Source organism: Argentina silus (assembly GCF_951799395.1).
Source record: "Argentina silus genome assembly, chromosome: 8".
Lineage (NCBI taxonomy): Eukaryota > Metazoa > Chordata > Actinopteri > Argentiniformes > Argentinidae > Argentina > Argentina silus.
The window spans coordinates 8027521-8171699 of NC_139662.1; the positions used below are offsets into that span (position 1 = coordinate 8027521).

Genomic DNA, 144179 nt, shown 5'->3' on the forward strand with positions numbered 1-144179 from the left:
AATAGAACACCTTTGGGATGTGGGAAATTCACAGCTTGAAAGTGCACCTGAAAAATCTGCAGGAATTGCGTGATGCAATCATGTCATCATGGACCAGAATGTCAAAGGAATGTTTCCAACATCTTGTGGAATCAATGCCACGATGAATTGAGGCTGTTTTGAGAGCAAAGGGAGGCCCTACCCAGTATTAGCATAGTGTTCCTAATAAAGTGTTCAGTGAGTGTATAAGGACTTTCCCCTTTCAATGACGCATGCAGAAATGATTGATAGTGACAGGTTCGGTTTAACGTGACATAACAAATAAAAAACTATTGGCATCCTTCAACACGCAAATGTAAGGAAACAAATGTAATAGGTCCCCCAAAAAATATGAATATGATATCAATATTTTGATGTATCGATATGCAAAAAGATAAGAACATTTTTTTTCCTTTTTACTGGTACTAGTAGCTGTGTTTTTAATACCACAATACATTTATTTTCACATGTAATTCATCTCACACATTCGCCATTCAAGCCTATCTCATCAACACAATAAACCAATGGACTCTTATTCTGTCCACGTCTTGGGCATGACTGTGGAGAGGTGTTCAATTTCCAGTTATCTTCAGTCAACAATGGATCCCAAGGTGCAATCAAAAAAGGGTTTAGAAAAAGAGATAATACAGAACAACACGATTCATTGTCATGTACTAGGTCAGTCCCTGGGATAGCCCCAGTTCATATTGAGACTGCATGACGGGTAATACAATAGCAGTAGACAAGGATATGGTTACATTATATAAAGGCATCACCAGTTGGAGATAGCATGAAGGTTGTGAGGGCTTGAAGCTCTCGGTGAGTATCAAAACTTATTTTGTTCAACTTTCTTTTTTCTTTTTTCTGTCTTTAAATGTACATGGTTTTACACCAAACCAAGAGCTTCTTACATCGATAACATTTTGAGGTAGTTGCATTGGATTGAATTGACAGTGTTGTTTCGGCTAAGAATATTGATTATTTTACTTAAAATCCTGAATTTCCACTGGTTTAAATGTTGTTGAACTGTTGTTAAATATGGTAGTTAAGTTCTGTGTTGAGTACCAGTCTGGTAGAGCTTGTCGATTCAATAAAATGGGGAACTTTGACTAGTTAGGAGATGCCTTCCTCAGCCATCTCAACCAGTCGTCCACACTATGGTGTTGAGGCAGGTGTTGAAATGTGGCCTTCTTGCATTGAGATGTACAGTAGTCTACTGTACCTGCAAAGAAAGCTAATTTTGAAGGTGTATTCAATGCATTAGAATCAATCATCAATCAAACATACTTTTGCTCTCTAAAAAAACTGAATGATAATGTGTCTCGACTACAACAACAACAAGGATTAAATATATTACAATCCACTGATTCTGCCAGTTTGTGATAAAATGTGATGTTTTCTTCCTTGCTTCAGGTGACGTGAACATGGGTCAGTTGGTCAGATCTGCAGTGCTGCTCCTTGTGGCTCTCACAATTAAAGGTAGGTCTTTTAATTATGTATTGATCTAAGTTAATTTCTGATAAGAACATATCAATTGATAAGTTTAATGAGAAAGTATGTGAGTGTAGTAGTGCAGTGCAGTAGCATTTGTCTGTTACAGGGATGTTCATTTTACTCGCAAACCATCTTTCAGTATTTCTCCTGTCTTTCTCATATGGTCTCAAATATCACTATTACCCTGGTAAACATAGGACAGAATGAAGTCTCAAAATGATTGATTTGTTTTCAAATTAGTGTAATTAACACACACATTTTACACACATTTTATCATTTACATTGTATGTCTAATGTAGGCCACAGAGCCATAAATATTCTAATCATTCTTATTCCCTACAGAATTGTTTTTGAACCATCTGTTTAATGGCTAAAATGTAAATCTTAATTATAAACCGTACATATGGTTTTTGTAGAAACCGGTTTAAATCTGTGTTTAACCGAGACAAATTCAGATGTATAACTGTACACTCAATGTAATTCACAGAGACATTTGAGGATCGGATTATTGGAGGCCAAGAAGTACTGCCATACTCCATCAAATACCAGGCTTCCATCCAGTACAACGGTAAACACTACTGTGGAGCTACACTCATCAGGGCCCAGTGGGTGGTGTCTGCTGCCCACTGCTGGAAACCGTGAGTACTGACTGTAATTATGGGTGAATGCGAGTGTCTACAAAACAAAAAGGGCCTGGATCACACTTCATCCCAAAAAGTTATGCCCTCCCCTCTGCTCTTGTTCAATCGCTTTTGTAGATCTAGTAGGACTCCCCCTGTAGTCGTTTATGATATATTTTGGTATAACCTATCCAGTCCTATCACATTTTTCAATCACAAGTAAACATGGGTAAAATACAGCCTTGCAGTTATTGGTCAGGAATCACGTGGTGAGGAAAAACAAGAGGGCAAGTATAAGGAGAGTATTCTGGTCTTTTCTATGAATAGACAGACGTGTGGGGATAAATATAGTTCCTCTCTGATTTGATCTCTGCTATTTTATAATGCTTACTTGATTGTATCATGTCTGTCCCTCAGGGCATCTCTGATCAGAGTGGTGTTGAGTGAGCACAGTCTGATCAAAGAGGAGGGCTTCGAGCAGAGGTTCAACGTCTCCAAGGTCCTTGTTCACTACAACTACAACTACAGGACATTCAACAATGACATCATGCTCATGAAGGTAAGCAGAGTAGTGCTGCTAAGACATGACCATGGAGCTGAGATATTGTCTTGAAATAGAGAGGATTTGTAATGGCTGAATTACGATTGGCAGAATGAAAACAATATATCATACAAATATAGCCCAGTTACAGCATAACTTCAGATATTGCTGCAGCTCAGATACAGAACCATACAGTAACATTCCTCCCCTTTGATTCCTGCTCCATGATCTGATCAGTGTCTGATTGTGTCCATCTGTTGTGCGTTGTGTTCCAGCTCGGTGAACCAGCTATCCTGAATATCAACCTGCAGCCTGCCCCAATGGCCGATCGTTATACCCCTCACCTCACAGCGGGCTCTACCTGCACAGTGAGCGGGTGGGGTGTCACTCGCATCTACAGTTACTACCTCTCCCCCGTGCTGCGGGCTGTGGACGTGCAGGTCATTGATAACTGCTACAAGTACTACTACTGGAGAATCACAAACAACATGATGTGTGCTGGCTCCCGCTTCGGTGGCAAGGACTCCTGTCAGGTAAGGGCTGCTGTGAATTGGGTGTAGTCCTGAAAACATCTCCAGGGCCACTGTTGTCTGTATAGTGTACCAGTGTAGAGAACTGCTCCCAAAACACCAAAGACGCTCCTTTACATGGGAGCATAGGATATTCTTTGACATCCTTCTCCCCGGACACTCATCCTCTAGCATTGGAATAGCAGAGCAAAACCTTCGACGAGCATCTCAAGTCACCAGCATAAGTAACGAAAGAAAGGAAAGAAAACGTGATTCGGCATTCTAGCCGAACACAAAACCACAAGGTTATCTTGTCCAATCAACATCTGAGTGTCCAGAGACTGAGGAGGGTGTGTTCACAGCTCTAACAAAAGGACCAGGCTTTTGTTCATCAGGTATCTTTTGTGTCTGTGTTCTTATCTACAGGGTGACTCGGGCGGTCCGCTTATCTGCAATGGCAATTTCGAGGGCATTGTCTCTTGGGGTATCAGCTGTGCAAACCCATACTTTCCTGGGGTCTACACAAAGGTCAGACAGTATGCCACATGGATCAACTGGATCATTAAGAACGACAACAGCAAATAAGTCAACATCCTGGGAAGGTAGCTTGCAGCCAGGGGAGAGAATTTTAGTTCTGCTTTGAATCTAATAGACAGATCAACAACAACAACAAGTAAAATAGACCAGAGACATTACATTTGGATCTTATTGACGTCTTTATAGATATCACATGTGAACATTGTCACATGCTCAGCCAAAAGTAACAGAAGAGTGTGGGTGAGATCTATGCCATAAGGACTTGATGGTTGCACTTAACTTTGAATAAAACTAGCAAGACTGCGAAGAAGTGGAAATGTGCAATCGTTATCATGCAATATGTTTTTACAAACTGAGCATTACAATAAATGTTTTTTTCTATATTGCTATCAAGTCTTTCTGTTGTTTTGCTACTCTCACTGCACATACATGAATCGCAAGACATTAAACAGAGTGAGATAAACTCTGAAATAACAAACATTATGTTTCGTTGCAAATAGGTTTTAGCCCTGCTTTGTTTGTTTCTATTTAGTTTCTATTTTGGGGATCAATTTCCATTTCTTTTTAATGCTATCTAATTGAGTCTAAATGGTATTTTGGGCAATTCCATTGTTGCAGATAGCGGGTTTTCTACACTGCACTTTCAGAATTGTTTTAATTTTTGGCACAACACAATGCCCGAGTTCTAGGTAGTTGGCTATTGTGTTTTTTAAACTGGCAGTCCAGTGGCACAATTTGTTCAGTTCTGATGTAACCTGGCTGAAAATTCATCTGGGAGGCAACATGTCTCCCTCCCTCCAGGACACACTCTTGTGCATATCAAACACACTTCTGAAAGGGCAAAGTGTACAATCCCCCGTCTGAATTCCAAATTAATTCCAGTGTCAAACCAGGGAACATTTCAGTGTCCTTTGTTTCAGAGAAAGTCTATTGTTGATCATATCTAAGTATTAGGCCTACGAATAGGTAAGAATGAAGTACCATTACCTATATCAGACACCTATATCAGAGAGAAATGGCACCATCTAACGTTAGGTATAAGCTAGCAGGCTACATATTGTTCACACGGACCTAGAGGTGTATTGTGGAATACTCTGCCTACTTTGTTTTGGGTGGTTAATATGCAGAAGTCTAGCAGCAGTTGTCACTTCTTTAGCCTACAGTATATGTGTTCAGTAATGTTACGCTCTAGCTAAACATTACAGAACATACCCAGCTAGCCAGCTTTTTTTCGGGAGAAATGTAGGCATAACAGTAATCTGTTTTCATATGCAATGTGACTGTGTGAGGGGCCTACAGTCTCTCAGAGGGTCAGCAGAGGGTTGTGACGATTTTGACAAGAAATAATATCACATCACATACCTCAGTTGGTTATTTAGGGATAGTTTGGAACTGAAATCACAGCGATTTGGCTGGAGTGAGCCTTTAAAAATCATTACACACGCTAGGCTTCCCCTAAAGAGCCAGTTCCCCTCCCACCCAGACCACGTGTGACACAGCTGAGGGGGGCAGGCACCAAACAGCACTTCATGTGTTTCCTAAAAACCTGCTTGTTATGTCCAACTGTGAAAACATACAGACCTCCCTCCCTCTGTTTCTCTTTGTCTTTATTTCTCTCTCTCTCTCTTTCTTTCTCTCTCTGTCTCTCTCTGTTTGTATTTCTCTCTCTCTCTCTCTCGCTCTCTCCCTCTCTCTCTCGCTCTCTCTCTCTCTCTCTCTCACACACACACACACACACACACACACACACACATACACACATACACACACATAGTTACCGGCACATACTGTACACAGACACACAGACACTGATAGGGTTGACACAGACACTGACAAGGATTGGAATGGCAGACCTCAAGATTGGTGAGTACAGGATCGCAGCTGGAGCAGACACAGAAGCCGGGGACCCCTCCAGTGAGGCGGATGACTGGATCAAACCACTTATTTACAAATCCCAGGGAGCGAAAGAATTTGCCTACTGTCCCTACAGCAAGTTCCGGGTGGGAGCAGCTCTTTTGGCACATGATGGAACAGTTTTCACAGGTAAGGATGTTGTTTTAGACATCAAGTTGCTTTTATACCATGTAGTAATGTTGTGATTGCTTAATTTGGTAATTGCATCAGTCAAAGTTACATATCAATTTGGTAATTGCATTGTAACTGACTAGTGATGGGTTGTTTTTTTATTACATTTTATTAAATTCCAGAAGTGGAATTTGTCTGTACAGACTGTACTGTTCCTCTGTTCCACAGACACTTTGAGGTATTCAAGACAGCAACCACCACAAATGGAGTCACTCATCCAAGAATAAATAGATGATTGATTACTGAAAACATCACAGCACATGTTGATGTGTGGAGGCCACAGGTTGCAGAAAACATACATATCCTAAAACATATCCTCTTTCTTTCTATTTCTAACCAGGGTGCAATATAGAAAATGCAAGCTACAATCTGGGTCTCTGTGCAGAGAGAACTGCTATTGCAAAGGCTGTGTCTGAGGGCTTCAGGAGTTTCAAGGCGATTGCCATTGCCAGGTAAAGTATTCTTGAACTTTGCTTCAGAGTAAACATCTGGTTGAGCAATGTGTCCGGCTCTGAATCCAGGACAGTATTGATTTAATGTTATGTTATCCTGTTGATTTTGAACCAACTTTGAACTCTGAACTACCATCTTTACATTCTGCAGTTTATGACATTCAGACTTTCATAGCGTACATACATTACATACTTACATACATACATACACATTCATTCTTGTTAATCATTAGATTGATTTTGCAGTGACCTAGATGATCAATTCATCTCTCCCTGTGGTGGTTGTCGGCAGTTTATGAGAGAGGTACGTAGGGCCTACAGTCTATACACACAACTATCTGTGTTGGTGGACACTAACACTGTGTTTTTCATTTGTTTAGTCCTTTTCTAAATGATTGATACAACTTGAATTTAATCTTGAATGAAAAATATTACTTCTATCACAAGTGTTCTTACAGTCAATGGAACTTCCCTACCCTTTCCTACTTTGAAATAACAAGTAGCAGGCTTATCTATGACAAACAGTGTCATATATTGTCCTTGTAATACAGCCTTCATATTTGGACTGATTTTGCTGTCACTTTGCATGTGGACCATGGCAATCCCGTCTAATTTGTAGCACTGTTACTGAATTTGACCATTCACTGGTCATTTACCAAACTCACCTTTCCCTTGCAGTTTGGTGACCAGTGGTCTGTCTATTTGTCCAAGCCTGATGGGTCTTATGTGGAAATGACTGTGGAGGACCTGCTCCCTGTGTCCTTTGGGCCTGAGGACCTGAAGAAGAAGAGAGTGTTCACCACACAGAATGGGTCATCATGATGTGTAGCCAACTCAACACATTTACACATTACATTTGAGTCATTTAGCAGATGCCAAAGCGACATACTGTATAATAAGTACTGAGTACATTCAATAAGTACATTTTCCTAAAGCAAGTGAACAAGGGACAACACGTTGGTACCATAACTGTACTGCCAACTGCGCCACATTAAATACGTACAACTCCTGTTAGACTTGTATTGAAAATATAACACATTCCACATGTCATAAAATCTTAGTTGGATGATACTGTCTGATTACTAGGCTACAGGTTTGTTTGAATGTTGAAAATACTGTAGCCTATCTTGTATCACGCTCATGAATACTGAATTAAAGTATTGTGTTGTCTGAGTCTATATGATTGTCATTATGTGCCCACACTTATGGTTGCGTGCTTTACTCTGCAACATCTTTTTTTGGTACTGTCCCTTTAATTCCAAAACAGGTCAAGTTAAAAACAGACTGTCACGTGACACCAATAAGCATGCTCTATGGTCGTTCTTGTTTTGTTTACATAATAGCATTCGTCCTTGTACACAATGCGCGAGGACTGACAGAGACTATTTAATATATTTTTTTTACCATTTGCTGGTAAAAGATGTCCGTAAAACATGCGATCAGCCGGGGGTTTGAGTTAGGGCGGTCTGCTTTCCAGCTCGGTCTGCTGAAACCGGCGGGCCGATTCGCAGCAAAGTTCCGAGGTGAGCGTCTTCGTGTAGGCCAACCGGCCCGCACCGTTCAGCCTCAGACTTTCCTGCCAGTTCGGTACCGATATTACCGCATGTCGCTGAGAGGTCTTGCCGCTCAGCTGCAGTCCGGTGGTTTCAGGAGGTTTGGGATAGGATCGCCACGAAACAGGGCAGTGTACTTGGCATTCGGTCTCGGAGTGGGTTTGATCGAACAACAGCTCGAAGATGACAGGAGTTGTGCTGCGACATGTCAGGAAATTCAGGTAAACAAATAGTACAGCCACTAAACACTTTATCAGATGTATTCGACCTACATCATTCACCCAATAGGACACCATTCTTTCAACCGAATAACACATATTGTGTCTGCTAGGCCAGTAGATGTACTTCTAGCTCGAGGTCCGAGGCTCCCCTATTGTTGACTGCCGAGGGGATTTACTCCTGCGGGATATAGTCGTCCTACGGGCGGTCTTAGCGTTATCTGATTGCGATACCTCATTGTGAACCTGAAGTCCACTACTTCCATACTACCCAGAACATTTTCCGATCGCAACATATACAACTTTGATCCGACATTTAAGACGAATACCGACGATATATAAACACTCCAATTTCCAAACATCCTGTACCCATGTACCTCCAATTCTGTCCACAAAGGATGGAGGTGCCTCGGATCCCACATACGTAGAGTTGTGAGGTCCGCTCGGGCTAATGTAGTTCAAGCAACCACACCTTGCCATAATAATTTCTTGTTTTGGTCTGCTATATTTCAAACGGTCAAAATGTTTTTTTTTTTAACTCTCTCTGAAGGCCCTGTTCAAGAAGAAGAAGAAGTTTCAGAGCCCTCTCAAGTCTGCTTCCGGATACAAGCTGGAGGACTATGTTATAGGGAAGAAGGTTGGGATGGGCAGCAATTCTGCTGTGTATGAGGCTGCAGCTCCGTTCGCAGTCCCCAGGGAGAGTGACAAGTGTTCCCTGGTGGAGCTGAGGCCAAGTGGTGATGAAGGACAGATCACTGAGTCTCCAAAGTGTCTCTCCATGGGCATCTACCCCTTGGCTGTCAAGATTATGTGGAACCTTGGGGTGGGTGTCTAGAGATCCTTTTGGATTTGAAGGTTTAAGCCCACACGGGCTGTAGTGTGCAAAATGTGCTGGTTCTAGTTTAGCTTGAGAATACATAATAAATGGATCGTTCACATGTTTTCATGACACAAGACAATCAATTGACATCATTTGAATAATAGAGAAATTATGTGTTTTGCCTTTGTGCAATGCTCATTGATTGTTGACATAAAGTAGTATGATGGTGATTGTTCCCCCTGTTGTACTGCAGGCAGGCTCATCGAGTGATGCCATTCTGACATCCATGTCCCAGGAGCTGGTGCCAGCAGGCCCGCTCGCCATGAAACAAGAAAAACACCAGATTGCTCTGAATGGGTAAGCAATGCTGTTGCAACTTGCCTCATAGCACAGATCTTCTCCAATAGACACAGTAGTTCAATGTACAGTATTGTGAGTGGCTCTGAAAGATTGATGCGAACAGGTGGGCATTCCTTTTATGCAGACGTTTTGGGGTCATGCCCAAGAGGGTGTCTGCTCACCCTAACGTGATCCGAGTGCACCGGGCATTCACAGCGGACTGGCCAGATCTACCCGGCGCCCAGGAGGAGTACCCTGATGTACTACCAGCCAGGCTCAACCCTGCAGGCCTGGGCAACAACCGCACTCTGTTCCTGGTCATGAAGAAGTAAGGACTCTCCTCGTTCTCCGTCTGGATCTCAATGACGTTATTGAAAAATCACATGATGCGCAACCACCTCTTGATATATCCTGTCCTGAATCTCAGACATTTTATATTTGATGATATTATTCCTGTAAACATGCAAAAACTCCTTAACCCACCCCTGCGTACCTCCCTTTCTCCTGTGCTGTAGTTACCCCTGCACTCTGCGACAGTACCTAGAGGGTTCAGTGCCAGGCAGTAGGGAAGCCTCTCTCATGGTTCTGCAGCTGCTGGAGGGGGTGGACCATCTGTGCAGACAGGGCATTGCACACAGAGACCTCAAATCAGACAACGTGCTCCTGGAATTCGATTCAGGTCTGAGACTCAAATCAACTTAATTTCACGTGTACTTAAAACATCCCAATATGCCTTCCAGACAGTAAAGTAGACAATCATCAATGTGATTTATATTCAGGTCATTCAGGTGTCATCAAGCCTAATAGCTACTAAAACTCTTACTGTTATCAAATATGTCTGTATTGTACTGTAGATGACTGTCCCCGCTTGGTGATCACTGATTTTGGCTGCTGCTTGAGTGACTGTAGTCTACAGCTGCCCTTCAATAGTAGATGGGTAAACAGAGGAGGGAACGCCTGCCTGATGGCACCTGAGGTAGGTCAAACCATCTCTGACAAATACAAATTAAGTTAACGCTTGATTTGATTTATACAGTGTGGTGCATTTTATAGTACATTGCATGGGGGAGAAACTCAACCATAATCGATTTATAGCACCCACATGGTGATTTTACACCAGAATACTCGCTGGATTTGTCAGCTAAAGCGACCCTGAACAACCAAGACAATAAACTATGTTGGGCTGGCATTATAAGTTGAAGATACACTTCTGTTGTCTCTATTCAAAGGTGGCCACTGCAGTTCCAGGCCAGGGTGTGGTCATTGATTACAGCAAGGCAGATGCATGGGCTTTGGGTGCCATCTCCTATGAGATCCATGGCCAGCCCAACCCATTCTATGGAGCAGGTGGACTGGAGAGCCGGAGTTTCCAGGAGAAGCAGCTCCCTTCTCTGCCTGCCAGTGTGCCTGGTGATGTGCAGCTGGTGGTCCGGTCGCTTCTGTCCAGGAACCCCAACAAGGTAGGAATGAGTCCAATTGGGATTTCATTTGGTTATATGATCCTTCGTCAAAGATAATTCCATTCAAGTCCACTACTTAGAAGTGCATGTTTAAATGCACATCGGTCCACCAGTTCCAATATGAATACACTTTACGTACTCGGGCCATATGTATACTCCAGTTTAGTGCAGTTCTTAAAATTACCATGCCAGTGGATATACTGTATCAGGAGTTTAATATATATATCAGAGATGTGCACAATTCTCCTGAATCTCATACACATTATTATTGTGTCTCGGCAGCGTCCCAGTGCCCGTGTGGCTGCTAACATGCTGCATCTCAGCCTGTGGGGACGGAAAGCCCTAGCCAATCAGGACAGCTCTGGCATGAAGAAGATGGCTGATTGGCTGCTGTGTCAGTCTGCTGTGGTGCTCCTGAGGGGCTGCAGCGGCCCCAGTGGAAGTTCTGTGGAGGCGGAGCTACAGAGGAGCTTCCTGTCCAACCTGGACCTGGAGGACCTCCGCACTGCAGTGTTGTTCCTGATGTACGGACGTGAACAACGCATCGCCTGCATCTTGTGAACGTCTCTCTACGGCTACTCATAGGCTAACGTGAAGGCCGCCTCAGGTGACTCTTGAAACGATCACAAAGCTTTTCAAAAGTGAAGCACTTTCTACTTTATGGTAGACTAGACTCCACACATAAGGGGATGAATTTTATTCTGGTGTGGTTTGCACTTTATGTTCAGTTTGCACTTGCTCAGTGCCATGCTTGAGGTTTACCCTGTGGTTGGTTAGTGTATTTTTTGTTAGAGTTACATTCGACCTGAACTTCTCCACTAAGATCAGTCAATTCTCTTGTGTTATCTTTTTTGTAGACAGTACTTGGCAATCCTATAATACCGGTATGAGCATTGATCATATTGTAATTCTATTATAGTTACAAAGCACCTACATACTGTACCTTCAGACAGTTAATTAATCATAATTTCAAATGACATGAAATTTGGTTTGCATTTTAAATGTGCATAACATGCTGAATGACAATTCTAAGATAAGATGTATCAAGGTTTTTAGTTGTGAGAATTTGTTTTCAGTTGATAGCAGTTACATGGGCTGTCACCAAACCCTCGGAAACAATATTGGAGTGTTAAATTGCATATTATCCACCTGTTGCAATAAAGTAATTCCCAGTGTTTGACATAATATTTGCCTTGACTGTTCCTGAATCCTGAGTCCATATTATAGGGTTATTACGGTCCAGCATTGTAATTTATTGCTCTATTGAAATACATTTCCAATCACCACCAATTTGCTCAGAATAGAAACGCCCCGCATGTCCGACTGCCCACGATTGTCCATTGATGTAATGAAAGCCATCGTAAAGTCCTGTCAAGTACAGTCATGTAGTAAAAAGATCGATGAAACGACCTCTATCCAAACAAGTTGTAAAGTTTGAGTCGAGTGGACATTTTCTCCCGTTTGATATCTACATAACATAGTGAACATGCAGTCTCTTATGAGAAACTTCAATATCAGTCCGAAAAGGGGAACATTAATTAAATACATTAGACATGCAGAGAACCTTTCTGGAGTGTCAGGGCAGTCTACAGGAGCGTGCAGCAAGTTATTTGACAGGCAAAGTCTGTGTATTACCTCGAACAGAAAGTACTCAGGCAAGCGATACAATGTTCCCCCGGGCGATGACATAGCAGAGATCTCTGGAATTGCTACAATGGGGAAATTACCTTATCAAGAGACAGCAGATGGACTTGATGCAGCTTTTGTTGGCGTTCCGATCGATACTGGAACTTCCAACCGACCTGGTACAAGGTATTTCGTTACTGTCTCAACTCGAATGTGGTGAAAAGCACTGTGTACTGTAAGCATTACGTATTAACCTTACATGTATAATGTAACAGCAACATTCATTTACACTAGGAGCACACACCTTACTCTGTAGGCTGGGCCTCCATGTTGTAAAATGGTATAGAAATTGACAGACAGGATTCACTCAAACAATATTGTCTATTGTCAGCTTTCCCCCCCCCACTGCTTACAGTAATGACATTATATTGTTATGGTCTTACATGTCCACAACACACTGACTGGTCAAATATCTGCCCAGGAACTTTCACATTCAATAATCACATGCAGCATAATCTTGATCTCTGCAAACTGATGATGATTTAAGCATGAGGCAATGATTCTCCACAGATTTGGCCCCCGCCAGATCAGAGCAGAGTCTTCCATGTTGTGGACTTACAACAGTGGCACCAGAGCAGCCCCCTATGAGTCTCTGATGGTGGCAGATATTGGGGATGTCAACGTGAACGTGTATGACCTGAAGGACACCTGCAGACGGATCCGGGAGGCCTACCGCACAATCCTGGCCACAGGCTGTATCCCTCTGACCATGGGTTAGATTGAGCAACACTTTATTCCACAGTTGTGTGAAGAGTTGGATTTATCTTCTGCACTTCAATGATTTATTACCACGGTCCCCAACAATTATTAACCACATTTGATAGCCCCATCAAAGACATTGTACTGTAGATGGAATGTCAGCACTGTGCTCAGAACCACTATATCAGTGCCATTATTATGTGGGAAAATTATTCTAGAAATGTACTCATATGAAATACGCTATGACCACATACTTTGGGGCAAAACAGTCCACATACAAGTCCAGACCTACCAGTTCAGCTTGTCTCCAAAAGTGACGTGTCTCCAGGTACAGCATGTTAACATTCTGCAGTTTGATGACATGTACTTTCACATCATATTCTGGTCTTTGCAGGTGGTGACCACACAATAGCATACCCCATTCTCCAAGCAGTTGCTGAGAAGTAAGCACATAGTATCCAATACCAGAAGAACAATTTGATATAACATGTCAATGCTTTATACAGGCTACTCATGAAGCATGTCGTGTCTGTGTCCTATTCATCAGACACGGCCCTGTAGGTCTGATCCATGTGGATGCTCATGCTGACACCAGTGATGTGGTCCTGGGGGAGAAGATCGGCCATGGGACCCCCTTCAGACGCTGCGTGGAGGAGGGACTGCTGGACTGCAAGAGGGTGGTCCAGATTGGCCTGCGTGGCACAGGCTACGCCCCAGATGCCTACGAGTGGAACCGGGCTCAGGTACTATGCTGTGCATACAGTAGGGTGCATTGGAAGGTATCTGAAGCTTTCATCAGGGTTAATGAAGATTTTCTGGGTAAGCAAGCCCACCTAATAAGTATGCTGAAGAACAGTAGTTGGACTGGCTGAGTAACCTTGCCTGAGCTATCAGAGCTAATGCCTAGGCTTGAGCTAAGAATAAAACAGAACATTTAAAAAAAAGCTAATTAGAAAAATGAACAATTACGTCTGGGTGTGTTTGGTCTCTAGGGCTTCCGTGTTGTTCAAGTGGAGGAGTGCTGGTTCAAGTCCCTCTCTCCTCTCATGGCCGAGGTCAGGAACCAGATGGGTGCAGGTCCAGTTTACCTCAGCTTTGACATTGATGCTTTAGACCCAGCCTTTGCCCCTGGCACAGGCACACCAGAGATAGCAGGGCTCACATCCATACAGGTAAGCTCTCATACAAATAAGCTTTGACTTGACCTGGTTCGTCATTTCCATGGACTGGCCCCTGGGAAGCACTGGATAACTGCATTAACTTGTACTATTTTCTTCTCTTCACCTCTTGTTAGTTAATTTGTTTTTCTGTGTTACCATGCAGATATTGGATGGCGGCTGCAGCTGACAGTGTCGTCTTCATGTTTTGTGTGTGTGTGTGTGTGTGTGTGTGTGTGTGATTGTATCCAGGGAGTGGAAATCATCCGGGGCTGTCGTGGTCTAAACCTCGTGGGATGTGATCTGGTCGAGGTGTCTCCGCCTTATGACACCACAGGTACTTACTTGAAACAACAGTGTTGGTGACACATTGTACACACTTGTTTTAAGGAAAACATCAACTGTATCTTTTCTGTCTTTTATCCTTTCTTTTCCACAGGCAATACAGCACTGACTGGTGCCAACCTGCTCTTTGAAATGATGTGTGTCCTTCCAAAGACAAAATACTACTAACTATTTGAATATGTTTTTGCATATGAATTGCATATGAATGGATAGCACTTTTGGGGGAGACCCCCTGAACTGATTCAACATACTTTACATGTAAAAAGGCAAAAGCAATCAATGGTTAAATAATCTGTATAGAATTTTTGCTCAAATTGGCTGTATAAGCAAAGGGGAAATACGCAAAAAATGAAATCAAATTTCAAAGATAAAACATTTATTACACACAGCAAGAGAATATGCACAGTCCCACTGAGACATCTGCAAATAGCAGACTACTGTTCTCTTCTGTCTGTGTTGTAACAATGTTATTAGTACAGTTTTGTACAGCAAAATCCTCTATATCTTATAATGAATACAAAAACATGTTTGTAATGGAACAAACTGTTATTCATTGTTATAAATTAATGTTAATTCAGGTTTGATATATTACAGTCCATGTTAAATACAAATAATTGTATATATATATATATATAACTGTATAGACAACAAAGCAGATTATGTACAATATTTACATGTCCAAGTCTTAGCACATTGTTTTCATGATAATAGAGTTTTATGTTTAGAAACTGATAAATGATGAATAAATAACTGTTTTGACTTGATTGTGCCCTTATCTCTTCCAAAATCTGATTATATTGTAGACAAAATAACTGAAATCAATTAGAAAACATTTATAACTGGATGCATGAAATGGGGCCTGTTCTTCCAACATACAGTATAAAGGCATCATTGCTACATGAAGCTACTGGCTAAGTGAGGTTATTAAGGGCTGTCAAAGGTTGACATACACTGGAAAACCAAGAACAACAAAATAGGCCGATCATTTCTCAAAAGTAAAATTGTTTTTGCAATTATGTCTACATGAATAAGGAAGAACACTAAATTCTAGCAGCCAAGGTCATTGTTCACTCCACTTATAGTGCTGGTGAGGGCGTAGGCATGCAGGGGCTAAACGTGTAACACCTCTTCACCTGTGGTGAGGCCTGGCCTCAACTTTTGCAACTGATTCACATTCAAACTCATCAGGGTAGCATGCGCTACTGGGTTCATAGGAGAGGGGCAATCTTGCCATAGGTGTCCATCTTCTTCACAGCTGCCACACCAATCATCACGATGGCAAGGACACACAGTCCAGTGATGTGTGGTCTCTCCATACCACTCACACTATACAAACAGGCCAGGGAGGACTACTTGGGCACTTCTGGTGGACATTTACATTACATTTACATTCATGGCATTTAGCAGACGCCTTTATCCAAAGCGAATTACAACAAATACATTTGTTTAAGTAACTGAATCATCTATCCATCAGTCATCATAAGATAAAGTAATCAATGCTCGGACCAGGGGCCACAGGCAGTCACAATGCTAGAAGTGGGGTAGTGGGGGTGAAGAGGTCTTTAGGAGGGAACTGGCGAAAGATCAGTGCTTGCAAGGTATTACACTGGGTTCATCTTCAGTCCACACATTATTCTCCCAGGCTAGTTGACAAAGGTCTTGATGACCTCATTAACGGCCTTGAGTACACACACACACACACACACACACACACACACACACACACACACACACACACACACACACACACACACACACACACAATGGTAACACAGCCCCAAATTAATTCCAAAGAGACATGGTGTGTCTGGGGCTCATTACACAGACACGTGTGCCCTCTTCAGTCCAAATTTGAACTGTTGGGCCATAGTAAAATTCCATTAACACTTTCTATGACCCAGCTTATGGTTGGAACTCACTTGATTAACATTCTAGAAGTGGTACTGAGTAGATTGGTACTAAATCTAGTTTAGGCTTGGAAAATACAGTGTGTATAGTCCATTATATGTGCCGTATGCAGCCCAAATAGGGCACTTTGAACTGTTGGGCCACAGTAAACACTTTGTATGACACTGCTCATGGTTGATTAGATTCTAAACAAGTTTAAGGTGGGCGCTTTTATTTTGAAGAATGTACATACACCCGAGGTGGGTGGGCGGAGTTCTACGACTGTTCACGGACGTCAAATCATGTGGATGTAGTGAAAGTTAGCGTAACGTCCTGCCAATTACATCCATGTACTGAAGAGATCTATCAAACGAGTTATCAACCGTTATAAAAAATTCGAGTCGAGTATACACTTTCTCTCGTTTGATATCGATATAACATAGTGAACATGCAGCCTCTTATGAAAAACTTCAATCCAGGTCGGAAAGGGGGAACGTTACTTCAATACATTAGACATGCAGAGATCTTTTCTGCACCGTCAGGGCAAACTACAGCACCGTGCAGCAAGTTATTTGACAGGCAAACTCTGTGTATTACTTCCAATAGAAAGTACTCAGGCAAGCGATACAATGTTCCCCCGAGCGCCGAATTTGTAGCGAGGGTCTCTGGAATTGCTACAATGGGGAAATTACCTTATCAAGAGACAGCAGATGGACTTGATGCAGCTTTTGTTGGCGTTCCGATCGATACTGGAACTTCCAACCGACCTGGTACAAGGTATTTCTATACTGCCTCAAAGCACTGTACTGTAAGCCTTGCGTATTAACCTTACAAGCATAGGCAACATGCAATAGGCTACAGCAAGGCAAGGCAAGGCGAGTTTATTTATACAGCACATTTCATACACAGAGGCAATTCAGAGTGCTTTACATAAAATAGATAAAAAGGAAAGAGCATAAAAAAGCAACAGCGCATGTATACTAGGAGCACACACCTCTTATGCTGTAGGCTAGGCCTCCATGTTGTAAAAATATAGAAATTTACAGCCAGGATTCAGTTAAACAATGTCTATTGTCAGATGGCAATTACAAATTGCTTGAACAGTTTATTGCACTGTATTACACTGTTTTTTCACTGCTTACAATGATGACATGACACTGTTATGGTATTACATATCCATAACACACTGACTGGTCAAATATCTGCCCAGGAACTTTCACATTCAATAATCACATCCGGCATGATCTTGTTCTCTGCAAACTGATGATTATTTTAAGTATGAGGCAATGATTCTCCACAGATTTGGCCCCCGCCAGATCAGAGCAGAGTCTGCCCTGTTGAGGGCTTACAACAGTGGCACCAGAGCAGCCCCCTATGAGTCTCTGATGGTGGCAGATATTGGGGATGTCAACGTGAACGTATATGACCTGAAGGACACCTGCAGACGGATCCGGGAGGCCTACCGCACAATCCTGGCCACAGGCTGTATCCCTCTGACCATGGGTTAGATTGAGCAACACTTTGTTTATTCCACAGTTGTGTGAAGAGTTGGGTTTATGTCTTTCAATTATTCATTTCCAAGGTCACCAACCACTATATCAGTGCCATTATTATGTGGGAAAATTATTCTAGAAATGTACTCATATGAAATATGCTATGACCACATACTTTGGGGCAAAACAGTCCACATACAAGTCCAGACCTACCAGTTCAGCTTGTCTCCAAAAGTGACGTGTCTCCAGGTACAATATGTTAACATTCTGCAGTTTGATGACATATGTATTTTCACATCATATTCTGGTCTTTGCAGGTGGTGACCACACAATAGCATACCCCATTCTCCAAGCAGTTGCTGAGAAGTAAGCACATAGTATCCAATACCAGAAGAACAATTTGATATAACATGTCAATGCTTTATACAGGCTACTCATGAAGCATGTCATGTCTGTGTCCTATTCATCAGACACGGCCCTGTAGGTCTGATCCATGTGGATGCTCATGCTGACACCAGTGATGTGGTCCTGGGGGAGAAGATCGGCCATGGGACCCCCTTCAGACGCTGCGTGGAGGAGGGACTGCTGGACTGCAAGAGGGTGGTCCAGATTGGTCTGCGTGGCACAGGCTACTCCCCAGATGCCTACGAGTGGAGCCGGGCACAGGTACTGTGCTGTCCACTGGAGGAGGAGTGGTGAATTAAGCTTGTTTGATGAGTAACCTTGCCTGAGACATGAATACCTGTGTTAGCTACCATAGCTAATGCCTAGGCTTGAACTGAGAATAGAATATATATATATATATATTTTTTTAAACTAATTAGAAAAATGAACAATTACGTCTGGGTGTGTTTGGTCTCTAGGGCTTCCGTGTTGTTCAAGCGGAGGAGTGCTGGTTCAAGTCCCTCTCTCCTCTCATGGCCGAGGTCAGGAGGCAGATGGGTGCAGGTCCAGTCTACCTCAGCTTTGATATTGATGCTTTAGACCCAGCCTTTGCCCCTGGCACAGGCACACCAGAGATAGCAGGGCTCACATCCATACAGGTAATCTCTCCTACAGGTAAACTTTGACTTGACCTGGTTCGTCATTTCTATGGATTAGGATGGAAAGGTCCATCACTGGCTGGGGAAGCGCTGGAAAACTGCATTAACTTGCAAACACTGTTTTCTTCTCTTCACCTCTTATTATTTAATTTGTTTTCCTGTTATCATTCAGATATTGGATGGAGGCTGCAGCTGACAGTGTAGTCTTCATGTATGTTATGCTTGAAAGTGTAGCCTTCATGTTTTGTGTGTGTATGTGTGTGTGTGTGTGTGTGTGTGTGTGTGTGATTGTATCCAGGGAGTGGAAATCATCCGGGGCTGTCGTGGTCTAAACCTCGTGGGATGTGATCTGGTCGAGGTGTCTCCGCCTTATGACACCACAGGTACTTACTTGAAACAACAGTGTTGGTGACACATTGTACACACTTGTTTTAAGGAAAACATCAATTGTATCTTTTCTGTCTTTTATCCTTTCTTTTCCACAGGCAATACAGCACTGACTGGTGCCAACCTGCTCTTTGAAATGATGTGTGTCCTTCCAAAGACAAAATACTACTAACTATTTGGATATGTTTTTGCATATGAATTGAAGGGATAGCACTTTTGGAGGAGAATAAGATCCCCTGAACTGATTCAGTATACTTAGGCAAAGGCAAAAGCAATCAACAGTTAAAAAAATCAGTATGACCATATCATTTTCTTCAAATTGGCTGTATAAGCAAAGGGGAAATACAAACACATAACACTACAGATCAGATTACCAACATAAAGCATTTATTACGCACAGCAAGAGGATATGCACAGTCCTACTGAGACATCTGCAAATAGCACACTACTGTTCTCTTCTGTCTATGTTGTAACAATGTTATTAGTACAGTTTTGTACAGCAAAATCCTCTATATCTTATAATGAATACAAAAACATGTTTGTAATAGTTTGTTTCATGTGATTGATATGATATGACCACATGGTCATGATAAATCCATGTAAAAAAAACATTAACTCGAATAAGTTTTGATATATTACAGTACATATTGTTAAATACAAATAATATATATGTACTGTATGGACAACAAAGCAGATTATGTACAATATTTACATGTCTAATTCTTAACAAAATTGTTTTGATGACGAGATCAGAGTTTTATGTTTAGAAACTGATACATGATCAATACATAAATAAATAACAGTTTTGACTCTTGATTGTGCCCTTATCTTTTCCAAAATCAAATTTTATTGTACATAAAATAACTGAAACCAATTGGAAAATATTTACAAATGGAAGTATGAAATGGGGCCTGTTCTTCCAACATATAAAGGCATCATTGCTACATGAAGCTACTGGCTAAATGAGGTTCGTCATACACTGGAAAACCAACTACAACAACAAAACAGGCCTGTAATTGCTCATGTAACTACTAAAACAAAGTAAACTAGTCTCCATATTGTTTGTTTTTGCAATAATATGTCGACATGAACAAGGAAGAACACAATTCTAGAAGCCGAGGGAAGGCATTGCACTTACAGTATATTGCACAGGCATTAAAGTGTTTTGAATGAGATCCAAATGGGTGGGGTTAAAAAGGTATAGAAAACAGGTCTAGAGACATGCATCTCTATTCACAGTATTAATCAGTCACCATAAAGATAGTGAATACAGTATCAGAAGAAGATCCGATGGATTAGATACAGTATGTGAAAGGATGGTTGTAAAGGCAGAAGTCCACTGGTGAACACAGTGATTCAGTTTGCTTATCTCAAGCATGTAACAGCAGCAATTATTCAAAATAAATGGATAGGCATGCAGAGAAAGCAATCTAGAAGGGAATATGATCTGAGGATTGGTCAAAAGATCCCTTGACTTTGCTTTAACGTCTGTCTGTAACTAATACCTATCTCAGTGCAGAAAAAGGTAGCTCTAACTCCAGAAGAACATGAGGCAAACAGCTTTGTGGGCAGATGAAAAAAGTCATTGTCCACTCCACAATAGCAACATTGCTATTGCTATCTTCAAAAAATGTCCCAGTGCATGCACTCAAACATACAACCCCCAAATAAGCTCAAACATGAGGACACCTTGGCATCTAGAACACATAACCTTTAGTACCTGTCCATTGATCGCTTAATCCTGATTTGGGATATGCGTATGTAAATCAAATTTTCGAGCAAATCTATTGACATGCTTCATATAATATACACGAATATCGAAAGTCAGAATGTCAATTTACGGGCCTTAATTTCAGTGTTTAGCAACAGAAGTCCTTTTTTTATTCTCTATTTGTTGGCGGTGATCTTGTCTAGCCCAGGCCAGGCAGGGATATAGTAGCGAGGCAGGGTTCCCTCCATGAGCCGCTCCATCCACAGCCCCAGCCGGTCCAGTTTGTGGTGGATCTGCAAGGTAGAGGTGGAGCGGGAGCGGGGCACAGACCTGCGTGGTAGGTGGTCTTCACGGGAGCCAGACCTAGACCTTCCCCCTGTGGCGCCCCCTTCCTCCTCGGAGGACTTACTGTCCAGGTCTTCCCCGGTGTAGACGGGCTTGAAGAGGCAGAGGTACTTTTTGTGGCCGTTGAGCGCTAGCACGTAGCCCGTGTAGTCCATCTTGCGGTGGCCTCCGTCGTCATCGTCCGTGTCTATCTGCATGGCGTCCTGGGCGAACTCCAGCAGCGTTTCCATCCACTCGCTGTGCTTGTCCACATTCAGGAAGGAGAAGTGCAGAGTCAGGCTCCTAGGGGGCAAAAAGACAAGGATAGGATACGCTTTCATGAACATGATACGATTGATTCTGTCCACCCTACAAAAAGGCTGCTACAGGAAGTTTGTCATGTCCCTCACTTCTGAATATGTGTCTCATACATCTCAGTAGGCAACAAAGCCTGCATTATACCATTTACAGTATGTGCATAGCAGCTCGAGCAACCCACCCTGTGAAAGAATAGACCTCTTTGGCAAACTTGCTGAGGAGGATGTTCTTGGAAGCATCAGTGAGGACCAGCACCACGTTGATGTGGCCTGGCCTCAGTTTCACCAGGTTACTGGTGTAGGTGATGTCTGTCAGCTCTGTCACCTCCACAAAGTTCTTTTTGGGTGGTCTACTGTAAACCACAAAGATTACCATCAAATAACATTCACTGAAAACCCAATCTGTAAAAGATATCTCTAGTTAAAGCTAACCAAAACCATTGCACAGTCACTAAGGACATTTCTACTTGAATTAGAAATGTAAATTTGACCTTGACGTGCTCCCGGGGGATCCAGTTTCTCCCTTTGTTGTGTCTTTCGTCTTTGGTTTTGATTGCTTATCTTCACTTGAGTCACTGAAATCACACAAGTCAGAATACTGAAACTGTTTCACCCCTACATAATTCACAAGTGTATAAGAATGACTAAGATCTCATATCGTACTTTACCTGAAGGCTTGGATGACCACAGTACCGAACAAGATGAACAAGGCAGAAAATATCAGAGACAGGAGGGGCATCATATCACGCCTGCAAAAAAACAGGTTCCAGAGATTCAGTGACACACTTAGGTAATACTTCTCTTGATTATACCATTCAACCAATCAGATGAGGGACTGCCATTATATTGAGTAGCTAGCTAAATTCCCTGTGGCCACATCTTCCTATGTTGTTCTACCCTCAAAAGGTCTACTTGGAATGAAACAAATGAATACTTACCAATTATTATGAAGAATATCATCAATGACTTCAGAGAGGTAATCATAAGCCGTGTAAATCCATCGTATAAGAAACATCTGGAATTAAAATAGAAACAAATACATGAACTGCAGGAAGGTGGCATAGAATTCTCGCATCTGTACATAAATATCTAATCACTACAACATCATTACAGTGTCTCTGCAGAAAGGCTAAGGTACGCCAGCCCTCCTCTTTTACATAAGGAAGAATTCAACTCACAGCAGCGAACTCGTTGTTGAGCTCAGGCAGCATGGCGTCGTAACTGAGGATGGAGGGGTCCTTCTGCAGACGCTCCAACTCCTCCACTAGTCTCTGTTTATCCTCATCAGTACCATTCCAACCTCCCACCATGGGCAAATACAGGGCCTTCCCTGCTGCATTACGCCTCTCCAGGATTACCACCTGTGTACACACACACACACACACACACACACACACACATTAATTCCTGAGAGACATGGTGTGTCTGGGGCTAATTACACACTCATGACTCGTGAAAGGTATGACAGAAGCTCTCCAAATCTCAACTGCATATCTCTTCAGATGCAAGGAGAGCATATTTGCATAAATAATATTTCATATGGCACTTCAGCTCTACTGTACAGGCTTTAACGAACTTGTGGTGGTGTACTGTCCTTCTCCTTGTTCTTCAGTAGGATATCACACAGCGGTTGCTGCAGCCTTTGGTAGATGTAGGCAAACCTCACGACCTCCTTTGTGTTGGTGGAGGCAAATGTGAGGAAGGCCTGGTTTCCTATGGCGAAGAACTCCTCCTCACCCGTGATCAGAAGAACGCAGTACCTGAGAGCACCGATTTTTTTTAGAACATCACAGAGAATCACACTGCAGCTTGAACGCATGAAAATAGGTCTAAAAGGATTGCAGTGCCTCATGCCACATTAAATGTGTATACAGCCCAATTATGGCATAACTTATGCCGATTATCTTTTAAAGTAGTCTCATTGCTGTTGAGAAATGATTGGCTACATGGGGAATACAGCCTGGCACGTACATTAGCACAGAGAGAGTAAAGTAATGCATCATCAGCTTCTTACTTCCTTCGTCGGTGGAACTGTTTGACAGGACAAAGCTCATCAAAGAGCTTCTGGTTGACCAGTCGAGGGACAAGGAGAAACTTGTTGTTGGATATAAACTCATCAATAATGTGTTTCTTCATTCCTTTAGCCTGAAGAGAACGACAACAAGACAATATCAATTCAACAATATTACTACAGTATATCTATAATCCAAAACAAATTATTTGTTGTTGTTGAAAATAAATGTAGCGTATATTAAAAGAAGTGTGATGCCACTGATATTGTACATACACAGAAAAAGCATCTCTGAATACATCAATAACATGAAGGTGCTGTAAAACAGATGTCTGCCTCAGATACCATTGTATACCAAGTGTTCACATACCAAGTGTTCACATACCAGTTAATTATTCAACCAAGTGGCGGAAAAGAAAGAGGATCCACAGTACTAATCAAGGGGTTGCCTGTCTCTACCTGTATAATGTCAGCTGGCTTGTCCATGCTCTCCTTGAACACCAGCATGGTGGGGGCATAAGTGTTTATATTGAACTGCTTCAACAGATTTGCCGTCTCTGAGAGGCCCTGGTCCACATATCCAAATTGCACGTAATCCTTATAGGTGAATGCAGTCAGCTAGAGAGGATGAGAGGGAAAACAACAAAGAATGAAGTGTCAGTAAGGCTCAGTAGTAACTCTCACTGGTTGTTGAAATTGATGCCAGACAGACTAGATATGTCCTACCTTGTACAACAGAGGGACTACAGGCACTTGGTCAAAAAGAAGCACATGGGGCTTGTTGAGTTCGTGCCAACTGTTCAAGAATTGGAGATCATTCCTGTCTGTGACCTGGAACATAAGTTGATGTTAGCAAAACCACAATCACTCAGATGCTGGTCTAACTCTCTCTTTCACTTATGGCGCGATGCACTAAACATAAAGATGTATTTTAGTTTTGAGTCCTAAGTCCACCTGTTTTGCAGTGTTTTAACAATTACCTTCACTAATAACAATATGTTTACCTTCTCAACCAGTCTCTGAGGGAGAAGGTCCTCTACGAACTGCCTCAAGTGTTCCTTGACCACGGCGTAGTGGAAGAACGTCACTTTGCCATTGATGACCCCAAGTATGGACGGTGTGCGGTGTGCTCCAAGGTGATTGGCCAGACGTCTCTCATAGCCAACATCCACCACGCCAATCCCAACACCTGCCAAGAAAACACATACACGTTTTGTACAAAAAAGCTATAAGATTCAGTCCAAAATGAATGTGTAATTTGTATTCCTATCATGTGGAAGGTTAAGTCAGTTAAACAATTGTTCTTTGTATGGATTTCAGCACTTCATACCCAAGGCCTCCAGCTCCTGCACAGCCTCCTTCCAGACGGGCTCAATGTGGATGCAGCTGAAGCACCAGTCAGAGGTGATCTTTATCAGGTACGGTCGCTTGTAGCTGTCAGGCACCACGTCGTTGACGTACTGGTTGAAGTGCAGTGCGTACTTGCTGTCAGCAAAGTCTCTGCTCCCCTTGTTGTTGAAGGGAAAGTGGAAGAAGGACTCGTCGAAGTAGAAGTGGTCATTGCGGTGACCGTAGTGACTGTGGCCATACGGCTGCGTGTCGTCCGTTTGACCGTACCGATCATAGTTTGACCTCTTCTCCTCATTGGAAAGGATCTAATGAGTATGGACAGAAAGACAATGGATACAGTAACTTGAAATAACTTTCATACCCTCTTGGACACTGATGTCCTATCATCCTAGTTGAGTACCTTTTTTCCCCTTTCTATTGGGTAACACCTTATTCTATGTATACATTAACCACAGTGTGATGCATTTCCCTCTGAGTTGTGTATTTATTTACTCTGATAAAGTTGCAGAATATTGTAAACGCTAACCTCATACGATTTGGTTATCTTGATGAACATGTCCTCAGCCTCTGGGTTTTTGTTTTTGTCTGGATGCCTTACAGAAATAAAGAAGAAGTGTATAAATGGACCATCTCAAACACCTGGATCAAAAAGGAGCTGTTGGGTATGTTTCTGTTCATTTATGTTGACAGAAATGCACATGCTTACCATTCTTTAGCAAGGCGCTTGTACACTTTCTTGATTTCAGCTTGGCTTGCACTTTTGGTCACTCCTAGGACTCTGTATGGATCGACTACCTCAGAAGCTGCCTCCACTGAGCCAGCCAGCAGCACACAGAGAACCACCACACCAGGCAGTGTCAGAGACATACTTGGTCTTGACATATTTCACTGTAAGAAAGGCAAAAACAGGGCTAAAGACGTCGGATGCTTAGTAAACCTTTATTTCTGTCTTCACTGGCGGAATAAGGCCCTGCAACACTTGAATTAACCGTCTAACAGACTTGGAACAATTATTGACATCTGTCTATTATTCATCTACTCATCTACAAACTAGCTAGAATAGTGCACCCTTGCCGAGCCATGCTTGAAGACGATGATGATCATTGTAGTGGTAGGGACGTTAGCCAAACAGCTCAGTAATAGCTGGCAATCTCAAAGTACATTTATCTGCCCCAACAAATGTCGACAAACCATTCAAAGCTGTCCAAGCAATATAGCTAGACAGCTAGCAACATTAATGCACAGCAAGCGCGCACGCACCTCAAGAAAATGGTGTTGAATCAGCCAGTTCTATGCCACATCTCGGTGCATCCTCCAAATGATTACTGTGAGTGCTGATGTGTGCAGAAGGAACATTGAAAGTGATGATTTGCAGACTGCAGCATCCCCTAGATTGGCTTTGTAAATGTTTTACACAACCTGCTAGTACTGCATCCAGTCAATTGACGTCAAGAATTCTGGGAGTTTGAGTATTATTCCTCTACGAAGCCAAAACACGACACGGGTATACTTGTTTTATAATTCCAGATGCGCCGGCTGAGCGTGTTTCCCTTTGGCAAAGTGCGAACCTTGTTTACACGGTGCGCCGTGAAAACTAAACCGAATGCGCATTGTGATTTTCAGATTGTAGTTTCCACCAACCAATCACATCGGGGAGTGATGTAAACAAGGAAGTTGGAAGTGAAACTAACACACAAAAGAGGAAGCACATATGGTAAACATACATTTTCAACTCTATCACCATATCATATACTCCATTTCTTTCTATACGTCAATCGAATTCGGCCACAACATTTTCTGGCGTATGTTTGAAACGCTAGCCAGTAGATATCTATTTGAAGTTATGTTAGCTGTTAACTGCTCTAGCTACCTGTACTATTGTTGAGGGCACAAGTGCACATAATTAGTTAACGCGATACGTTCTCAATTGTCATATTGGATTGGTGACTAACTTTTTTTCTGCTCAAGTAGTTTTTTTTTCCTGATCTTGCTCTTCCTTGCTCCTACAGAATCTTTGCTGATCATCTGTTTCATAATGGAGGGAACACATAAAAAGATTCTCCAACAGAATAGGACCAATCTCGTGAGAGACTTGGACCCATCAGATATTTATGATGGACTTCTGTCAAAAGGGATCTTTTCCCAAGACATGGTTGATGAGATAAAGGTAAGGAGTAATGATAGGCATCTACAGTGCATTCGGAAAGCATTCAGACCGCCTCACTTTTTCCACATTTTGTCTTGTTAGAGCCTTATTTTTTAATAAATTAGCAAATATTTCTCAACCTGTTTTTGCTTTGTCATTATGGGGTATTGTGTGTAGATTGATGAGGAAAAAAATTAATTGAATCCATTTTAGAATAAGGCTGTAACATAACAAAATGTGGAAAAAGTGAAGAGGTCTGAATACTTTCCGAATGCACTTGAACAGCTTTCTTTCAGTGGGCCCACTGATATATCATGCATTGTTTGTCAAGTTCTCACAAGTTCACACCTTGTTCCTCTATTTCAGAGCTCGGGGACCAGAAGAGAGCAAGCCAGGCAGTTGGTTAGGGACCTGGAGACACGAGGAAGTCTGGCATTCCCATCTTTCCTTGAGTGCCTTCGTGAGACTGAGCAGCATAGTTTGGCAGAGCTCCTACAAAGCGGAGGACCACCAAGCCAGCCTCTCCCTCTGCCAGTCCATGTTCGCCCAGTCGTTAGGCCTTTGCCAGTCCGTGAGTAGGCTATGTGGTAGTGGTACCATTACTGTAAATGTGGTGAAAATGGCTCCGCTCTAAATTAATCTATTCTCGTTCATTGTCATCTATGCTGTTGATTTTGCTCTATTTCGACAGGCTCCCCTATGGATACTATCGACAAGCATGCAAGAGTCCCTATCTATCCAACTCAATTTACCACTCCAAGCCCCTGTAAGTGATAGCATTAAATGTCTGTTTGGATTGTTTGACATGTCTCTGAATATTCATGTAATACTATAGTAATGCATTTGTTACAGCCCCTGAAAAGGAGTATGGAAAACCCAGGGCAGGGAGAACAAGGCGTGATAGTATTCAGGTAATGTATCTAGCCTTTCTGGCTGTTCATTATTCTGCCTCTTAAATGCCACCAGGAGAAACACATAGAACTAATGTGTCAGTTCCTCAATGTGGTGCAACCTACACCAAAATAGTTCTTGTATTTCAGTTCTGTTCAGTTTACTCTCACATGATTTATTATATCTCCAGAAAATAAATATGAACATGTTGCTTTTGACTAGTTAGAATGACATCAAATGACATATTACATCCAGTATAAAGTATTATATACAGTATTGTGGACTCAATTAATGGTTTTCTCTCAGGAATACAAGATGGATGCCAGGCCATGTGGACACTGCCTGATCATAAACAATGTAGAGTTTGAACCCCAGTCTGAGCTGAGTAATCGCACCGGGTCCAACATTGACTCTGACAAATTGGAGAACAGATTCAAGTCCCTCAACTTTATTGTTGTTGTCAAGAGAAACCTGAAATATAAGGTTAGGATGCCTTCCCCCTGCTGCTACCCTCCTGATTTGCCTCTCAGTTCATCTTATACTGCATGATATCTCTTCATGTATAACTTTAATACTGGCCAGTAGATCTAATGCTTTCATTACTCACTATTTCAGCAAATAAGGCAGGAGCTATCAGCTTTATCCAAGAAGGACCATTCACAATATGACTGCTGCGTGGTGATCATGCTATCCCATGGGACTGAAGTAAGACATATTTATCTTTTTTACCTAAGCCCATGGTGTTTTTAAATCAGCATTTGTTTTATGTTGTTAATTGCACAGGAAATACGTGCTATTAATCAATCTCAATTAATGTTTTTTAAGGTTAGTCACAATCGCTTTCCTGGTGCAGTGCATGGTGTGGATGGACCCTCTGTCCCAGTTCAGATCATTACCAACTACCTAAATGGCCAGAACTGCCCGTCTCTACAGGGCAAACCCAAGCTCTTTTTCATCCAGGCCTGTGGGGGAGGTAACTAACTTGATGTAACCGGCAAAACAATGCATTGACAATGTAATGCAATACCTGGTGGAAAATCACACTGTACTTGACCATGGATAACAGGGAAGGAAATAGAAGTGTGTTGTGTGCTTCTTTGTGTGGTGGCAGGTGAGAGAGACATGGGCTTCGAGGTGTCTCCTGACGAGGTGAGGCCGTCCGTTGGTGGGGCAGATGACCAGGCAGATGCCATGCCCATGTCATCCAGCAGTGACTCTCTGAGCATGTCCTCCGATGAGCCAGACGCCAGGGCCACACTGCCCACACCCAGTGACATTCTGGTGTCCTACTCAACCTTTCCAGGTGTGTGTGTGTGTGTGTGTGTGTGTGTGTGTGTGTGTGTGTGTGTGTGTGTGTGTGTGTGTGTGTGTGTGTGTGTGTGTGTGTGTGTGTGTGTGTGTGTGTGTGTGTGTGTGTGTGTGTGTGTGTGTGTGTGTGTATCAAACACAGAGTGACAGTAGTATGTCTTTCTAATGGCTGTTCTTTGTGACTTGCACAGGCTATGTCTCTTGGAGAGATACCCAGGCTGGCTCCTGGTATGTCGAGACACTGGATCAGATCTTAGAGGAGAATGCTGCCGATGATGACCTTGTCACCATGTTAATGATGGTGAGTTTTCCTCATGGCACATGTTTGATATGTACCTTTTGTTTGGGGTTGTTAATTGCTGTGAATAATAGGGCATGGTAAATGACTGTAAAAAAAAAAAAAATATTTTATGGGTAGCTGTCACTTTTGGATGTAAAACTTTCCTATTGTTTCCTTGCTCCTGAACATGCAGTAGCTACATATTCACACCAGACAAGATCCAAGACTGTTGGATCATGATTCTTGGTTATTTACTGATACGACACACCTCACATGCATCACACTCACTCATATACAGCATTATATCATTGTTTGTGTTTTTGCTCAGGTCAACAATGAAGTCTCCCAGAACTCTGCCAAAGGCCTCTACAAACAGATGCCTGGTTCCTTTAACTTTCTCCGCAAACTTCTCAAATTTCAAGTCCTGCCCCAGACATGACAGTGCAGCACTGAGTTTCACTCTGAGGGTATGTCTGTCTCTATTTGTGTCCCATTTTATTTTCCTCAGTTCATGTTTCTCTTAGTGGAAAGCTATATGAATGTTATCAAATAATTGTTGGTTATTGAACCAAGATTGTATTGAAGCCATCTCTTTTATTGTCTGATTTCATAAAACCTTTTTTATTTTTTTATTTTTTTAATGGTTGGTTTGCCTTGCTCTGTGAAAAGTCTTTCTGAACTGATTTTGTCCTTACTGTCGGACAGAAAATGTAAAAAGTAAAAGCTTCGAATGTTGTCTAGAATATGTTCTATTCATATAAGTCAAATGTTTCTGCCTGACTATCAATGTGAATTGTAGATTTTTTATAATTCTGTTTACACTGAAAAAAAGATTTGAATAAAAACATGTAAATCTTGTTACAATTGTATCTGTGTTTTTGCATCAGGGTTGCCTGTAAGTCATCTTGGCTTTCAAAATTGCAGCACTCAGGATTTGGGGTTTGAGTCATACATTAATATGAATTGGCACACAGGGAGGTTACTAGAAGAGCAACTGCATTCTATCATCCACATCTATGTCCACTCCTCAACCAGTACAGGATGTGTATCCCATTCCTGGGTAGTGGAACCCGCTGAGATGATCTGAAATGTTTCATATTCTTTGGCTGATCTTTCACTCAATGTCAGGACTATTCATCCACAGATGTGCAGTCCAATTCCAGCTGGCTTGTAAGTTGTGCTTCTTTAATTTGAATGAGATACCTAGAGCTGACTTGATATGCCTGTAGCCTCAGACTGCATAGTCATCTGACATTTTCACCCTTGTTGCACATGTATACCCAGTGACTAGATCAATCAATAAATCAAGCTTTATTTGAAAAGCACATCTCATACATAAATGATAAAGCTTACTAAGGAAGGCATTTACATCAGCACCTTATTACCATAGTATCCATTGGCTTTGAAGACGTCATATTGTAGAAGTTACAGTAAAGGTGTAAGGGTTCTTGTCCAATAGATGGGGTTTGTGAGTCAAGTGTGGAGGATTCACAGCCTGTTCCTCTAGTGCATAGTTAAGTTTAAAAGTTTAAGTTTTACTTAAAAAAGTTCTTCTGGTGCTAGAAACCTTTGTTTCATGAACCTTTGTGAGTCTGATGATAGGATTGCTTTTGAGAGTCTGTTCTGCTCAACCTTTAAAGAACAGCTTTGATATTATATCAAAGGAACTTTTTGATGACAGTAAGCTAGGATAGAGTCACTCCTCATAAAATTATACCCTTAGAGGCCAGTCACACAAAGAATGCCTTTCGTGGTTCTTGTATCCAGGAGAGACAAGACAAGAGCCGGCCCTGGAGCCGATCACAGAGACTGAATAGACCAGATTCACCAGGATGGAGGATCAGCAGAGCAAGCCAACTGGTGCAGCTGCCTCAGACAGTTTGGTTTAACATCAAAGTGGAAGCCAATATTGTCATCTGGTTGTCAAAATCAAGATGAGGTTCTAGTGTTCTTAGATATTTTTTAGGAACATATGAATGTACTGTTGTAGTTATTGAAGAGATCAAACAAAACAAAACAAAAAAAGAAGCTCATACACTTGCTTTACATTCTAAAAATGCACATGTGGTTACTGTGCTGTGTATGTGTATGTTCGTTTTAGTTTTATTTACCCCCATTGTGTAACAGCTCCAGTGGAGATGCCACGGATAAAGTCTTAATTGACAGCAGCTGCTCTCTGAACTCTGAGAGGGAGGCGTGCTGTGCACCAATTATGGATTTGGATTAACACAAACACACTGTACTGTATATCCACTGACAATTCTGTCTGGTAATGTTCTGGGGATGGAGTATTGGGTTGAAAACAGCTTCTTGAACTGAAAGATAGTAGGGCAAGTTGTACAAGACCTTTTTCGTTTTGGTTTCCTTAAGGTCAATCAAAATTGCCTGCTAGTCTTATGTTATGAGTTTCATGATGCTTATATTATTATGCTTTTGGGTTCCAGTAATTAATTACACATGAAATGTAAGTTGGTGGGGAAACAACAAGTAGTCATGATTTAACATCTAAATATAACATTTTCAATGTCAACAGAGGGCGCCAATGCCCAGATATCATTCACCAGATACCCAGATTTTATTCACCAATGCATTGGCATAATGCATCAAAGAGGCTTAGGTGACCAACGACAGGTACATCACAAACCCACATTTTCTCCCCAGATCATACTGATCAAATTGTTTTCATTTTAAATGTTTCAATTGTGTTTTATTTCTAGTGACTTCCTTACCAGCCAGCATAAGGCAACAAGACCTGTAGTTACATGAGAGATAATCAAGTGATGCGAAAACCCCAAGTTTTTAGTTTTTCCATTTAAACCTGTGCTTTTTATTCAAATGATCTATCCTGTACTGTTGGTGAATTATTTGAGAAGGCCTATAATGATGATATATAATCTGAATATTCAATTGGTGCAATTTACCATTTTAAGTGTATAACACAGATTATTGAATTATGATATGGTTGGTATAAACTCGTCCTATCTATAGATGGGCTAGGTGGCGTCTCCACACTGTGGGATTAGCTGCCTATCAGCACTCCTTGAATTCCATTCCGCCTTTTACGCAGGGCAGTGGCTCGTGTATCCCAACAGCATCGGACTTCCCAGTGCCTTGCGCTTGCATTACAAGTCGAAGTTTCGGAGTGCAAGAGAAAGTGGGGCCGAAGGGGCGAAACAAATATAACTCTTCACGCCGCATTTATAGCTTTTTATTCTGTTTCCATATAGCAAACGTTCAAAAGGATCATTATCTGTTGATGAAGTCCCAACGGGTGTGGGACGTAGAAAAGAAGTCTGTCCTTTATAGAAAGTGTAAAAGGTGCACGCAATACAGTACTTCAGTGGCAAGAAGTGAAGGAGCTTGATTTTCCTTTCCCCAGCATTTGCAGCCTGTGCTGGGTTGGTGGAAAATGGGCACGCGGATCCATTCGGTCTCTGGACTTATCGTCTCGTTGATATTTACGTGTCATCTGATTAATGTAAGTGAAATGATACCTTATCATAATCCATTTGAACTTTTCATGAGCAATATAATCAAATCATATTTTTCATTTCATTGTATTCTACGGCTGTTGTGGTCAAGTGATCCAGCACCGATGAAATATAGCTATATTCCTCTCCACACACTCATGTTTGCCTGTACTTTTTATAAACATGCTGTAAAAAGTAATCTGACAAACTAGAACCTTGAGTGGAATGGAGCTGATCTAATTCTGTCCATAGAAACAAGCTATTCATAGTCTCGCTGGCGTCTACATGCTTTAAAACCTTCTCAAACTTATTTCTGAAGCACTCACTTAGGTTGAAACACCTTAATTGCATATCGAGGGAATTGATAGGCTATATGAAGTTGCAATGAACGCAGTAGTTACTGTGGAACAACTTTGGTAACCCAGAATGTAAACTGTAGATGTAGACAAGGTACATACGTAGAAGATGCTTGAATTGTAATGAATGGAAACTAGTCTGATTCTGCCTGAAATGTCTTATTAAGTGTATTACTGTGTAACGTAGTTTAATGTATCTTGTAGTCTATCTGTGCAACGTAATGCACACCAATTAACCTACACCAAGGGAATGTTACCTTTGAGAATGATGTCCAGCTTCTAGATTATTGGTGGACAACATTGTACCACCATTTCTGAGGGACAATTGAGGGTAAACCATATTTATGTTTAGAATCTGTGAGGAGGTTGATACAGTGCATCTATGTGCTGTACCATTCTCAAACAGTATGTGAGAGTGTGTGCATTGTTGAGGGAAGTTATGTTCTACAGTTTGAGCAATTATAGAAATACTGAAATACTCTCTCTTTTCTGGACTAATGCACTACTCTCCACGACAAGTCTGCGTTGAAATCTAAGATCTTTAGACCCTAAAGTGGTAAGTGATGAAAGTGGTCCCGTGTTAGTGATGTGAATTATGAGGACATTCATATCTGGTGCTGAGAATAAACACACTATCCCCCAGAGATCATGTCTGGGCTCTCACCTCTGTGTCCTCTAACATAAAAAGCTGTCTGAGTCTCTGTTCTGTTTTCCTTTGATTAGAGAGGTAAAGCCTTTTTGAGAGATGGAGCATTCATACTGTATAGAGGCCCAGAAATAAGTCTAACACCTGTTTGAGATACAGTGAATAAACCATGCTAAGCCTAAAGGTTGCAGAAACAAAACATTTGACCTCTTGAAGAGGAGCTGTCTGTTATTTCTGTAGCTTATGGGACATTTGGCCTTTTGATTCTTGTGTCCAATTGGGTATGTGTTGCGCCTGTTTTTGGAGCATTTTCAGGAATATCATTAACCACAACCAAATTTCAACTTATGTTTTAGTCTCCATTGGGCCATCATCTGTTACTTGTTGACTTTAACTGCCAAAGGTAATTGGAGATGGCTTCTCTATTTCACCACTGCCTCGATGACAACCAAGGACGACAATAGCAACATAATTGAATTATCTGGAACCAGGAGCATCTGTTTCTTGCATTTTGAGTCTGCACTGTGGCAAGCTTGACTCTTTCATTCAATTAAGCACAAGTACTGGTGTTACTATGGGCACCCCCCCTTCATTCATTTGGAATGTCAGGGTCATTCCCATCAATCAACTCAAACAATCAATGTCAGTAAAAGCACTTGATTGGCTAGCAGTCCAGTAACACAATCAAGTGCTCACATACTGCTATCAGCCATCAATTCCTTTTATTGGGGATTATTGAAGCACTTTAATTAATAAGTTCATTAATAAATTGTTAAAGTGTACTGTACTTACTATTTTTACATAAGTATCCTAAGCATAAACATTTACAAACATTTGTTTGCATTCATAAGCATTACTAATTAAAAGCATGATAAGCATTTGTATACAATTAATTACGGAGTAGAATGTATAACTAATTAATCATGAAAGTTATGATAAAGTGTTCTCGAAAAGGGGATGCTGTGATAACTATATGACTTAGCTTATATTTCCTAACCAGAAGGCCTGAATATAAGACATAGTTAGGTGTGTCAAGGTGCATCACTCTTTATGTCCAGTTTGTCATCTCAAGCCTGTATTTCATGGTTTTTTCAGATCAGGCCTATCATATTCCTCCTCTAGAACCCCTACATTTGCTTTACTCCCTGGTGTAGCAAACAGCATCTGTTCAGGTCTGTCAAGGCCAGGGATTTTCATCTCGCTCCGTGTCTGTCCTGCCCTACTCTTGATCATATGAACAGATTGGAGCCAAGAGTGGAGCACTTTGTTTTCTGGTGTCTGACATCAGAACTGTGAGCAGTGAACACTGCTGACTATTTTGACCCAGAGATCTCTCCCGGTATAGCCTGCAGTGCCACATGTGTCTCCTGACTTCATTCATGGGGGATGAACTATGGGGGGGGGGAGGGGTGCCCTGGATACCTGTAGCCATATACAGCCAGTGCCTTTGTCATAAACCATTTTCTTTTTTATCCTCTGTGAAACTCAACCCCTTTATCTCCCCTCCGAGTCTTATGCAACAACATTGCGATATAGTAGTAGCACAGTCCAGGCCATGTGGTATATTAAGTAAGCGTCGAAGTCACCCCAGATCTCTCTGTGTGGTGACACTTTGAAGCTGACAAGTAAATAGATGTGCCAAAATGGCCATATACCAGTTGGCTGGTGAGGTGGAAATCGGAGGACAGGCTCATTGAATGGAATGAGGAATGGTATCAAACATGTGTGTTGGAATGGAATTAGGGATGGAACACGTGTGTTTGATACCATTCCTCATTCCATTCCATGCATTACAATGAGCGACGGGCTCTTCTACCTCAACTAGCCTCCACTGCTGTATTTCACTTTCAGCATATCAATCGTTCACTGAACAAAGTGTATTTAGAGTGCTTTGATCTGTCTGCCCAGCTTGCAACATTCAACCAAAAAGCAAGACGTGGGAGACCTATTCATACACAAGTTCTCCATTGAATAGCTAACTGTTCTTTAAAACACAGCCAGAGTCAAACTCAGGGAAGATTCACACAATGGGACCCCACCCTTGGGCTCAGCAACACAGCAGTGCAAACAGAAGCTCCCCTCCACAGTTTGAACAGCGTAGAAGGTCTGGCCCCAGGGCCTGTGGAGCTAATTGGTAGATGACTTGGCTTGACAAACATCGCATTGCTGAGCTATGGCCAGGAGAGAAGCCATCTTGTCTTCTAGGACAATGCTATCCTGAAGTGAAGTGGCTTGCCACTGCTCAAACGCATTGACACATATGGAGTGGAGACAGCCCAGCATTTATTTACTCTGAAGTGAGGTGTGACTGGGACCTGGATAAGAGGTCACAGAGGTTAGGACTCTGAACCTGACTCTTGTTCACAAGGGCCTCCATATGATTCATTCTGACAGCAGAGATTACTCTGCGCTTTGGAGATAACCCTTCCAACTCACAGTTGTATCTTATACAATAACGTCCTTTCTCTTGTTTGAGGTTGGTTATACCTTGAGGTATTACAGTCTGAGCTAAGCAACTCCGTCCTTTTCACTACTCTTCACTCAATCAATCGTCTTGAGAACACCAGTTTTAGCTAGCAGAGCATTTAGCCCCTCAGTTATTGAAAAAGGCTGTGGGTCGTCACTCTCAGCTCCACAAACAAACCTCTTAAATGTCGTCTCACAATGCAGTGCGTTCCGTGTTCTGTGTTTGTGGGATTGCTTGGCTTTTATGTGTGTCGCATCCATGATGGACCGAGGGGCAAGACGCCGAACACAGCTGCACCTCAGCTGGTACAGCAGCACTATGCATGTGCTGACATGAGTTCACATATTCCCAGTGCCGCCTGATATGCAACCCGTTCCCCCCTTTTCCCTCCACCTAATTACACATTTTTATCTTGCCACTTTATACATCAAATGTATGAGGAAGACGCTACAGAGACCTATAATATACTTGGTACCAATTTTCAAATAACCGTTCAGTGGCTGATTCTGCTTCAGTGAAGCTTCAGTATAGATTCCTCCTCATACGTCTTTTTATGGAACTAAGCAATTCAGAGAGCCAATTGAGTTCATGATGAGGTCACAGGAGGCCTTAGAGAAACTATTTGTATTGTGTTGGAATGGAGGCTTTCTCCCTGGCTGTCTCTTGTTCCGTACTTATACGAGATTAATTGAAATGTTAAGTTCACTGTATGGCACTTTCCCTTTGAAGACACATTATCGTGGTCTGTGTCCTTTAGAATACCCCATTGTCTTTTCAGTTGGCACTGACGTTAAGTTACTTGAATGCATTTCTTATTGTGTAGGGGAGTTCACGTATTGTCATGTATAGGTGGAACTGGGTGAGCTGCACTGAAGGGGGTTACCCTCAAGGCTCTACCAAGGCTTGCACAGAAAGGATTTTTTGGGAACCTCTAGTTGTCAAAAGTAACAGTATTATTATTTTCCTGGTTTTTAACACCCAGCTTGACCCTGCTGACCTGCAGAGTGTTTATCACAAATCCCTCATTGTTTCTTATGGTCAAAGCTGGTGACTCCTAAACCCAGAGCAGAGACTAGAAGGGCCCATGTCTTTCCTTCCATGTAATGTAAGACAGACAAGCCCCTGCTTGTCCTATATGGAGAAGCTATGTTTGTTCAGGGCTTTTCTTAACGCCAAGACGATGCAAATCCTCTGGAGCTGTTATTAAACTATTGTTGATGGTGATGTTGCCCTTAGGCTATAATATGAAAGATAAAAAGGAGGGGGAAAAAAAACATGTAACTTCTGGTTATGTTTTTTTTTTTTCTTCTTAAACTGTGCGGGTGGGTTTCTTGATATTGTGTCAACTTTTCCTTTTTTCTGCCTGTGAAATAGGATACTTGAAATCTGCTACATACAACCCCTTCAAAAATGTCAGTGTATTTGGTAAAAGCCTCAATAACAACTTCAATTTGTATCCCTTTGTTAAGGAATACAAAATCTGAAGGTGCTGGTCTGCTTGCAATCCAACACTGTACTGTTGACCTGATAGACCCAGGACACTGTAACTGTAACACAGTGCACCGAGTGGGTCAGCAAACAGGTATCTTTTGAAGCCTCTGCCAAAATATGTCTCAGTTTGCCTCTGTGTAGCCCTGCTGGAAGCCTGGAAGTATTCAGCTCTCTAGTCAGCACCCCGGGCCTCTCCTCATGCCTCTCTCAGCCTGCAGAGGCCCACTAGAGCTGCAGGAGATAAACCCATGAGAGTCTAGCAGGAGTCTGCTCTGTGTTAGCATGTCAACAGCTGCCACATGAGAAATAAGAACTTACTCTCTCTCGACAGTACACACCTTGTGCTTAATGTGAATTCATTTGGGCTCTCTCTCTGTGTGTGCTTTGTTGGGTTCTTAGTGGGGGTAGTGTTCGACCACAGTAGTGTATAGGTTAACATTTGGCAATGGTTCCCACTCTTTTGGCTGTATCTCAACACCACCTGAGCAGATTTTCCGCCCTGCGTGAGTGCAACTACAGTACCACTCACTCACTGCACACAGCGCTTCAGCGTATCCTGAGCAATGAGGGAGGAAATCTGGCCCAGCGATTTTGTTTAATCGTGAGATATCTTTAGAGCCACAGGGGAAGGGGTCGATGATGAGTTAGGTGTTGCCAACAATCCATTGTTTGGTGCTGTGGTTCGTGACGGTCTAAAAAACGCGCCCCTGCTGAATCATCATCCTGTTGAGGAAATGAAACCTGGAATTATCTGGTAGGACAAGGGGAGCCCACTTTCCCGGAGCAACGTTTATTCAGGCTTTCCTGTGCACAATTCAGTGCATGTCCTGTTCTATACATACCCACTCAACAATATGTGTATCTGTTATTTTTTCTCTTTCCCTCCTCTCAGATTTATCTCTGAAATATGTTTGTTTTTGAAAATTCCCCAAATCTTCAATCATGACCGTTTTCCTCCCCATGTCCTTATCTTGCAGGTTTACAGAGCACTCTCCTGCACCTTTGCTAATCCTCCTATGTAGAATGAAAATGAAGTGTCATTTCAAATATTCAGTCTATGTGTAGGCCTACTCCTAGGAGTATTAAGATTCAGTCAAATCTGACGTAATATCAAATAAGCTGCAGACAGTTGAGTGCCTTCTACTGTTGAGGGTTTGTGGCTGCACATTGGGCCTCATAATTCTTAACCTGGCAGTTAACATGCTGGAACAAGAAATTAATACATTCCCTCATGGCACCAAATCTTGCCAGAACAATATCCTTTGTTGTTAGTATTTCCTCTTTGAAGGTTAGAATGTGATACTTTGATTTCCATCACAGTTCCTCTCAACTGAGACATGCTTGGTAATATTTTCCATCCAGGTTTGTTGCTTTTAAAGATGGAGGCTCCATTGTCAGAGGCCAAACTGTCTTGTCATGGAAAGATCTCTTGGTTTAAATCTAATAGCAGCAGTCACTGTGTTGATAATGAAAAGAGAATATCACTGAGAGAAAATTCCGGAGGCTCTGGCCTTTCGCCTGCATCTGTTGGCCAGAGATGAAGTGGTATGTAGTAAATGAAGGAGAGAGGAATTGTGCTTCAGTTAAAAGGGAGCATTGGTGATTATATCTTCTGGGTATTCGTTTGTAGTGACGCAAGATGAGGGGTTTAGACCTACTCCTAATATTGACAGACTTAAAAGGAGATGTTCTCTGTTTCTCTGAGAAAACATCATAGAGAGGCTGTTCTATTTAAGCCCCTATAGGCTAAAGTTGTAAACTCTATAGCTAGTAGGCTACAAACATTGTGATACATTTATCTAACTTCAATCATGAGGAATGTGGTCTTGTGTGATCTGTTCACTGGGATTCTCTGGAAATTATTGTTGAAAGACCAGGGAGGCACAGCCACTGGGTGGCCAGATGTTTGTAAGGACTGCTGGGATACCTTGGAGGGAATTAAACTTGTTTGATAAGGAAGGAATGTGGATCCTGTGTGTGGTTGAGTGCTTTGCTCGATCAAAATCACTGTGGCATTGCACCATGCTAGCCACTATAACCATTGTGCCTCTTAAACTTTTCCCAGACACCGTGTCAAATGCATCCCTTTGGAAACCGTTCCAGGTCAGTGCTGTGCCCGGGCTGGCTGAATAATAACAAACCATAGTTTTTTTATTTTTTTATGTTTATGTATATTTAGTACTGTTAACAGTGTCCAATGAAAATATTTGTCTACATACTGCACACCCAAACTGAAATTATGTTTTTTTTGCATCCATCATGTGCCCGGAGGTTTGACAATTCCAGGATGACTTATTTAGGCCTACAGAGTACCTGGCAGGCGAGTTGGAGCTGGATGTTGGCCTTGTAATGGTGTTGGGAACAGAAAGGGAATTTCTGTGGCTTCCAGACTAAAGTGGCTATATGTAATTTTCTCTCCACCCAAACCATCTGTTGATTCCTGGGGCTAAGCTGAGTAGTTAGTCACCCAAACACACTGCCTAGGTTACATGTAGGCTTGTCATAGTTTTTAGGAGGCAGAGAATTCACTTTAAATGTGCTTGTTCAGGAAAAAAGTGTATGACTCACAAGACTTTTCCTACACAATATGTGAATATTGGGTGCTTAGTGGTGTAGCACACTAATACGCATACCACATAATCGCAAGGTTCCTGGTTTGATTCTGACCCTCGACATATCTTGCATGTCATCCCTCCTCTCTCTCACCCATCCTTTCAATCTGTCAATCTCTACTGTCTCTATTCCAATAAAGCAGAAATGCCCTGAAAAACATATTTTTAACAATACGTGAATATTCTCAAGTCACATCAGAATGCTCTGGCATAACAGTGCTAAAATGCCCTGCCTTTATTTCTAATTCCAAAGATTCTGTTGTACACCTTATACTAGGTAAACAACAATAATGATCTTCTGATTGCAGTCCCAAGAGAGAGTTTATTAGAAACATGTGGCCACGACTGCTTTCTCAGTAGAAGCAAAAACACTTTATGGTAATTAGTTTTAAGGAGATTAGTGACCACCAAGAATGCCCTCACCACACCACTGAGGATGGATTTGCGGGGAAAACCAGCTGTGGCTCATTCTAAAGCTTTTCAGTCTTAGTTTTTGAATTCCTGTCTATTTATCACAGAATAGACATATAACGTTGAATCTCATTAAGTTGGACTGGAAGTCCAGTTAAAGTCCAGTAATTGACTCAACGTAATCAACATAATCTATGTATGCTACAGTAGACCGCTCTCACTAATATAAGCTCCCCTTTAACCATCTAGGGCTGCAAAGCTATCTCAGTTCAGATTCCCCCAGCAGCACCTCCAGCCAAGTCAAGCAATTATTTCTTTAAAAAGAGTAATTAAATGGTTCTTCCTCTTAACTGAGAGTGTCTGATTTATGTTTGGAGCGGGAAGGCCTGCCCTGGAGGAGGCTGTTTCAGCTGTGCCAGGGTGAAGGGGCCCTTTCTCCCCCACCAGGTCCCTCCTGCTGGGACTCTATTATGGCCCTGTCACGGGCACAAAGGGTGGAGTCAGGGTCACACCAGGGTTGAGATTTGGCACAGAAGCGAGACTGTAGTCAGATTCCCTGGCACAGGCACAAGCCCTGCCCGTGGGCACATGTCTAACTTCACTCTTGTTATTTCACCAGGGGTTCCCTGGTGCAGCAGTAATGGAAAAGAGATTTAGAGAGATAATAGAATAATGGGGACAGAGCTGTTGTTTTCATGCCTATTTTTTAAAAGACCAGACGAGACAGGCAGAGTTTTCATAGTCTGATCAGGCCAGGGTGCGATGTCTCTGAAAACTAGTCAGCACTATTTCCCCCCCCCACACCACCCCCCACCCCCCACCCCCCTACAATCCCCAGGCCTGGAATTGCTGGAGTCATGTCAAGAGAATGTTTGCTCACATATTGTGGCTGGGGAAAACTAAAGAAATTAGAGGAGAAAGTATCTCCATGAACCAAATAGGCGATCAATTTTAGTTAGCCATAGAAAATAAACTCTCACATTAATAAGTACAGAGGCTGAACTGGCTGAAGATGGCTTGACTAAGGCAGGGCAAGTCATAGAACATACTATTTTTCCCTGTAGTTAGCTAGTTTCACTGCCTGGCTGGTCAGGTAGTTTTTACCTGACTGGCTGACTCATGAACAGCCTCCCCAGAGTTCTGTACATTTTCACACAGACACATGGATTCCCCCATGCCTGTAATTACCTCTTATTATAGTAGGAAATGGATCCCTCACATCTGCTCCCAATGAATGGGCAGGTTGGGCCTCCCGCTTTCTTGTATTGTTGCATAAACCTCTGGCAAACAGATGTCTAGGTGGAGGCAAAGCAGTTGGTGCATGAACGCACCTTCAAATTAGACTGCTCTTTGAATTAAATAGACAGGTGAAATTCATCTGTCGACTGGTGAGCTCTGAGCAGTGGATTCTCTATGTTTGGAAAAGGATGGCCTGCAGGACTGTTTAAATCATTCACTTTCTCAAATCTTTCCTAGCTTCATGGGATAAGCCCTTTTGCTTGGCAAGGTTAGAATAATGTACATACACCATAATTATGATATCAACATTAAAACATGCCAAAGTTTAGGGTCATTGCCTAGACATCATGGGATGTAGTTTCCTGTTAAATTGACCAAAGTTTCAGGTCAACTGATCTCTTTCATGTCCAGCTCTTATATGGAGCACTTCTAATGGTAATGAGCACAGACACAGACTGTCCTGGGCTCCTTTGGAGGCCTGGGCTGAGGTTCACATCTGCAATGGCTGACCCAAGTGTGGTTTGTGGTTCCAATTACCTGCTGCTACTGGGATTATTGCTCAGTAGTTCAGAAACAATTACACTTGAATATTATGAGATATTTCCGTTTCTGTCACCTTGACTCAGAATGAATCTGTAGATGTGGACGTTTAAGCCCATCTGTATTTGTGTAGGCCTATAGGATACTTTGTGTATGTTTGAGATTACTGTTAAGATTACATTTTTTCATGTATAGCTCATATACACAAAGACATTTGTTTTTCTCTATCCAAGATTGTTTGATTATAGAGAATCAAGCTGTTGAGTTTCGGTTAGGGATTTTATTTGGAGTTGGTTATTGTACTGTAGTGTATTAATGCATGAGTTTTTTTGGGAGTATCAACGGGAAGGAAGGCTATATTAAATGAAGGAAATGTTTAATTTTGGTCTGGGACTATCTAGCTTTCATAGTGTTGGATGAACGGGCGTGGCACAGTCTAGGGGAATTCCTTCCTCAACCCCCCCCCCCCCCCCCCATGCAGAACAATGGGATTGTTGTCAGGTTATAGACATATCCCTTTAACACAATTACCACTGTCTAAACAGAGTGTGGGGGTTCGTATCGTCATTCGGCTGGTTATAAACATTATCACAATATGTATTGAATGCAGGTGTTTCTCTTGGTTCACTTGGGGCCATAGAGATAGTGCTAACTTTTGTGCAGGCATAAGTCATGCATTAATGATGTCAATGGGAGACTTGTGAAAACGTTTTAGTTAGGCATAGCACAACGTTTTAAGAGAAGAGTGCAACATTTACTAGTGGTCCACTTGTAGGCCTTTTAGATGTACTATACCAGTCGTTAGAAATGAATTTATTTTCTTTCCGTTCAAACTGACTAGATTACAGCACCGACCATAAGCAGCTGCTTTAATCAGTCAGATATATGACTGAGCTTATCCCAAAAGGGAAATTGGCTAGACAAGAAGATGCAGTCATCGTTTTTCAAAGTAATGTGGTTATACATTCAACAGACATATGTCTGGTGTTAAAGTGTGAGTAATACTTAAATACTTTGTCTGTAATTGAGAAATAGGTAGGAAGGGTAGTGAAGGGTAATGAAGAAAGTGCCATTATCATGAATAAAAATACACATGACCTCAAGTATGAAAATCTGAGATTCAAAAAGTTGTATCAAATTGTATGTACGTTATGTATAAATTGTACTGCAGCCATTAGAAATAATATACAATGTAGAGACATCCCTCCCATTTCACAGTCCCCTGTTGACCTTGGACGAGCGGACCTTCTGTTTATTTCCCGTCTAACAGTTTTTCCCCCAGCTCTCATTTATAACCATATCTTTATCCTGCACTCACGGCCTGCTTATCCAACTGTCTCCTCCAAGCCCACTCAACGCTTGACCAGGAGTCCCATACTTGTTTCTGGGGTTGGAGGGGATTGCAACAGTATGATGGACTCCCTGTCCAAATGTCCTACTGTTGAAACTACAGCTGCCAAAACTTGTTAAAAGTTTACGCTACTTTTAGCCAAGTTATTTATATTGTTAAACCCCAGAAGTATCAAGAGGAATGACTGTCTTCCTGTGACTTGACATTTTTTTGTGTCAAGGATGTGCTCAAACAATAAGAATTAGTCACATTTCCTGTATGATCATTGTATATGTTATACTTGTAAGATGTTCCATATATGAATATGTATTCACTGCCTATTGGAGTAATTGACAGAATACGTTGAAACGTGACCCTAAATACCCCCATCTGAGTCCAGGTAGAGCTATAGCTCCATGTCTTTCCTGACTGCCCCCAACAAAGAATCTCTCCACCTGGTGGAATCCAACCTCAGTGTTCCTCAGGATTCTCCAGACAGACCCTTCTCCTCTGTGACCCAGCCCCAGAAAAGATAATCCTGTGGTCCACGAGTGGCCAGCTCCTTGATCCTTTGTCTGTGGGTGACAGGGGGAGTCTAAATCCAAGGATTTAAACCAGAGAATGGAGCCCGGGAGAGCCAATCAGAGACAAAGCATTTCATGCAGACAAAGTGGGCACCTGATCCCTTCTCACATGCTGAACCCAAATAATTGGCCTCAAGAATGTTAACATTTTTACTGCTTTACATTGACTTGAAAGAGCCAACTCTGCCATTTTGGCAAGCTGGTAGATCTGCCATGAGCCTTAAACTATCATAGATTTAGGAAAATAAATCACTTCCTTAGCAAAACATGGAAGAAAACCTGGAAAGTTCCTTGTTAGCCTAAGCTTAGGGTCACACAGTTTGTGTGTGTGGGTGGATTTGCTTCATGACATGTGAGCTTATTTGGGCAGCAAAATATGTTTATTTACACTAAAAGACTTACAGAAAAATTCTCTCCTTTTTAGTTTAAAGCAGTGTACTGTGTATTTAATGAAATAAGTCATGTTGTACAGAGTGCTTTTGAATTCTTACCAACTTAATCACTTCTGTTTGCAAGCTCCAAGGAACAGCCAAGGAAATGCTGACCTCCTAGAAGGTTCTCTGAGTCCATTTGAGTGCGTGTAGTGAGGGTGGGGTTCCAATGTGCTGAGCAATGGTAGGTTGTGTGCGCCACTCTTACCACAGGATCATTTCTGAAGCATGTCTTTCTTTAGTGTTTATTGATTTTTGGCCAGGAGAAACCTCAAATGGGAAAGTGTGAGGATTGCAGTTTAGCTACGCTGCCTACTATACTGTTCTTATGTAAAGATGGATCGGGAAATGGTTTGGCATAGCAGGCTGGAGAGAGATTTGAACAAAAGCATCTTTGAATTTAAACTTGGATTCAGGTCACTCTATACACAAGCTCATGACCCAAGGCTTTTATTCTGCCTATGGTAACATTTGTTGTGCACATGCACACATTAATGTTTTTTAGTGCTATTTCACTGAGATTCTTACTTTGTTTCTTGAGAGACAGTGTTCTTCTGTTTCTGGTAGTCATATATGTAAGTTTTATCTGGATGTACCACACTGTATACTGTATGACACAGCAATAGTAAATAAATCACATTGGCTCTTCTGAGATGGTGGCATTTGAAATCTTATGGACTGCTGACAGCAGGCGATCCTGATTTGTCTCCCCCCCTGCCCTGACTGACTCCTATCCCAGGGGCCTCTAGAGGGGGGTGAAATAACACCTGCAGCTACGCAGCTCCAGATGTATTTTTATCTCCCTGAAGAATTCCACCTCTGTCCTCCCCATGGCTCTCCTGTCCTGCCTGGATGGGAAAGGTGTCAGTCACCTGCCCAACTACATTTCATTCATCCCAAATGAACATGACCAGTTAGATGTTCTACATGACCAACCTCACTGGAGTATGAATGTAGCCCAAAGCTGCTCCTCTGATGAACTGTGTTTGTTTGCAAAAGCAAAGATAGCCCTCCATAATTAAGTTGAGCACATTTGGACGCATTTCACCAAATTCCTGAGAAACTGAGACCGTATTGTGGATGGTATGCATACAAATTACAGCAGCTGGTGGAATGTTTTTGAGCAAACACATTTTAAGTAATTTTTGAAACTGTAGGCTTATCCTTCTCCTCCGAATTGATGATGTAACTGGCATGCACTGCTTAATTCGGTTCAGAGTACTCCTATACTTCAATTTAGGAAAGTGGACTAAGTACAGTGACGTGCAGGGATATGAAACAGTGTTGCTGGTGAAATGATTAATGTATTAATGCCATTACATTACTGCAATGATGTGGGATTGACCTAAACAGAACAATGTAATATACATTGTACATTGTTCAAAACTCAGCATTTTCTTTTTCTTCTTTTTTCTTTTTTTTAAATGAATCTATATGCTTTGAGATTTATCAAATGAAAAGCGCTTTACAATTAAAATGTATATTATTATTATTATAATTATTATTGTCATGTGTAAACAGCTGCATGTATTTGTAATTGGATTGTTTGTTGTGACTCATCACTGTGATTACCTAAACTGATGGATAGGCCATACCCTGAAATTACTTTTGCCCATGTTTATTGAATAAGTGAATCATATATTTACAGAGGAAAAGCTAGTGCACCTCAATGTCAATCAAATCTGTGTTGTGGTACAATAGGAGGGCTTTGTTCCTGGAGATTATAAAATACTTTGTATATAGGACCTAACTGGTAACTTATATAATTAAATGACAAGATATAGCTTTAAGTCAATATTACAACTCAAGAGTGAAATGGAACCAATCAAATTGAAACCAACAGGGAATGGCAACCATGTGCAGACCCGATGCCAAAGAGGCCCTATCAGAAACTAAACCAACAAAAAAGAAAAATAATCAGATGATCCTCCACTCAGTCATCAGAGATGTTGTGATTTTTCTATCATAAATTCCCTCTATAATTGTATGATTGACCATCATTATTGATGATGACACTGGTCATGATAATGGTCACTCTCATAATCATAGATTTAGGATTTTGGGGAAACTGAAAGAAATTACTTCAACCTGTTCTGCTGGTAGTCATTTTTGACACATTGACACTCAGGAGTTGTGTTAGCTGCAGTTCCTGCAGCTCGTGATGAAAGCTGACCTTATCCTCTTGACCATGGATTGGTATTTTGCACTGTTATGTGTGAGGCAAAGCTAGATCATATTTCCCCCCTCGGTCATCATGTCTCTTCTCCCAGTCTTGGCTTTCCCATGGTGGACAGGTTAAAGAAAACAGCTGTCAGGTAATTTCCAATGTAGAAGATGGAGCAGGTTCTTGAAAGGGGTGGATAACCTCAGAATGCTTCAGCACCCTTCACAATCCCCCAGGCCTTCGCTTTGATGATACTGTCACGAGTAAACTCTATAGGTTCTGTTTTGCTCACTTTGCTACATAGAAACATCTCAACAATATGCTCGTCATCTAACGTATGGCCTACTGTAAATTGAATGATAATGTTTTCATTCATCAATACCAGAATACCAGTTCAACTTTTTATGTTATAAAAGTACAAAACGGAAAGAGCAGATGTCTTGGACGTGCAGATGGTGGCCCCCAAAAAGGGTGCAGTACTGTTAGCAGGAGGTTCTGTTGTGATGTTCCGTGCTGAAAAACAGCATCTCAGGTTACCAAACAAAGAGTTTGAGCTGTGGTCTGAGATGCTCGGCATGTTGTAACTGTTTGTCTTTCCAAAAGCATCACCATGGTACCCTGCCAAATCCCAGTTAATTATGAGATAGCCGTCCCAAATAGCATGACCTTGGGAACCGGCTGAAAGTGGCTTTACAACGTGAAATTACTCTGGGCCTGGAGGGCACTCTTTCCTTGGCGTTCACACCGAAGGTTTAGTCATACTGTAAACAGAGAGTCTTATGAAGGCTTAATGATGCCTTTATAAGGCCTACATAGATGCTTCACAAATCACACTTTATACTTCAAATTCATACTATATAAAGGGTGGTATAATATGTATGTTTTGCTAATTATGGCTTTGGCTTCCACTTTTTGATTGCTAATAGTTTTTTCCAACCTTCATATAGCATATAGCTTATACATGATTTATGAAGCAGGTATTACACCTTATTAAGCAATCTGACTACACTGACTTAACTCCCTTTGACCTGGTGTGGTCTGTGGCCCAGTGTGAGCTTGGCAGAGGCAACAGGTGGTATCAGATTAGCTGGTCCCGAGGCGAGAATGAGTGCAGAGTGGAGGTTAAAGGTAACCCTGCTGCTGATGCTGCTGCTGGTGTGGGAAACTGAAGCTTGATCAGTTCCATCAAACAGCTGACACCACTTCCTTCCTAAGTCCTGGACTAAAGAGCTATAAATCAGTGCACATAACTGTTTCAGTGGGGCATTGTGGAATAGAAATAAAAGATGTCAAATCTTGTGATCTTAAAGCTCTGAATATAATGAATTCAAATCGAACTTGTATGAATGTTATTGTGGCTATAACATTACAGTATAATATAACTGAACAGTATATGATATTGTTTGAAAGCCTTATTGATTAGGTTTGTAATGTTTATTGACATGAGATATCTCCAACCATTGTTTCAATGATAATGAAATGAACACAAATTCATCATACAGTATATTCCTCTCATACAAACTCTATTTCTGATTTAAGAATGCTGTCTCATGCATCACAGGTCTTTTCACCAGCATTTGACATGTTTTATTTATATTCCATATAGCCTTTCTCTTCAAGGATGTTGTTGTACACCGTAGTGTCTGCCCCTCTACAGTATGGAACCATTGATCTCTTGGCAAGCAGGCAGAGTTATCCAGGGGAAGGAAAGGGAGCTTATTAAATGACAGTGTTGCGTTCCTGGGGCCTTTCCCGTTATAAATACCACCCCCCCCCCCCTTCCGCCTCACACTCTTCTCCTGCGAACTGCCACCATGTTTCAGCACCTCGCGCCCCAGCTGTCGTCTGGGGGAACTGGAGCTGCTGCACTGGGTCTCCTCCTGAATGCAAGTCACTCTCCAAGGCTCATTACAGGAAATGCAGAGCTATTCTTAACCACGTTAAATGCTTTACCATGTTTATGTTTGTTTAATGTGACATTACACTCCAAGGTGGTGACTTTTTGGTGCATTTTGGCATTTTGAGGCATGCAACAGAAATGGGTTGTTTTTGGGTTATTACCATTGGTATATCAGCAAGACGTGCCGAATTTTCATGGAACAATCACATTCGTCTCTGTTGACTAACTTGACCTCAGTGCCCAGAGTATTGGGTCTTAGTGATTACTCAACTCACATTTTTAACATGTTTTCCTGGTTTGGCCCAGGCCTTGACTGTAGTTCATTAGCACAGACAGTTTTTTAGTTAAATATTTTGCTTCCTTAGATACTGAGTAGTCTTATTTTGGGCCCCATAGGGCCCCATTAATTCTGGAAATATGTCCAAAACACTTTGCAGACACCCCAAACCAGTTAATAGTCTGAGAGAATTCCCCTCTGAAGACTCTGAAGGAAAAATGTGCAACATCCCTTTAAAACACATGCCTTTTGGAGAAATGTTCCTCACACTTGCAATACGTATGCATTACGAATGGTAGGTTTTATGGCTAAACTTCCACCCCAATAAAGTCCAGTGACCACAGACCACAGTGCCTTATTAAAACAGAAAAAGTATCATTCCTGACCTCAACAGCAGACTGATAAGTGTGTGGGTTTCACTGGGTTGTTTTCTCAGTGTGTGCAAACAGGAGTGTGGTCTCAGGCCCCTCATTCATTGACAGTGGGGGTCTATAGCCTACGCTAAACCAATGGTGTAAATGCACAGGGCAGGCCTAGGTGGTCTGAAGAGAGAGGGCCCTGTTGGGACCTCCTACTGGGGTGATAATTGAGGGTAGGGGGTGTTCGGAAGGTGTCATCTAGGCCCTCGCAGACAAGGAAAGTTGGGTTGGAATGTTCTCCCTTACAGCTCTGCTACACCGAGCTTGTGAAATCCACGTCCGTGAGACTAGCGTGATACAGCATTTAAACACTAGATTATATTGTATTTAATGATACCTGCTACACCAGCGAATGCGTAAAATGTAGACATTGCCCGGCTGCTGTAGCGGCAATGTAAAATTAGGCTTGGAGTCTATTTTTCTCTGATCCACGCAATAAACACCATACAAAGTGCCTGAAATGATACGTTTCGATGGTTTTTAGTATGGTAATGTAACAGAAACATTGATAATAGTAGGCTAATGCATGATAACAATAGCGATACCTGTTTGAAAAAGAAACGAGCTGATAATTTATTTATATTTGGAGGTAATGGACAAACCCCCAACTCGAAGATATTCAGACTTGACAGGACTCTCAAAATAATATAAGTTCAACATCAGGAATTGATACATTTTAAGTTCCTGGCAGAAACAGACTGGGGAGGGGGGGGGGGGCAATTTATTCTGCATCCATGTGCGCAACTGTCCATGTTTCTGGTGTAGCAGGTTAAATTACTGCACTGGCGGGCACTTGGCGGCTTGTGCATTCTGCACCCCCTTGTAGCACTGCTTTAAATCAAACCACCGACAGTTAGCATCTACAGTATTTCAGGCTACTAATGTTAGCTGGAATATCTTCCACTATTGCTGTACCTTAAGTTACTGTATTTCTCACAGGTAGTTCACGTCAATCTCCTATATCAACAAGGCCAATTACAAACACCCTTTCTCTTCACCTAAACATCATTGAAGAGAAATGGCAGTTTTACTCTACCATGCCACTGTCTACATGCACTCTGTGTCTCATGACTCTGCAATCATCATGGTTGAAAATGTCTCTCCTGGTTTTAGATATTTTATTTAGTGTTCCTGTCAGACAGCTGTCTCTGGTTTCACAGCCTTGTCTTGCGCGGGGCTCACCTCTGTCTGGTCTCTGTGTCGCCATGCTCTAACCTTTTGGCTTGAAATACACTACTGTGAGTCAGTCACTCATAATTACAGCCAGGCTGCTAAAATGGTGACATGGACCCCAAAATGCAGAGTCGCCCCTTTGCCTGTGCTTATTCTCCATTTATCACATATGGAATTGCTAACGGCTGCTAATTCAGCATTGTGAATTCCATATCTCTGAAATCAACCTCTTATTTGAACTTTCAATGAATGTAAACAATAATTATACCCCAGAAGTTTGATGTTAATGATAGACTTGTTTTACTGAAATCCCTACTGACATTCCATTACCAATGTCAACCATTCACACATCCCCTATGGTGTTTCTCTGTTCACTTTTTTTTTCAAAGCTCTATTTTAGACATTCTATCCTGTCTGTATGCATCATCTTGTATGCCCTTTTGTGAATGTGTCTGCTTCTTTGTACATGTGAGCACATGCATGCAGTTCATTCCCCTCCATTAGTTCACCCCACTGTTCCTTTTGTCCCTGGGGGGAAAAAGGAGAATATCTCACCAGCAACCTACATTTTCTTCCTGTGTAAATACACTCCCTCTCTCTCAGCGTGGTTTTTTTTGCACATCTCCTTTCTCTCCCCACGTAGCTGGCCGGCTCACCGTACAAGTCCGCACAGGCCAGGCACTTATTTTGACATGCCTTCCCTAAACAATGAGCGTGGTGTAAATAGAGAGGAGCGTGTGAGGTGCGCTGGGGAGCGTTGCCCTTGCAAGGCTGGAGGGGAGGCAGGCAGCGCTTGGCAGAGGGGCTGTAGCAGCCTGCCTCAGAGGGAATAGGAGAGAAGACAGGGGAGCACAGCCACAGAACTGGCGTTGAGAGAACACAATATCGGAGCCTTATTGTCCTTTTATCTCAATCAACAATAAAGAGTATGAAAAGGCTGCATGAATGCAAAATGAAATGCAGATTAATAGTATTATGTTGTCATACTCCACAGCTAACAATGATGTGTTGATTCACGGTTTGATATGCTTTCCCTTGGTTTAATTCCTAACCACTTCCCATGTTATCGTTTATTTGACGTAACTCAAGAGCATATCCAAAATTTGCGCTAAAGATGAAACACGCTTGTGAGGTCAGGATTGTGAGGTCAGGAGCAGGTACTCTTAGAATTCCCTCAGGGACTCTTTCAGTACTTGTTAAGTAGATTTAATGGAAAACACATTGTGGACTTCAACCCAGAGGCTGTACATTGATGCACCAACTTGCACTGGGAGCTTATGTGTATACGTGTGTGTGCGTGTGTGTGTGTGCATGTGCGTGTGCGTGTGTGTGGGCTATGTGTGGAGAAATATTGGTGTGCTGCAGAATGCCTGTGGGAGTCTGACTTATTGTAAAATGCCTGGCACGTTCAGCATGTGGGACAGAATGAATGACCTGGGGGAAGATTTCAGATGCTCTGAATAAGCCGACAGAAATGCAATTCTTTCTGCTGTTCACTTTTTTCTCAACAATATCCACATTGTCAGACTTCTCTGCAGGATATCTCTGTCTCTCTATTCCTGTGTGTCATAGGTGTGGAAAAAAAACAAGAGAATTTCTCACCGACTTACTCCCATCCTACCCGGCTGTCATCACTCTTCCCAAACATACATGCTGTCTGTCAGGCTCTAAGAGGAGGACAGGACCGCTGTACAATGCACGTTTGTGTGTGCTAATGGAACAGCTTAATGTAGGTCTGCTTAAAATCCCTTATGCGTCTGCTACTCCACAGATAGAAGTGGTGCTAGGGGTCAGGGAGGCCCTGTTAGGTTAGCTTTGGTGCCTGGTAGTGCTAGGTGGTCCTGCTCACCAGGCTGTAGGCTGGCAGGCAGGCAAGCAGGCAGGGAAGAGACTGTGTCAAGCTCTCATCCACTTAATGCTCAACAGTTTACATTCTGTTCCTGTTCAGAACTAAATGCAGTCTGATGTCTATAGTTAGACTTGTGGCTGAGAGAAGAAAAAAAAAGATAGAAAGATTTTCTGAATGTAGCTTGTGTTATGTTTGCTATCATAGACTCTCCAATCTGGAGCATCTTAAAGTTATGCAGTCCGAGCCACTGGCTTGCAGCAAACACAGGAGAGGCTTGAAATGCAACTTTTTAAAGCCAAATCGGAACATTGTAATGTAGAGGAGCTATTTATGGAAAGAAGCCTTACTCCCAAGAAATGTACTGTATGAGGTGCACTCTGAGCTTGAAACTCTGACTAGTTTCAGTGCTAAGTCAGCTGTGTCTTGAAGATGTTTCTCACAGATTGTCCTGCAGCTGCATTAGTGGGCTTATTGAATGAGTGGGCGAAATGAATCCCCTGAAACATTCTTCTCACAATGTTCTTGACGGGCCTTGGCTATCACAGAGACATAATAGGGATGGGAATGTTGGAGTGGTGTGTGTGTGTTTGTGTGTGTGTGTGTGTGTGGGGGGGGGGGTATTGTGTACTGTCTGTAAGGTTCAGAGTCCATCTCATAGGCGCACATCTGTCTGGATGTCGGGATGACAGCAGATCTTTGGCAGTAGACATCCAGGACAGCTGATAGTGCTATTCTGCAATGGGATCTTGGCTGAGTTGTTCCAGTTTTCTCAGTCTTTCCTGATCGTTCTGCCTCTGCTGCTCATTGATTGTTCACGGAGCGAAATACTGGAATTCTCCGCTAGTACAGTCAACAACAGCTGGGCAAACTTAAGGGATGTTGTCTTCAGGCTTCTATGTGGCATCACCTGTCGCTTAATACCCCTGGAATCTGTTGACCCTTTTTGTCTATACTCCATTGAAATTCTAGCAAGGCAAACATTTGGCATTGTTAAAAGAGTAATTCAAAAGTAAACAGTGGGATTCCACTCAGGGTGGAATGCAGTTACTCTCACACATAGCCCAAGTGTGTGTGTGTGTGTGTGTGTGTCTGTGTGTGTCTGTGTGTGTCTGTGTGTGTCTGTGTGTGTGTGTGTGTGTGTGTTTGTGGTACTTGCTTCTGGCATGGTGAGCCTCTCAAACCTATGCCCCCTGGGTGGGGTGCGGTAAGGAAAATTGCAGTGCAGGTCAAGTCCTTTATCTTGAGGAGATAGCTGCAACACAGTGGACATGTCCTAACTCCCAGATTAACTCGCAGAGGTCACTCTAGCTATTTGCCCCATGAATTGAAAAAGTGAAAGTTTCAGAAGTGAAGAAATAGTTGCAAATTTAGATAACTCAAATTGTCTTCTATTGTGTTTCCAAGAGTGGTATCACATGCTCTTATCAATTGATGAAGCACCTGAAGAGTTTTTCTCAACATATTGGATTCTTCTTGCCAAACATTGTTCTATGGGGGGAGGTGGGGGGGGGTGTTTTTGCCAGGATGGCAAAGTTCTGCCTGTCCAGAGGACCCTGTCCCAAGAGAGTGGGAAGCAGGAGATGATCACACCAACGGTTGGTTGGTTGGCTCCAGTGAAAAGAATCTGTCCTGTCAGCAGTTTCCTTTTGAAAAAGGCCCGGGATTGTTGTTGTAGGGGTGTTCAGTCAGGGGAGAGAGGATTTGGGGGAGAGATCATGTTATTTATTAGCTGGAGCCATTTAAATGGGAAACTCTGCCATGACGGAGACTGGTGGAAATGGGAACTGGCGTGCCATGCCGACTGGAAATGCCCAAAGATGGCACCCTGCCAGGGAAGTATGCAAACATAAAGGTGGGTTTTGGACAGAGGGGCAGGATGGTAAGAGAGAAAACTTAACCCTCACAGGGCTCCACTCGAGCACATCTTTTGGAGCTGAGAGAGGGATGTGGGGGTGGACATGCATGACTAACAATGACATAATCAACATGATCAGATATCATCAGACCAGCTGTCCAAGTTCTTCATCTCTTCTTTAAGATTTTCATGGGGTTGTTGGGTTAGCATTGTCCTTTTAGAAATGAGAACGTCTTCCAAACCAGTTGTAGTCTCCCTACTATTCTATTAGCAACCAGCCTATCATTAAATCTGAGACAAACACTGTCTCGCACCTTGAAGTTTTGTTTTCTTAGATGGCAGCCAATAGTTATTTTCACTTGACAAGAAAAGTGTTGATCACCACATCACCTGAGGATGTTTTTACTACCTCAGGAGGTGACATAATCTTTCCATGATTGAGTGCTTCCTGATCCATTTGCAAGGAGCCCATCGTAAAGGAGTGATTGTGGTATGCTGCTGAACTCTGTCGCCCGAGGGTATGGAGTTTAGAGCATACTTAAACAGATTTGTGTCATCTATTGCAAACATTCTGATGTCAACCTCACTGACTCGTCACCAGACAGCCTATTTGTTCAGTGTGTGCAGTTGTGCACCAAGGCCATGTTCCAGGATATCAGTGACTCTTCATCAACAATTGTAAAAGCTATGAAAGCAATGAACATACAAATACATAATATATTTAAAATGAAAGCAACAATAATTTAGTATATGTTAACAGCACCCTTTAGAAACATATGTTACCTCTATTCATGTTCACCTGTCAATGTGAATCAATGGTCATGGCGTCACGAACAACAATATATCTCTATGACAGTTCACCTAGATAATTAATGTACAAGAAAACATCCCAACACACTGTTTCCTGTGTTTTCCTTGTTCTCCCTGGCTAGTTGGGTGTAACCTTGTTCCTAGAGACTTCAACCCCTATAAATCTTGTTGCTTTGTGTTTGCTGCAGGTGGCTCAGAGCTCCAAAGTGTGGGGAGAAGTGCCTCTTCCGGAGGACCTGGAGGCCGAGAAAAGTGTCCAGAGGTCGCAGCGCTTCCTGGACGACGACGAAGACTTCGCTGCAGATGAAGCTTCAGGAGGTGAGACATGGAAGGGTCTGAGCAGTTCCTGACAGGAAACATGCACAAGAATGTAAACATGTCATGTGGGTGCCACCTATACCCAATATAACTTCTTAACTATTTTCTCCCCCCATAAGCACACAATGAATCCACTGGGTGCACTGTTTTATACAGGCCATTCACCACCCTACCATGCTTCAGATTTACGTTACACCTGTTGCACAAATGAATGAGTAGACACTGAACCAGCTGAACCATGCTGACCACACCTCTACTGTACATTTATGTTCTCTGCAGACCTGCCAAGTGGAGAGGAGGACGGAAGCACTCCATGGCCCACAACTGTCACTGAGACAACCACAGGTAAGACACAGTGACTTGGTTCTATGCTCTGAACACTCTGAACACACTGAACACCTGCATTCTCTCCTCGGCCTTGTTTCTGTGTTCACTTGTCGCATAAATGGACAGATGAGTGAGTGATTAAATCTAAATTGGTGTTAGGCCAATGACTGGATATATAGTAGACAAGACAGCCGCTGAGACACAATTAATTCTATGTTTTCTATCAAGCTATTTCCTATCTCAAGGGACTTCCTGGTTAAATAAAGATTACATTGATAGGAAATTAAATTGAAGTTAATTATACTGGCAGTCCTTTTTGAACACTTGGCAGTGGAAGTTCTCTCCCTGCTTCTGCTTTCTCCAACTTTGTTGTTGTCTGTTGTCTGCTTTCTCTAACTTTGTTGTCTGTTAAAGAGAGATCACTGGAGTTGCTCTGGCATATACTTCTGTATCTTCTTCATCTTTGATCATGACTTCTGATGTGTGTGTGTGTGTGTGTCTGTGTGTGTGTGTCTGTGTGTGTGTGTCTGTGTGTGTTTGAAAGCACCGGAGTCTGTCTGACTGAATGGTGTCTCCTCCACATCCTGCTGCACCATCTATTTTCTCTCCCCCAGCACCGATCCTGGTCATAACATAGTTTCTCAGATGTAAACATTCTCCTTTCTTCTTTTCATCCAGTGGCAGAGGTGAAAACACAATACTGCACATGAAAAGAGAAGATAAACTATAAAAGCTGTGGCAGACAGTGCAAACACCTTTGTTTTGCATTCCATACCCCACCCATGATTCTGTGCTAGCTAGCCCCTTTGAGATTTGTAGGTGCCAACAGAACTTTCAAAGGATGTTTACTTAAGGACCAATATATTTGAACACCATACTGTACTGCAACTACGTTTTAGAGAAGGCCGAGTGAGGTGGGATGAGTAAATGCCTTGCTAAATTGTGAGTGATGGGTGTGACTGAGAAACAGTATTTTATATGTTAGTCATGCCAGTATACCTGCAGCTCCACCTTTTTCCTGTTAAAGCCACATGTCTCCCCCTATAGAGCTTTCTTTAGCCAAGGGTGGACAACAGGAGATCCTGTAGGCAATGTATGAAATTCTTTGCTAGTCTATTTTACTATACTACTGTACTTGACCTTAGCATTAGTGTTGTCACCAGCCATTCATGTTGACCATCAATCATTCCTTTGTTTTCCGGATGATCTTGAGATCTTTCCCTTAGATTGCCTCAGCAAATCTGTATGTAGCTGTGCGGTATGTTTATATGCATGTAATTGCCAATGAAATCTAATTTACATGGTACATGGATTGAAGGGTTTGCTGTCCCCATATGGCTGCCGGATTCATGCAATGCTTTAAGGTGCAACAGATAAAGTTGGATAATTTCTTCTGTGAAGAGCATGTCAACTCTAATGGCTGCTGGTTCTTAGTTTGTCCTTGGTGCCAGACGGTGTTGACTGGCAGGCGAGTGTAGCTCATTACATCATGGAGGAATAATTGTTTTGGTAGCAGCATTACAGAGTGACATCAGAGCTCGGGCAGGGGCATGACATGTGCTTTGCTCACAGAAATAGCACAGCAATGAGGCATGGCTGGATATGTACAGTGAAGGGAGCCTAAAAGTCTCTACACACCTCCTTCACAAAATTACTTTTGGTTTATATCTCCATATTTATACGTCTAAACAGGGGAACTGGTTAGACCCTTGGCCAGATTTTAAGCACTACATCCAATTATACAAATGCCCTGCTGTACAAGGAGTTCCACATGTAAATGAGTGAAGCCATAAGCCCATGTGAATCTGTTAGCACACATCATTTGCAGAACAGAGATTACTGTAATAATTTGATGTTATCTTAAAGTCTCCATTGAGTACAGCTGAAGTGTAGAGAAGAGTACTTTGATGACCAATGATGTGGAACTTCCACTGACTGGGGTTGGTTTGAAGTTTGTAGACCTCAGCCAAATCCTGCTGAGGAGTTTGGATCACTAACCTTACGGTCTCTACAGATTTGGCAGGGTTCTTCAAGTACAAGAGGAAGTTAAAAAACCAGAAAATGTCCTGGGTTATTTACTTATTCCTTTGATGAATCTACCAACGAGTCTTAGAGTAGATCAGCAAGTTCTGCTGAAACAGTTCACTGTTACTTTTAGACTAAAATATGATGTGACATCATGTAGCATGACTAGTCCATGACTGACATATTTCTTTTGATTCTTAATAGCGACTATGTCTTAATGGTAGCAATATGCTCTTTATGGCATCTGCTCTGCTCACTGTTCCATATTTAGATTTTAACATGACAGCAGCTGGGAAGGAACACTGGTTTCCTGGATAGGTCTGGATGCAGTGCTGAGTCTCCCTGTCCAGTGGACTGTGAACGTAGGCCCTCGCCTTCCTTCCCCCTTGAATATTGTTGTAGAGTGATGGAAGTAGGGGCCACATTTGCAGCCATTATGATGCACATCCTGTTGTGTTGCTACGTTAAAGATTTTCCAATATCCCAGCCTCAGGGACTGACATTTGAAGCTGTGAAAAACATTAGGAATCTGAAGTGTTGTCGAAGCTATTTTCAACCTCTCTTGTCTATTGTCTTTAGGTCCATGCCTGTAATCATTGACTGTAATCTTCTCTGCAGATATGGAGGTTCTGTTCAGCATGTTCCTCCTATGTCCTCCCAACCTTTTCTCTTGACCCCTCTGGCATATCTCTATAGAGTCGTGTGGGAGACATCTTCCAGCCTATCTCTCATCTCCTGGCATTCCCCTGTTTCACAGGCCCCCTTCTAGACATTCTCTTCCCAGAGCACCCTGGGTATTGACCACTTAGTTGAGAAACTTCAGAAACAAAGGTTACCATGTGTCCACTGTGTTGTGAAGATGTGGTCAGAGAGGGGCAGAGGCCCTCCTACTACAGTAGTTCTTCCCAGCGCTAAATTTGGATTGGAGGCGTGAGAATTTATATCTCCAGACTGCCGTAGTATGTCTTTCCTTGGATAAAGGCATTTATATAGTGTTTGTCATTTCAGTATAAGCAAACTGTGTTCTTATCAAAAATAATTCAAGGTAACATAAATCAATCATGAGAAATAGTTGCACCAAACGTTCATTGTCTCTAGGAGGAGAGATGTTTAGTCTGCCAGGAAGTTTGCTTTAACATTGGGGTCAGGTCAGAGAAGGGAAGATTCACATGATGCCACCTCTGTTGTCCTTGATGAAATTGAGCTCCTAGAGGACTTAATGGGTAGTGTGTCATTCACCTCTATAATACAAACTTTATCCACTGTTCAGAACCAAATTAACTGGTGTGGGTTTTCATTGGAAAAACAATGCCTGTATCATTATCATTTCCATCAGTCTTTTGTGCAGAACAGATGTTGAAACATAAGACGATACATCAATGTGATAGACCCTGTCTGATAGTGCAGCCGGGGGCTGGGAGGGTGGGGTCAAGGGACAGACAAGGCCACCCAGGATTGAGGCCTTTCTCATGGGGCGGACAGTTGGTGAGACGTGTGTGTCAGTGGCAGTGTGTGTCAGACTGGGCTCTCAGATAGTTACACTGGGGAAGAAGGACATGTAGCGGCAGCTGCAGTTATTTTGGTGGGCTCTTTGTTGTTGTGTTCTGGCCCTCTTGGAGTTGGTCATAGACTCACCAGCGTCATGGACAGAGGGTGCAGAATACAGAAAGTGCTAAAGGAAAGGAAAGGGAGGGAGGTACATGAGATAGTATAACTGGTCGGTCTTAAGAGCAGCTCAGTGGTACAAAGAGATAAGGGGAAAGAAACCGTAGCATTGTTGAAGGACACTGGCCATGTTTTTTGGAATAGTTTGTGTAAGCTTTTGATAAGAGCCTTCATTCTCCTCCATTGGTTAATAGTTCACTGCCATTATACAAAAGACACCCAAAGTATTGTCCTGAATCACTTTTCTGTGTCAGTATGAATGGTCTTACTCATCGACTCGAGCCTTGCTCCCTTGATGTTGCTGCACTGTGTTTTGCCAATAACAGAAGTGTTGCCTTGGTGAAGTGGATTTTCCCTCTCCTCTTTAGGAAACAGCCGTTCAGTGCTTTATACACGAGTGCAACATTTTATTGATGTCTAAAATACTTTTTAAACTTGAATTATTAAGGAGAGGATTATTATTATTATGATGATCTATTGATAACATTTCAATGGGCATATCCCTAACTGTAAGTTTAACCAGAACATATATCTAGGCTACTGGATACAAATATTATAAAAAGCCAGATGAAAATACAGTATGTGAATGGTGAAGCATTATTCATTGGTTCAGCTGCGTTTTTAACTGTCTCAAGGTCCCACCAGAGCAGTGTTTGTTTTGATTGTACATTACCGTTTGTCAGGGGTTTCCTGTCGCACATTTGGGAGTGTCCATTATTATAGTAATAATCCCCCCCTTAGGATTGGTTAAACCGTTTACATGTTTTCTTTCCGGTAGTTGTAGAACATAAATTACAGTTATTCTCTAGAATGGCCAAAATAATGGAAAAAACTACACACAATTCTACTGTCTTCTGTGTGGTAAAGAATTGGAGTAGGCCTACGTGTTTCTTTCGTCATTCAGATAGTACAGTAAACACTTTGTTTCAGTGAATCGTCTGAAGACTTAAAAGGAGTTTAACCACCGCTTTTTTTTCCTTTTTTTTCTTTCATGGCAATTCGATTCTGACAAGGATCACAACATTTCAGAAGCCTTTGAAGTTGCGGATGCTTCATTAACACTAATTAGGCCAGGTCACTATGAACTTGACTACCCACAAACGTTTTTTTCGGAAGGGGAGGTTTTCTGTTCTCTGTTTCCTGACAGAAACATTTAAACATTCATATTATCTCTGGAATCCTTTACTAGAAAAAAGAGCTCTAGCCATCTCCTTTAAATCCTGTCAGACCTAATCGCCATCGGCATACTGTCTTAAGCTAAACCTTTTTCATCAAGCAGGTGCATGCACAGTAGCATAGTGTAGTATTTTACTGTACATAGACATGCTGCGATTCAGTTGTATTTGTGTCCCCGCATGTGTGTTTCTGTGTGCGCAGTTGTAAAACAGCTGGATCCAGTAGACTTCCTTGATTATATAGGAGTGGCAGGCAGTTCAGGTTTATGACTTGGACTTGAAACAGGATCTGGAGTGGAGCATTATTAAAGGTTTTACCATGTATATGATTTACTTAGTGGAAGAAAAATCCTGATTTGTTGCCAGCGTCAATCAATCACTAGGCATTGGTATGTGTTGTTAGAAAATTTAATTAGATAATTTTGAAAAAGTCTCAATTGCAACGTAGGCCACAGGATATCGATTTTGATGACTTGAAATACTCTGTAAACTCTCCCATAATTAAGAATCTTGGTTTGTCTTCGGTCTACAGTTTACAAGCTCACACTCCTCAATTGTTAAAAAAAATCTCCTCAAGTAACATTTCAGTACATGTCTTGTGGTTTAACCAAAGCAGTGGGAGGACAATTGAGTCATCAGAAAAAGAGAGAAAGATCATTGATTTATTTCCCAGTGTAATATGATGCAATGCCTTTCCTTGGTGAGAAACTGACAATTTCTCCGCTTATTTCCATCCTATTGTGAAAACAGGAAATTCCCCCTCCCAGTTGACGCTCTGAAAGCCTCTATTTTAAAGGGTGGATCTCTCAAAGAGAAAATGTGAAAAGCAGACAGTGGAAGTGTGGTCGGTCTGAAGGATATCCCCTCTGTTCCAGTGACATAATGAGATAATTCCTAAGAGATCACACCTGACCTCTTTCCCTGTAGACTGTCATGCAATGTGGACTGTCATGTGTTTTCAGACAGATGGTCATTGATTGAATAAAGCCTAGTCTGCTATCAGGCATGCACTGTGAACTCTGTGAGTGAATGGTCATTAAGTACAAAGTAGCCTATTTTCACAGGCGATGTCCTGTATCACAGACACTACGCCTGTTATCCTTATATAGGCATTCTGAGGTGGAGACCCAAATAAAAGACCCAATGTGATTGGATCTTCCTCGAACGCGAAAGACACAATTCTATTGAGCCTGAGAAAGCGCCTCACTCGTCCTAGAGTTAAGCTAAGCTTAGATAGCTAGTTAGTTAGAAGTTGGAGACTGAGCAATGGAGACAGTCTAAAACAAAAAGCTTGATTGAAGTTTTACATTTAAAAACAGTGTGCTCGCTTGTGATATCTGTTTGATGCTACTGCCTGTTAGTAATAGTTTCATTTTGAACACCAACAGCCCACCCACTTCTGAGTCTGTCGTTGAGAGACTAGGCCCAAAGGAATGTACTGTAGCTTTGTACAGTAGATGGATTGCAAGATCTACTGTATGAATCAAGAATTTATATATAATTGGAAATCTCACACAGTATTAACTCTCACATCATTTCTCTTGTATCCCACTGAGTGTTTAGCTATAGGTCTACATACATTTAGATTTTCAACTGCAACATGCTCTGCACTCTTCACAGCTCATGCGAGCTATTTAAATCTGACCACTTTTGCACCTGTTTTTGTTGAGACTCTTATAGAAATCACCTCTCTAATGGTTCTATTTTCTCTTTCTCTTTCCCTCTCACTTTTGTCTTCTGCTTCCTTAACCTTTCTGCACCTGCCTTGGCTAACATGGTCCTTTCCCCCCTGATTTGTCTGACTTTTCTTGTTGACCCTTGACATGGCCCCTCTCTTTGCCCTCTCAACTCCGCAACACTACTGCCCTCCTTGCCCTGCCCCTGCCCCTTACCCCTAGCCATAGCACCACTGCTCGGACCTCCATCTCTGGGGGAGATACTGAGCCCAGCCCAGCCGGACTACAGTAAGTCCTCATACTATTCCTCCCTCTCTCTCCTAAAGCACCTTGGCAGACAGTCCTGACACCTGTTCTGTTCCGTTATGCAATCTCATTTCCACATTCACTCTAAGATATCATTCCTGGGACTCTTGGGCGGGTCGTGTTTGGGAGTCCAACTCGTGTTTCTTTCCATTCTTTCTCAAGGCTTCAATGTTTTCTGATGCCAATGGAAAATGATGGGGTTGTTCCATCTTGTAATAGATGCCATTCCCCTCTGTTGACAACACTAGGGGTTTCATCTCAAAACAATTTTGCATTACAGTTTTTCAGATGGTTTCTGAGTTTAATCTTCCCAGAAAAAAACACTTATTTTGCATTATTACATTAGGCCTGTCTTGCAAAATGGCAGTATTACGATTATTGCCACACACTGAAGGACCACTTCACTTCGAATGTAAACACACTGTTTGAGAGGATCACTGGCAGTAGATTTGTTGGCAGTATACTGTGTAGCTGAAGTGTTCTGCCATACATTAATGCTTTTTTGACATTTACATTGTGTGCTTGGGGAGAGCACAAAGAGGCTCCATTAGTATTAAGGCCAGAAGTCATTCCCAGGAGCTCCGGAGTGAGAACCAGACTTTCAAACAGAGCTGTTTGGCTGGCCACCAGCAGCAGGGTTAAGTAGCAGGGGTCCCCTCCATAAAAGCCAAAGCTGAGAAAGTGGCCCCCTGCCCCACGTCCTCCCAGAGAGGAGAAGGAGGGTCTCATTCTTGGCGGGTCCCTGGTGGGATGGGTAATGCGGTTTGAGCCTTGTTCTTATGGGCTCTCTCTCTCCTCTTTCTCTCTCTCCCTCCCTCTCTCCTCCGTGTTGGGCCGGTGCCGTAGGCGCTGGCTGGCGGGGTGGGGGGGGGGGGTGGTTGAAGGTCGAGCTGAAAGCGGCTGGGCTGCTCAATCAGGTCTTTGTCTCCTGCACAGGCCTCTGTGTGTTCAGAGGGGGCCCGCCTCACAAAGCCACCACAGTTCTGCTGCACAGCTTTAATAGCTAAATAAGTTTGTGAATTAAGAGTTTGGAATGCTATTTTTCCAGGCTCCTTTTTTCCCCCTCTCTCTCTCTCTCTCTCTCTCTCTCTCTCTCTCTCTTTCTCTCTCTCTCTTGGTTTGATTTGCCCTTGGTGGTGTTGGTCCTTGACGGGGGATTTCCCCAGATGGAAAAAGTGAGTGGTGGCCGTTGAGGAGGAGGAGAAAGCACTTCCGCCTCGGAGAGCAGAGCAGGGAGCCCTTGTTAGCAGTAGGGTGCAACCCAACGCAGTAATCAAAGGATTCTGGGCACCGACCGACTGCTCTGCATTCGCCAGGCCAGGCCGTGTCATCAGAGCGGCGAGCTCACAGGAGAGGGCTGCCGGCTGCGACGCTCCTGGCCCTGCGGCGGCGAGTGCCCACTGAAGTGATTAGATTAGCCGCGGTTCAAAAGAGGCGCTTTGATAAGTCCTTTTGATGTTCCTCCACGTCTTCTGGTGCTGTTTTCAGGCCATACATACACTATTCCTGCAGGCCCCAGCTCAGATTGGCCAACAGTCATCCACGTTCTGCTGATGCCTGCAGTTCTGCTGTGGCCTACAATCCGCTCGTTGTGTGTTTTTCTAGCGAAAGTTCAGTTTACTCTGCAACCAATGAGGCCTTTCCTCACAAGAACTGGAAGGCATCTTAGAGGAACCAGGCCACCTTGTACCAATGCAGCACTGTGTAATTAGAGGAAACTCAGCTCTGTTTGGGATGGCAGTCAGCCCTCCCCAACCCCCCCCTCACCCCCCCCCCCCCCCATAAGACCCTTAACACAATGGATGTACCGCCTTTGTGTGAGGCACACTGAATTAAACTTTTAATTAAGTATGACTTCTAAAGCTTGATAAATGCATGCTGTCAGTGTCCACACGTCTAGCAATATGTAATTATCGAGGGAGAGAAAGAGAGAGGGAAGGGGTGTGTGTGTGTGTGTGTGTGTGTGTGTGTGTTTGCTTGCGGGTGTGGACATGCATGTGTCCGTTTCTATGTGTGTGCACATGCATGTGTGCGTTACTATGTGTGTATGTGTGAGACCTGAGGCCCCAGGGCTATGCCCACATAAAACATGACTGCTCAGTGTAGCCATGGCAAGTAACATCTGACTGTAAGAAAGAACACAAATATTGACTTCCTTCCCTAACCCAGACCGCCAGCCTGAAATCAGAGGTTGGCAGGCTCATCCCAACAAGGTGTTGGCAGGAGAGTGAGAATGGGGCGCCCTCAGGGCCCAGTCTATTTAAAGGTTGATTATTTGGGAGTGGTATGGGATAAGATGTGTGACCTGGATAGGAATAGATAGAGTAGCCTGTGATAGATGCCATTATTATTAATATCACGAGCCATTCGTATTATTATTCTATTACCAAATGGCAATGGGAGACCGAATGGCAACTTTCTGGAGAGGATCGATTTGCTTTCGTTGAGAGCAGTGGTGTTGTCTACTTTGTGTTTCTTGGAAATAATGATCGTTACCATTTACGATACTATCTATGGCCAGGATTACCTACTTGCGCTGAGTGCCAGGTCAGGATAGCTAACATAGACTGTGTAGTCCATAGGTATAACCCCTGCTCCAGCCCCGGCCCTGGCCCCGCCCGGTGTGTTTGACTTTGTGGATGTGAAGGGAATGTTGAGGCCCACCTCCAGAATCATTCACAGCCTTTTTTTTTTCCACTGCAGCCGTTGGCATAGTAGTGATGCTGCCTGGGGCTCCCATTCATGTCTGTACTCTGTGAAGTCATCACCTCTTTTCTCTCTGGAAGTCTGGAGCAAACCATTGACCTTATGTGAAAAATCGGGACAATCTTGTGTGTGTGTGTGTGTGTGTGTGTGTGTGTGTGTGTGTGTGATAAAGCGAGAACTATTTGCATGGGCATATTATTTGTGAATTTCGGCGTGAGTGTGCATGTGCAGGGCTGCACGTGTGCCTCATATTAGAGCGTATGTATGGTGCAGCACTGCAGTTGTCAGTTTTAGTTACCAACCACAAGTGAGATACATAAATAGACTCTATAATTTGTATGTGGCTCTGATGTTAGCCACAGCAATGCTTGTCGATTTTCTTTCCCCGAACATCGAACCAAAGGCTTGACTGAGGGGAATTATTCAATTTATTTGGATCTTGAGAATAATACCACTAAAGGAGAAACAAACCCTATCTAAATTTGGCACACAGTATCATAACTAGCAGACAAATGGATAAGTGTATTCGCTGTGGTTATGTCATTCTGCGGTCAAGCTGATCGTTACAGTTCTCTCCCTCTGTTTCCAGTCTACTACAGAGCCATGGTGAACTTCACAGACTCCATCGTGTACGGCCCTGAGCTGGAAGACATCTACTCTTCCCCCTTCCAGGAGATCTCTGATGCAGTGGTGGACACGGTCGGTGTTATACCAGCTCTTTATTGGAAAAGCATGTCTTACCTGGCTAAATAAAGGTCACACAACTAGGCCTATGCACAGGGTCTCTAACCTTTGCACAGACCAATAGAGGATTCTAACACCTCACATTCCACTGTCCTCCGCCATGTCTGTAACCTGCCATATTGTTGACCTTGCACATACAGCTGTACTGTATGCATTAGATGTAGCCCATATACAGTTCATACGATATCAGGTCACTTTATGTGCTATAACAACACCTGAGCATGTTTACGAGACATTTAGACCCGAAATGCTGATCGATAGTCTCCCTTTGTTTGTACTCATCCAAGTGTTTTCTCCCTGACAGCTCGAGTCAGATTACAACAGGATCAAAGGCATCCAAACAGTCAATGTGGTCCTGATCAAGTAAGGACACCACCCTTCTCCAACTGGGATTATGATAACCCTTATGATTATGATATTTAGGATAACACCTAAATACACAGAAATCCTACCAGTAACCTCACCAGTATTCCTCAAGCATGGTCTTGTTTCTGCCTCTGTGGGTCCTAACAGGGATCACAACATTGTAAACAGACTTTATTTCATTAAGATGTCACCCAGGCTACTCCCCATGTTCTTGCCTCTGTAAAAACTGTCCTGACACCACACCACACCACACAACACAACACAACACACACACAGTATACCGTTGTCCTCAGTAGCTCCCTCTGTCCCACTGGACTTCCTCACCTCCTCTGTGCTCCCTGCCTCGTGGTCTCTGCAGGAAGATGGTGAGGGAGGATGGCGTGGACGTGTTTGTAGAGCTGGACGTGGGTTCTGATTACAACAATAACGATGAACAGATCCGCAGCGTGCTGTACGCCGTGGTCAAGGAGGGCGCCATCGCCTCCTACGTCACCTCTGTACAGGGCTTCCAGTTCAGACGCCTAGGAGAAGGTAAGGTCCTCAGCGCCACTGACCATAGAGATCACATCAAATGTGTTCTATTTATCCATCTAATATGGTGCTTAAGGGGGAGGCGTCTACGCTGATGTTTTTAGCATTATCCTGCTAGCATTAGCATTATCCTGCTCACATGGTCAAGTGAACGACATTACGTTGCTCAGAAGGGATTTCGTTGAGTCACTCAACGTATTCAGTATTCCGATATCATTTCCTATTGAAGCTAAGCTAGCCAAGGGTTGTCTGAAACAGTAGAGACTAGGCTAGGTGAGGAGTAGGTAGTGTCCTTAACATGTCTCTCTGGTTTTATAGCCCAAACTCTGCCCCCTGTGGAGCCCATAGCTGTGCCAGGTTTGTACTGTGTCAAGCCTGCTGCATGGTGAATGCCAGAGCTGACGTAGACAACACCGTAGCGCCTGTAGAATGTTTGAACCAAGGCATTTCTGATGACAACCGACCATCACCTCTCTGGAAATGTGTTAGTGTGTAACTGCAGTGTGAGGAATGTTATGCATGAAAGCACCTATCGAGGAGCAGACGCCTGAAACTGTTCCCAAGCACACAGTGTGGATTTGCGCCAGTAGGAATGTGGAGGATCTTTGCATGGCATGAGTTCAGAGAATCAGGGGAAAAAACATCAGCTTGCAATACGCAATGTTGCAATAGTTAAGTTATATCCCCCATCCATCTTAAATGAGGATTGGTGAGGGTTTTTTTGTTTTGGAAACAACCTCGCTGTTGATTGAGTGTTATTGAGCGTCTTGCCTACAGCTGGGTTCCATGACAGCGGGGTTCGGGGGGGAGGCCTGCACCCCCATAACAAATCAATAAGAAATGTCAATACAAATTCAAATTTCAATGTAGGCCTCTCCCTAAAAAGTCCAAATTATCTAAGTTGGACGGGCACCCCACAAAAGTCATTGGGCACCCCCAAGAATCAATGTGTAATTGGAAGCCTGGCCTGCAGTGAGCTGTTCCAGCTTTGACAAATCCCAGGGTGGTAGCTGCATTACCCCAGGAAGGTCCCCTTATTTCTAGCCAGGAGAATGATGTAGTTGCCCTAGCATTGGTTAGCATTGCATGTCTGATCCTTGACCCTTGACCCCTACGTCTCTCCCAGTGATCCCCAACCCCAGACCCTGCATGCCGGATGAGCACACGTGTCAGGATGGGGGGTGCATCCTTCTGGAATACCTGTGTGACAACAGACCTGATTGCAATGACATGAGTGACGAGCTGGATTGCGGTGAGTGGCATTGGAGGTGTGACACCACAGCAGTGGTGCCCCAGCGGTGGGTGTGACATGGTGGCGTGACATGGTGGCGTGACACGGTGGCGTGACATGATGGTGTTGGTGCTTGATAGAGCATGTGTGTGTACCCTACTAGTTACAACCCTTATCTCCTACTCCCTTGACACTTGTCTCGTCTCAAAGGCTTGAATAGGTGTAAGTAAGGTACAGTAGAGAAGATCCCATCTAGCTTGTCAGAGGACAAGGTGGACCTATTACCATCTTTGATTTGACAGTACCTATCCAATCCTCTCTGATCTACACTCTGGTATCTAGGGCGAGGGGCCATGGGGTTGTTTCTGAACAGGGCCTAGATTTTGTCCTTTACGAAAGGTCTTTAAAGCTCTGTTTGTTTTTTAGACAAGTTACGGGGCGAACCTACCCCTCCCACCACTACCCCCGTCAAGAAGCCCCCTCTCCCTCCCAGCCCCCCAGGGCCCTGCAGACTGGACCAGGCCACCTGTCAGAATGGACAGTGTATCCCACGAGACTACCTCTGTGATGGAGAGAGAGACTGCACTGACGGCAGCGATGAGTTCAGATGTGGTGAGCGCACACACACACACACACACACACACATACACACACACACACACACACACACACACACATACACACACACACACACACCCCCGCCCGCCCAAACATGCACTTAAATACATACACCCATTCGTCCTCCCCTGATGTGTGACCTCCCGTCTCCCCAGGCACCCCTTCTCCCTGTGAGCCCAATGAGTTCAAGTGTAAGAATGGCCGCTGCGCTCTCAAGCTGTGGCGCTGTGACGGTGACAACGACTGCGAGGACAACTCAGACGAGACTGACTGCCGTGAGTCTGCTTTTCAGATGTTGGGACTTCTTCCTCCAGACCACTTGATGGACAGCACCTGTACATGTCGTCAGGAAATGCTCTCCTCTCATCGGAAACCAAACATGTTGAGTAACTGAACGGTTTTTTCTCCCTACTCCTTGCATTGCAGCCACCAAAGGTCCTGGTGACACGTGTGCCCCTGAGCAGTTTGTGTGTCTCAGTGACCATACCTGCATCCCAGCCAGCTACCAGTGTGACGAGGAACCAGACTGCCCAGACCGCTCTGATGAGTATGGCTGCAGTAAGTCTCTGCCTGTTACCATCACAACATCATCATCACCCCCTCTCTTTCTCTCTCTCTTTCTCTCTCTCTCTCTCTCTTTTTCTCTCTCTTGCGCTCGTATGCTCTCTCGTTGCCTATCTGTCTCGCAAACACACACACACACACACACGCACACACACACACACACACACACACACACACACACACACACACACACACACACACACACACACACAGAAACTCTCTCTGTCCCTCCTTTTGTCTATCTGTGCCTCTCCTGTATACAACTGAAAGACAATTATCCATCTGTGGCAAAGTAGCACTCTTTGACTTTCAGGTGTTTTGGGGCCTCTGACTAAAGAGATTGAGTCACCATATACCCCACAGCATGCCCTTTATGAATTACGCGCGTGCGTGTGCGTGCGTGTGCGTGCGTGTGTATGTTTGTCACACAGCCCAAACTTGGCACTAATAATGTGCTCATCTTTTTTGGTGTTTTGCCACTTTCACTTTAAGCTCCTCCTACGGTGACCAGCCCACCAGAAGAGTCCATTCAGGCAGCGCGGGGGAAGACAGTGACCTTCAGCTGCACGGCAGTGGGTGTGCCCACTCCCATCATCACCTGGAGGCTCAACTGGGGCCATATCCCAGTTAGTGGCAGGTGAGCCTGAACATAACCCTCCAACATAGTCTGTTAAAAACCCACCTCAATATAAAAACTGTAATTGTATCTTAAACATTTGATCCTAGAAGATGGTGCTGGCATTGTTAGGTAACCATGATATGTGACTGCTTCGATTTCATACTTGGAAGAAACTGTTGAGCTGTGTCATGAGTGATATCTCTCATATACAGGGTTTAACTTGTGCATTTATGTGAAAATAAATCTTGCGTTTAATGGCTTGGAAACAGATCATAATCAGGATTATGAAATGAGTGAGTGTGCACAGTATTTGTCCACTTTCCAATCTTGTCAATCGCGCAAAAAGACAATTTCATGCATGCTGTTTCAGGTTCATACAGCACAGTACATCTGCAGACAGCCATATACGATTAGCCTGGCTAGGATGACTCATGTTTCAAACACGTCTGAGTTTAATTACTCAGTCATATCTGTGGCTTTCTCTCCGTTCATGACCTCCCACTGGAAATGAGTTTTCCATCATTTGCAATAACAGCCTCCTGCAGAGCGTAGTTTGCCAAATGTGGTTTGCTATGGTGATAGTTTTGAAACACATTTTTGCCAAATAGATCCCTCTGTCGAATGGCTGTCTCTTTTTAAAATGAAAAGTACGATGAACAGAATAGAATAGAACAGAATAGAATAGAATAGAACAGAACAAAAGTCTAGATGGACCGAGTTCAGTTCAGAGAACACGTTCAGCGTAGTAAAGAGAGTACATTCAGAGATGAATGTTTTCAGACAGACACAAGGAAGATTACCAATTGAATACAAATTCTGGTAGAGTCTCTTGCATCAGCAAAGCAATGAAGTGGCTCTTCATTGCTCTTCAAAAACATCCCTTTTGCTTAAATGCAGATTCTGAGTTACATACTGTGTGCATACATCCAAAATGTATATTCATGGATCAGGATGACATCAATATCACCATAGTCACTCCATAGCTATCACAATTATCTTAGGAATTAGGGTATTTAGACTCGATAAGTCGAACAAAGTTGAAGTAATGCCGACAAGATGGAATGGTCATCCCTGTCCTTGCATTGTGCATATGGCACCTCCATTAAGTAATGGCCCATTTTACTCTTGGGATCACCTCGATGGAATCCATAGTAATAGTGTCATTCTGTAACAAGCGCTGAAGCAATGAACACTGTGTGTGTGTGTGTGTGTGTGTGTGTGTGTGTGTGTGTGTGTGTGTGTGTGTGTGCTGAAGCTGTAGTGTCTGTTGGGATTCCATTCTATTCCCAGCCTTCTATTCCCCAACTGTCAAGTCAAGTTTTATTTAAAGTGCATTATCACGACGTCACAATACACAATACACAGGGAAAACCAAATGAAAACAGAAAATAGATCAACAATAAAAAAAGACAACAAACATTTGGCGTCAGGACAATGATGCGGACGCTCTACAGTCGACGGTGATACGTGAACACTGTACTGTTCTCTCTCTGGGTGTCCCTAGGATCTCTATGACCAGTGAGAACGGCCATGGCACCCTTACCATCAGTGATGTCAAGGAGGCGGACCAGGGGGCGTACACCTGCGAGGCCATCAACGCCAAGGGCCTGGTGTTTGGCATCCCTGACGGAGTACTGAGCCTCACACATAATCCAGGTAATGGTACTGTACATACACACACACACACACACACACACATCCCCCTCTCCCCTAGGACATACAGGGCACATGCGCTAGCATCGAGGGCTATTTTATAACACGTCTTAGCGATGACATCGTTTTGAAGTCCAGTAGTACATAAGCGTGTGAAATGTTGAAAAATGTCTTGTGTGTCACTGTGTCCCTTTCATCCAGTGTTGTCATCCTCTCTGTCCTCGTTGCCAAGACACTTTTCCTCGAACTGAGTTCATTTCAGAGAACACGTTCAGAGTAGTGAAGAGAGTACATTCAGAGATTAATGTTTTCAGACAGACACAAGGAAGAGGTGATTACCAATTGAATACGAATTCTGGTAGAGTCTCTTGCATCAGTGTTGTCATCCTCTCTGTCCTCGTTGCCAGACGACTGTTCCAGCGGTCATTTCAAAATCGATGGCCGCTGTGTGTCGTGCTTCTGCGCCGGCATCTCCAAAAACTGCCACAGCACCGGGCGCTACCGCAACCAGATCAGCCTGCGCTTCACAGACGAGGACGATTACAAAGGTACTGAACCACCACTGAAGGCCTACTACATACATAGTATATGTGACTGACAGGATTGTTTAGACGAAATGACATTTTGCTGAACTCCAGCCTTTGAGATGTTTATTTTTTGTTGACATCACCTTCGAAAGAGCGTGACGAAAGTAAAACAAGATAATTGAATCATGAAATAAACTATAAGGAATGCTCTTCTTGGTTTGTTGACAGTTTGTCTTTTTTTTTCTCTTTTTCTCTCTCTCTCTCTCTCTCTCACTCCCTGCCTGTCTGTCTCTTCTAGGAGTGAACGTGACATTCCCCTCTCGGCCGGGCACCCCTCCTCTTTCCTCCACTCAGCTCCTCATTAACACTGAGATGGAGGAGTTCCAGCTGGTCGACCTATCACGCCGTTTCCTCGTCCTCGACTCCTTTTGGAGCCTCCCCCGCCAGTTCCTGGGCAACAAGGTGCAACAATTTCACGACGACATTACTATAGACAAGTATAGCGGTTTGTGGGATTAAATCCTAAAACCTTAAACATTCTCGTCTCCGTGAGACTGAAGGTCATCTCTCACAAGAGAGACCTGGGAAAACGTGTTGACTCTGGCTTTTCCATGTTATAATGAAATTAAAATAAATGAATCGGTGTGTGTGTGTTTAGATTGACTCCTATGGAGGATCCCTCAAGTACAAGGTGCGTTACACTCTGGCCCGTGGGCTGACCGAGCCTGTGGAGAAGCCGGACGTGGTCCTGGTTGGGAGCGGTCGCAGGCTGGTCTACCGCAGGGGCAACCCCACCCCCTCCAGAGTAGTCAACCAGAAGGAGATCAAATTCACTGAGGTGGGTCCATCTCTCAATCACTACATCACATGCGCATACAAATACTGTAACTCCATTTGACTTTCATACCCCCTACCAAAGTCTGCCTTTCAATAGTGCCAGGAGTTTTTCATGTGACCTGACCAGGGAAAACTGGTCCCTAATTGATCACATGGTCAGGAAGAACCCGTGGCTTTATCTATGAGTCAAAATATACCAGTCTAGGCCTTACATGCTGTATGATGATCGTTGGCTGAACCTTGAATGGGTATGTTGTTGTTGTTGTTGTTGTTTTAGGAAAACTGGCAGCAGTCCAACGGCCGTCCGGTGAGCCGTGAGGACCTGCTGATGACGCTGGCCAGCCTGGAGAGCGTCAGCATCCGCACCATCTACGACAACCACATGGTGAGCGTGGCGCTCAGTGACATCATCATGGACACCACCACCGCTGAGTTCAGCAATTACGGTACCGCCAAGGACGTTGAGGAGTGCAGGTGAGACCCCCCCAGACTACACACACACATACACACACCTGGAATCTGGGATTTGACATACAGTACAGTTGACGTCTAGAAATGTATCGTCATTGTTTGTCGTTAAATGCACTGTTGTGTATGTATGTATTCATAATGGGACAGAACAGGTGAACCACTACGCACTGAAACAGAGTTTGCACTTATCCAATATGCACCACCAAACTGTATTTATGTCATATCCGCATTGGTCTTTGACTGTATTGCATTGTCTATGTGCATGGAGGGAGGTGAGGGTTAAACAACGTGTGTGTTTCTCCCAGCTGTCCTCCTGGCTACTTTGGCCTGTCCTGTGAGATGTGCTTGTCTGGTTTCGATCGTGTCCCTGGTGGGAACTTCTTTGGGACGTGCGCTGGCTGTAACTGTAACGGGCACGGCAGCGCCTGTGACCCAATCAGCGGACACTGTCTGGTGAGGGCTCGAGATTGGACAGCATGACTGTCAATCAGTCGCCTCTGCATTTAGACACTCTTCAACCTGTTATGTCAGGAAGCGAGTGAATGTATCGTAAAAGTGTTAAGTTGTTAAGTGTTAAGTTGTCTCGAAGCCATTCTGTAGTGTAGGTTGAATTGACTACCTTACTGTAGTAGAAGCCTACAGTAGCATCCAACCTTAAATACCTGATATATTTATGAAGTGCCATGGTAAATGGTGTGAACATGGGAGTAACTGAGTGATGTTTGATTTCCCTCCCTCAGAGCTGCCAGCACAACACCGAAGGACCTCAGTGTGACAAGTGTCGACCCGGCTACTTCGGTGACCCCAGACGAGGTCGCGCTGATGACTGCAAACCCTGTCCCTGCCCATACGCTGAGACGTCCCGCCGGTAAGAGATCACCGCAAGGTCACACATCACGCACACACACACACACACACACACACACACACACACACACACACACCTACACACACATGGCCACACATACACACACACACACACACACACACACACATGGCCACACACACACACACACACACACACACACACACACACTCACACACACACACACACACACATGACGACATGGACATGGAAAGAGCTTTTTCAACACAGCAGGTTGTATACTATACGACTCTCTTGGGTGGATTTGCCCTGAAAAGAACACTGGCTTATTCATTAGTCTGGGCCTCCCAGTGACCTGTCTGCCACCCATTAACAGACTGCTACATTCAATATGAAAGTAATGTTTAACGGCTGTGATGTTTGTTTGTAGATTCTCTGACACCTGTTTCCTGGACCACGACACCCAGGCCACTTGTGACGCCTGCAAACCTGGCTACACAGGAAGACGCTGTGAAAAGTGAGGATATGACATCATGCCCTTTTTCTGTAGATTTGCGCCCAACTTTAAGCAATGCATTGTTTACTTTATAATAATTTGGCCAACAGTATATATATATATATATATATATATATATATTAACAACATGGATATGTATATGAATAGTTTTATATAGATGAAGACCGATGAAGACATTTGTCCACATTTTCCCCCAGGTGTGCTTCTGGTTATCAGGGTAACCCACTGCAGCCCAACGGGAAATGTGTCCGAATCCGTGAGTCCTTGGTCTCTTTCTTACCCGTTTCGTAAAATTCTGCACTTTAGTCATGAAGTTCCCAGCAAAAAAAATCTGCACTTTATGGTATCTTTCAGGCTTGTACTGCGTCTTTAAGGCCCTCTTGACACGGTGTAATTATTAACATCAGTCATGCATGCTGAGGAGCTGAGCCATACTGTATGCGGTCATTGACCGAGAATGCGCAGTGGCTGGAACACTCCCAGGTGCTCCTTCCTCTGATCCCCATATCATCTCATGTCATCTGATTCTCCACCCCTCCCTTAGCCAACTCCAAGTGTGACAACAGAGGAACAGTTAACTCCAACAGCAGGCCCTGCAGCTGCAAGGTAACAGAGACTGTAGTACAGTGGGTCATGGTTATGAATGTGAATTTCTCGAACGCTCTCTATTACCAACACTGCACTGCACTCCGTTGTCTAGTCATAATAACTGACTTGAGGCTATATCTGTTTTATGAGCATATTTTTATGATAGAAGTGGTGAGCCAGACAAGGCAAATATGCCAGATGTACCGCTGTGTGTATATGTGTGTGTGTATGTGTGTGTTGTGTATGTGTGTGTATATGTGTGTGTGTGTGTTGTGTCTGTGTGTGTGTGTATGTGCGTGTGTGCGTGCGTGCGTGCGTGCGTAGGCATGTGCACCTGCGTATGATTGTGCTCGCACACATGCTAACGTGTGTGTATGTTGCAGTCCAACGTGGTCGGATCCCTGTGTGACGAGTGTAAGAGTGGGACGTTCCACCTGACGGACGCCAACCCAGAAGGCTGTCTGCAGTGCTTCTGTATGGGCGTCACCAAGCAGTGTGCCAGCTCCACCTGGAGCAGAGACCAGGCACGTAGCCCTCTCCTACCGGTTACAGGACTACATTCAATCAAACCCATATTGCAGTACAACCAATATATTATAAACATACCAATGTTACTGTGGTAAAAAAGAAAAAATCAAACGACTATGCATTGAGTCTGGTTAAAATGCTTCTGAGCACTTTTGGTTTGGTTTCTGCGACCAAAGGAGAGAGAGAAAAGGAGAGTAATGTGTGTGTGTGTGTGTGTGTGTGTGTGTGTGTGTGTGTGTTGCAGGTCCGTGGAGGCGTGAACGGACAGCTCTTCTCCCTCTCCAACAGTGCCAACACTAGGACCATCACTCAGGGCATCAACCAGAGAGGTCCCTCTGAGGTGTCCTACCGCTCTTTCTCTGACGTCCCCAAAGACATCTACTACTGGGTCCTGCCCGACAGTTTCAGGGGAGACAAGGTGAGAGAGAGAGTGTGTGTGTGTGTGTGTGTGTGTGTGTGTGTGTGTGGAGAAGAGGAGGAGAGTCCCCCTCTCCCTCAGCAGATGAACAGTGTGAAGTCAACGTCCTCAGAGTCTCAACCTGTGAGAACTGTAAAGGTTTTAACACTTCCAGACTCTCTGCTTCTGGTTGGAATTCATGGTCATGCCCTAACATGTGTTTCATGTGATGTGTGACCTTTCTCTGATTGTGTCTGTTGGTGAAATACCTTTCCACCATCGCCCCGCAGTCTGAGACCAGAGCCCTTACCTAAACTCGAACTCTGCATGTTGTTGCTAGGTGACAGCCTACGGTGGGGAGCTGCGCTACACCGTGCGTTACGAGCCGCGCCAACGCTCATTGGTGATTGACGGACAGCCCGACGTGGTTCTCCAAGGCAACGGCATCTTCCTGGAACACTTCACCGAGGCTAAGGCTCTCCCCCGCGTCCCAACAACTGTTTCTGTGACCTTCAGAGAGGTGTGTGTGTGTGTGTGTCTGTGTGTCTGTGCATGCGTGAGTGTGTGCGTGTCTGTGTGTTTGTTTAACAAGTGATTACAAACTGTTGTAAACTATGTGCCATTATGGAATAGCAGTGTAGTTTTGGTTGCATATCTTGTTTTAGATTAACATTAATCCCATATCCCGATCCTAATCTTCAGCATAATCCTTACTAAATCTCCTTGTTTCCCTCTTCTCTGCCAGTCTGCATGGAGGCGTGCCGACGGACAGCCCTGTACTCGTGAGCACCTCCTAATGGCCTTGGCTGAAACTACCGTCTTCATGATCAGAGCCACCTATGCAGACAACATGGCTGAGACCAGGTAAAAGAGACTGGAGGACCTAAAATGATTTAAAGGTAGTGTTCCACATGATGATGATGATGATGATGATGATGATGATAGGAAGGAATTCACATTCATAACGGAATACAGACTCAGAATGAGTAATTCACACCTGGTCTAGTGGTTTGGTTGTCTCGCCTGTCTCCCTCACTGCTTGTGTGTTGTGCAGTGTCTCAGACATCAGGATGGACATTGCAGTGCCCCATTCCACAGGCAACGAACGGGCCCTGGAAGTGGAGGAGTGTGCCTGTCCGCAAGGCTACAAAGGACCATCGTGCCAGGTACTGTATACCCTCTCTCTCTCTCTCTCTCTCTTACACACACACACACACACACACACACACACACACACACACACACACACACACACACACACACACACACACACACAGTGGAAAGTATTGTCTTGGAAAAAACCTGGAGTGGAATCTCTTGTAATCTCTTGTCTCACTGTAATGGAACAATGAGACAAGCTATCCATTGTCCTCACACGTCCATGGCCTGAGGTCTTTTTCCATGCCTGCAGGAGTGCGATTCTGGCTACACCCGTACAGGCTCTGGGCTCTACCTGGGTACCTGTGAGAGGTGTGACTGCAACGGTCATGCCAACGGCTGTGACCTAGAGACGGGCGCGTGCTTGGTAGGTTACAGAACACCTCCCTCCTCCCTCCTATGCTAGCCAGAGGAGCACCCGTCTGCTTTGATGTCAGCTATGGAATGTGCTAATGGTTTCTTGGCGAATCTCGACATGTAGAAACAAACTCGTATCTCAGAATTGGATTTTACTCTTCCATGGATAAAACTCTCCTCCGTGTGTGTGTGTGTGTGTGTGTGTGTGTGTGTGTGTGTGTGTGTGTGTGTGTGTGTGTGTGTGTGTGTGTGTGTGTGTGTGTGTGTGTGTGTGTGTGTGTGTGTGTGTGTGTGTGTGTGTGTGTGTGTCTCCCCTCTTGTAGCAATGTCTTCACAACACGGCCGGGCCAAAGTGTGAGCGTTGTCTGCCTGGTTTCTATGGCAACCCTTTGACAAGCAACCCTCAGGCCTGCCAGCCCTGCCCCTGCCCTGGAACCACTCCCAGCAACCAGTGAGTTCACTCTTACTTCACTGTTCACACTTCAACCTTTACATGGACGACCAGCTCTCTAATCCTACTATGTAATTGCTATGTTATAACATAGTAAGGGAAAGATGAGGGGATTATTTACTCCACTTGTTGTGCTCCTGAGACCATACAATTACTTGAATACAATGTTGTTACCACAGTAAATACAGATTTATGACACAGGTATAGGGGAAATTTGATAACCAAAGTGTATGCCTTCCTGCAGGTTCTCCCAGTCTTGCTATGTGGAATCAGATGGTCAGCCCACCTGTGACAAATGCCCCCAGGGTTTCACTGGCCGCCGTTGTGAGAGGTAAGACTGTCCTCACGGTCAGCTGACTGGTCACTAGTCAGTAGTTTGCGGTGATGGGCTGGCCGAGCAAGGCAGGCAGAGGTGACTGGCTGGCACCCAATGGTTACATAGAAAGGGTTCATTTAAAGCATGTCTGTCCATTGCATCCCTCTTGTCTTTTCACCCAGTCGTGATTGAGTGGTATCACAGTGGAGTGGAATGGGAGAAGCAAACCTCAAATCAACGCCACCCATTCCAATGTAGTAAAAGTGTCTATGTGTTGGGTTTGTTTACATGGTAGCTGCTATCCCTTGCGTTCTGCCGATGACACCACGTCATTGTGTGATTTTCTGTTCTGTTCTGAGATTGTATTCATCAATGGGGATTTGTGTGTAGAATGTGTCTTTAAGATGTACAATGGGAATAGTTTAAGTGAGGTGTGGTGACAAATTTCTTGTGTTTGGCCTCAACTTGTGTTATCACTGTAATGCAGCCAACAAGCCAATGAGCGGTCAAACATAGTCCTTTGGGGTTTGGAGTTGTACTGTAGTTGTGTCCTGAGGAAACCTTTTGTCACATGGTTTTGCTTTTTCTCTCTTCTGCTTTAGCTTCAGTGCTTTGCCAGACCCTTTTCATGCGCTGCTTTCTGCCCTAGCTGTGCTTTACCGGTTGAGAAGTTATATGAATCTGTGGGCTAATGTGGTCAGTGTTTATGCCTGGGCTATGTTTACATATTCTATCTTGGAGGCATAAACGTACTGTAGAGGTGGCATTTCTAAGTGATAAAGTCATGTCTGTGTGATAAATCTTTGCTACTCGAAGTGCAAAGATGAGGTGACTGGGTAGAAGAACAACATGCATTCTTCATTCGTGAGTTTTGATAAGCTGACCCACCATATCTGATTTTAATGTTCTGACATTAAGAAAAAAGAATCCTGACAATTGTGGGGACCCATTCCTTGATGAGGAATTCCTCCCATTGGGATGCGGTGAGGCTGTGTTCAACTTCAGCCTTGATAAATACCTGCCCCTAGACGGTAGTGGGGAGGAGGAGGAGAGTGACGACAGCGATGACTACAGGACATCCACCACCCTCCCCAGAGACATTGGGACATCCAGTGTCCCCACACGGAACCTGCTGTCCACTACCATTCGCCGCACCCGAACCACACGTCCAACCACGCGTCCAACCACGCGCCCAACCACGCGCCCAACCACGCGCCCAACCACGCGTCCAACCACGCGCCCAACCACGCGCCCAACCACACGTCCAACCACTCAACCAACCACCCGGCCAACCACGCGTCCAACCACGCGTCCAACCACGCGCCCAACCACTCAACCAACCACACGCCCAACTACACACCCAACCACTAGCTCCACCACACCCAGGACTGCCATGGTTACCGTCACCCTGAACAGGACCGTGCCCAGAGTCCCATCTCCTTACACGGCCAGCCCTCAGTCCAAACATGACAGCTTCCACTACCTGCTCCGTCTCCACATGAACCGCTTCAACCAGAGGCTCAGCATGCTAGAGAGCAACACCCTGGACATGAAGGAGGGCATAGAGCTCATTAGGACCCAGCAGAGACAGCACAGCACCCAGCTAGACAAGCTCATCACCTTGCAGTCAGCCATGGAGAAGAGGGAGAGGGTGGGCGTGCTGGAGAAGAGCTACACAGACATGGACACCCGTCTGAGCAGGCTGGAGGGACGGCTGGAGATCCTCATAGATGGTTTCACCGCCCTGGCACAGGAGATGAACAAGATGAAACGCACCAGACATATCTCCCATTCAGTACAGGAGAGGAGGGCTGCGCCGATACTTACCACGGCCTTAATGTATACGACACCAAGAACCACGGTCAGGACTCGACCCACAGACATGCCACAGACCAGAGCCACCGTGCCCAAAAGCTTACCCACGCCTCATCTCCCTACTAGCAAAGCCATAACTTTCTCTCATAAAAATAGAAAACACAAACCAACAGTCACTACTAAGAACACATCCAAAACTGTCAAACAGACTAAAAAACCTAAACCATTAACTAGATCCACCAAAAGTCGCGTCACTCTAAAGTCAACCACAAAACGAAAGACAAGCCCTAGTAAATCCAGGAATAGTGCTAGACCACGGGTGACAGCAAAGTCAGCATCAAAGACCAAAGTGGGCAAGAATCAGATCATATCAGACGCACCAGATGCAAGAAAGATTCAACCTGAAGTGAAAAAGACAGAAACAGTTACCAAGTCCAAGAAACAGTCTCACTTAAGCAATGGTAACTCTAAGCAGCATGGCAAAACCAGTGCTTCAAACAAATACCAGTTGGTCCCACCATCCCACAAACTTCAGAAATCCTCAAAAACCAAAAGAAACCACGTCAAGAAATGGACTACCACTACAACAACAGTAGCCACCACGACTACCACCACTCAGAAGAAGTCAAAGAAAACAACAAAGGGTAAAGCTAAGAAAACGACAACCAAAAGATCACAGACGAAGAAAGCCTTGTCCCAGTCTTATGTTGAGGACCTTCTTAAAAAACTTCAAGGTGGTAAAAAACACCAAAAGAAAAAAGAGAAGCATAATGGTTCTTTTCACATTGTTCTAGGAAAGCTGGCCATTCCTATCAGAATTATCCCTGAGTATTAGGGAATTTTGCTAAACTATATATCTAAAGGGATCTGTGGCCCTGATATTTATGCTTATTTTATCAAGTTGTATTTATGTGGAATGTGTAAACCTAATGAAGGGACTGTTTCTGATATTAAAGGACTATGGATGGAATCCTAACTCAAGATCCACACGCATAAATCACATCAACACAAGATTTACACAAATGTTGGAGTTACACATGCAGATCTCAAGTTAGGATTCCACCCTATATGATTTGAGAGAAACATACAATTTGAACATTTAGGACTGATACAGCTGTCATTTCTCATGAAGGGGCTATGATGTTCCTGTGTTTAAAGCTGTATTTTGTGACTATTAGGTCAATTGCACAATTAGTTTTATGCTTATGACAAATTAGTCAGGCCATACAAACTTCATTAATTGTTTTTAACGGATGCCCTGCTTCACTTAAAAAAATAAAGATGATATATTATTATATCATATTATTATTATTATTATTATTAATAGGCCTATGCATAGTTTCCTGATCTTGCTGGGCCAAATGAAATTGAAATTATTAATAATGTACATTATATATATTTTTTTTGTTTGTTATTATTTTCTCCAGGTATAAATTCAGGGGACTTATTGCTTTGCCGTTAACCTTGTTGATACTGTTTTTTTATTTTAACTTTTTTTCGCTTGCTCGCCTCACTTTTCTGAAAATGAAATCTGTTAAACCATTCATGAAGTTGGTATGGGCTTATAATATTTAAAGCTGTACATTAACAAAACTAATTGCTGTAGTACTGTTTACTGCTATTCCATTGAGTTGAACAAACACACCTTTAGGGTTCTGCTGATACACTGGTCTGACTACCTCAAGTATTAAGATTATTTACTCAGTATTAAAAAATAATTATATCCACACAATTAGAGTTTTTTTCCAACATGGCAGATTTACATTCAAATCGGTAAACCCATTAAATCTACTGTATGTAAAAGTCAACAAGTGGTGTAGGTAACAAGTATCCATCCTTGAAATATGTGTCTTTTCATCATTCTGAATCAGAAAGTATGTGGAATGTACATTGGTCTTGCACAATCAGTCTTGTAAACATTAGGGAGTAGAAACTGTCAGTGAAGTATTTGAAGTGAGTTTGCCCAAGTTATTGGCCGTCCCTCTGTGTACTGTAAATCCAAGTTATAATTCCATGCTCTAGTACTGAATGTACATTATTGTGTATGCGAGTGTACAGCATTATGTATTATACAAAGTAGATTGTTTATTTGTGCCTTGCAGTTGTTTAAAATCATAAAATTAGATACATTTCCTAAATTTGTCAATCAAAAACCTGCATTGATATATATGTATATATGTATATGTATATATGATGTAAAACTTGACTGTGTATCACCTGAGGAGCAACATGGAGTATGTGAGAATCAACCCCACTTCTAAATCAACAGTATTGTGTATTGGTCAGATAGCCTCATAGTTTCCAGCTTAAAGCTGGTCTGGACAGTTTTTTCCCAAAGAAAGTTTATAGCATTCAAGTCCCATTGAAGCTGTTGGCTGTTCAACTGTGGAGTGTCCAGTGATCAGGTAAGACTGATGTCAGCTGTCCTTAGGGCTTCAGCTGGACTCAGCTTTGGGAGGTGGCACCATCATCACTTGCTTGGGCAATGGGCATATTGCTTCTCTGCGTCATATCATTGTGATGGATATGATGCCTCTACTGCTGTTTAGTCTGGCTCAAAGTTCTTCTGTTGACCTTCTTCTCTGCTCTGCTGGCTGATATTTACGTGACTTGGGTGAAGTATTGTTTTGATATATGGTATTGAACCTTTATTGCTCGTCATCTGTGCAAAGGGCTTCCTCAGTTCAACTTCTACCACATCTATTAGACAGAAGAGATGGCATCAACATCTGACCCATGTTGAGTGTTTTAGCATTGTCTTTGCTTTGTTCTATCTCCAGCATTGGCTATACATTATCTTGTATACTCTTTTTGCATTTGGGAAATTTAGTCAGTGGATTTTCAAGTTGTTGAAATAGCTGGGTTTAAGCACTTGTCATTCTATGATTCTGAGTTTGCTTGTTATGAAATTCACAATGCAGGGAATTTGGGAAATGAACTGTGTTATAGTGAATTGTGGATGTCATTTTGTGAAGTGGGGGGACTAACAGTATATCTTGAATATGTACTGTATAGTCTGGACACAAAAGCCTTTTCTTCCCATGGAAATGTCTACTCCAAGGACATGTCTGATCAAGTATATCGCCTCACACAGCTCCCACTGTTTTCTAGCCCCATGGTTCCCTGGTTTAAAAACATATCCAACTTTGACTGGAAATAATGACCCTAACCTGTCTGCCATTGTTCCATTTCAGATGTGCTGCTGGGTACATAGGAAACCCCCAGCTTGGTCAGAAGTGTATTGGCAACAATGATCACAATAACTGCTACAACTGTGACCAGAGCGGAAGTGAAGGATGCATTGGAAATGGCGTGTGTCGCTGCAAGGTAAGCAAAGAAAAACCTCTCTGTCAGTGTTTCCTTATAACTACACATATTGATATCCTCTGAAATAAACGTGTGTGATTGGTGGTGAGCTAGAGCATTCAGTTCCCCTAGATTCACCCGCCATGGTTGTGTTGCAGATGAACGCAGAGGGTCCGACCTGCTCCAACTGTAAGGCTGGCACCTTCCACCTCAGCCCGGACAACAAAGATGGCTGCCTGTCCTGCTTTTGCATGGGCGTCACCCAGCAGTGCTCCAGCTCCACCAACTACAGAGATCTGGTAAAGACAACCATCGCTTCTACTCTGCTTCATTGCAAGCATATGAGGATAAATGATAACTGGTAGGGCCTGGAGTCTTTCCTGACCATAACACCTGACCAGGAAAAACTCAGGGCCCTAGTTATAGGCTATTTTAGGACATCTGGCATCTGTCATTTAAAGACGTAAGGCATGTTTGAGTGTGAGTGGTTGATTATGACTAATATGTTCCTCTCTAGGTGTCCTCAGTCTTTGCCCCAGGGAACTTCCAGGGCTATGCTTTGGTCAATCGACAGCGCACCAACCGCATCTCTACAGGCTTCACGGTAGAGGTGTCCAAAGATGGAACACAGCTCTCCTACAGCAACTTTGACTACCTAGGCCAGGAGCCCCACTACTGGCAACTGCCTGGGGTCTACCAGGGGGACAAGGTGAGACTCCCAGTCCTGGATATGATTGTGGCCACCAGAAATGGACCAAACCTCTTCCAAATCTCAGTCCCAGCAGCTTCTTCCCCCTCTCTCTCTATGGTGCAAAGCAGCTTCTTTTCATTCTGAATCCTACTGGCATTCCTTCTCCTCAAGCAGCTAAATGCGTAATGCTCTTGCCATTCCTGCTAAAACAGCCTGGCTGTCTGATTCAGTGCTGTCATCCCCTCTAGCGTTCAAAGGTTTTGCTAAATGAGTTATCTTAGAGAGCACTGAGGGTCAGTGTATGATAGAGCCACATGTAGGGGCAGAGTTTGGTCGTTACTTATGTGCTTCTCTTCATCCACATTGGGACATAAGACCACAAGAGGTTGGTTGTCTGTTCAATGAATTCACCATTGATTCCTCTATTACTGAAGTAAGAACCTCATCAGGAAGCATTAACAGTCAGTAGGCCTGCTTTGTCAGTTGATGCATCTATTTTTAGAAGTTATCCACATGATAGCATTTTGTTTTGGTCTAAAAAGAGGTTCTTTAAACATCAAACAGTGGTTTAACCTAGTTCTTGATTTCTTGATTTGCCTGTCCACTCTTTTAGAAGGAAGCTGTCTTTGCTCGTATGAGGCGAGCACCTAAGGTAAAGCCTGCCAGTGCTTATGTTGTTGTGGTGATTGTGGATTGACCACAGATATCAGACTTACTAAATATCTGCTTGAGTTTCCATAATAGCATTGTTTTGATTGGGTGTTTGATTTTATGGTGTGCGTATGTTTTCCTTTAAAGAATTGCATTAAGTTCCATGCCATCATTTATCCTTGATCCAGGATTTCCTTGATTGTTTATTTTGTTGTTTTGCTTGACAAGCATGGTGTCCTTGCATCAATTTGTCCTCATTTTAGCTAGCTAGTTTTAACTCAAGTTCAACTATCCTATCATATTATGCCTTTTATCTTTGGTAATATCATTAGTAACATATATAGATTGGTGATGAGATATACACTCACCCTACACTTTATTAGGAACACTATACTAATACTGGGTAGGGCCTCCCTTTGCTCTCAAAACAGCCTCAATTCTTTGTGGCATTGATTCCACAAGATATTGGAAACATTCCTTGAAAACATGACATGATTGCGTCACGCAATTCCTGCAGATTTTTCAGGTGCACTCAAGCTGTAAATCTCCCATTCTACCACATCCCAAAGGTGTTCTATTGGATTCAGATCCGGTGACTGGGAAGGCCACTGAAGAACACTGAACTCATTGTCATGTTCATGAAATCAGTTTGAGGCGACTTTTGCTTTGTGACATGGTGCATTATCATGCTGGAAGTAGCCATTAGAAGATGAGTAAATTATGGCCATGAAGGAATGCACATGGTCAGCAACAATACTCAAATAGGCTGTGGCATTCAAGCGATGATTGATTGGTATGAACGGGCCTAAAGTGTGCCAAGAAAACATTATTACACTATTACACCACCTCCACCATGAGAAGGTGTACAGGTGTCCCTAATAAAGTGTTCAGTGAGTGTAAATATATATATATATATACATATGAAACATTTATTTATTTATTTTTATAAATATTTTACTCCTCATCACATAGGCTACACAAACATAATATTCTTCCATAAAGGCACTCAGATTTAAAACAGTGAATGACTCACCAGGAGCATTTCAAACGTTCATTTTAGATTTATTACTATGTCCATATAGTTTAAAGGCCCCCCACCCATTAGAACTTGATCACAGGGGCTTGCTTTATCCACATAACTAGAAAGCCTCCCCATGGATGGAGGAGCAACTGAAGAAGGATGCGTCCATTTGGAACCTAATGGACTCTTTGGGTAAAAGGACCTCCAGGTCCAAAAGAGCTAGCCAGGTATTCCTACTGTAGTGGACCGTAGTAGACATTCACTGCCACTCCCAGCATGTCTAATGACAACAACCCAACCAACCCCCTCCCCCACCTTCACCCCTCACACTGTGCGGTCCCGTTCACCTAACACGGATAGCTTTTTTGTGCTGTCAGTTCATGACATCCCTGAAAGATAATCCCACTACACTCCCCTGACATGAGAGATCAGATGTTTGTTGGAGCATGGAGAATCTGAGCATGAAAGCAATAGCACCACTCTGTGTCTGAATAAGTCCATTCACCAGATGCATGTTGTCAGAAGGCATGCATGTGTATCACAGACAGACCCGAAGGAGCATGTGAGGGCTCTGGAATTTGAATTGAGAGAGAGCCATAGTGTTGGCTAATCGTAGACATGTGGTGATGATGTGTGATGATGATATGTATGTGATGCGTGGAAGAGATCCTATTTTAGGACTGTAAAATGTTGAAAGGCCCCCAGTATTGTTTTTTTACACAGGGTGGCTTCTATATATGAGCATGACACAGCATGTCTCATTACTGCACCAGTGTGTATTGTTGTGTCATGCATGGTGGGGGGTCTCCTGTTGGAGCCCCCCTGTAAGCCCCATTCTCATGACTGGCCCTTTGGTTACTTTATCTCCTGCCTCCCCCCTCCAAACCCCCCATCCCCCCCCTCCATCCACCCCTCCATCCTCTCTCCAGGATGAAGTCAAGCAGATTGATGATGAGATCTGGGATCTCATCTCTAGCTTCTCCAATGGTCGAGGTGGCTCTTCTCCCTTCCCTCTCTCCTCCTCTTCCTCCCCCTCCTCTTCATCCTCTTCCTCCTCCTCCTCTTGGAACCCTAGCTCCTCCTCTTCCTCATCCCCCTCCTCTTCTCGGATCCTCAGCTCCAACTCTCGTTCGCGACCCCCTCTCCCCCCCTCTCCCCCATCAGGTCTGGCCTCCTCAGTCAGACCTAGCAGGCCTCAGGCAGCCTCCCCAGGCTCCCCATCTCATCTCCAGGTACTCAGACACTCATCTCTCAGTTCCATCTCTCAGCTCCATATGGACATCCATATCCATTTCCATAGATATTTTGTGGTGGTTTTCTTGGTTCAGTTGCTCACTGGTTTTCATTTCTGTTGGGGCCTGGTCCTGCTGACAGAGTCAACACAGCAGCAAGAACATAGTGGGTTCTGCCAAAGGCCCCAGACCTTTGCCCTCCAGCAAGGACAAGGTAGACATGACTAACTGACTGACAGACTGACCTGGGCTCAAATCGTTGCCCATTTGTTTTCTTTCAAATACTCTTGAGTGTCTGATTGAGCCTGCCTGGAGTGCTACAGTAGATAGGTGTGGTTTGCTCTTCTGTGACCTTTCAAGGCAAGCTCAATCAAGTGCCGCTGAAGTATTTGAAATTAAGCAAATATCCAAATATTACATGAATCCAGGTCTAGTGCGCCTCCCTGCCCTTGGCACACACTCAGGAAACTGCCACCCTCCCTGTGATAACATACCATTGAGGTTAATTAACAACTGATCTGGGAGAGTATAAAGTCATACTTCCATTCAGGAGAGTTAATGTTTCACAACATTATTCCATTAAATTTTATCTCAGGATTTCTGTATCCACATGTAAGTGGATAAAGAAGAGAAGACTGGTGTGCAAAGGGCAGTTTGTGCACAAAGCTAGCTCAGAGTTAAAACTGTACTGCCATTTTCTACTCATTGGAACCTTTCGTTTAAAAGTGCAGGCTCTAAAACTAACCTCTAACATAGTCACTTTACAATCTGTCATTTTGTCATTATCGACCCTGAAAGCTGTTGTTTTAGATGTGAGACAAAGCATGGTGTGAGACCCACTCATTGTCATCAGACTGTTAGCTAAGTACAGGACAGACATGTACTGTAAACCCTTTCTCTTATAATGGTATACCAAGCTCTACTCTCTGCCCTGCTTGCCTGCTTGCAACACCTCTCTCTTCCTGTGCTACTTATCTCCTGATCTCTCTCTCTCTCTGTCTGGCTTGCTCTCTCTTATGCCTCTCCTTCCTCCTCCCCTGCCCCAGTACGCTCTGGTCTACAAAGGTTTCAGCTTGCACCCGGATGACGTGTTCTACTGGCAACTCCCAGCGCAGTTCAAAGGGGAGAAGGTAACCGTGCCAACCAAGGCCCAGGCCCCGCCCTCCCGCCTGCTGGCGTGTTTACGCTCTGGTTAACCCCAGTGAGACAACCACCCCTTTCCTCCCCTCAACCTCCAACCCTCCACCCCTCCTCACCTTCTCCCCTCCACCTGAGCTAACAGAACAGGGGAACGGCGGCATTACGTCAGGGACGTTATTATGTGTTTTATGATTCATTATTTATAAAAAATAATTATGCCTTTTAATCATAAAGAAATACGCTATACCAAGGTGTCTATGATGTATTCCATGTTTGCACTTCTAGAAACTTTTTTTATTTTTGTTTAATGTCAGAGGTCATTTGTGGTATTTGTTTGAATGTCTCACCAAATGTCTTTGGATGTCTCTGTAATATACAACAGCTCAAAGTCTCCCCAACAGTGTCACTAAAACGACCTCACCTCCTAATCTCTCCATGTTCCAGGTGGGCTCCTATGGAGGGAAACTGAAGTACACCATCTCATATGTGGCTGGACAAAGAGGCATGGCTATTGAAGACGCTGACGTTCAGATCATTGTAGGTTTGGCACAAATGTTGTCAACTGCACTCATATTACTGTTGTTTCATCCATGTATTTCTCACTCATCTGTCATTGGTCGTCCCGGTCATTGTTCCCCATAGGGTAATGACATCACCCTGGTGGCGCGCATGCCGTGGCAGAGGGGACAGGGCACCAGAGAGTCCCGCCAGTTTGAGGTTGTGTTCAGAGAGGTGAGTGGTTCCACAGCACTCGGAATGACCTCATCTCTTACAGCTACTCCTCATTGACGGGGCAAGGTGTTTTTCTTGAACATATTATCTGACCAGCAAAAGCTCTTGGCTCTAGTTGTAAGCCTACTATATACCTTGATCAGGCTGACATGTTCGGGAAAAGGTCGCTGCCCACTGACCCTTGTATTTACACAGTAATAACATAGTAATAACATAACTCTCCTTGCACTGTAGGAAAACTGGCGTCGTCCTGACGGCATGCCCGCGACACGGGAGCACCTGATGATGGTCCTTGCCGACCTTGATGACATCCTGATCAGAGCCTCCTACTACACAGAAATGCGCTCCTCCAGCATCTCGGAAGTCAGCATGGAGGTGGCAGTGCCCAACTACAGCGGCCTGGCACAGGCTCTAGAGGTGGAGCAGTGCCGATGCCCGTCCGCGTACCAGGGCCTCTCCTGTCAGGTAGGATAAGACAACTATTCAGAACAGGATCGTTTTCTTACAGTCCGTCTATAACTGTAGATGTGTAACAAACGATCATTTGAGTCATTCAACAATTCACTTCAGTCAACTCAGCCTACAGTCTTCCCCTTGTAATGAAGAGTAACTGTTTTATGCCATCTTTTCCAGGACTGTGCCCCTGGTTATACCCGCACTGGAGGTGGCCTGTACCTGGGCCACTGTGAGCTGTGTGAATGCAATGGGCACTCAGACTCCTGCCACCCTGAGACTGGCATCTGCACGGTAAGGAGCCCAGAGAATGCTCTTTAAACAGAGTTTCCATATCAGATCATAGAAAAACAGCTGTGTTTGTTTCTTAGTATGATTATGATTTTGGGACCATATTTATGTATAACATAATGTTAAACAGTCTGAGACAAATGTTCCTTTGGGGACAAAAGGTTGATACTATCTAAACTGTCTCCTCCATCTCCCAGAGCTGCCTGCACAACACCATGGGTGAGCTGTGTGAGCAGTGTGCCTCTGGCTTCTTTGGTGACCCCACTGCTGGCACCCCAGAGGACTGCCAACCCTGCGCCTGCCCTCACACCGACGCCGACAACCAGTGAGTGCCCGTCGGGGCTAGAACAGAGAGCTCACCATAGAGATGGATCCAGTTCTATCCCTCTCAAACAAACTCATATCTCTCTGGGATACACTCATGTGCACCAATTTGAACTGAGCCACTTGTTATGATAATGCAAGGTAGGGGTTGTTACTGTAGTGTAGAATACTGTGCTTATCCATGCCCTGTCCCTGTGTGTGTTTGCCAGATTCTCCCCCACCTGTGAGAGCCTGGGTAATGGAGGTTATCAGTGCACTGCCTGCCAGCCAGGGTACACTGGCCAGTACTGCGAGCGGTAAGCGAACCTAGCTATGCCTTTACGCTCAGAAGTCAGACTAGCTTTTAATTATCCTCTGGCATTCTGCCATTCCGCTACTGTCTGTCATCCCCTGTCCACTATATTGAGCCTCTGTTTCACCCCTACAGCTGTGCCCCTGGGTATGTTGGCAATCCACAGGAGAGGGTCAAGTGCCATCCATACAGTAACAGTAAGTGAACACTTTCCTCAGTAGAGCTGTACAGAGTTAGGGGAAGATGATTGGAATCTTAAAACGGTAAAAGCTTGCACACTGTTTTCCCTTGAATCATACTGTGAATTTCTCATTTTAGAATGACCTTCATCCCAGTGTCTTTTTCTATTATCCCTATCATACCCAACATCCCCCTCTCCCTCTCTGTTTCCTGCAGCTGCAGCATCCCTGGTCGTGAAGGTGTACCCAGAGAGGGTTCTTGTGGCTCAGGGCAGCCCTGTGACCCTCAGGTGTCAGGTGACTGGCTCTACACCCCACTACTACCACTGGTCCAGAGAGGATGGACGCCAGGTGTCCAGCAGTGCCGACAGACGCAGACACGGTAAGGCATACACAACAAAGCGGCTCAATACAATATGATACAACTTTGTTAGCACATCAGACTCATGCACGTTACATGTGGTCCTCTGTGGCTCAGTTGGTAGAGCATGGCTCTAACAACGTTTAGGTTGTGGGTTCGTTTCCCGCTGGGACCATATATACTGAAAAATGTATGCACTCACTGCAATGTAAGTCACTTTGGTTAAAAGCTTCAGCTAAATGGCATATATTACTATATGATCATATATTACAACCGGGCGGGAAGGAAGGGTTTGACATGGCAAGGCTTTAACAATGAAGTGATATTGGGTTGTGTTTGGCAGGCACGAAACAGGAGATGATTGTCCATTTTATTCTGTTTTAAATTGAACTGAAGACCCTTGTGTCATACAGATAACTAATCCTTATGAGTGTTACCTGTGTGTTTATGTGTAGGAGAGGAGCTGCACTTCCCCAGTGTCCAGCCCGGTGATGCAGGCGTCTACGTCTGTACCTGCAGGGACCAGCGCAACACTAACAGGAGCCGCGCAGAGATCGTCGTCACAAGTATGTCACAAGCTGCGCTGCTTGGTTTCTTCTTGTGTCACAATACAATATGTATTACATTGATGACAACCACATATGTGAATATACCTGTAGAGTTGTGTTGGGATTGATGATGCAAGAAGACTTCCCCAAACACAATGACTGAGTGTGGTTTCTAGGTTTTGCAGTTCATATTTTAGAGCCGGGATGAGATATAATGATACCAGTAATGGTCTGGTGCAGAGAAGACATGCACAGAATATATGATCATGTTTGCTTTCAAAGTGAATATCATATGATTATCGTCTCAGAGGGAAGACTTAATTGGTTCTGATCTGGCTCCAACCAGTTTGATTTGGAGCCAGTGTGTCCCCTATGATAGTCATGCAAGCTGCTCATATTCTAATTAAATCATACAAGAAAATGGCCAGAAGTCAGACACTGATGAAAATCCTGGGCATAGATGGTGGTGTATCAAATGTATCTATTACATTATTAAAAGTTGGCTTCATTAAAATCTTTAATATCCAAGACCTTTATGGAAGTTTTTCTTATACACAATATATAACAATTATATTCATTTAATAGTTTTTTGAACCAGAGTTTTCTATTTAGTTGTTTTTTTATGTTACTATTTCTAGATTGCAAGCTCTGGTTGGAACTGGTTTCAACCGTACAGTAAATTGATATATGAATCAGCTGTTGTGTCAGTCGAGAGTTTTCTGAATGGTCTATCTGCATTTCACCAGCTGCCTCATCCAAACCCATTGAGGTGACCATTGAGGAGCCGAAGGCCCAGAGCGTCACTGTGGGATCAACAGTCAGCTTCATATGTACTGCCAAGAGCACGGTAAGACTGGACCGTCATGGAGAGATCCCACTACTGTATAAATCACTTCTGCCTATTTCAATGAAAAGGAATAGACTAGGAATATTTAGATATTATGCATACTGCTCATTCTAGATGCCCATGATCACTGCATCAATAACAAGTGTTATGCAAAGGTCTCTGAAAAAAGTCTAAAGAGAGCACTCTTAAACCCTAATGCTTAACCGTAGCCCAAGGCCACCACAGATTTACATTGATAACACCTTCATTTAGCCTTTCTTTTAACTGCACAATAAGTACAGTTGTCCACCTTGTCTGGGCAGGCCTTTTAGATTTTTTTGTGTGTGTTGCCAGTCGCCAGCGTACACTCTGGTGTGGACGCGCCAGGGCAACGGCAAGCTGCCCAACAGGGCCATGGACTTCAACGGCATCCTCACCATCCAGAACGTCCAGCCTGAGGACGCTGGCATCTACGTGTGCACGGGCTCCAACATGTTCGCCATGGACGAGGGCACTGCCATCCTCTACGTGCCAGGTTTGTGATCCCAGGCTGGCACTAGTCTGATACCCATCGTCCTCTACCACCCTACCAGCTCTAGATCTTAGTTCCCCCTCCCTCTCCCTCTTGGAATGGTACATGCTTTTTCTACCTTGCCTGCATCCCACATCATGCTTTGCGTTTCATGTTTGTCCGTCAGCAGCTTAGCAGTGTGTAACCCGCATGACAACACCTCCCTACCCTCCAATCCCCAATCCTCTTGATCTCAGTAACCTCTGTCTTTTCCAACTGCATCCCTCCATTTCCCTTGTTAGTGTCTATGTCTTACTAATCGCAAGGACTTATAACAAAAAAAAAAAGTATTAAAAAATATTTACATTTCCAGGAGGAATATACAGCTTGTGGGTGTTATGATTACTATTGTGATCTGCTTTTGGTACAATACCAATCATATTAAGTCACATAATTTGATTATTTATGTCTGACATCGAAACATCGACGTTTGACATCGAAATCATACAAGCGCAGCATTTTACAATTTCTAAAGATATTTGTAGTGTACCACTCGTGTGCAATGGCATTATTTTAATTATGCAGTGTATCGATCCCCCCCCCCCCCCCCCCCTCCCTAAGTGATCACTGACCAGTCCTTTGAATGACCCTGTTGCTGTGTTTGATCTGATTCACCACGCAGTGACATGTCCTGTCTAATCTGATCTCTAGCTGCTGCTCTTCACGTTGTGGGTTTATTCAATTGGTGGTGGTTTGGTTGCTTCTCCAGTCACTTGTACAGCTGCCATTTGATTGCCTTACTAGCAGGGTGTTGGTGTTTGGTGTCTATTCCCCCGGGACCCTGGGTAAATTCTCTCTAGAGCTGTAGTGGTTAATGATGATGAGGTAACAGTACATGGATGACGGATAAGATGGGTGCTTAGTAGTGACTCTGTCTGGGACTGACATTCAAAGAGGACATGAGTCTTTCACCCCCCCCCCCCCCCATACCCTCCCCAACCTTGATCACACAGAAACAAACTATCCAACTCCAACTGTGTACAATGAGACACTGTGTTCCCCGTTTGTTCTGATGAATGTTATGTAAAATGGTGCTATCAGCCACACAGCAGGTTGACCCTGTGCTTGAACTTACTGTAGGTTAATATAACGCTGCTTCCTTTATCTACCTGACATAGTCATATCAGGGTCCACCGGCATTGCCAAACACTAGTATGGCTTTTTGTTTGCATTGTAAATGTTAATTAGACTTAAAGCAAATGTGTGTGAAGATTTGACTTGAAATTGAAAAAAATTATTGATACTATTATGATTTTAATGCTGTCTCAAATCAACTGAAATGCATACAGTACAGTATGTTACACTCGTTGCATTGTATTGTAGTTCAACATTTTTAAATCAAGGGCACATAATTTTTTTATTGATGAACTTTTTTATATACATATGTTATCCCAATGAACATACTACTGTATATTTTTACTCAACAACCAATTGTAGCTTATCTGATTGAATCTTTGATTTAGTTATAGGTACTTAGATAATAAGAGATTGTTTTGAGAACTGGCTATGCACAGTACATGCACTTACCTGCATGATAAGATGGTTTACATTTATTTAGAGAACCATATCAAAAGTTGATATCATCAAAGTTTTGTCAGTTTATTGTTTTTAATGTTGCAAAAGTATCTCATAAAACATTTTTTTATGTTTTTATTTTTTAAGTTTTATACAGTTATTCATCATTTTTACGTATTCAATTTTAGATCACCGTTTTACAGTTAGATAGTAGGCACAATCCACAGACTTTTTAAGATGCCTGTGTTTCACAATTATCGTCTCCTGAATTACTGTGTTATTTTATTTTTAACATTACACTTCCACCTCCATTACCACTGTATTTAAGTCAATCTTGAAATCAAAGGTGCTGTTTCAAAAATATTCTGTATCTGCTGATTTTATTTTGTTATTTTTTAAGAATATCCAACTGATGTAATATACAAGTATCACAATGTATTTTATTTATCCTGACTGTGAAAATGTTTGTGAAAAAGAGCAGTTTGATTAAAATAATGAAAATATATAAAAGATTTCACAGTCACTGGGATGAGATTGAAAGGTAACAATGACATCCTGTAAGAAGCAGGGTTGCAGATCGACATCTGCTCAACGAATGAATTTCAGGAAATGCTTTTGGAGGCATTGTGATCCAACACATGATCCAAAATAAATGGTATTAATTAGTACAGGACACGATCTAAGAGACTATCTATAAGTATACTTGAGTCACAGATCTTTCAACCAACCATTGTTTAAACCTCAAGCTGTATAAGGTTGAAAACAGATGGCTCAATGGAAGTAATGTTTTTACTACTAGTTTATACTACTAACATGCATGTATTGTGTGTGGCTCTCAGTTCTGTGTGTGTCTCTCTAGTTTGTCCTGTGTCCCTGTCCTGCCATACCCTTTTCATACTTGTGTTGTTCTTGTCACATGTTTGTGCATGTCAACTGTAACTTGACTTTCAATCCACAGGACCTCTTACAGTACATCATCAACATTGTTTTAATCTGAATTGTCATCATACAGTAGCTTACTCCAGATTGGAAGATATTGGCCCACACTCATCAGGTATAGTCGAACTCAAAGCAAAGAAAACGTCTCTCAGAGTCAGCACTGTATGTATTGTAAGCACAATGACACTAAGGTGATCTATCTTCTCCAACATTCACATCACCATGTCTCAGAAATCGCTCAGTTAAACACTTCAGGGGTTTTTCCCTCCATATGTATCCAAAGGTAAGTGTGAAGATGAATACATACAACTATGAATGCAATGGCACCATCTCATACCATTATGGAAGAGAAACAAGCCTCTGACTCTTTAGTCTGCATGGGTGGTAATGGCTAAATCAGAGGGCTTACATTTTGCATGACTCTCAATGAGGAATCCATAAGAAATTAGCATTGCTTCTCAGAGGAAAATTATATTGGATTTCCTCAGAAAACATGAAATGGAGAAACTATTTGGATACTTTAACACATAATGGTAATTTGGTGCCTTTTGCATTCAAGTTCTGCACTGTTCCGTCAGTCTGCTGTGGTATTTTGTGTCTGGTGCATTTTGGTAAATCACGGGCAAAAGTCCAGGCAATACATGGAGGGAGTACTGTATTCTGGGTGTGGTCAGGCAGACCCAGTGGGAGGGGCATTGGAGGATGCCCAATGCCAGAGATCCACCGTTTCCCAGGATACTCACGTGTCAGTTTGCCTGTCCCTCCCTCCCTTCCTCATTTCCAGAGGCCTCACAGACTCAGATGTTTTACACAGCCTATGAAATGTTTGAAGGACATAGAAAGCGTAAGTCCGCATGGCCACCTCTCCTCTCCACTTGCCCCTCTAGGAGGGTCCTTCCCTCTCTATCACGCATATACTCATCTCGCCTCAGCATGGATAAGGTGGTCTGGTAATGCCCATGTACAATCAACCCAGCCAGAACACACACACGCACACACACACACACACACACACACACACACACACACACACACACACACACACGCACACACACACACACACACACACTCTACTGTTTACACTTATGATGACCTAATAGTACTGTACTGTAGGTAAGAATGCATTATAAGAGGTCCTTAGATCTCAGGATGCAATTCATATAGGGGGCATGTCTGTTTGCTCTGAGTTTCCTCAAACATGTTGATCATTTACTGAATCCTTTAAGACTGTCAGAACGTCCAGATTGTACATGAGCATTACTAGGTCCTGCCTGGCTCGCCTGGCTGGCTCGCATGGGTCCATTTGGTGAAGGAAAAGTGCATGCTCATTCACGTGGGAAGCTCCTCTCCGATATTGAGTCCAGTTATCGCCTGGCCAGCCACACATCACTCATGCACTCATCAGTGTTTCACCTGCACACAGCATTACACTCACACACTGTAGTTTACCCCAAAGCACCTGGCAAGAAGTATTGCACATTTCTAGGCCAGATCTGTATTCATAATGTTAATAATTGAAGAAAAGAGTCTGAATATTAGGAGAGTTACGGTACAAGCAGTATACACATGCTCAGACATTCCTCATAAGACAAGTAGAATGTTTTGACAGCCCCATTTTGTCCAGAGTATACTATAAACACTCAACACTCAGAGAGAGGAGAGCCCACACTACTTTCCCCCCCCATCTGCATCCTGCTTGACCCTCTCAGGAACCGTCATGGTCTGGAATAGCTGTCATTTGTGCTTCAAACATCATGCTGTGCCTCATACAACACATCCCCATGACTGTAGCCGTGAGCTAGCTCACTGGAGCCCAAGGTGGGAGCTCTGCCATCGCTGTCATCATGTTCACCATCACCTCCCTCAACAGAAATCATATGTACTGCCAATAGTCAATGTGTTTGAATTACTGTCGATGTGTGCTCATGGAGAGTTGTCACCACCCTAATCTGTTGACTTCACAGAATGTGTCAGGAAACAGTAGGTAATACTTAGTACATGTAAGAGGACTTACGTGTACTGTAAGAGGTACTGTACTGTAAGAGGACTTTGGAAAGCTCACGCTATAGTAGTCAGCTGACCTTGGTCACCATACCTCAGGGAACTGTGATTTCCGAGCTCTGAGACCCAATTTTCTTTAGAGAATAGTGAGCACATGGCCTCTTCTGTCACATGATGATATGCCATTGTTATACATGATCAAGATAAAGACCATTTGAGTTTTATTTGAGAAAGCTTCAAAACGTTTTATTGTATACGTTTTCTTTCTTGGCCTTTTTGAGAGTTCTAGAGTCAGGGCCACCACCACCAGTCTAAAGTCAGAGCCTGTCCAGAGCCCATCCTCTTAGAGAAGATGATGAAACATCAGCCTTGTAGTGTTCAATATGTCTCTGTAAGGTCAGTGAGTCCCAGACCAGAGCTTAGCTCCCAGCTTAGATAGCCTGACCATCCTCCCTGGCTGCTGAAAGAGGGCTTTATTTTGCTCTGTCGCCCCGGGATCATATGGGATTGAATATGGGGCTCAACAGGCCAGCCAACCTGGCACAGACTGCAGTGTGCCCAGAGGCCGTGCCAAGGCCAGCCTGCCACCTCTCATCTGCGTTGTCTGCTCTGAGTGGCCAGGGCTGCCAAAGGCGCGGGCACTAGCCTCCCTGGCTGGCACTGCCAACGAGCAGGCTATACTAGTAGACTTGCAGAGCCTTGCAAAGCCATAAGACATGAACATACAGACAGAACATTTAACAATGTCTCATGAATGGAGTAATGACTACCCACAAAAGCTTACAGGTTCACGGTCCACAATAGTTCACAGTGTCAAAGCTTTGCAAAATGTGTATGTACTGTGTATCTATCATCGGGACTCGTGACAGGTAAGTGTCGGTCGGCTAAGCAGTCAAAAAACGACAGACCCGGTTTTCCATCTCATCTACAGAGCTTTCGATATACAAACAAACAAAGCTACGCTCTGTCCTCTTGAACACTGATGCTCCCTATGGGAGGTTTCTCTCTGTCTGAGCCATGCTGACCAAGATGTCTGCCTTATTGTAGCGGCCGAGGGGGCCCAGCCAGTGGCTACTGTGACTCCCCCTGTGCTGACCATCCAGCAAGGAGCGCGGGCTGAGTTCCGCTGCACGGTGACTGGGAACCCTACTCCTGCCATCGAGTGGATCGGTAAGGGCTGGATTGTAGCCTGCTGTATATTCCTGTTTCTAGTCATTGAACAGCCAGCAGCTCTTTACTTGTACAGATACAGTACATACAGTACACTATTGAAAACAAATGTGTTTTCCTGTAGCCGGTTCTGGGAGGAGGATGAGTCCCAACGCTGTTATCCGCGGAGGTGTTCTGACCATCCCAGCTGTGGAACGCTCCGATGAGGGAGAGTACATCTGCAAGGCCCTCAACACCCACGGGGAGCACACAGCACGTGCTATCATCTATGTTCACAGTGCGTGCGGCAGTCCGTCTCTACAGCTGGCTAACATGATCACACAGGGTAAAACTGTCTCACAGCGTCCTATCATGTCCTCGTGTGTGTGTGTGTGTGTGTGTGTGTGTGTGTGTGTGTGAATGCCCCCAGGTGCCAGTCTGCCTCATGTCCAAGTGAGCCCCCAGAGAGCGGACATCCATGAGGGGGAGACCCTGAGGCTCTACTGCAGAGCTGGAGGAACGCCCAGCCCCGGCCTCACCTGGAAGAAACAAGGGGGACAACTCCCTCTTCAGGTGAGATTTGGCCCTCTCCATCAGGGACTTGAGATGAGATACTCTATAGTACCTGTATGTACTTATCCAAAGAATACTGTAGCTGTATACGTGTATTTACATGATGGTGTGGTATATTGTACTGTATTTTCTTGTGCTGGTATCTTACCGTGCTTATTGAAGGGTTGTAATGCACATTGAGTTGCGGTGGTGGTGCAGTATTTTGACTATTCTTTCTTTATCTTTGTTTCCTTCCTCTTTTTATCCCATCCCCTATTTCTTGACGTTTTGTTCAGGCCATTCCTTCTCACGGTTTCCATCAGTTTAAAAGCAACAGTCTCGATGTGTTACAGAGACGTATTGAGGAGCTGCAGGTCTGTCCATCTGTCCTCTGTCTATCTGTCTGTCCGTCTGTCTCGTCTCTCCCTCATACCTGTTCTGTTGTCCTCTACTGACCACGCTGAAACAACAGCAACCGCAACACATTGTCAACTAAGTGCATGATCAAATATGTCTGATTCACATGCTGTAACCCTCATTCATGTTAATAATGTACTACAAGCATATAACTGCTCTCAGTTGTTGAGAAATAGTAGAGTATGGTGAAGTGGTATAGTGAAATGGTAAACAACTACAGTACATTAGCTGGGTGTGTGTGAACATTCCTTAGTCTACTTGTGGCATGGTTTAGTTGTCTTTGTGTTATAAGTGTTCCATTGTCCTCCATTTTCTAATTGTCCACATTTTATCCATCCCTCACATATTTGTTTCCTAAACAAACACCATTCTATTCACATATTCCTGTGTGTTGACATGACTAAACGTAGGTATTTCAGACATAGTTTAGCCCGTGCCAGGCCCGGCCCACTGTGCCCCTGAGGGGGTTTGCATTAGTCCCTCCACACCGCGTGTCTCCTCACCCACCCCCAGACTTCGGGGGCCGTTTATTTCCGCCTCAGAACGCTTCAGCGTTGTGTCAGCTTTTCCCAGGGGGAGCTGGGCTCTGCCGTGCGACCACGCAGAAATTCTGTGTGCTCTAGCAAACGGGTTGCTTTGAAAATTTGTGAATGGGTTCAGACACACATTGAGCCTAGGCCCGCCTCGGCCACTGCTCAGTTTAGCCTCACGCTCACGGTTGACTAGGCTGGAGCTAAGCAGCTTTGTCCAGGGATGCCACACCATCCCCCGGATACAGTAATCCCCTCCCCAGACTCTAGGTGTACACTAAACTTTATCATACACACACACACTGGCCCTCACTGCAGACGGGGTGGTTAGGCTTAGGAGTGTTGTCCAAAACAGTGTGTTTATCAGGTTTTCGTAGGTAGTAAGTTATCGCATAGAGACTCCATTAGACATTTCTATACTACATTCATTATAAATGGGTTGAGTCACTGTCTTTTTGTTTGGATTGGTTGATGGGGATTCATTTAGATGTGAAGGCAGATAGGTCAGATGCTGTGAGTGTTATGAGTAGATATGGAATGCCCTGGAGGGTTTGGGATTATTCTGAGACTTCATTGTCAATGGTTTCATATACGTAGAAGGAGCTGTTTTGTATTGCTTGTTATGTAACCTTTAAGTACAATGTCTAATATGTCTCAATCCTCTAACAGTTCCCCAGTCTTGTCATTTACTGAATCATTTCATCATCAACAATTATGTCTGTACACATATTGTTATAGATATCAATGACCGTAGTTAATATTTAGATAATCAACATCGATCATAATTTGTCATCAAATTAACCATTTCAACTGTAAAAAAATGATTGTACTGTGGTAATGTTGATGAAAGTCAACATTACTGTTCTCTCAAACTATGAACTGGTTTGATTTCCATGGTGTGACACCTGAACACACAGCAATACCTGAGAACTCCCCCTGATGATCCTAACACAAACGCTGACACAAAAGCACAAACAGAACTGTATAACCACATTCCCTGCAGATCCACCCCACTGTGCTTTTGTGTTGGTATTGGCTGATTTATGTAAGATAGTGTCAAGTACTGTACTGTATGTCTGTTCCCACTTTTGTGGTCTGTGAAATGTCATGTTTTCCTGAAAGGTAAGTGATTTCTTTTATAAATGGTGCTTTTGTGTTGGTTTTGGGGTAGAGACATGCCAGGAGGCAGCATCATGTTCTTTCAGTACTGTATAAGCAGCGCATTGTGTTTAAGGGCTATTGTGACCACCTCTCCCTCTCCTCTCCTCTCCTCTCCTCTCCTCTCCTCTCCTCTCCTCTCCTCTCCTTGCTGGTTGCGGCTCCTCCTCAGGCCCGTATGGAGCGTACAGACATCGGGACCCTCCTCATTCCTAACATCAAGGCCTCTGACTCTGGCACCTACCTATGTGTCGGCACTAACTCCATAGGCTCCTCTGAGTCTCGCATCGAGGTCACTGTCAACAAAGGTGAGAGGTCAAACAAGGTCGTTCTTGACAGTTATATACAAAATCTTTATTCAGGTAAGTAATAAGCAAATGACATATCTTGAATGTGTAGCGGACAGCGTCTCCACGGCCATCACCATCCAGCCCTCCATAGCTGATGTGCAGGAGGGACAGAGTCTGGACATCAACTGTTTTGTCCCTGGAAAACCCCCACCTGCAGTCACCTGGCGAAGGGCTACTGGGCGCCTGTCCTCCAATCACGAGGTTGGAATATACACACACTCTCTCTCTCTCTTTCTCAAGCCCCCCCCCCCTCCCCACACACACACACACACACACACACACACACACACACAAACACACCCCTGTACGTAGATTCCAACTTCATGTGTTATACAGTATATGCTATTTTCCGGCTCAGGTTATAATAAAAAGTCATTCTGTAACTGTAATGTTTTCAGCCATTGAGTATTGGGTAACTCCTATGATGTGTGTGTGCAGGTCCTGGGCAGTCAGCTACGTATACTGCAGGCCACTCCAGATGACTCAGGAGAGTATATCTGCATGGTGGCAGGCAACCCTGGAGGCTCTGTCCGTCAGGCCTCTGTGTCTGTTTCTGTGACCGCTACCTCCTCCCGTAAGTCAGCCATGATCCCTTTTTCTGTCTCTCTCCCTCCCTCTTTCTCTCTCTCTCTCTCTCTCTCTCTCCCCCTCTAGGATTACATATATCATTGGTAATGGTGACTGTCACTTGTTGGTATAGAGGAATAAGTAAGTGTCATGAGGGCAGGGGCGTTTTCTCTTTCGTCATGTTCTGCACAGTATGACTTTTCCAGGGTAGGGCAGAGCAGATGTCCAACCCTGCCTTAAGTGATCTCAGAGTGTACAGTTCTCCACGCTTTTCCATACTGCCCCATGATCTCATCCTAGTTCAAACCCTTCCTGGGTTGAAGTAACATTTGGCATTTGTTTATATTATTTCCCATTTAGACCACAGACAAATTGTGGACTGGTGCTTTAACTGTAGCTACTAGTCTCTAGACTATGGGATAACAACCGCATATTAAGTTAAGTGGAATTGATAGGTGAGGAGCTTATACAGTATTCTATGAGAAATGCGCTGTCCAGGATAAATTCTAGGAGCTCGTCCCTTTAAATGACTTTAAAGCTAGGGTAAACAGTATGATGGAAAATGAAGTGGAGGGATGTAAATGTTTTGACCCCTAGTTGCACCTAATTTTCCCAAACCTTCTTCCTGCTCAATTTGTAAATTGTTGTTTTAAACTGTAGTGCTTGTGTTGTATGTTCTAAACTGTGTGTGCTGCTATTTTGGCAAAAGAGATTCTTAATCTCAATAATACTAACATGGTAAAATAAACGTAAAATAAAAGACAAATATTTTCATGTTATAATAACATTAGCTCTAGTATACCATACAGTATTATTAAAGCCTCATTTGGCTTGGAGTCGGTTTATTAATAGGATATAAAAGGTATGCTTTGCTATTAACAATATATAGCCACATGTCCTTGCCAAACCTCTGTATAGTAACTGCCATCCAATTAGGCCCTACAACCCCCATCATCTCCATCGAGCCCCACAGTGCAGCGATCCGGCCGGGGGAGTCAGCCAGCTTCAGGTGCAAGGTCTACAGTGGAGCCCAGCCTCTCCGCCTGGAGTGGAAGCTGTCCAACAACCAGCCTCTGCACGGTGAGGCTAGACCACACATTCTGCTGCTGCTCATTGAGTAGACATTGTTCAAGGTAGCATCGTCCACACCAGTGGTCTGTTACACAGTGTCACAACCCTACGACACACCTCCATTGATTGATTGTGTGTGTACGTTTAGTCAGAAATGCACTGTGATGGATTGAATGATTTGTGATCATCACCTTTTTTTTGCAGATAACGTCAAGGTAGGCCCTGATGGCTCTGTTATCACCATCGCTAATGCCCGCCCTAGCAACCAGGGCACCTATCGCTGTGTGGCTATGAACCGGTTTGGCATCACCCAGAGCATTGTCTCTCTGATCGTCAAAGGTATGTCACATTGTGTGTGTGTGTGTGTGTGTGTGTGTGTGTGTGTGTGTGTGTGTGTGTGTGTGTGTGTGTACCTGCTCTCTTTCACTTTAACGGTTCTCCTCAGTTGTCCGGATTGGAAGGTATTGTTAGGGCCAGGAGAAATACATTGGACCCTTGCTATAACCAAGTTAAATAGGTTTTTATAACCTACAGTAGTTAACTAGTCATAACCTAGTTATAACTATGGCTTAGAGTTTTGCCAGGTCAGGTCACATGGGCCGAAAAACTCCTGGCCCTAATTATGCCCCCCCCCCCCCCCCCCCCCCCCCTCAGCTCCCTCTCCATGAACTAAGGGCTCCCCCTGGTGGCTATTGTGATATAAAGGTCCTGACGGTTGTTTGTCTGGATAATGTCCTGTTTCCAGAGTCTCCTGTGGCGTCAGTCACCCCGAAGGGGCCCGTGCAAGTCCGGGTGGGTGAACCCATCAACCTGGAGTGCCAGGCCTCCGGGGAACCACGGCCCTCTGTCACATGGCACAGACTGGACAACACCCGCAAGACCATGCTGAGCCCTGTGCCCATGGAGTCCAACGCTGTCATGCAGGTACTCTCTCCCATCCTCTCAGACTAACCTCTGAGTCATTGTAACTGAGCTTGTGCAGAGGCACTATTTGTTTTTCCAAATTGTTAGCCTAATGATCATTTAAGTGTGTGCGCACAAATAGTACAGTAGAAGTTGCTACTAATCCCTGATACCGGGTCAGATAGTTCACCATCTCCTAATGGATAAGGTTAGGATCGGGGGGGGTGGGGGGGGGTAAGGTCATCTGATCCCAGATCTGTGATTCAAGGCAACTTCTACCTGGAGCTAGAGTGTTCTATGATAGGCACCCAACCTCCGTTCCCCTCCCCCCCCCCAGGTCCTAGTGGCACGGCCAGAGGACAGCGGCACCTACGTGTGCACGGCACGCAGCAATGAGGGCACGTCTGAGACCAGGGTGGAGGTGATCGTGGAGGGGGGCTCTCTGTTGCCCACCGTGCCCAGAGCCTCTGTGCCCGAGCCCCTGATGGTGGTGGTGGAAGGACAGACCACCACGCTGCACTGTGATGCCCACGGTAATGACTCCCCCCTCACCTCACACTCAATGAGAACCAAGAGGGACTTCAAGTCATAGTCAGCGTCCCAGTAAAGTATATATACTGGAAATATACTGGATGTATATACTGTGTTTTGAAGGCAGGATGACACACAACACTAGATACAATCTAAGACATACAAAGACTATAAGTATTATTATTATTTATTTATGTATTTATTTTATTATTATTATTATTATTATTCATGATAACAATGTGGAGAAAAGTATTCAAGAAGGTTCTTTCGCTTTGCACATGCCCCAAAATGAATGGACCGTATGGCTGTTCTCCTCCAGGCATCCCTACCCCAAAGATCACCTGGTCCAAGCTGCGGGCTCCTCTACCCTGGAGACACAAGCTGGTCAACAACAGCCTGGTCCTGCCCAGCGTCGGGCGCCAGGACTCCGGAGAGTACATCTGCAATGCCACCAACCACATGGGCACAAGCGAGGTCACCATCATGCTGGACGTGGAGAGTGAGTCTCACAGATGACCTTTCATCACAAGTTCCCTATCACACCAGTGGAGGCTGGTGGAGGTAGACATCGGAGGACGGGCTCATCGTAATGCATGGAATGGAATGAGGAATGGTATCAAACACGTGTCATGCATTACAAATGTGCCCGTCCTCCGATGTCTACCTCCGCCAGCCTCCACTGCAGGACAGATATACCATTTTTAGACTATGGGGGGGAACTACTGTTTTCTCAGAGTTGAGCTATGCTCTTCACCAGAGATGGGCCATCCCATTCCCATCGGATACATCCATACGTAAATCAACCAATGAATCAACAAATCAATTCATGGTAGCCACACATCCCTGTTATGGGAATACCAAGTCTCTGTCTCCCTAACCCTGCGTCGGTCGGTCTCTCTGTGACGTAGCTCCTCCCTATGCCACGTCTCTGCCTGATGACGTGGCGGTGCGTGTGGGCGAGGTGATCAGGCTGCAATGCCTGGCACACGGCACCCCTCCTCTGACCTTCAGGTGGACCAAGCTCAACGGCAGCCTGCCCTCCAGGGTTGAGTTGCTGGCTGGGGACCTCCAGATCAACCTGGCCACCGCCGAGGACGCTGGCACCTATAAGTGTGTGGCCACCAACAAAGTGGGCACCAGCGAAGCCGTGGCCAAAGTCACAGTCCGATGTAAGTACCGATAGATGGATATCTGGGCTCATGAAATGAAATTAGATGACGTTTTTAACCACGTAGAGACATACTGTGCAGTACAGCAGGCTGTAAGCACAAACTATAAGTGGAAAGCCAACCTGTGTGTATGTGTGTGTGTGTGTGTGTGTGTGTGTGTGTGTGTGTGTGTGTGTGTGTGTGTGTGTAGCACCCCTGGCGGTGCGCGTCTCCCCCCAGGTAGAGGTGAAGGCCCAGGGAAGCGCTGTGGAGTTCACCTGCTCGGCCGCAGGGGGCGTAGAGACCACCATCGAGTGGCTGAAGGAGGGAGGATCCCTGCCCCCCAACCATCACATCAAAGACGGTGTACTGAGGTGAGCCCCCCCCCCCCCCCCCCCAGGAGAACAGCTCTCTATAGTCAGGGGAAAGTTCACGACAGATGGGGCTATGGGTGGATGACTGTCTTGATAAAGCTCACAAAAACCGAAATGTGGACATAACATTTTGAAGAGGTAAAGTGTGTGCGGGAGTGTTTCTTTTTGCTATAAGTGTGGTAAACTATAAGTTGAAGGTATTTAAACGTGTGTGTTGCCCGGTGCTGATCTGATCTGTATGTGTGTTGTGTGTAGGATTGAGAACCTGGAGCAGAGCAACGAGGGCGTCTACATCTGCAGAGCCACCAGTGTGTTCGGACAGGCCCAGGATACTGCCAAGCTCACCATCCAAGGTCTGTCTGTCTGTCTGTCTGTCTGTCTGTCTGTCTGTCTGTCTGTCTACCACCCTCAGTGGCTTTCACTTTAGGTTTAAAGGGGCACTTCACCACTTTTTAAACCTCATATTAATTTTGACCAGCATCATTTTTTTTGACAGTGCGTTCTGAATATGAGGCTAAAAAGTGGGGACGTGCCCCTTTAAGTCTGTCCTAAATCCTCAACCCTTAATACAGTTTTGGATTGACCCCCCCCTCTCTCTCTCTCTTCCTCCTCTCCCGCCCCGCCCAGCCCTGCCCAAGGTGATGATCAACGTGCGTACATCGGTTCAGACCGTGATGGTGGGGAACTCTGTGGAGTTTGAGTGCCAGGCCATCGGAGAGCCTCAGCCTACCGTGCGCTGGAGTAAGGTGGGAGGTCCTCTGCCCGGCCACATCGTGGTGAAGGGGGGCATGCTGAGGATCGATCAGGTGACCGAAGCGGACGCCGGGCAGTACCGCTGCACGGCCACCAATGACGTGGGCTCAGTCCAGTCCCAGGTGGTCCTCAATGTCCAGTGTAAGAACATTGTAGAGTATACATACAGTATACACATACACACGCACACACACACACACACACACACACATACACATACACACACACACACACACACACACACACACACACACACACAGTATCGTTTAGTCAGTTGTAGCCAAAATCCCATTCCTCTGGTCCACTCTAACTTCATAGTGATGTGTTTGTGAAGCCCTACCCCAGATTGCTGCTCTGCCTGAGACCAAGGAGGTGACAGTAGGATCTGATGCTGTTCTGCCCTGCGTGGCTTCAGGATACCCTGTGCCACAGATCGAATGGTCCAAGGTAACCAAAACGCCCTCTTTATTGTGCCAATATGTGGTATGTTGTGCTGTGCGGCCTGCTTTGAAAATTGCTTAAATAAATAAACGTATTAGTTATTAATAAAGTTATTAATGAAGTTTTTATTGACAAGAACAATTCAGAAGAGCTTATTTTGAATGGAAGTGTTGGAATGGGTCTAACTGTAAATTGTTGTGTGTGTCCGTCTCTCCTTAGCTGGAAGGGGAGCTCCCTCCGAAGTGTGTCCAGGTTGTCAACATCCTGACGGTCCCTGGTGTGACCCACGAGGATTCTGGGACATATGTATGCACTGCATCCAACAAGCAGGGCAAAGTGGAGGCCTTCACCACACTCAAAGTCCATGGTCAGTTGGATAAAAATAATAACAGATGATTGATTGATGGACTGATTGATTCATTGTTTGAATGTATTTAACAAATATAAATACCCATACAGCCAAAGCATAGAAAAATAACAGTATAATAATGATAATACATAATGATAATACATCATTTATACAGTACTTTTCTAGGACCCAAAGACTCTTAAACGGAATGAAACACAAATGTAAAAAGAAGTGAAATATGAAACTGTGTCTGACCCTTTCTACCTTCTTCAGAGAGAGTGATGCCCTACTTCACCCAGGAGCCCCTGTCCTACCTCACTCTGCCCACCATCAAGAACGCCTACAAGGCCTTCAGCATCAAGATCACCTTCAGACCTGACAATGTTGATGGTGAGGAGATTCATTGACATGTATTACCGCCATTGTTGTCTTCTCTGTTGAATTCCTGCGTCAGTGGATTCACCTCTATCATTTGATGATGATGATGATGATGATGATAGACTTAGTCTCGTTCACGTCTTACCCTTCTCTGTCATGATGTCACTTTTTTTGTTGTGTACTATTACTCTCTCCTTGGTTTTGTCTTGTTTGTCATTCTGTATATTTTCCCATGTATGATTTCACCCCCCTCTTCTCCTTCTGTCCCCCCCCCCAACCCCCCCCCCCCCCCCCCCCCCCATACACACTCCCTCTTTCACCCATGCGGTGGGAAGGTCTCATACTGTACGCTGGTGAGTCGCAGTGCTTGAGTGATGTCTCATACTCAAGACCGATACAGGTGTTGCTTTTTGGACCCCCGAGAAAAGCCACCAGTGATATTGTACTACTGTACCCATAATGCATCTTCATGTAGAGTAGACCAGGTGCCTGTTAGACAGACAGGTGCCTATGTGGAGAATGATGATGGCTGTGTTCGTAGAACAAACTGCTTGTCATTGCATTACATCCCCGTGATAACAGAATCGTATCGTATGAAGTCGATGCACGGAATGAACCAGAATATTCTATTATTCCATTATTTCTCATCCCACTGCATCAGCTTATAGACTACCTACTGTACAAGATTGCACTGCTGCTTCCAGATACAAGCTTCTTTCTTCTTTTTTATTTAGAATTGGAACAATATGATGCATTTGTTATGGTGATTGTGCATCATTGGGCGATATGTATTCAGCATTCTGAAGCTGTGACACAGTACTATCAGTGAGACAGGGGTGCTCAAATGTGTAACGCCAAATCTTCCATAAGATAACATCAATCCCATCCTTCATGGGGATGTTCACAATGCAGTGATGGTGCCACACTTAAGCAACCTCTGACTGTCTGACTGGATCACTCACTTTCAGAACGGCTGTATACTGCTGTAGATGTTAGGGATACCGCAGGTGTGGTATCAGGGGTTGCTGGTGGAGTGCAGAAATTGGAGGATGGGCTTTGATTCCTCAGAGATTTCTACCTCCACCAGCCTCTCCAGGTGTGTGTATTGTAATATGAGGAGGCATGGTTTCAGACTGCCCTGGCCTTGACTGTGTGATGGTGCAGGTGTGGCTCAGTAAGCATGTGTCTTTGAGATGCGATGTGCAACGACCAGGGCAGCAGATGTAACCTGGCTCTGACTGTCCCCAGCTTGACCCCTCAACCCCAGACCTATAGCATGCAGCTTTACCATTCAGCTTTCACAGTCTGACTTCAGCTTTGACTGTTCCAGGGGTGTGTGTGCGTGCATGCGTGTGTGTGTGTGTGTGAATGTGAATGTGTATGTGTATGTGTGTGTGTGTGTATGTGTGTGTGTGTGTGTATGTGTGTGTAGGTGTGTGTGTGTGTGTGTGTGTGTGTGTGTGTGTGTGTGTGCGTGTGTGCGTGTGTGCGTGCGTGCGTGTGTGCGTTCCGTGCTAACTCTAGCTTCACTGCATCACCAGGTATGATTATCTATAATGGGCAGAAGAGGACCACAGGAGCAGACTTCATCTCTCTAGGACTGGTGGGCGGCAGGCCAGAGTTCAGGTGAGCAGTCATGTGCTCTTCATTCATTCATGCTTATCTGCACTGTCACAAACTAAGCAGATGATGTTGATATTATTGATGATCATGATGATGATGGTGTTCATGGTGTTGATGATGACGATGATGATGTAAAATGATATTGATGAGGATGATGATGATGATGACGGCAACCATGACAAGGATGATGATTATGATGACCAACCAAGAGCTATTCTCTCCCCACAGGTTTGATGTTGGCTCTGGCATGGCCACCATTCGCTACCCCACCAACATCAAACTGGGAGAGTTCCACACGGTGGAGCTCTACCGCAACGGGACCCAGGGCTCCATCGTCGTGGACGGAGAGCCCCCCATCAACGGCAGCTCACAGGTACTGTTCCGCCGCCCGTTTGACATGCAGAGACTGTGTCAAACAATGGTTGACTCACAAATAATCTCCGTCACAGACACTTCCACTCGAATGCTCTGAAGGTCTGGTGGATCAACGCATCAAACTTGGCCTTCATTGACAATACAAGGGCCGGTCGAATCTGCCGGTCGCATAGCCATTGGCTTAATCGGCTGATCTACCAACCAATCGTCTCCCACAACACTTTCCCCCAGTGCTTGCACACAACACGTTTCTGATTCAGAGTGACGCCTAGTAGTCGTGTGATTCGCTGAAATCAAATAATGACAAATACTTTACGATGAGTTGTGGTTATTTCTGGCCTATATTGTATGCACTTTACATAAGGTTACCTCAGAAATGACAACTTACTCCCTATTATTACTACTCTGGCTAAAGGTAGTGCACTATATATAGGATAGGATATGACCATCCATACATACCTGCAACGTAATAGAGGATATGAATCTGAATATGAACACATCTTTCCTGTCTTGTGCCGCAGGGCAAGTTCCAAGGTCTGGATCTGAATGAGGATCTTCACGTGGGAGGTTATCCCAACTACACCCAACTAGCCAAAACTGCTGGCCTCAAGACTGGCTTTGTTGGTAAGAGATCACTCACTCATTCATGTTTTGGTTCATCTTCACAGCAAGACTCCTGCTGTGTGTGTCTACATTCAATCGATTTTTTTAAATCGCCAATGATTTGGCTGAAAGCTTTGAAAACGTTCGACTTCTTCTTAACAGTAAGCTGAGCTTTTCTGACGCTGGTCCGTGTTTGTGACATGCCGAGTGGTTGTTGTCCTGTGCAGGCTGCATCCGTCAGCTGATCATCCAGGGCGATGAGGTCATCTTCAAGGACCTGGACCGCAGCTCTACAGGCGTCTCCAACTGCCCCACCTGCAAAGACAGCCCCTGTCAGGTCAGATGACCCCCCCACAGCCTATCACCCTCATTGGTCACCCCACTACTGCACTCCCGGAATGACAATAGAACACAACAAGGGCTCAGAGTGTTTTTCTTGACCATATGACCTGACCAGTTAAACCTAGTGTACTGTAATCTGCAAATAGGGCCTGGGGTTTTTCCTTGTCAGATAATGGGTCAAAAAGAACCCAGGATGTTATTATTCCCCATTTTCTGAGTGCATTAGTGGGTGAGTGATATGGTGTGACATGATCATTGAGCTCTGTGACAGTAGTGGATGCCAGTGTACTGAGAGACTGTGTCCTGTCCTGTTGCAGCACTCAGGGATATGCCAGGACTCTGATGCCAGCCTGTACAAGTGCAGCTGTCCCAACGGATACACGGGCAGCAACTGCCAACACCAGTCCTCCCTGCACTGCCACAACGGTACAGTAACAACTGACAGACAGACAGTCAGACAGAGAGAGACAGTCAGACAAGCAGACAGACAGTCAGACAGACAGACAGACAGTCAGTCAGACAGACAGTCAAACAGACAGACAGACAGTCAACACAGACATTATTTCTGATAATGGTGTGTTATATCATGGTTACACAGTTTCTCTCGAAGTCCACAGATTTCTGTTTTTTTATATCTCAATGTTTCTGACCCTAACCTGCACAGACGCCTGTGGACCAGACGCCACCTGCATCACCAGGCCCACTGGCCTGGGCTACGACTGCCGCTGCCACCTGGGCAAGTCTGGAAACAAGTGCATGCACGGTAAGACGAATAGCTCCTCCTCCTCCTTGTCCTCCTCCTCCTCCTCTGTCCCTCATTCTCTATTTGGCAGGTGACACCATACTAGGGCCCTGATTTTTCTAGACCTCGGGAGCCCCTAAGCATGACCGCACTTTTTTTTCTGGTTGATTTCTCAATTCCTCGTTTATTTCGATCCGTCTCCTCTAGGCGATTTGGTGACGACTCCTCAGTTCTCCGGTGAGTCGTACATTGAGTACCCGCCTCTGACCAAGATCCACAACGACCTGCGTATCGAGCTGGAGTTCAAGCCCATGGACCTGGACGGACTCATGTTCTTCAGCGGGGGGAAGAAGATGAAGGTGGAGGACTTTGTGGCCGTCTCCATGGTGGACGGTCACGTGGAGTTCCGCTACGAGCTCGGGACAGGTCAGATGACAATGCTACGTTACCCAACAACCTGCTTTATTTTTTTTAACGATTCCGTTGATATATTTGATAATGATGTCATATGACAGACGTGGCATTTTTTCTCACTGTTGTAAAATGATTTGTGAATTTTGGATATGTTGGATAAATAATGCAAGTCGATCCTTAACTTTTATACTCTTAACACTAGAACTCTTATGACCCGGCATTACGTTCAGCCTATCCATTAGTTGTAGCATCAGTCAGTTTGGATGTTGACCCCTTCGTGTTATTGGTGATATGGGTCTCCAGGCCAGGCAGTGCTGCGTAGCCCTGAGCCCGTCACCCTGGGCCAGTGGCACCGTGTGGAGGCTGAGCGTCTGGACCAGAACGGCACTCTGACGGTGGACCATCAACGGGAGGTGAAGCGGTCGTCTCCAGGGAAGGCCATGGGCCTTAACCTCCTCACGCCCATGTACCTGGGGGGAGTCCCCAGCAAGGACATCCTGCCCAAGCCTGCCAACATCAGCATAATGTTCGACGGCTGCATAGGAGAGGTGGGGAGCAACATAAAACATGGAAACATGAATTCTGATTCTCTACCGTACATGACTGGGGGCTAGGAGTTTTTGACTTGATATCTTACCCGAGTAGGAAAAAGTCTTAAAGGTTCCACATTGAATATGTGTCATATTGATGTTGACAATAGAGGAGGATGTATACTTTGATGTAGTGAGGGTTTGAGGAGGGTATCCAGTATACCATCATTTCCTGTAGAAGTAGGACAACTCAGAAAGAACTGGTAATTCTGACGTCTATGAATGGGAGCATACGAGACCTCTGGTTTCCGGGTCAATATCTTTGAAATTCCACAGTGAATATGTGTCATATTGAGGGTGTATATTTTGATATAGTGGGGGTTTGAGGACGCGATATGTCATCACTTCCTTAAAAAAAATAGCAACTCATATAGAACTGGTTAGCTATAACCAGGGCCAATACTCTTTCGTGGTCACATCAAGTGGTCAGGAAAAACTCTGGGCCCTATTTAACCACCATACTTTTTTCACGCTGTCACATCAAATATCCAAAACGTTAAACAAAACCACAGTGTTGTAGACTCTGGAGAAAACCCCCCCAAAATGCAATCACTTGATGTTATGGGACCTTCAACCCATCAGTGTTGTCCCCTGTGTAGGTGTCCATCAACGGTAAGAAGGTGGACCTGTCATACAGCTTCACAGCCAGCAAGGCCATCAGCCAGTGTTTTGACAACAGCCCGTGTGACCGTCGGCCCTGCCTGCACGGGGGCAGCTGTATGCCCAGCGCTGAGTATGAGTACCAGTGTCTCTGCCAGGACGGCTTCGAGGGTGAGTACCCCTGCACCGCAGCATGGTGACTGGGCAAAATCAGGTGACTCCGTCATGCGGAATAGGTTGCCATAGAGAGTCATTGACTCATTCAATCTATACACAGATAGGGGGTTTACATTTGTAGAGACACCTGTTTGACAGATTAAAAAACCCTTTTAAAAAATCAAGAAAGAATGCTACATCAACCCTAATGCAAAGCATATCTGCTTGTCATTTTAGTTGGGCTAGTAAATGTATTGAAATTAAGACTATTGCTGTGTGTACTGTGAATTGTAATGCCACAATAGGGCCTCTATATGACCTCTGACCCCTGCCTACTGTAACCTTGTGACCTTCCAGGTGACCACTGTGAGGTGGTGAAGAACGGTTGCCAGAGCAACGATCAGTGCCAGAATGGTGGCACCTGCCAGAGCGGCGTGTGTCTGTGTGCTGCAGGATACAGCGGCCTCAAATGTGACACAAGTGAGTCGTGTATTACCATACCTCTACCTGCAAGTACGCTGAAACAGTAAAAATCTATGGAAGTCGAACATGAGCCATACGTTTGTGATAGAGAAGGAGGAATGACTGCAGAACAAACTGGAACAATTCACTAGAACAGCACCGGTGCAACTCAATGTAGTATCTTCATTGTCGTAAAGCACAAAAAGAAAAATCATTTCTCTCCACAGCAGCAGCAGCAGCAGCAGCACAGGACATTATGTTAGCTTCTGAATCCGCCTGTATCTGCCTGTTGATAGAGATATACTGTATATACATCATCAGTAGACATTACAATCTGGCCCATGGAGCATTGCATTAGTTAGGCCTCACCCAGACCAGGAGCATATGAGATAGATTCTCCACACTCTGACAGAGGGCCCCCCTGTGTAACATCACACTGCTAGTCTATGAGATCCAGCAGGGATCTCTCTCTCTCTCTCTCTCTCTCTCTCTCTCTCTCTCTCTCTCTCTCTCTCTCTCTCTCTGCTGGGTCACACGTCCCAGTCAGTCCGACATGATGAAGTGTGTGTCTCACCCCTGCACTCTCATGGCTATATCCCGCACACACAGGCCAGGTCTCCAGCTACGCTGACGCCCTGTGGAATTTGGAGAGTAGCGGGGCGAATGGTACAGTACACCCTTCAGTATGCCTGACACGACTGTGACTAACTGTCTGGGGGCCCGTCTGACCCCCGTGGACCCGTCTGAACCCAATACCGCCGCCAGCCTAACACACCGAAAAAATCCCGAATACAAAAACATGTCTGTACTCAACCCGGTGGCTGGGTCTCTTATTCAGTGGAATGTTGGGAGAGGGGGAATTCTATGTTAAAGGTTAAAGGTTAAAGGTTGAAGGTACTGTGTAGAATGCAGTTGGAGCAGTCTTACTGCTCGTTCTTGGACACTTTTTGTGTTGTTGAAGTATAGTTTTGGCAGCTGAATGAAATGTAGAATTCCCCTTTTTTCGTCTCTTGAATCGTCCCGTCGAGTCTGTGACATAACCACTTACTGCAACATGAACTCTTGTCTCTGTCTTCAAAACTGCCTGTCCAAAAACAAAGAAACAAACCAACTTTTTTTCTCCGGCTACTGCTTTCGTTGGAAACGGAATGTGAAATGCACTTACACACATTGAGAAGAGGCATCGTCAGTTTACTAACCACACTAAAAAATATTCTTCTTGAAAGTACTCCATGTTGTGATAACTGTTTGAATTGTTAAAATACCTTTGGAGATTTCCAGTATGGGGTAATTACGCATGTGTCCATTGTGATGTCTGTCTCAATGGGGCTCTACAGAGCGAGTGTGTGTGGAATGTGCAAGGAATGATATGAATGGGGAATGTTGCTATTGTTGTATGTGTTACTTACTATGTGTTACAATATTTTATGAGTCATACACTATGTTACAAATCTATGCAACATGTACTATACATCCCTTTACTTAACCCTGTTGAAGTCAGTGTACTGGCATTGTGCAGTGATACCTATTTCAATATGCACATATGATATATTAATTTTTTCCTCTTTTCATGTTTTGTTCTCTACTAAAACATTCTTGTTTCTAACTGAGGCAGTTGGACCATGGTTCTATTCACCCTGCTGCCACTGGAGGGAGCTATAAGACTGTGGATCATTCCTAGTGTCGATTGTCAATGTTTTACTCTTTTTATTTTTTTCAGATGCCCCAAGTCAGTACGCGGCTTATTTCCATGACAACGGATACCTTTCTCTTCCCCGGTCGGTTTTCCCTAGAAGGTGAGCTGGTGTTTGCGAAGCACCTATGTCATTTTTACTTTCTCTATACTTCAGTGTGGTGCCCAGTTTGACCTGGTCTGTGCTGATTAAAGCCATGTGTCTGTGGTGTGTGTGTGTGTGTGTGTGTGTGTGTGTCTGTGGTGTGTGTGTATGTGTGTCTGTGTGTGTGTGTGTGTGTGTGCGTGTTTGTGCGTGTGTGCGTGTGTGTGTGTCTGTGTACCAAGATCTGTAGCACTATGAACTTTGTGTCTGTAATCCTCTTTTCTTGCAGATGCTGTCCCCCCCCTCCATCTTCTCCATGTCATAAAAAGTCTCCCCTGCTGTGCGTGTGCGTGCGTGCGTGCGTGCGTGTGTGTGCGTGCATGCGTGCGTGCGTGTGTCTGTGATGTGCACTACAGTATAAGAGTACTATAAGTCTTATTGTGTTTTCCAGCGCCTCCGACTCCCCAGAAACCATCGAGCTGGAGATCAACACAGAGTCCACCAATGGTCTAATCCTGTGGCATGGAGTGGTAGGTCCTGGTCCTGGTCCTGGGTCTGGGTCTGGTCCCCAGTTACAACCCTGCCCAGCAGCACCCCTAACCACACTCACGACACCCTAATTCACACTTCAGAGTCGACCCGAGCCAAGCTTTACTGGACTGGCGTGGTTATGCATCCACCATAGCTGCTGAAACAGTGCTGGGAAAGACAATGTTAAAGGAAAAAAAAATATCTGAGCCAGCACAGTATAGTTTGGGTCGGCCCAGTCTATCTACCACGACCGTAATCACACATTCACTGCATTGTAACTCGGCTGTGCTGTGATATTCACTGACTGACCTCCTGTTTGTAATGGCATTCAACTGCATTCAGCCCTCTGACCTATTCAACTGCCTGTTAAACCTTACTACTCACTACCACTGGAATGATATCCACACACACACACACACACACACACACACACACACACACACACACACACACACACACACACACACACATTTAAGGAATGGATGGCATGGTTATGAATTCACCTCTGCATGTTGCCTGGTTGTGCTTTGCCACTCAAACTCACCCTCCCGTCTTCCTCAGGAGCCCAATGGTGTAAGCCCTAGCCGCAGGCTGCGTGCTAGTAAAAAGGTATCCACTCCACCCCTAAACACCTGCGCTGACGGTACATTTCAAAAGATGTGCTTTGTGAATTGATGCGTTGTAAGATGCTCTGACGAGCCTCGGTTTACAATATGTCTATTCCCATCATGAAGACATGCATGTTTTGAAATGTACAAGAATTTGGAGAATGTAACTTAGGCCTACATCTTGTACGATCTGCATCGTGGCTCTGGCCGATTCACCGCTTGTTGTTTCATTGCATGGAAATTGGTTTGTGCTGTACTACCACTGACACGTTTGATGTCTGAGTAAATCCAATAGATTCAATGTTATTCAGGTCAAATCAATGAAAACATACGGAGCCTATTAAACTCAATAGTTATTTGTGCGCTTGTACTGAACGGAACAGTATTGATTCTGGTCAATAGTGGTCTGTGGTAATTGTCAACAGAGTTTGTGTTAAGTGGGCAGTACTGTATGGCCAGTATACAGTAAGATGTATGACTTCTGAACAAAAGGGGCAAAGGACTGCCTTTATAACTTCCCCTTGTCCTCTAAACAACTTCCTTTCCAGGAACTGGGAGACAACGGCAGGGGCAAGGACTTTATAAGCCTTGGTCTGCAAAACGGACACTTGGTCTTCAGGTGAATCTTCATCACTGTTAATGTCCTTGCGTTATGAAAGGAAGCTCTATGCTTACTCCTGCTTTATCTGATTCATTGTGTCAACACTCAAGAGATGTGTATCAATGGAGGCTGGTGGAAGTAGAAATCGGAGGACGGGCTCATTGTAATGGATGGAATGGAATTAGAAATGGTATCAAACACGTCCTCCGATTTCTCCCTCAACCGGCCTCCACTGATGCATATGTATTGTTCTGTACAGTGTTAGGACCAGAGCTGATACTAAGCATAGGTGCATGTAGTCATGTTAGTCGTATTGATGTTTCATTTCTCCTAGTGTAGTCTTACGTCTTCTCTGCCGGTCCTAGTCGTAACATAGATGCACACAGGTCATTTCTCTGAGTCGTACTGATGATGCGTGTGTCCGTGTCCACAGCTACCAGCTGGGCAGTGGGGAGGCACAGATCCTGTCCAGAGAGCCTATCAACGATGGCAAGTGGCACAAGGTCACAGCAGTCAGGTAAAGTACAGTACAAGACCCTTGTTCACTTGAATGATCCATGAATTAACCACTGACTGTACTACCTACTGTAGAATATCTCTGGGGGGGGAAAAAACGTAGATGTCACCGATAGATTCACATTGTTTGGTAGTGATTTTGTTTCCTCAATGAATGTGCTCTTTATGGTGGGACAAAGTCTCTTGAATATTTGAATAGGAAAGTTTCCTCTGTTTTTCTATTGGGACAGGACTGGTAAAACGGGATACATCCAGATAGATGGAGGAAGCATCCGAAAAGGACAATCACAAGGCAAAAGCCTCATGGTGAACACCAAAGGAGACATACTTCTGGGTGAGTGTCCTCTCTGGTCAGGGACTTGATGGAGAAATGGCCAATATCAATCTGAAAAGTGCTGATAAAAATTAATCTGGAAGGAGTAAAAGTTGTTTCTGCTCTAAGGACAAGCTCTGATGTCACTTCTGTGTGTGTGTGTGTGTGTGTGTGTGTGTGTGTGTGTGTGTGTGTGTGTGTGTGTGTGGGAATGTGTATACGTGTGTATACATGTGTATGTGTGCATACTTGTACGTGTGTGTGTGTGTGTGTGTGTGTGTGTGTGTGTCTCACAGGGGGAGCCCCAGACATGTCTACTCTGACGGGAGGGAAGTTCTCTTCGGGAATCACAGGCTGTGTGAAGAACCTGTCTTTGATGAACGGCAGGCCGGGAATACAGTCAGCCCAGCCTGTGGACCTGCTGCGCCACTTTAAGCACGGCACCAGCGTGGAGCCATGCTCCTCATAGACAACAACCTACAAACCCAGAGACTATGGAGAGGAGATACAATCACCCACACACACACACACACACACACACACACTCACACACACACACACACACACACACACACACACACACACACACACACACACACACACACACACACACACAGAGACTTACACACACACAAACACACAAACACACACACATACAGTACAGTCTGACACATAAAACTTGGTGCTTTGCTGCTACCAAAAAAAAGAAATACACAAACACAAAAGGATACCTTGCTCTGTGTGCATTAAACCAAAAAAGAGAGAAAAATGAAATGATATTAACACGTCTTCACTTCCTCAGTGTTGTATTCTCGATGAAGGACTATTAACACAGGAGATCCAGTACAGTTTACATACTCCCAGCAGTAGCTTTTAACCATGAGAAGAGAAGTAAAACGCTATAGGCCTTCTACGATGGGTCAGATCCTATGGAGTTGGAGATGTTTTTACAGCACTGAATTTTTATTTATATACATATAAATATATATTATATATTTGTGGGGGAAAAAAAAACATGCGAACTAACCATAACTGCTCTTCTATTTTCCTAGAGTTGATTCTGGGTTCTAATACTGTGTGTGTCCAGGGCTTTTTGGGCCTAGCTGTGTTTAATACTTGAAGACCTGTAGGTCTTCTTTCTTCACTTCTGTAGGGGGAACCTGAGGGGCGAGCATTGCTCTCATATTGTCACTCTGTTGGGAGAGGTCACCTGGTCACGGCACTAACAGCATCAATACACAACTCAGGTGAAGACAGGATTTTTATGAAGAAGAATAAAAAAAAAAGGAAAAACTATTAGAAATTCAGTACTGGTGCTTTATATACTCTGCCAAATCGAGTTCTCATCTGAAATCAATTGTCTTGTCTTCTGAGCACGGTGGCCTCTTTTGTGTCTGTTTTTTTTTTTTTTTTTTTTTAACTTGGTGCTAACGTCAGACACAAAGATACAGCTCAATGACACATGGTTGTTTGTCTGTTCCCTTTTATTGATGTAGTAGATATGATAGATCGATTTTTTAGATATAGATGTAAAGAAAAGCAAACATTATCACTGTAAAACACACACACTGTTGTTTTAGCGTGTTTTGGTCTCCGGATATGCATGAGATTTTCGGTTGGTATGTATGATATGAGGTTATGAAATTGCCATCAGTTAAGTATGACTCAGTGGCCTCCGGTCTGATTTGATTGAGTAGATCTCAAAGGACATAAAGGAGGTGTAAAGAATGGATGGACATTTTGTTTTAATGTTTTTTATTATGAGTAATTGTGAGGAAAAAAAGTTACAATCATGCTAACTATCTGCCAGTCAGGTAATGTTATTAGTTGAGTGTGTGCGTGTGCATGTGTGTGTGTGTGTGTGTGTGTGTGCGCGTGTGCGTGTGTGCCTGATTTTCAAGTCATTAGGTTCAGTGTATATGTGTAGCCCTTCAAAACCGCACCCCTTTTTCACAATTAATGCCAGAAGTGTGTGTGTGTGTGTGTGTGTGAGTGTGTGTGTATGCGTGTATGCGTGCATGCGTGCGTGCATGTGTGAGTGTGTGCATATGCATGTGCGTGTGTTGGTGTGAGTGTATGTGTGTGTGTATACTGAGTGTGTCATCATCCGAATCCTCAGGAGGGTCAACGCAGAACTGCCTCAAGACGTTCCTCAGTTTCAGGTTCGGTCGATAGCCTTAGAAACAGTCAGACAGGACAGGGAACTCTGAAGGCTACATGGTTTTGTAGACTGTTATACAGTACCTAGGGGTAGATGCATTGGCGACAAGCAGTAGACTCACAGCAGACAGAGTAGAGGAGTAGACGTCAGTAGTGTGAGAATACAGTCTAAAGCCTCTTGTCGGGAGGGTGCTGTGACCTGCCGTTGCCTTACTCCCACGAGCATGCTCGCCCACGACGGTTAACCACATGACATGACAAAAAGAAAAAACATCATGGCAAGTTCACTTTGGGGTTCACAAACTTTTCACTTTTTTTTGTAAGCTTAAGAAATGTTTATTAATATTCTAAAAATGAGCACTATCATTTCACTTAAAGTTGCTTCATTTTTATTTATTTTTGTTTTCATTTTTTTTTCATTTTTTTTTCATCGCTGTTGTTTCAGGCTTGATTCTGCTGTTGTAGAGCAATCAGAAAAGCTTGCCTTTTTTTTTCCTCTGGTTATTGTGTATTGCCTCCCACATCCCCTGTGTCTTTCCCTTCATGTTTGATTTTTAATATTGTTCCTCCAAGAGCATCAGCTATGCCCCTTTGGAGTTTCCATGACCCCCCCAGCCCATGTACAATCTCAGTGGAGTGTCTGTGGAACACCTGTGGTAACTGACTGGAACCTCCACACGGAAAGTGGCTTGAAACTGGTTTGGGAAAGTGGTTTGAAACTGGTTTGGGAAATCCGCAAGTTGAAAGAAACAATAGTCCTAGCCTCAGCTATCACACGTACCCTGACTGATATACTGAACCTTTATCCATATGGAAAGGGAACATTGTGTGTAATACAGTATGTCATTGACAGGAGAAGTCGCTAATCTGAATAGCCACAGTGAGTCGCTGTTTCAATTGGAGCAAACATGAACACATAAGAAAACAGCACACAAATCACAAAAGTCCCTTTTAGATGATGTGCTCTTGATCATAACACATTGAGTATGGCAAATGTATTGACTGTGTGTAAAGTAACAATGGGCACTCCGAAATGATGGATATATTATTTCACCTTTTTGAAATTTGTTAATATTGTCTGTTTCATTTTTCCGGATTAAAGACAAAACGTAAGGAGTGTCACATAATTTTAGTTGCATTAATGAAAGTGTTATACATTAAATATTGTCCATTGGATGAACTGCTCTTGTTCTTGACTGTACCATTTCCAGTGTTGGAAGGACTCTCCCCCTCCCTCAGTGTTTCTTAATTAAAACAAAATTCATGTGCTATTTATAATCTCGTGGGTCGTGTTCTTTTCCCATTCATCTTTGGAAAGTGGCGCTGGCAGTTATTATCTGCTCTCATGACATTCCCAGTAATGATACGATTTTTGCACTTCATCCCTTTATTGTCTCCTCATCTTGTAGGCCAGCTTTAGGTCTCCCTGGAGAGGCTGAGAAAGTAGCAGGATGATTTTTCTATTACCTGGTCTTTTGACAAAGTCAAGGTCCAATGTCAGTTACACCCAAATCAGGTTTCTGAAATTAATATCCTCAAGCTCTTTTCTTACGATTTATGAAGAGTCACAGGTTTGATAAGGCAAGGCCAGATGCTACATAATAAATCATTGTGATTTGCCGTTTCCTATTGCCCTGCTCATCTGAATGATGAAGATATTCCATTCCAAGTCAGGACAGTGTCTCATCTCCCCTAATACCTTTCCTATGGAAATAGGCCTAACACAGAGAAGTATCTATCTGAAAGAGAGGAGCATTTGTATATATACTTTTAGAGACATAAGATAAGTTAACTATTGGGACTATTCGTTTACTACTTATTTACAGTAACAAGTCAGTTGTCAGGGACACAGCCCAGTTCTTAGTTACAGTAATCAAATGAATAGCATTCTGTATTAAATTCTCGTGCCAACTGATGTGATTACACATGGGACAAGCCGTCCATGGGATACAGAGTGTATTGTTTAGCTTCAATAAGATACTGTATGCCAATCACATTGTTGACAGTTTACCCAACATACTGAATTACTCGAACTAACAATCACTTCCACGGGCGACGGTTATGCAACCAGAACAGATGCATTCATTTGATGCACGAGAGGCAAAGCCTGCATTGAAATTGGGCGTCTGAAGTTTCAAATCAATGTCAAATCAAATCCAATCAAAACACGGATCATTTCATACGCAGATGCAACACAATGCGCTTCATTAAAATGTGATCTCTAACCTTGGTACAATGTATTTTCTATTATGCAAGTGTGTCACTGGTACATGCTGAGAAAGCAGAAAGTGATACCTGGGTTGACTTCAGTTTCAAGATAAATGTCACATCAGTGGTTATGTAAGGGGCATTCTGCCATTGGCCTTTTCTTTTCAATGTAAAGAACTAGGGATTAGAGTTCAGGATATTATTGTTTTTATAGTTTTTTATTGTCTATTTAACATTGATACATAATGAACATTGTGCCTTTCACAAGGAGGGGGAGCAAGATGCAGTAGTCTTGACCTTTACCATCAAGGGTGTACAATTTGTCCCACATAAATGGATCATGGTTCGAGTTTTATTTATCATCCTTCACTTTATATTAAACATAATTCATATATTGTGTCACTAGTGTTCACCAACACTAGCTGATATCCATACTCATTCCCTTGCCTTTTCACTGCTACTGTAGTCATGAGACTGAACAGGTTTGTCAGCCATGTACTGTATAAAGGTTTACAACACCATAAATCGTCACTCCAGTCCCACAAGATGGCCCTAGACCTCGGGAGTAAACCAGGTCGAGCAGCCCAGTGTCCCTGTGACCTGGTTTAACCAGCAGCTAAATGAATCATATGTCATAATACAGTATCATGTACGTTTATCAAGCTCCATACACTACGCGGTACTTAGTGATGATACTTAGTGATCTCTTCACAGCATCCCTTGGGTCATACATATCCTGTCAGAAATCTAAACGTTACTATGCCTCAGGTACAGATACTGTAAGACTTTGCTACCAGTTATTCTAAACTCATTCTGGTTACTTTAGACGCCATCTTTGTCAAACTCTGAGTGGTAATAGCAGACCCTGAGGCCTTTAATGATCCCCATTGTTCTCTGCAGCAAATTGCCGTGGATGGTTATACCCAACAGGTGACCTTCCTGCACTCCAATATGTCTGACCTTCCTAGAGTGACCAATAAACAGTCTATGAATAGGCCTTACAGGACTGGACACAGGTGCCAGCTCTATAATGATTAATGATGTCACAGTCTGGTCCTCAGGGTAGAGTTTGGTGGAGAGGGATGCCATTAGATCCAATGGCCTTCATCCTTATCCGTGTATGGGATTGTAGCTGTATGTGAACTCTATTATTAGAAAACTACATTCACTATATCCTTAGATAATTCCAGTTCGCACAGTATATTCTCTGAGACACCAAGCAGTGTTGTATATCTAGAATTGAATCTCTATCTCAGTCCCAATATTCCAGCATCCTCACTCCACCTACCTATGATAACTCTCATCTACATTAGGTCTCCCACACACTGCAGAAACACAATGACTGTCTCTTATAATCTCCTATTTTTTTCTCTTTCTATTGATAATCTGTGTCTTAGTTCAGGGTATTATGTGTAAATCCTCTCGCCCCACATTGTGAGATAATAAGCGTGTTCTTCTTCCTGATGAGTGTCCATTTCCCGTCCTGTTCACCACACACAGCAGGTAACTGAGATACTGATACTTTAAGCTCTTTTTAAAAGAGGTACTTCGTTTCATAGGCTAGGTGACTATTTAGGGAAACCCTAAACCCTTTTGAGATTATACTTTTTTATTGTTTTGTTTTTTTAAAAAGAACAAATTCTGCCACAATAATGCATGAATGCAATAATACAGTGTTAAACAATACACGCATAAAAGGGTAGGTCAGGAGTAAACATGAAGCAAAACAAAAACAGATTGTCAGCACGTCGTCAAACACATGAAGGACATTTTGATATTGATTAATTATGCTATGTATCACGTAAGTAGTCTCTAATAGCTTGGGCGAGGACCAAAGACATCACTGTAGAGGGTTTAGTTTTATTCATCTTAGCTGTACTACATTCCAGGGAAACAATGCATTGGAAGGCTGAGATCCAGAATCTGTGTAGCAGAAAGTCCAGAGAGACCTATCTCTGTAGAATCACTTTTTTGGCAGCTGTGAAACCGACAAATACCAGCCTCTTTTTTTTATAAGAGCCAAATGAGGCCCACAATCATCAATAAGGAGACAAAAACAAGGATCTAAGCTTCCAGAATTGGGAGATGATTGGGAAATCCCAAAATATTATGCATAAAAGTACCTGTGATATTGTCAGTACAAAAGCTGCAGAGGGCGCTAGGGATTCATTTCATTAGAAATCGCTCATACGGTGTGGCATATGCCCTATGTATGAACTTATACTGTAATGAATAAGTTGGTGGGCTAGATTTGGCAACCCATTTTCTTCGGTTTGACAAAAAGCAACTTGAAATTAAGCAACATTCTCATTTCACAATTTATTTGAGGGTTTTACAACTGAACTATTGATGAAAAATTCCATCTGGGAAATATAATGAAGGAAAAACCTTGGTCATATGCAATCATTAAATATGATTACATCTACAATAAAAAATATTTGTCAAAAATCAAAGATATCTCCACCTTTCCTAAACAGCTCCTATAGTTCCAGGAGTCCGATACCGTATGCTCTAACAAGGTAGGAAAACGCTGTCTACTCTACCATCTATCATAGATAAAACCATGCTGCTCATTGTTGTGAAGGTGCTGTTGTTATGGTCCCAGTTGTGACAAATTCCCTGTTGTACTCTTAAATAGGACAGTCACATTCTAAGCAAAAGAGATTAGAGAAGAAACATGAACTTCTTGAGAAGACCCTGGGAGGAGGGATGGAGGGCAGTAGTGGGGAAGGGGCACCGCACCTGTCTTGTCCACAGAAAGCTCCATCTCAGATAAAGCTCTCTCTCTTGTATCTCTGTTGTTGTTGTTTGTCTGAAGGTCAGGGAGGAGGAGGAGCTAATGTGTGTCCAGGTAAGAACCTGCTACAAGGATGCCAGGTCACCAACCCTATTGGTCAGATGTTCTTTCAAAGGCTGCGATCTTCAACTTGATAATGAGAGGGATTGGACTTGCCTCTGCTCAAGACAGTCTTTCACACTCCTCCTACCGCTGAGGAACACCTACTCTCTCACAGCTGCAGATGCTATATTATTGTGAGTAGCATTTTTATTGTGTCAATATTTGTATTAATTATGTATTCAAAATAGGTATGAGAAACAGCTAATATATAGATAGATAGATAGATAGATAGATAGATAGATAGATAGATAGATGGACAGACTGACAGACAGACAGACAGACAGACAGACAGATAGACAGACAGACAGACAGACAGACAGAGAAAGAGAGAGAGAGAGAGAGAGAGAGAGAGAGAGATAGATAGATAGATAGATAGATAGATAGATAGATAGATAGATAGATAGATATTGTCAATGTTTAATTTACATTTGAAATTATATAACAATAATAACCAATAACTGAGCACACTGAGAAACTATTATTTCATGATTGCAAATTGTATAAATGTTTCTTTATTATAATTAATTTGTCAATTGTAAATTAACATGTATTGTTCATATTCCCAGTGAAACTTTTCTACTTGCTTTCTTATAGATTTCTTGTGCTGGAAATCAGAAACTACAAAAATGTTAACTAAGGTAATGAGAAAAAAAAACGTATGCTGTATGTATTTTATGTTGTTACTAGAATGTAGTGGAGCAGAATGCCTTTGAAATGATCACGGTTTTGAATCCATAATATGAAAATATATTAAACAGTAACACCGCTTCATTCATAAAAAGGAAAAAGGAAATTTGTTTTGAGGAACAATCCAAATGTTTTCATATTTCATTTTCAGATCTTTGCAGTGTGGTCCGTTATCGCTGCAGGTAAATGTGACATGGATTGAAAATATTTCAATAATTAAACAGAAACATTAAGTTTGTAATGTTGCTAGATGATGTTTCATTGATATTTTTTCCAGAAGCCATGATCTCTACCTCTACACTGGAGAGTAAGGACAACACCTTCTCTTTCAATACATCCAATGTTAAACAATTCAATCAATTACAGATAAGCAAAAATGGCAAATCACACTGCAGGTTCAATCAGAATGTTTAAGCTGTACATCAAGGACAGTTGGGTTGTAGTGACAATATCCATTGATATTCATATCCGAGACTGAAAAAGCTTCACAGCATTCAACCTAGCTCTGTCTCTTAGTGTTTTCGCTGTGACTTCCTTCAGTATCCCACATCTGTCCCTTCTTCTCTCTATGCCCAAGCATGCAAGACAGCCTGGTTTGATGATGGAGATGTGTCCAGTGAGGGAGACTCGGAGCTCTACCATGACCTGAAGAAGAACCACTGGAGCGGGGTCTGTCCCGATCCTCTAGACATGGAGGCTCAGACTGTCTCTGGCATCAAGTCTCAACACACCATGAACACATTCCACAGGTAGACTGATCGCTATGGAAACGGGATATGAATCCATACTGTGTGCAATACTGTATGGTGATCTCAGAAAATAAGGATAATAGCATTTCTATAGCAATGTGCCTTATGTATATGGGTGATCTCATCTCAATCGTGATAACATTGTTGATTTGTTCAGATCTGCCAGCTGCAGTTACTGTACCTCTGTAGTCACAGCAGGATACCTGGGTTTCGTTTATAGGTACAACGCTTCAGAGGGATTTGTGTGTTTGAATTCAGAACAGAAACGGAGGAAATGTGATGACTACAAAGTCATGTTCACCTGCTCAGGACAATTCTGCTCAGGTATGCAATGTTGAGACCAAGCTGTGACACAGTAGCTCCATCAGAATGTTGTGGCTTTCTCTGCTATTATTCTCTCTCTCTCTCTCTCTCTCTCTCTCTCTCTCTCTTCATGTCGTGATAAACAGTAGAATTGTCTGGACACAATATCTGCTTCCACGTATTCTTCTCAATATAAAAGCAAATTCTACTGTTGAGCCAATCCAGACAGGATGGTTGTTCATTTTGATTGTGTCTCTTCATATATACTTCATGTTGGTGGGTTTTGGCAGAGTGCAGGACCCGCTGGTTCGACCATGACAACTCCACAGGGAACGGAGACTACGAGGTCCTGAGCGTTCTCCTCACCATGTACCCTAGAGAGATCTGTCCTCAGCCAATAGCCATCGAGGCCCAGACCGTCACTGGAGAGTCCGCCTCCGACACTGCTGACACCTTTCTGATGTGAGATCATCAATCCGCTTCTTTCACTGCGATTCACTGGGCAAGATCTGTGGATGTGGGGTGCTCGCTAACTGATGTGATTGAGTTATAGTTGAATCTCAGGTGCAGGAATGAGCAACAGCAGGTAAAAGGTAATAGGTTTATTACAATCGAGTTGCAAAGGGAACAATATCCAGCATCAAACTGAGAAATTGTCCAACCTCCAGTAGGAAGGACACAGCTTGTATACCCTAGAATGTGACTGCCTGTCAATGATACACTCTGTACATTAATTGCTATCAACAGATTAAGATAAAACATACAGATACAACAGAGAGATCCTATGCTGTACAGAACATTTGCCTTCGTCAAACGAAGTGCCAGCAAACTCACTGTTGTCAGGGACATTCTGTCCCTGAACATCAGCCAACAAGCTAGAGATTCATCAATAGAACACAAAAGCATTCATAACGCTAGAAATGATTTAGTGATGTGATTAGCCATACAATCATGTAATATACTAATACTCTTCACATGAAAATCCCACCTAGCCTATCCAAAGGGATGGTAGAGCTATAACAATATTGTTTAAACCCAAGCCAGCCAATGCTCTCACATCTCCACAAGTGCATAAGGGTTAGGGGGTCTAATGGTCGATTTGGAATTGACCATAGGAACCTACAGAGAATCACTGTTTGTTCTTCTGTGCAGTTATGATGCCACCTATGGGTTTGCCTGTGTAAATGCAGACCAGAAGAGTGGAAATTGTCAAAACTACAGGGTCCGTTTCACATGTCCTGCAGAGTTCTGTCAAGGTTTGTGCATTTACAGTACATTAACACTAAGCAGTGTCCTCAAAAGACTGAAATAGCTTCTAAATGAGAAAGGCTCAAAACAATGATAGAAAAGCATGCATACTCATTCTCCTACATGATTACTTGACTCTAGATAATAATACATGGAAGTAATGCATTATGATACAGTACTCCAACTTTATTAAGCTCCATTCATGCTTTGGAAACAAAAACAGGTTATTTTAGCTGTATGTACACCTTTGTTTATAGTTGCAACCAGTCCAAATGTCAAGTTATGTTTCTAATGTACTTCATGCTCCAGTCTCAGAGGAATGTCGTACAAGGTGGCTGAGCAGCGATAACCCATCAGACGAGGGTGACGTGGAGTCTATCCCACAGCTACTGAAGACATTCCCTGGCCAAGTGTGCAGGAACCCCATCAGCATAGAGGCTCAGACAACATATGGGATATCTGCCCAGCACACAGGAGACACCTACCTCTCGTAAGAACATACTGTACCTCTGCTTTGCCATCACACACAGTCCTACAGGCCTACGTATATGTAGCAGAGATCAACCACATTGTCTTGCAACTCTGTCGACACTGATGGTGTTATAGTGGTTATAGAGTATAGAGCTAAAGTTTGAATCTATAGTGGAGGGAGTGCCATTGGAGGCCAGGGGAGGTGCATGTGCAAATAGGGGCACTAGGAGTGGGAAGACAGAGAGGGATATGAGAGAGATGCTCAAGGGTCACACTAAATAAGATGAATGAATTCTGATCAAATATAGCAAATCATTAATTTGCTCTTATGACATTAATGAATTGCATTGTGGCAGCCTGTTATTTGGGAGGGAGGGGCATTATCGAATTTGCCCAAATAAAAGCAAAATATACAAATTTAGATTGCACCAAAATGTAGTTTCTAGTTGTTGAGCTGGGAAAAAAAATCTAATTTGGGAAGGATTCCTCCTGATCCCTTCCTTACATGGGTTGTGCATGACCTCGGTATAAAATGTATCCTAGTTACGGCCCTGGCTCAAAGGAAAGCCTGTGATATAACTGTGCTTTGATTAGCCTGCCAACATTGGTTAGATATAGTTGACCCATTTACATCTACTGTAACCATGAGGGATGTCATACGAACAATTATTGACCCTTTACTGTGGCCCAACAGTTAAAAGCGCTAACCCTAACCCTAACCCTATAAATTGCCTATTACATTATGGACTATACACAAAAAAAATCATTCCATTGAAACTCACCTGATATGTATACTAGAAGTGTTGTGGAGTACAGTGGCAGTGAAAATCATGTTTAGCCTTTTAATTTTTGGTGCGTACAGTCCATAATGTGTTCCCTATGCAATTTAGAGGTGGCACTTTCAATGAATAATTGTTTGTATGACATCCCTCCTTGTTGAAACTCATTGAAAGTGTTGTCGAGTACAGTGGTACAGTGTCGAGTACAGTGGTTTCTAACGGTTTATGATACCTGTTTAGTGATGACATGACACCATGTCTGAGGAACTCTTGCTTAGGTGTAGGCCGAACAATTAGTTTCACCGTCACTACTGCTTCACTCAGTATAACCCATGCGGATTAACCTTAATTATTTTGATCTTTCTATACCTCCCCTCTCTCATCTATCCATCCTCTCTTTCATCTATCCATTCAGTCAACTAACCTAACCAACCTATCTCATTTTCTTTCAACTACCCAGAGAATCTTCATCAACCCAGATGAAAGCTTTCTGATACCCATTAAACTTTTAAAACCATTAAGCTTTTTGTAACACCAAAAACTCTCATCCAGTTAACCAACCAACTCACTACCCATTCCACTGAACTACCCCTGGCTCATCCTATGTATAGATAGATGGATAATTGGGTACTTTATTGATCCCCGAAGGGAAATTAAGGCGTTACAGCAGCTCACATCACAAACAACAATAACAAAATAAAGTGACAATAGAATAATAGAATAAAAAATAAAAATAAAAAATAGATATCTGAAACATTACATACAGTAAGAACAGTCCAGTATGATTAAACATCCCTCAGCCTGACTCTGATCACCCCGATCAAGCCAGCCGGAGGAGGAGTTGTACAGTCTTGTTGCAGCAGGGAGAAAAGATCTCCTATAGCGCTCCTTAGTGCAACGTGGTTGTAATAATCTGTTGCTAAAGGAGCTTCTCTGCTCTGCCACAGTGTCATGTGGGGGATGGGAGGGATTGTCCATGATGGCCAGCCGTTTGGTCCTCATCCTCCTATTGGCCACCTCCTCCACAGTGTCCAGGGTGACACAGAGGACAGAACCAGCTTTCCTAATAAGCTTGTTCAGCCTCTTGGTGTAACCTTCCTTGATGCTGTTTTTTAGTTTTTTTTCCTAAAGAAATGTTCCTTAGTTAAGCTGCGATTAGTATCTCCATATTTTCTCAGTGATGCAGAAAAATCCCCAATATTTTGACATGGTTTGTTTGATGCGAAGTACTGTTATCAATTGAGTTCCAATTTGCAGGGTCAGATGAATAGCTTCCAGTGGTTGTGTGAAAAAAAACCGTTTGGCTCATGTTCTCTTCTCTTGTCCTGCGATGGTGATGCCAGGTTGTTATTTTCATCGGTTGTGCATTCTTGTTGCTCGGTATCTGCGACCCGCTGCTGCTCTACTGCGATTGTGACTGTGTTTGGGCTAAAATCACCTGCTTCTCCCGCCTCAGATGCCGGGCCTCTGTCCTCCTCCTCCGCAGCGGAGGGCCTTGTTGCAGCCGGTAGCTGAGGCTGGCTTGAAGGATCCGAGAGAAACTTGTGAAAAGCCCCTTTCTGTCGTTTTCTGTCCTACTCTATATTCTTCCCTTTTTTGCGCTTTGCTGCACCCGAAAGCATTTTGAAAATATGAATGTAAATGTATATGAAAAGATGTGTTGCTGTTGCTAGTTATCTCCACTCGACCGAAAATATTTTTTCCCGTCTATTGGCGCTAATTTAACGTTGTGCATGTTTTAAAAAATAAATGAATTAATAAATAGATAAACATTGATTTCAAGTTTAAGATCGGATTTTTATATATTTTTAAAGTATTTTAAAATATATGTTTAACATTATTTTGGCAGTTGATGTTCTTACTGCTCGCTGTCTGGGCCCCCTAGTGGCGAGAGGGCCCTAGGCAGCTGCCTAGTCTGCCTATGCCTAGATACGGCCCTGGCTCTGGCCCCTCTATCTGTGTTACCAGTCCTGTCAATCTGTCTGTAGTGGTGGTGAATGCGTCGGGAGTAACCTCCTGCAGCCATGTCTCCGTAAAACACGTAAGACTGCATTCACGGTATTGAATGCAGTCTTACCATCCTCTCACCAATGCCGTAAGCTCCTCCATCCTATTTCCCAGAGATCTCACGTTGCCCATGATGATAGACGGAACATACGGTTTATATCTCCTTTTCTTCATCCGTCGCTTCACCCCCGCTCTACTACCCTGATGCCGTCTCCTTATTTCCTCCGGCACAATGGGCCACTGGCAAACAACCATTGCTGGCTGAGCCAACGCGATCAGCTGTTCTCGCAGCACGCAAATCCACCAGGAATAAAAACAGTCCCCATGAGTAGTAAAACGGTGAAAAAGTAAATAAAAAAGTTTAATGTCCATGGTTATTTTGGTTACATTTCGAGGTCAGTTTTAACAAACAAAGTATAAAAACTACTGTAAACTACTATAAATAACTAAAAAAAAGACGGAGCTGCTGAAACAGGCAGCCAGCTCAACCGGCGCCTAAAGTGATCAATCTATCTATCTATTGTATCTATCTATCGATCGATCTATTGATGATCTTTTCATCTGTCTATCTTTTCATGATAAACTGATTGAGAGCATAATACACATTCGCCAAAGAGCATTGTTATTATTCGTACTGTATTCAGCACCCCATTCACAAGTCCATCCTTATAAGACAAACAGGACGGGCTATGGATAGCCATGAGGTGTGTCATATTGGCACATCATTGTTCGTATGACAGATAATGTGTACAGTCCATAATGTATTCCCTATGCAATTTAGAGGTGGCATTTTTAAACTATTTTGAACTGTTGGGACACAGTAAAGTGGCAATAATTGTTTGTATGACATCCCTCATGGTTGAAACTCAGTTGATATGTATACTAGAAGTGTTGTCGAGTACAGTGGTACTAGAAATATGGTTTAGCCTTTGATTTCTATTGTGTACAGTCCATTATGTATTCCCTACACAATCTAGACATGGCACTTTTAACTGTTGGAACACAGTAAAGTAGCAATGTTTGTTCGTATGACATCCTTCATGATTGAAACTCACTTGATATGTATACTAGAAGTGTTGTAAATCATGTTTAGCCTTGGAAAATATTTTGTGTACAGTCCATTATGTATTCCCTATGCAATCTAGACAAGACACTTTTAACTGTTAAAGTTAAAATTAACAGTAAAGTGGAAATAATTATTCTACATCCCTCGTGGTTGAAACTCAGTTGATATGTATACTAGAAGTGTTGTCAAGTACTTAATGGTAGTAAAAATCATGTTTAGCCTTGGAAAATCCATCCATTATGTGTGTCCTACGCAGTGCAAATAGGGTACTTTGAGCTGTATGGCTGGAGTAAATAGCCAGCAACATTTGCAATGACATCGCTCTAGATTCTAACTCACCTGATATGCATTCTAGAAATGTTCCAGAGTAGAGTGGTATCAGAGATGTATTGAAATCTTTGGGGGGGAAGATGGTACAGTCCATTATGTGTGTCCTATGCAGTGCAAATAGGGTACTTTGAGGTGTATGGCTGGAGTAAATAGTCAGCAACATTTGCAATGACATCATTTCCTGCAAGTTTTGTATTGATTATTTTCCCCCCCTAATGTTGATGGCAACTCGTTGCCTATGCCTGGAATAAACCGTCATTGGAAATAACAGGGGTTGGCAAGATATATTCTAACAGTATGTTTTAAGACACAGTGCTTTCTTTTATGTTTTTGTGAATTAAATCTAGGCCTAACTGAGTATAACTCATACTGTATCATTTAGTGGATGATCAGACTGTGAGCATAACGGGATATATATTGGCTATTGATGAAATTTGCCCCCCATAAATCATCATCAGTATCAGACCCAAAAGTCCAGTATTGGTCGGGCTCTATTGTTATCCGTTACTACCAGTGGGATAATCTGTCATTATCCTATAACAGGCTAACAAGCCCTACATGTAGTAACTGTGTGTTCATTTTCTTTTTTTTCTTAGTTACGATGTCTCATTTGGGTTTGTCTGCATCAACACTGAGCAGAGAACAAGACAGTGCAAGGATTACCACGTCATGCTGACCTGTCCCTCAGATTTCTGCCAAGGTAAAACACACACTGTCTTTGAGAGGTCAGTGAGAGAAATGGCCGACAGTACGTCACGGTTTGAGTCTTTTTTCAAGAATCTGGCCAGCTTTCCCCTAGAATATTCAAATACAAATACAGGTTTGTAAATAAGCACTAAGTAAACCAAGAAACAATTTCAAAACCCCTAATGACAGTAGATATAAACAGTACCACAGTACAGTAAGAGAAGCATAATAACAGATGTATGTATTGATTAAAAGGCGGTATGGGTTATCTGAGGAAGGTAACTGCTCTTAATCAACCTGTTTTTACACACCGGATGTGTTGTCTTCCTCACCACTCTGGTTATGTGTGACAGGTTGCAGGACACGCTGGTTTGACTTGGATGATCCCAAAGGGCGGGGGGACTATGAGACCCTCCAACAGCTGCAGACTGAATACCCCATTGAGGTCTGCTCCCAGCCCGTGGCCATAGAGGCTATGACTGTGTCTGGTACCCCAGCCCTGCAGACTGGCGATGTCCTCCAAGTGTAAGTCTGTCCAACAACTGAACACACACAGTCCCCTGCTCACAGAAAACCTTTATAAGAGGCTGACATACAGTACAGTACATGATACACTGTCAAGACATAAAACAAATGTGCAACTAGAAAAATAAACTCTTATTTTGGTAGTAGAAAAAATGAAGGATGGACAATACTGTAGATATATTTGCTGGGTAGTTGAAAGAAAGTGATATAGTCTTATTTTAATAGAGGATACAGTTAAAGATGGTTTGATTGGTGAGTTGGGTGGATGGATGAATGGTTTGCTTGGTTTGTTGGTTGGTTGGATGGATGAATTGATAGATGATAGATACTGTAGATCGATAGATGAGAGTAGGTTATATAGATAGATACTGTAGATAGATAGACAGATGAAGTTAGATAGATGAGGGAAAGATAGATAGATGAGAGAAGGATTGATAGATAGAAGCTGGTTTGGTTGGATGGATGAATGGATGAAAGAGAGGATGGATAGATTAGAGAGGGGAGGTATAGATATAATGTATCATATGATCCTCATAGAAACCCAAGTTCATTAATGCAACTTAAAAAAGCTTAAGGTAGCCTAGCAACAGCAGTCATGTATTTCACCATGTATTTTTAAAAGTATAATGAGTTTGAAAAATGTAAGCTACTCAATGTAGACCTCTCTGCTGGTCTGATGGTATGGTGTGAATAGCTTAAAAGCTGGAGTAGCATACAGAAAAATCTGAAGAATTGGAATAATAATAATAAGAAGAAGAAGAAGAAGAAGTATGAGCAATAACAATAGTTGGACTTGCTGAAGCAAGCACAGTAATAAATATGAGCAATAACAATAACAATAATTAGGACATTTCCAGTTCTGTCTCTGGCACTAATGATGATTGATGGAATAATAGAAATGTTTTATTAATGGGATGATAATAATTATAAGGGATAAGACATTTCAAGACAGTATGTACATACTGTAACTGCTGTAAGGTAATAATACATACATTTCACAAAAGTTGTACTACCTACACAGAACATCACAACCTTAGTAAACCGATACTCACAATGGCAGTCTATCTCTACATTTTAGTTGAAACACACAAAGTTGCTCATTGTATGTTTTTCAGGTATGATGCCACTCACGGGTTCGCCTGCGTGAATGCTGATCAAGCTGGAGGCAGACGCTGTCAGGACTACAAGGTCCGCTTCACCTGCCCTCTCACATTCTGCTCAGTGGACAATCAATCCACATAAAGGAAATAAAGGACCAGTTCTGCTCCAAATGGTGACAATGTGGTTATGTGTGAGTTATCTATCATGATGGGCCTGTAGTGTTAATACATCCTAATGGCTGCCATGGACTGTAAGAGCTAAAGTCATCCATTGACATACCTGTAAATCAATTTTCTTATGTGTGTTGCTGTAGGTTTGTGATATCTGATAGTATTGTGCATATCTTTACATTCGCAAGTACCTATTCATGTTTCATTGTATATGTACAGTATACGGTAGCCTCCAGGTTAACCACAGTGAGCAATGTCTGTGTGAAAAGGATATGGTGACACAATTATCAGAATACCTCACATACAACGTCTGAACGCTATGTAGTCTAAAATTGGATGGCTGGACTCGTGGAGGACTGAGTTCTTTAGAAATGTAGGATTTAGCACTACAATGAAATGAGTTCATGTGAGGAATTTGTTTGTTTTCTCCTGTGGTGCACTGACACAATCACTGAATTAAGGGTGTGTCATGTCACATACTCTACAACCATAACGTGGTGATATTCTCCCTCTGTGAGTCATGATTCCGACAAGTAGCTATTCATCTTCTCATAATGCCATATTTTTTCAGGAAGCTACGTTTTTTCGTGTTCATCTTTAGAAGTGCTAAATCCCAATTCCAAAGTTACGGGACTGAACTTGATGATTGTATGGGGATATAGCATTGAGTATATATATACTTTGCCCCACAAATGGAGCCCATGGAGCCCATAACACATAGAGCCAACTATTTTCAAAATAACTTGTGTGGAAGGTAAATCATTTTGTATAACTATAATTGAATTTATTAATCATTTTGTATAACTATAATAATAATAATAATTATTATTATTATTAATTATTATTATTATTATTATAGTTATACAAAATGATTTTGTATAATAGTATTATTATTATTAGTAGTAGTAGTAGTAGTATTAGTAGTAGTAGTAATAATAATAATAATAATCATTATTATTATTATTATCAATACATTTATTTATAGAGCACATTTTCGTACAGAGACTGCAGCTCAAAGTGCTGTACATAAAAATCAAGGCAAGCAGCAATTTAGTTTAAAAAGTATTTAAAAAAAATAATAAAAAAGCAAAAAAGACATCATGCAATTATTAGCAGCAATTTAGTTTTCTTTACCTTAGAATACCTGTTCCCCAGGTGTTTGGGACTCAAACCCAAATCTGAATTGCTGTGGCGTCTTTGTCAGTTCTTTACCTTCATTAACCTTTTTAAGATCCTGCACAAAGTGCCATGCCTGTGTTTGGAGTTAACTTCGGCAATTTAAGGCAAGTGAAAAAAATTAAATAATAATACAATCGAAGAAAAGTGAAATAGAAAAACAATAAATAAACAGCAGTAACCTACATGTTAAAAAGATACTAACAATGGTAGATAATTAAAGCACAATTCAAGTAAAACCCAAGCAAAACAGATAACAAAACAGATAAAAACAATAGTACATGCTAGGATAGTACAAATAATGGTAATAGATAATAAAATAAAATTCCATTCTATTCGATTAACATCGACTGGTATAGCCCTTAATCACTGTTACAGTCTAAAAAGGGTTTCATAATGCCCAAATATGAAAGACAATAAGTGTTGGCACACGACACCCCCCAACCTGAGACCCTCGTAAAGGACAAGAAAAAACTCCCACATAAAACCTTACAGGAAAAATAAAAAATGGAAGAAACCTTAGGAGGGGCTACTCAGAGAGGGATCCCCCTACCAGGACGGTCAGGCATGCAATAGATGTCGAGTTTGGGCAGGCAGAAAGTACAAAATACAAATTGTCATGATGAGTGTGGGACATCCCGATCTGGTGTGACCTCACAGCAGACAGTAACTCAGAGAGATAGAGAAAGACACGATAATTCATTTACACAGGATACAATGTCATCAGGATAACAGTACAGCAAATGTATATGATAGACAGTGTGTCTGAGTGTGTGTGTGTGTGGTGGGGGGGGGGGCGATACGAACCCTGTCAGGGTAAGGGGTGTGGGTTGGGGTGGGTACAAAGGCCCCGGTGGATACGATCCCGGACTAGGGAGAGGGTGGGGGGAGGGGGAGGGATACGAACCCTGGTGCCCTGGTGCAAGGCCCCGGTGGATACGATATATAATTGCATGTATTCATCATTTTGCATAACTATTGTTGCATAGATTAAAGAACACAATGCAGAACAATATGTATGTACAATCAAGGTTAGTCTGTGAGACATTCACGTGTGGTTGGGTGCTTAACCTTCCAGTTCTGAATGTTGGGAAACTGAATGTTGGGAAAAGACCAAGAAAGAGACTTATATGGCTGGGCCATACTATGGAATTGAATGTATAGGAAGCTTTCTCTCCTATAAGTACTGCACCCTTTTCTCTGTACCCCTGACTTACTCTGGTTACCTCTTAGAGAGAGACACTATTGTACCCCTGCAAGCTTGTATTAAAATGTATTATTGATCATTGTTATTAGATTTGTACATGTCTTCATTCACTATATTTTGGAGTTCGATACCCAACCAAATTTATTAGGGAGAAAGGATTATTCCTTCACACTTGAATTAAAAGATCATGAAAAAAAAAATTCACGTATGTGTTTGATGGTGGACTGTCAAGATTTCTCACAGCAACTGTGCATCTAAAGTTGATTTACTGGTTATAGAGTGACATATCAATGTGAATTGGCTATGTTGCTAATGAAATGGTCATGATCACTTTGTATGTGCATCAAATTGACTTTCTTAGCTGAGTAAAACTTATATCTCACTATTAAAAGACTGTTTTGTTTTTAGTGTCAATATCAGAGGACCTCCCCAGAAAACATCCTCAATGAAGTTTTGACACTTACATTATTCAAATTTAGTAGCCTAGTAGTTAGATGGAAAAACCTAGAGGGTTTCAGTCGTCACATCCGGTGGAATATTCCAGTGGATTCATCCTAGGGCTTTAAAAAGCGACGCGGTGAAAAACGGACTGAGATGTGTCTGACAGGTGAATAACAGGAACGATTTGGGGGATGCAATAAACAGTCATTTAAAACACATGACGAAGTAAATGAACAGAAGAGAGATTTATTTATTAAGATTTATCCATTGCCATCTTGACGTGTCAATCATTTGCACATATTTCAGCTGCATCATCTTTGAAGGTCATTCCAGGTAAGTCAGAGTGCTGTAGCATCATTATTATTATCACCTTACGGTTATTGCACATTAAGACGAGTATTTACTCATTATCCAGTGATTATGAACAATATCCTGTCGCTATCAGCGACCCATTGTCATTTACACCCTATGACGCACCAAAAAATGCTACACGGTTTTTTAGCCTAATTCATTTCAGTCAGTTGGGATCATACTGTACATCGTGTAATGATAATGATTATGATGATGATGATGATGATGATGTGATGTGATCTACTACGAAATGATCTACTCTACGTAGCCTAGTCATTACACTCCAGACTAATAGAGACTAGGTGGGTCTCGTAGTGCTAAACTGCGCATCCAGAGGCGCATCCATGCGAGCGCAGTAACAGACGTGATCTGAAGTATATCAACTAAGCAAAGTGGATGTATGTAGGTTGCAGGTGGTTGGATCATAATAATGATCATATTTGGTAATTAAATGTGTTCAAGCGATAAAATCCGACCTTGAACTGTTATATCCGTATTTATGACCAAATTGACGAGGGTAGTTCTGATAGGCTCACTACTACTGTTCATTCAATTGTGACATCTTTTTGTCAGTTGAACTCTGTTAATATGTCACTATTATTGCACATACATATTGCACGCATATTGGGGATTGAAGTAGCTGCTGTACCTATAGAAGTAGCCTATACCATTTAGCTTACATTACATAATCTTTAAAATGTCAAAAAGATGGCCTAATATGATATGACCATATAATAATAGGCCAATCATATAACTTTGATAATATGATATTAAGACCGATTAAAATAATGAAATTAAGTTGTACAACGATAAAGCAAATCATTTGCATACTATTTCAGTCAATCCGTGAGCTGTGTCATGGACAGAATAGTGTATGGGGCATTCAGGGTCTGTGTTAATGTTTTTTTTCTTTTTTTAAAGGGATGTTCCACCTTTTTATGTTTTTTTTTCCTGGTTTGGCCCTGACCTTGGCTGTAGTTGATTAGCTCAACTGTAAGCTGTACATATTTTCTTTAGATACATATTTTGGGCCCCGTAGGGCCCCATTTATTCTGAAAATATGTCCAAAACACCTTGCAGACACTCCAAACTAACTAGTACTAAGAGAGAATCACCCTCTGAAGACTTTTTGAAATGAAAATGCTAAAGTGTATTACAGTCTAACAAAGTAATGCAAAAAATAAAATAATGCAGACCCAGTCTTCAGAGAGGGATTCTGTCATATTATGACTTTAGAGTGTCTGCAAGATGTTTTGGACATATTTCTAGAATAAATATTGTGCCCAAAATATGACAACTCAGTATCTAAGGAAGCAACATATGTAACTAAAAACTGTCTGGGCAAATCAACTCCACAAAGGTCACGGCCAAACCAGGAATATGTTTTAAAGAAGTGGAACATCCCTTTAAAGATGCTATACAGAGGATGACAAGCTAAGGAAAGCAACCTTCCAGCTTCAGCTGAACATGTAGCTATAGCCCTATACATATCATACTGTATGGATCACTGTCTTACCTAATATGGCCGCAAAATCATCATCTTTAATGTATAACTATTATTGAAGCAATTTCCTTGTTGAGGATTTTCGCTTGTGAATGAGCTGCTGTAGAAAAGACCCTTTGAAACTCATCTAATCCTAAAAAAACACTTTAGTCCTTATATTCGCAATTCCAGCAAAAATATATCCCATAAATGGATAGAATGGCTGTTTAGAATCTATTTTACATCTATTAGAATGCAACGTCAACAACATCAACAATCACATCAGGAATAGGTCTGCCACAGATGAATGCAGCAGGTATGACAATGATTTGTTACAATTGTGTACAAATATGAAAAGCATGTTACTATGTACTGTATAGGTGGTAATGATTATCTGTTACTGAACGTTAACTGTTGATTATTTTCAGCTGCTGTGCTGTGAGCAGACCCAGAGACAATCATGATCCTGTTGACTCCCTCCTCTGGTATGTGCTTGTTTCTGAATTCAGAATTTCTTTTTCCAGTTTGTTTATTCCTTATCAAGCTGCAACCACCGTACACAATTGTCAGAATGTTGTAAATCCTGTTTTAGTTGTTTTTACCAATGTGTCGTGTGACTGTCTTGGTAGTGTAGTCTATATTCTTTTGAAGTTCAGAGGATGGTTATAGCCAATAATAACATAGCAAGGCAAGGGAAGACACAAGTTTAAAAAGCGTGTGAGGACAGGTCTAAACCACTAGAATCATGATCATTAGGCTCTATAGCCTACGCTAATGTGAGTGCCTGCTTTTACCATCTGAGATCCAAGTTTTCCTGATTTTATTAACTGAAGCGGGAGGGATGATGATGATGATGATGATGACGATCATACATTTGACATCAAGATGTCTCTCAGTGCAGTTCATTTGTTCTTGTATGTTGTTTTGAAAGTATTCTTAGCTTTACTTTAGTTTCTGAACATGAGATCACAGGGGGTTACATACCACAAAGTGTTTATAAGCACTACTGTACATCTACATACAATATACTGTACAGTATATTATTACATGATTGTTGTAGACTGCATTCTGCCTATTGTAAGTTTCCCTTGTCATTATTTTGTAATATAATATTTCTAAAATTGTCAATTGAAAAATTAAATGAAAAGAAGCATCCACCGAGTTTGAAGAAAACAATTAATGTGCATGTACAATAACTGTCTAATGTGCACATTCCTTAATTTCCCCCCTGGCATCTCTTCCAGACTGTTACAAGGTAACATGGCAGTGCAGTTACATAACTACGGCTCCCATCATGCCTCACTCTCATCAGGCAGTGGTCCAGAAATAGAGACATGTGTCATGTGTCTGACTCTGGCTTGATACTTGTACTGGATGTATCAGTGAGTGAGACCATATTGACTGGCTGGAGTAGAGCTTTTCATGGCTGTTAGACGTGGCAGGTCCCTCTCCAGTTAATTGTGAAGCACAAGCTGGGCATAAAAAATAATAATAATAAAAAAAGATTAGGACAAATAATGGTTATTTTGAAGTGAATTCCTCTCGGCATCGATGACTATTAATATATTTCTGAATATGTCCATATTCTTTACGTTGTAGGCAGAGGAAACAAATGTGTGAGATCAACAGTACAGTAGATAAATGTATCTCTGCTTATTGAGTCTGCATGTTTTCTAGTCTGAGGATTTGAGTTTATTTGTCACACATCACCTCAGAGGGTGTGTAAAGTCAACTGTAAATCACAAACGAGAAGCATGCTGTCAAGTAGACTTCTTAAAAGTTGTTGTGGGCTCTGTGCTGTGTCTCATGCACTGTTTTCTTTCAGATGAAGAGTCTGTTGAACTCGCCTGGCTTTGGAATCACAGCAAGTTCAGTGTGCAAAACAGAATAGTAGGAACATGACTTTAACCTCTTTCACATACAGAAGTTAGATTATCTTAGTTTTAAAAGGGAATGCTACTGTACTTTAACCTAGGAAAATAGCATGTTGTTAGCCCTACACTGTCTGAAGTAGTAGTCAGTCTTTGCTGGAAACTCTTGGCTAATTTGATCACCTATGGTTACATTCCCTGGGAAATTTCAACTCCCAGAGCCGACACCCTTAAGGACAAAGATCCCTTTGTTTGTCTTCATTAAAAATCTTCACAGCTTTTTAGGGGCAAAAACAGCTCTGGCCTTCGTGAGGCAGTGTCAGCAGAGCAGACACTCCAGCTAGCTTGCTGAGTAAGATGACCTTTGATGCTTTCCCACACACTAATCAAGATTGAGCCATTAGAAGTCTGTCTAAAGTGTTCTTACTGTGCACCATGTAATTAATCTTTAAGTACTGTATAACAATGTAATTCCAATGTATTAGGTTACTTTGTAGTAACCTCATACAAGTAGAGTAACATGTAGCAACACTTACCTTCCACAATGTAATTTAACCATGTATAATCCAGAAATAAAATCTGTTACCAAAAAAAAAAAAGAGATAAAAATACGTTGTTGTTGATGATTTTCAACAGTCGTCCATGACTGTGATGTTGCAATGCCCTTTACCATTGTTTCAGGTCACTGTGCATTCAGACAAACAGCCTAATGGATCATTAGCCTAGTATTTAAATGAGGTCAATAAATCTGAAATGGTGTCAACAAATCTCTGTAAAGATTACAACACAGCACTGTACTGGATGTATGTGGGCACAGTAGTCCCTGTACTTCACTGTGTGTGGATAGTCCCTCCCCCACTAGTCACAGTTAGACATTTACTATTTATGTTTATTTGTAAACTTATGAACATAGACAGTAAAATGATTACATGTGGCATAGGTCTTTACTATTGCTTATTTAGTCATTTGACTTGAATCCTGCATGCTTTACCTACCAATGATTCTACTGTATATGATAGTAACCACACCAAGTGTTTTACTCTGAAAAGTGCATAACTATATCATAAGGTGGGTCCCCAATAAACATACTTCTTGGTAAGTGATGCAACTTTTTATTAGATGGATCATTTTGTTTAGTGTTGTAAGTAAAAAAACAACAACATTTTTTTGATACATAAGATTTTATGTAATATTCACAGAAATGATCACTCCTCTATACTCAGAATGTGGTCATTTTTTGTGTTC

General features: G+C 43.1%; 9 protein-coding genes across 14 annotated transcripts in view; 8 read left to right on the forward strand and 1 right to left on the reverse strand.

The window, feature by feature from the left end:
* Positions 1–1436: 1436 nt before the first annotated feature.
* Positions 1437–4043, forward strand: LOC310807926 (trypsin I-P1). Its single transcript, XM_083674591.1, has 5 exons — positions 1437–1497; positions 2000–2150; positions 2550–2691; positions 2949–3206; positions 3609–4043. The coding sequence occupies exons 1-5, from the start codon at positions 1443–1445 to the stop codon at positions 3765–3767; spliced, it is 765 nt and encodes a 254-aa protein (XP_083530717.1). The 5' UTR covers positions 1437–1442; the 3' UTR covers positions 3768–4043.
* A 1520-nt stretch (positions 4044–5563) lies between these two features.
* On the forward strand, positions 5564–7238 carry cdaa (cytidine deaminase a; the record flags this gene model as incomplete). Its single annotated transcript, XM_083676089.1, has 4 exons — positions 5564–5762; positions 6145–6256; positions 6503–6560; positions 6935–7238. 4 exons carry the CDS (start codon positions 5564–5566, stop codon positions 7076–7078), a joined length of 513 nt encoding a protein of 170 aa, XP_083532215.1. The 3' UTR covers positions 7079–7238.
* A 326-nt stretch (positions 7239–7564) lies between these two features.
* On the forward strand, positions 7565–11831 carry pink1 (PTEN induced kinase 1). The gene is made up of 8 exons (XM_083674384.1): positions 7565–8030; positions 8578–8850; positions 9101–9204; positions 9332–9514; positions 9702–9865; positions 10041–10162; positions 10416–10646; positions 10929–11831. The coding sequence occupies exons 1-8, from the start codon at positions 7677–7679 to the stop codon at positions 11205–11207; spliced, it is 1710 nt and encodes a 569-aa protein (XP_083530510.1). The 5' UTR covers positions 7565–7676; the 3' UTR covers positions 11208–11831.
* Positions 11832–11961: 130 nt separating this feature from the next.
* Positions 11962–15174, forward strand: LOC310808900 (agmatinase, mitochondrial-like; the record flags this gene model as incomplete). Its single annotated transcript, XM_083675999.1, has 8 exons — positions 11962–12011; positions 12291–12458; positions 12843–13045; positions 13426–13474; positions 13579–13774; positions 14024–14203; positions 14441–14525; positions 14628–15174. 8 exons carry the CDS (start codon positions 11962–11964, stop codon positions 14699–14701), a joined length of 1005 nt encoding a protein of 334 aa, XP_083532125.1. The 3' UTR covers positions 14702–15174.
* Positions 15175–16786: 1612 nt separating this feature from the next.
* LOC310807855 (agmatinase, mitochondrial-like) lies at positions 16787–19578 on the forward strand. Its single transcript, XM_083674474.1, has 7 exons — positions 16787–17197; positions 17721–17923; positions 18231–18279; positions 18384–18579; positions 18777–18956; positions 19255–19339; positions 19442–19578. The coding sequence occupies exons 1-7, from the start codon at positions 16869–16871 to the stop codon at positions 19513–19515; spliced, it is 1116 nt and encodes a 371-aa protein (XP_083530600.1). The 5' UTR covers positions 16787–16868; the 3' UTR covers positions 19516–19578.
* A 1640-nt stretch (positions 19579–21218) lies between these two features.
* On the reverse strand, positions 21219–26410 carry dnajc16 (DnaJ (Hsp40) homolog, subfamily C, member 16). Its single transcript, XM_083674473.1, has 15 exons — positions 26317–26410; positions 25763–25944; positions 25583–25649; positions 25037–25361; positions 24711–24895; positions 24433–24537; positions 24166–24324; positions 23710–23840; positions 23272–23455; positions 22874–23056; positions 22634–22710; positions 22364–22444; positions 22187–22270; positions 21878–22048; positions 21219–21681 (listed from the first exon to the last, which is right to left on the reverse strand). Exons 2-15 carry the CDS (start codon positions 25936–25938, stop codon positions 21231–21233), a joined length of 2379 nt encoding a protein of 792 aa, XP_083530599.1. The 5' UTR covers positions 25939–25944; positions 26317–26410; the 3' UTR covers positions 21219–21230.
* A 328-nt stretch (positions 26411–26738) lies between these two features.
* Positions 26739–30524, forward strand: casp9 (caspase 9, apoptosis-related cysteine peptidase). Its single transcript, XM_083676083.1, has 11 exons — positions 26739–26770; positions 27066–27223; positions 27569–27773; positions 27894–27968; positions 28055–28113; positions 28400–28576; positions 28709–28798; positions 28919–29066; positions 29205–29396; positions 29593–29702; positions 30010–30524. The coding sequence occupies exons 2-11, from the start codon at positions 27092–27094 to the stop codon at positions 30118–30120; spliced, it is 1299 nt and encodes a 432-aa protein (XP_083532209.1). The 5' UTR covers positions 26739–26770; positions 27066–27091; the 3' UTR covers positions 30121–30524.
* Positions 30525–33090: 2566 nt separating this feature from the next.
* Positions 33091–120080, forward strand: hspg2 (heparan sulfate proteoglycan 2; the record flags this gene model as incomplete). Its single annotated transcript, XM_083675567.1, has 83 exons — positions 33091–33159; positions 55894–56023; positions 56303–56368; positions 66493–66602; positions 66952–67010; positions 67372–67544; positions 67863–67901; positions 68671–68796; positions 69202–69387; positions 69549–69668; positions 69820–69951; positions 70450–70594; positions 72081–72238; positions 72637–72777; positions 73055–73218; positions 73415–73594; positions 73871–74067; positions 74370–74517; positions 74805–74932; positions 75321–75407; positions 75605–75663; positions 75952–76013; positions 76379–76519; positions 76768–76941; positions 77261–77440; positions 77666–77784; positions 77975–78086; positions 78332–78445; positions 78759–78886; positions 79131–79217; positions 84212–84344; positions 84482–84622; positions 84841–85032; positions 88965–89048; positions 89503–89595; positions 89701–89790; positions 90025–90255; positions 90424–90537; positions 90732–90859; positions 91068–91154; positions 91286–91347; positions 91547–91711; positions 92146–92256; positions 92985–93085; positions 93419–93599; positions 96874–96933; positions 99138–99260; positions 99385–99549; positions 99670–99812; positions 100088–100165; positions 102069–102204; positions 102296–102447; positions 102685–102820; positions 103750–103893; positions 104089–104223; positions 104630–104808; positions 105125–105320; positions 105638–105817; positions 106227–106487; positions 106678–106840; positions 107096–107193; positions 107468–107734; positions 107928–108040; positions 108254–108401; positions 108657–108773; positions 109097–109114; positions 110303–110387; positions 110613–110757; positions 111281–111383; positions 111590–111699; positions 112022–112130; positions 112369–112467; positions 112654–112872; positions 113164–113408; positions 114050–114221; positions 114564–114686; positions 115278–115334; positions 116389–116464; positions 116898–116976; positions 118134–118204; positions 118620–118703; positions 118933–119036; positions 119312–120080. 83 exons carry the CDS (start codon positions 33091–33093, stop codon positions 119482–119484), a joined length of 10713 nt encoding a protein of 3570 aa, XP_083531693.1. The 3' UTR covers positions 119485–120080.
* A 19233-nt stretch (positions 120081–139313) lies between these two features.
* tmem269 (transmembrane protein 269) overlaps positions 139314–144179 on the forward strand; it is a 9896-nt gene continuing 5030 nt past the window's right edge. Inside the window, exons 1-4 of one of the 6 annotated variants that reach the window (XM_083675600.1) lie at positions 139349–139395; positions 139536–139562; positions 141492–141548; positions 142889–144179. The exon at positions 142889–144179 is cut by the window's right edge and continues 515 nt beyond it. Coding sequence is in view for 2 of the 6 variants with exons in the window: in XM_083675597.1 (XP_083531723.1) it covers positions 141524–141548 (25 nt within the window). In the remaining 4 variants the exon portion in view is untranslated. Of the gene's footprint in view, positions 139563–141491; positions 141549–141589 lie in introns of those variants that run through there. The other 5 variants (XM_083675602.1, XM_083675597.1, XM_083675599.1 and 2 more) reach the window with 5 other exon arrangements.

Coding starts and splice junctions, on each gene's coding strand:
- LOC310807926 (XM_083674591.1), top strand. CDS start 1,443: ATGGGTCAGTTGGTCAGATCTGCAGTGCTGCTCCTTGTGGCTCTCACA. Junction 2,151..2,549: donor GCTGCCCACTGCTGGAAACC/GTGAGTACTGAC, acceptor TCTGTCCCTCAG/GGCATCTCTGATCAGAGTGG. Junction 2,692..2,948: donor ATGACATCATGCTCATGAAG/GTAAGCAGAGTA, acceptor GTTGTGTTCCAG/CTCGGTGAACCAGCTATCCT.
- casp9 (XM_083676083.1), top strand. CDS start 27,092: ATGGAGGGAACACATAAAAAGATTCTCCAACAGAATAGGACCAATCTC. Junction 27,224..27,568: donor ACATGGTTGATGAGATAAAG/GTAAGGAGTAAT, acceptor CCTCTATTTCAG/AGCTCGGGGACCAGAAGAGA. Junction 28,114..28,399: donor CAAGGCGTGATAGTATTCAG/GTAATGTATCTA, acceptor GTTTTCTCTCAG/GAATACAAGATGGATGCCAG.
- pink1 (XM_083674384.1), top strand. CDS start 7,677: ATGTCCGTAAAACATGCGATCAGCCGGGGGTTTGAGTTAGGGCGGTCT. Junction 9,866..10,040: donor GCTCCTGGAATTCGATTCAG/GTCTGAGACTCA, acceptor ATTGTACTGTAG/ATGACTGTCCCCGCTTGGTG. Junction 10,163..10,415: donor CCTGCCTGATGGCACCTGAG/GTAGGTCAAACC, acceptor CTCTATTCAAAG/GTGGCCACTGCAGTTCCAGG.
- LOC310807855 (XM_083674474.1), top strand. CDS start 16,869: ATGCAGCCTCTTATGAAAAACTTCAATCCAGGTCGGAAAGGGGGAACG. Junction 18,957..19,254: donor CAGGGCTCACATCCATACAG/GTAATCTCTCCT, acceptor GATTGTATCCAG/GGAGTGGAAATCATCCGGGG. Junction 19,340..19,441: donor TCCGCCTTATGACACCACAG/GTACTTACTTGA, acceptor TCTTTTCCACAG/GCAATACAGCACTGACTGGT.
- dnajc16 (XM_083674473.1), bottom strand. CDS start 25,938: ATGTCAAGACCAAGTATGTCTCTGACACTGCCTGGTGTGGTGGTTCTC. Junction 24,325..24,432: donor TAGTCCCTCTGTTGTACAAG/GTAGGACATATC, acceptor CATCCTCTCTAG/CTGACTGCATTCACCTATAA. Junction 22,049..22,186: donor TCCCCCGGGAGCACGTCAAG/GTCAAATTTACA, acceptor TGTGGTTTACAG/TAGACCACCCAAAAAGAACT.